Source organism: Cervus elaphus, chromosome 9, assembly GCF_910594005.1.
Source record: "Cervus elaphus chromosome 9, mCerEla1.1, whole genome shotgun sequence".
NCBI lineage: Eukaryota > Metazoa > Chordata > Mammalia > Artiodactyla > Cervidae > Cervus > Cervus elaphus.
The window spans coordinates 13512845-13642431 of record NC_057823.1 but is presented as its reverse complement, the minus strand read 5'-3'; the positions used below and the strand labels follow the sequence as shown (position 1 = coordinate 13642431).

Genomic DNA, 129587 nt, shown 5'->3' with positions numbered 1-129587 from the left:
ATTGTGGTGCTGGAGAGACTCTTGAGAGTCCCTTGGACTGCAAGGAGAGCAAGCCAGCCAATCCTAAAGGAGATCAGTCCTGAATAATCATTGGAAGGACTGAAGCTGAAGCTGAAGCTCCAGTACTTTGGCCACCTGATGCGAAGAGCTGACTCACTGGACAAGACCCTGATGCTGGGAAAGACTGAGGGCAGGAGAAGAAGGGGGTGACAGAGAATAAGATGGTTAAATAACACCACCGACTCAATGGACATGAGTTTAAGCAGACTCTGGAGATAGTGAGGGAAGGGAAGCCAGGCATGCTGCAGTCCATGGGGTCACAAAGAGCAGAATGTGACTTAGTGACTGAACAACAAATATATGTGTGTATGTGTGTGTATATATATGTATATAAACATCTATATATATATAATATCTATATTTTAGAAAACTTACAAATTTTTGCTTAGTTAAAAAATATGACATTTTGGCTTCATACTTCGACTAAATATGAATAGAATGCTAGTTTTTAAACTTATATTCGCCCAAAACTTTGCATAGTTCCATTTGTTCTGGCATCTAGTATTACTGCTAAAAATCTAGAAAGCTTATTACTTTAGGATTTTTTGAAAAGAAATTTGATGGAGCTTGAAATTTCTGATCCACTTCTGAGAATATAAAGAGATGCTATGCTGTAAAAAAAAAAAAAACCCAGGAAATTAACATGTGAAACAGTATTATTGACTAAAGTACAGATTTTGATCAAATTTCACAGTATTTTTTGTTAGTGTTGCATCCATTATTTGTTTTCATATCTTATTCAAGATTTTCATATTGTATTGTATTGCACTGAGTAAGTTCAGCTAAGTGAAACAGATTATGATATATTCTCTTTTCATTTTTATTCTGTTATAAATATTTTCTAATTTTCCTTGTTATGGCTTCTTAGGTACACCTATCATTTAAAAGTGGACATTTAATATCCAAATGCATGTGGTTTTCTACGTACCTGTGATATTAATTTTCTCATTTAAATAATTTCTTCTCTGCAATCATCCTCTGTGCTTTTTCAGTCTTTTTTAACTTTAGTGAGGGTTTCAATGGCTAAATCAAATCTCTTGGTAAATGTCACATAGCACTTGAAAATATATGCATCATTTTCAAATATCTTTTGATACTGATTTCTAACATTATTCCAGTGATAAAAGAAGAGACTCTGTATGATCTTAATACCTTTGGACCATGAAACTTTTACACCTTGTTTTATGTTCCTGGAAATGTTTCATTGTCTACTGGCTTATAGTCTGTGGGAACTTGAATAGAATTTGTATCTTGCAGTTGTGTGAAAATTGTATAAATCTTAATTATGTTTAATTGGCTCATAGTGCTAAAAATTTAATTTATCTACTTAAAAATAATTGTAATATATAGTGGAATTGTATGTAAGTTTGTTCTGTATTTTCCAAATCTCCTGTAAATGTGTTATCATAATTTCATAATTTCAAAAATTGAAGAAATAAAAAAAGAGTGACAAAAAGGGCACTTTCTCTTTTTAGGTCTCTTAAGAATTGCTTAATATATTTTGGTGCTCATATATTAAGTCTGTAAATATTAATATTAATAACTATCATGTCTTCTTGATGAATTGTCTTCTTTATCATTATATACTGTCTGCATTTATCTATTGTTACTTTTTTGGTTTGAAGCAGATTTTGTGTGATATAAGCATGGCTACACACACATTTTTTTGGCTATCATTTGCTTGAAGTATCATCTCCTATCCCTTGACTTTGAGCCCATGTTGTCCTTTAGAACTGAGGTGAGTCTCCTGCAGGCAGCATATAGTTGGGTCTTGTTTTTAATCCATCTAGCTACTCTCTGTTTCTTGGATGAATTCAATCCGTTTACGTTTAGGATGATTATTGGTAGAGAAAAGAATTAGTAGTGCCATTTTATCTTTTGCTTTCTGGTTGTTCTATATATTCACTGTTCCTTTTTCCAAGTGTTTCTGTCTGCCAATTTTGGTTTGGTGATTTTCTTAGATGTTTTTCTCAGTTTCCTCTTTTTTAATGTTTTGCTTCTCTGACTTGGATGTATGTTTTGTGCTTGCCATGAGGTTTGTATACAGTGTCTCAGATTAAATAGTCCTTTTTTCTGTTGATAACATCTTATCTGCACCTACCTACATGGATTCCGTCTTTTTTATTTTGTGTTCTTGTTGTCTCAAGTAATCTGATTTTATATTGTGAATTTGTTACCAAGTTGAGGTAACTATAGTTATTTTCTGCTTTATTTCCCCGTTTAGCCTTTTTGCTCTATTAAATTGTTATAAACCCATTCTGATAAAGAGTTGCAATTTCCTGATTCTGTGCTTATCACCTTGCTCAATTTCCAGTGCTGTCTAGTGCATACTTCACCTTGTTTACTGAGTTCCTAAGCTCCAAAATTTCTGTTTGGTTCTTTTTTAGAAGTTCAGTATTGTTTGAAGTATTCCTTTTGTTCACTAATTTTATTTCTGAGCTCATTAAACTACCTTTCTGAATTTTCTCATAGCTGGTTGAGTTTCTTCATGGCAGCTGTTTGAATTCTCTGTCAGTTCAGTCTCTATACTGTGACGTTAAACTTGGTATCTAGAGGATTATCATTTTCTTTCTGTGATAGCGTTATTCTGGTTCTTCATAGTGTTTGATGAGTTGTACTTCGGCACATTTGAAGTATGGAACACCTTTCTGCTTGTTTCAATGCATCAGACATTAAAGACCCCTCTTTTGTTTCCAGTAGGTGGCGATAGAGCATTTTGTTTGTTTATTTCTTCTACCTGAGCTGCTGCTGCTGCTAAGTCGCTTCAGTCGTGTCCGACTCTGTGCGACCCCATAGACGGCAGCCCACCAGGCTCCCCTGTCCCTGGGGTTCTCCAGGCAAGAACACTGGAGTGGGTTGCCATTTCCTTCTCCAATGCATGAGAGTGAGAAATGAAAGTGAAGTCGCTCAGTCGTGTCTGACTCTTCGGGACCGCATGGACTGCAGCCTACCAGGCTCCTCCGTCCATGGGATTTTCCAGGCAAGAGTACTGGAGTGGGGTGCCATTGCCTTCTCTGAGTTGCTTCTACTAGTCTGTTTTTAATTTTATTTTTAATTGGAGGATAATTGCTTTACAATATTGTGTTAGTTTCTGGCATACATCAACATGAATCAGCCATAAGTAAACACACAGCTCCTCCGTCTTGAACTTTCTCCCACCTCGCACGCCATGCAGCGTCTCTAGGTTGTCACCGAGCACTGGGTTTGAGCTTCCAGCATCATAGAGCAGGTTCCCACTGGCCATCCATTTTACATATGGTAAAGTATATGTTTTGGCGCTTCCCAGGTGGCACTAGTGGTAAAGAACCTGCCTGCCAACGCAGAAGACACAAGAGACGTGGTTTTGATTCCTGGATTGGGAAAGTCCCCTGGTGGAGGGCATCATAACCCACTCCAGTATGTTTGCCTGGAGAATCCCCATAAACAGAGGAGCCTGGGGGGTCTACAGTCCATAGGGTCACACAGAGTCAAACATAACTGAATCGACTTAGTATGAACACACACAAAGTCTATGTTTCAATGCTACCCTCCCAATTTATCCCACCCTCTCCTTCTCCAACCGGTGTCCACACAGTTGGGTTTTTTTCTTTTTTTATATTGAGTTCTATGAGCTGTTTGTTATTTTGCAAATTAACTCCTTGTTTTTTTGCATCATTTGCAAATATCTTCTCCCACTCTGTAGGTTGTCTTTTCGTTTCATTTATAGTTTCCTTTTGGAAAAGGCAATGGCAACCCACTCCAGTACTCTTGCCTGGAAAATCCCATGGACGGAGGAGCCTGGTTGGCTGCAGTCCATGGAGTCGCTAAGAGTCGGACACGACTGAAGCGACTTAGCAGCAGCAGCAGCAGCATAGTTTCCTTTGCTGTGCAAAACCTTTTGATTTTAATTAGGTCCCATTTGTTTGTTTTTATTTCCATCACTCTAGGAGATGAACCCAAAAGATACCGCTGTGATTCTGTCAAAGCGTGCGGTGCCTTTGTTTCCTCTAAGAGTTTTATAGTACCCAGTCTTACATTTAGGTCTTTAATCTATTTTGATTTTCTTTTTTTGACTGGTGTTTAAAAGTGTTCTAATGTCAATCTTTTATATGTAGCTGTCCAGTTCTCCTAGCACCACTATTGAAGACACTGTCTTTTCCCCATTGTACATTTTCCCTTCTTTCGTCATAGATTAGGTGACCATAGGTGCATGAATTTATCTCTGGGATTTCTATCTTATTCCACTGATCTGTGTTTCTGTTTTTTTTGTGTCAGTACAATGCAGTTTTGATAATTATAGTTAGTAGTGTAGTCTGAAATTCGACAGCTTGATTCCTTTAGCTCTGTTTCTTTTTCAAGGTTGCTTTTACAATTCCATACACATTAAAAATTTTTTGTTCTAGTTTTGTGGAAAAGGCTATATAAGAAAAACTCACAATTAACATCATACTGAACAGTGAAAAGATGAAAGCATTTTCTCTGGTTAAAAATTTAAATGTATTCCTCCTGATCATCTGTGACAGCTAGATCATTGCTTTTTGTGCTTTGCGTATGTGTATCAGTGTTCCTTCCTGATGGTCTGTCTGTGGATGATACTCTTTTCTTAGAGTTTAGGTTACTTTGTTGTATATAAGCTCTCTCTGAGTCCAAGAAAATGAATGACTTCGTAGTTTATTAGGATATTTCTTATGAGTTTTCTGTTACTGGTTGCCATTTTCTATTTCCTAAGCAGAACGGACATGACTGAGTGACTAAACTGAACTGAACTGAAGCAGAAGTGGAAATGCCCTCTATTCCTTCTGTATTATAATAATGTCATTTTTAATTTTTAGATTTTATAGCATCACCATGTAGAAATAAAATTCCATATATTTATAAGATATCTATACACAAAGTTAGCTTTGTAAACCTAAAAATTCATTAGCATATATATTTTAGGAATTAATAATTAATTATGCATTTATTTTTATGATATATTTTATTTCTAAGTATAAACAGAGAGAATTTTGTGTAATAACACACTAAAATCTTATATATACTCTACCTTGAGACCACAGTTATTCACATAATGCCATATGAAAAATCTTTCACAATGTATTTACACATACGTATATTTTCCTGCTAATACATGATTTTCAGCGAACATACTGTAACACTTTTTTCTTTACTATATCTCCATCAAATATTGAAGAATTTATAGAATATGCTCTACATAATTATAATACTATTATGTACAAAAAATAATTTCATAATAACTTTAAATATCTCATGCAAATACAATTTATCCCAATTGTTTCCAAAATATTTTTATAGCATATATCCAAATCGAAGTCCTACTGAAAGGCTGTTGCTGAGCTGTGAAAGACACCAGGATTCTTGGCCTCTGGAGGAGAGGAATTCAATCCGAGGCCAGTGACAAGGCTTGATCGCTCAGAGCTTTTGAGTAATAAAGTTTTATTAAAGTATAAAAGAGATAGAGAAAGCTTCTGACATAGACATCAGAAGGGGGCAGAAAGAGTGCCCCCTGCTGGCCTGTAGCTGCATGCTCTATACCTATCAGCAATCTGTTAATTAGAGAAAGGAGATGTCTCAAAACTCAGAGTGGCACCAAGCCCCTCACCCACAACTTGCATTTTGAGATAACATTAGCACCAGATGAGTCATCGCGGGCCATAAAATGATTGACATGAATCATGAAGAAAGGTTTTCAAGTAAATATATGGATTCATTAATATAGATTAGGAGAACAATCTATGAGTAAAACATACAGGTTTGTTGAGCCCTTATTTGTTCTGAGTCTTAAGTGAACTGACTTGAAGAAAGACGGAGTCTAGGGTAAATGCATAGTTCATTAACATAGCTTAAGACAAACATTTCCATAAGAAAAAGGCTTTGGTTAGCTCAAGGTTTGAGAAAAGTTAAGCTCAGGTGGAGACAGGTGTCATCATGGTAACACAGAATTTTAAGAAGAAACTCTCTTTAAATTTGTATAGAGAAGGGGAAAAAAATCCAGCCCTTGTTTGTTTCCTCCTGCCACTTAAGAAAGAGATAAAAAATGTCTGACACTTGCAGTCTATTCCCTCCGTTTGGAGAGCCCTGGCCTTCTTCCCTGTTACCCTCTCACTACTAAAGTTGACGGTGAATTTGATGGCCATGTCACTTTTGTCACTTATCTAGATGGCCTTATGCACCTTTTACAATGATACTGACATTAGAAAACTTTCCTATGTTCTGTATTTGCCTGTATGGTTATTTAACACGTGTGCCTTTCCCCTGTGTTTCATGTGTACTGAAAGTCTGGTCTCAAAGAACAGGTACCAGAAAGATTTTTCTAGAAAGGGCCAGATGGTAAAAATGTTTGGTTTTGTGGTCTTGCAGACTGTTTCAGAAGCACTCGACTTCACACTGTAGCCCGAAAGCAACTTTGGACAAGAAACCAGTGAATAGTGTGGTTATGAACCAGTAAGAGTTTACTTGCAAAGACAGGCAGCTTCCTGGATTTGCCTGCAGGTTATACTTTGCTAAGCCTTGGTCTAAAGGTTAGATTAGATATAGGTTAAATTGATTGGGCTTCCCCAATGGCTTAGTGGGTAAAGAATCTGCCAGCAATGCAGGAGACTCAGGCAGATGAGGGTTCGATCTCTCAATCAGAAAGATCCCCTGGAAGAGATCAATACTAGAGGCAACCCACTCTTGTATTCTTGCCTGGAGAATGCCATGGACAGAGGAGCCTGGCGGGCTGGACCCGATTGAAGTGACAGCACACACACGCACGCACACACTTAAGATACGGACACGAACCTTTATTTAGCACAAATGGGATATTTTCAGTTCATGTCTCATCAGGAACTATGCAACATCAGACTGATATTATTGATGTTAAGATTGCTCATTAAGTTCATTTGGTGCCTATCTGATCTAACATTACAAAAATACACTTTGGTCCTTGTAATAAATCAGTAATCACTTAAGAGAATTCTTTAGCATTGTGAGATTGGCCATTCTTTCCACAAGATTTGCCCCAGTGCTTTTAGTGGCGATTTACTGGATACTGAAAAATTGTCATTATCTACTTCTGTCATATCTTCTACACTTATTTTCAAATAGGTTAAGTATCACTGTGAACTCATGGATATTTTATTTTATTTTATTTTATTTTTTACTCATGGATATTTTAAATTTAACACGTTATGATCATTTAAAGCCATTTTCCATTTGGTTTAAATTGATACAAATCTGGTCAGTGGATGTCCATGGGACATTTCTATGTCCCTTTGGACTTGGATCTTGCCAAGATCACATTCTGAGAATGAAATAGTTTGTTATACATGTAAGTAAAACTTCAAACATATGCAGTAGCAATATACTCTTTCTAACCCAGCACATCTTACAATCGTAATGATGTAGAGATTTTATTTATTCACAGGGTTCTGATTTTACTCTTAACAAAGCCTTTTCTTTAACATGTAAGCTCTGTGAAATTAGAAACTAGATCTCTTAATTTAGTGCAGTCCATGGTGTTTACCAAGCTTCCATGGTGGCTCAGATGGTGAAGAATCTGCCTGCAGTGCGGGAGACCAGACTTCAGTCCATGGGTCAGGAAGCTCCCCCGAAGAAAGGAATAGCTATCCACTCCAGTATTCTTGCCTGGAGAATTCCATGGACAGCAGAGCCTGGTGGGCTATGGACTATGGAGTTACAAAGAGTCGGACACTACTGAGTGACTTACAAACACTCACACATATGGGGAGTAGTAAAATATATTTTTCTAATGCCTAAGTTAGTAATCTTTAGATGGAGGGTGAAGAAGCTGAAGCATGTATGGATTGAAACCAACTGTCCCGTTGCTTGTAATTCAAGTGTTTTTAGGACAAAATCCAGGAAAAATTTGGGACATCATAGCAATTGTTTACCCTCCATGTAGGTGTTTAAACCTTACTTTCCTGTCTTATGGTATTTTAAGACAGTTTTCTGAAGTTTGTTTTCCTTATCACATACCTTCAAATATCTTCATATACCTACAAACTTGAGGAACTTTGTAGAAAAAGGTTGAAGCAGGTGATTTAATCTAAGGCAACTGAGGAATTGCATCAGAGCCCTTTGACTATGCTGAGAGTGAGGTGAGCATACCATATGGAGTAAAAGCAAAATTCTCCCAGCAATCTAAATATCAAGAATTCCCATCATACTTCCTTACACAATGGTTCTGTGAGGAGTTCCTGTAACAAACATGAAAAGATATTTTAAAAGTTTTCCCAAAGATGACGGTTCAATTTTCCTTGCCGACCAGGATAGAAGATCATCTGATTTAGTCGTTAATTTAAGTCTCCTGAGAAGGAATATGTAAAAATGACACTTTGTTAGAAAATGCAAAACTTTTACACTGAAAACTAAAGAAGTTTCTCAAAAGAAGTAAAAGAAGACCCAGAGAAATGGATAAACATGCCACATTCGTAGATCAGAAGACAATATTGTTAATATGGTAGCATTCCACCAAATTGACCTATAGACTCAATTCAATCCTTATCAACATCTCAGTAACCTTATGATGTTAGATAAATATCCCCAGTTTCAATCAACTGATATTACTTTGAATGTTTTTTGCACATGGCTTTGTGCTGACCCTGTGCATTAAAAATAACACGGGCAAGATTTCTGATTTCACCAACCTTACCATCTAGTGGGAAGATAAATACAAATGGTCAATTATATTTGTGAAATCGGAGGTCCCTCTGCCCTGGTCCCTCCAATGATGTCCCTATCTTTTTCCTGTCCATGAAATGACCTAGAGCATTCTCTGTCCAGATGATTCTCTCTGTGTAAATGAAAAGAAAGCAATGGACCTCCCTGGCTTCTTAGAAGATGTGATAAGTAGATAATGAACCTGATTTCACCAGGTACAGTAGTGTGGATGAGAGTAGTGGGAAGCGCATGAATAAAGATATGGGCATGAATTGGTATGTTGGGTCCTGGGTCAGGTATGACATTTATCAGTAAAATGTCGAATAAATAACAAGCCCTCCAGATGATTTTTATGCACTGTAAAACTTGAGAGTCTTAGTTTCACCAGGAGAATAAAGAGTGTGCCCCAATCCATAAGAAAAGTACTACAAGCTAATAGAAAAATATGCCAAGGATGTGAACAAGTTGTTTCCAGAGATTGAAATATTACTGACTCATAAAGAAAGATGTTCCCTTCCACTAATAATAAAAAGGATACAAAGATACAAATCTTTCCCTAGATATACTATTTACCTCTCAGATGGGTAAAAGTACAAAACTTGATGAGAACCTTGTGGTGAGGCTGTAGGGAAACATGTGGCTCAGGATAAAAATCTGCCTGCCAGTGCAAGGAATGCAAGAGATGTGAGTTTGACCCCTAGGCTGGCAAGATCCTGGAAGAGGAAATGGCAACCCACTGTAGTATTCTTGCCTGGAAAGTCTCATGAATAGAGGAGCTTGCAGGCCACAGTACATGGAGTCCCAACAGAGTTCAACAAAATTGAGCACACACACACACACACACATACTATTGGTGGCAGGGTCCATGGAATGACCTCAAGATGTTGAAATATGGAAGTATCTACAAACATGCAGTTGTGAATTTGACGCAGTATCCAACCTAACTGCATAATGAAAAATGAGATCAATGAAGTAAGTGTAAACAGTTGCAACATTATTTGTATTAGCAAATGACCTAACAAAAACACTCATTATAAGACACTTGATATGTAATTTATCCAACAGAAGGCCACATGGTCAAAAAATAATGGAGAATCTCTTTGTAGTCTCAAGAGAATAATCTATCAGATGTGTGAAAAAAGAAGGAACAAATAAGAAATACATAGATTGTATTTACTATGTAAAATATCTATTGACACGTGCAGGAGAAACAACTTTGGTTTTTGGACCAAGAGGAACTCAGTGTCTAGGGTTCAAAATGAGATGAAGATGGTTCCTTTCTTATTCTCTTGGCATTCAAAGCCCAAATATTTTAACTCTTCACTAAATGTAAAATGATCTATAAAGTATGGATATTTTGACATCTAGTCACAGGGCTGTAGGAAACCTGGCCTTGGATTGTTGTTCAGACTTCTGGGGGCTCCTGTGATTCTTAGGCATTTTGTGCTGCAGTCATTTCATGCTTACTTTCATGTGAGTGCCACTTTTATTTCAGTAAATTCCCCAATACTTCAGGTTGCCAGAGAGTCTTGGTTTTGATGAGCTAGAGAAAGTAAACAGCTCACCTGGTCAGGTGAAGAGGCAAAGATTTCTCCTGACTCACCTGTACTCACTGGTTCTTCTGGTCCCCTCTGACCTCTGCCATCATCAAATCTTTCTTTCTATAAGCCCTTGTGCACTCCATTCCAGAAGACTCTCATGGTATTGAGAATTCTGTTGACAACCATATCACTGTCCCCTGTGGTATACATAACCACTTCCAGGTTTGAAGTCAAATGTGAATCTGGGTGGGCTTCCCACATGGTGATGAAGAATGCAGTAAACAACGCAAGAGACATAAGAGGCACAGGTTTCATCCCTGGGTTCGAAAGATCCCATGGAGAAGAGAATGGCTACCCACTCCAGTATTCTTGCCTGGGAAAGTCCATGGAAAAGGAGTCTGCGGGGTGGGGGGGGTGCTACAGCCTTTTGGATTGCAAAAGTTGGAGATGACTTAGAGACTAAACCACCGTGGCTAATTCACATTGTTTTACCACTGAAACCAACACAAAATTGTAAAGCAATTATCCTCCAGTTTGAGAAAAAAACAAACAAAAAAAGGAACTTCCTCTACAAAATAAGCAAAACCACAAACTGAGTTGCTTTTTTTTTTTTTGAGAAAAGATTCAAAGTTTAGAGATTTTTCATCTAAGGAAGCTTCTCCTGGTGGCCTCCAGATAGAGACACTGTCAGAGGGTCCAGGAGAGGCCACCTGAGAAGGAACACATATAGGCCCTGAGAGCTATACCTGCTCCCTTGCTGATAGATAGGAAGACAATGAGACCTCAGTCTGACAACCACAAGGAGCTGAACTTTGCCAGAAGTCAGAGGGTTGGATGAGGACTCCAAGCCTCAATAAGAATGCAGTCCAGGCGGGCAGAAAGATTTCAGCATTGTAAAAATCTGAGCAGCCATTCCAGCTATACCATGCAAGATTTAATTTTTTCTGGTTTTACATGTGTGGGAATTTGTTACCCAGAAGCTCACACTGAATGTAGCCACTCTGAGGGTTCCTCTCTGCACTTCATAGTGGGCCATGAGGACAGCAAAGCTGCTGAGGTGCTGCTGATGTCTGTGGTTCCCACCATCTTGCAGCCTCTGGTGGCCCGGTGACCACTTACATTCTGGCCACGCTCCCAGAAGATGCAGTACACCTTCTCCTTTGGCCCAAGCATCACTGACTATAGGGACAGGAAGTAGGTGTGAGCTGGTGGGTCTATTGCTCGGAAATGCTGACCCAAAGCTAGCTTATGCTGGGCTTTCCTGGGGATGTGATGCACTCGTGGGGGAGCACCCTGAAAGCCAAGGCTCTGCCCAGGACCCAGGAGGACTCTTCCACATCCACAGCTCCATCCCAGCAGGACTCACATGCTGGAAGACCAAGGTGATGGGGGAGCTGAGGTTCTGGGTGTTATTGTTGCTGATAAAGGTGGATATGCCGTCTGACATCAGGGTGGGGGAGATTTCCCACAGCAAACCCCTGTGTGTCTCTTGTGGAATTGCCTGTTCCTCAGTATCCAGGACCAGGGGACTTTATCCAGCAACTTTCCCATCCCAGGTGTGGAGATATGCCCTACCACTATAGGACCTGCAGGACAAGAACAAAGTTGACATCTCGGAGTGCCCAACACGACCCCTCTTTTAGATGAACTCTTTCTTTGTAGCCCCATCATAATATGCAATTCCTTTTAAACTTTAATTTTGTTTCTTGGTTAGTGGCCACAAGAGGCTGCTGTGAGTGGGGCAAGGTTTCTCTAATAATTAGATACAGCAAAGTGACTCAGTTATGCACATATATACATTCTTTTTATATTATTTTCCATCATGATTTATCATAGGTGTTGAAAGTTTTTTGAAAGCCCTGTCGGACACAGTAAAATTCCAGATTTGCAGGAATTGAGTAACCAAGAAGTCCACCACCACGACTTCTTTCACACTGATGACATGATGAATTTCTTGAAACACACAGAACTAAGTATCTTTTGTCCTCACTTAATGGCTCAAAGAATAACACTTCAGGTTTTCCAAGGGATAAGAAGATACAGTTCAAATGATCTTTTTTCTGCCACTCTGTGCAGCTTGAGGGATCTTATTTTCCTGAGCAGGGACTGAAGCTGGGCGCAGAGCAGTGAAAGTGCCAAGTCTTACCACTGGACTTCCAGGGAATCCCTCCAAAGATCTTTTTAAAATTAATTAATTTACTTTAATTTACAGTATTGGGGTGGCTTTTGCCATACATCAACATGAATCAGCCATGGGTGTACATGGGTACCCCCATCCTGAACCTCCCTCCCATCTCCCTCCCTTCCACATCCCTCTGGGTTGGCCCAGAGCACTGGTTCTGAGTTCCCTGTTTCATGCATCAAACTTGCCCTGGTCATGTATTTTACATATGGTAATATACATGTTTCAATGCTATTCTTTCAAATCGTCCCACCTTCACCTTCTCCCACACAGTCCAAAAGTCTGTTCTTTACATCTGCCTCTCTTTAGCTGTCTTGCATACAGGGTCATCATTGCCATCTTTCTACATTCTATATGTATGCATTAATATACTGTATTGGTGTTTCTCTTTCTGACTTACTTCACCCTGTATAATAGGCTCCAGCTTCATCCACCTCATTAGAATGGACACAAATGCATTCTCTTTTTTATAGCTGGGTAATATTCCATTCTGTATATGTACCACAACTTCCTTATCCATTCATCTGCCGATGGACATCTAGGTTGCTTCCATGTCCTAGCTATTGTAAACAGTGTAGAAATGAACACTGGGGTATATGTGTCTTTTTCAGTTCTGGTTTCTTTGGTGTGTATGCCCAGCAGTGGGATTGCTGGGTCATATGGCAGTTCTGTTTCCAGGTTTTAAAGGAATCTCCACACTGTTCTCCATAGTGGCCGTACTAGTTTGCATTCCCACCAACAGCATAGGTGGGTTCCCTTTTCTCCACACCCTCTCCAGCATTTATTGTTTGTAGACTTTTTGATGGCAGCCATGCTGAAAGGTGTGAGATGGTACCTCACTGTGGTTTTGATTAGCATTTTCTGATAATGAGCAATGTTGAGCATCTTTTCATGTGTTTGTTGACCATCTATAGGTCTTCATTGGAGAAATGTCTGTTTAGTTCTTTGGCCCATTTTTTGATTGGGCCATTTGTTTTTCTGGTATTGAGCTGCATGAGCTGTTTGTATAATTTGGAGTTTAATTCTTTGTTATCAGTTGCTTCATTTGCTATTATTTTCTCCCATTCTGAAGGCTGCCTTTTCACTTTGTTTCTGGTTTCCTTTGTTGTGCAAAAGCTTTTAAGTTTAACTAGGCCCAATTTGTTTATTTTGTTTTTATTTCCTTTACTCTGGGAGGTGGGTCATAGAGGATCCTGCTTTGATTTATGTCAGAGAATGTTCTGCCTGTTTTCCTCTAAGAGTTTTATAGTTTCTGGTCTTATGTTTAGATTTTTAGTCCATTTTGAGTTTATTTTTGTGTATGGTGTTAGAAAGTGCTCTAGTTTCATTCTTTTACAGGTGGCCAGCCAGTTTTCCCAGCACCATTTGTTAGAGAGATTGTCTTTTCTCCATTGTATATTCTTGCCTCCTTTGTCAAAGATAAGGTGTCCATAGGTGAATGGATTTATCTCTGGGCTTTCTACTTTGTTCCACTGATCTATATTTCTGTCTTTGTGCCAGTACCATACTGTCTTGATGACTGTAGCTTTGTAGCATAGTCTGAAGTCAGACAGGTTGATTCCTCCAGTTCCATTCTTCTTTCTCAAGATTACTTTGGCTACTCGAGATTTTTTATGTTTCCATACAAATTGTGAAATTATTTGTCCTAGCTCTGTGAAAAATCAAGGATCTTTTACAGTAACTTGGAAAGGTAATATTTTAGAAATGATACATGAGACCATGGAAAGATAAATATTTCCTTTGGAAAAAAGAAAAGAAATTTAAGAAGCCTTGAGTCAGAAAAATCTCCTTGTCAGATGGACTTCTCAGGATAAGATCAAAATGCCTATCAGATTGGATGAAATTTGGTTGAGCCTGGTCTTTCTCAGAAATCCTATCTCCCTACATTTACTAACCCTGAAGTTATAGAATATAATAACAGTTAAATGTCCTACAAAAAAAAAAAAAAAAAAACCACAAACAACTCTCTGTTTCTAAATGTATGTCTCGATTTCTCTGCTCAGAGTTTGGGAAATGTTTTCTTCATGGAGTCATAAAATAGGGCAGTTTGAAAATTGATAAAAATCTGGAAATGTTATCTGTTGTTAATCACCTGAGATGTAAAGGAAAAAACACTGAAGTCCTTTTGGACAATCCTTGCCACCCCCAATATGAGTTATTTATTCCTAGGTCTATAGAAAGCTCAGGGAAAATTCTGGTGTTTGGGATGGGCAACTTCACATGATTATCTCTACTCAAGAAGGTTTCAAATATTGTGCTCCAGGAAATTATACACAATGGAACACAGATAAATTATTTTGTTTTTCTTGAAGAAGATGACAGGAAGCCATAGAAGAGATTCCAGGATGAAAGAAAGACATTCTTAACTTTTAAGCACAAGAGACACCAAATTTTAGGAGACAGTAGAAGATGTAATTACATTAAGCCATGGATTTGTTTGGTCCTTTGCCCATAGGTAGTAGAAATAGCTGATCAGATTACTTGAAGTTTAGAATCCTTCAATGACTATCTGATGCCATTACTGTGTTTCTCTATAGAGAAAGTATATTTTGTTTCTTCACTATGTCTATCATCTCTGCAGGAAGTAGGGGACAGTGGCAAATATTTATTCAAATATATATAATATGAAGAAGATGTCAGTGTTTCTACTATAAATCATGAAATTAAAAGATGCTTACTCCTTGGAAGGAAAGTTATGACCAACCTAGACAGCATATTAAAAAGCAGAGACATTACTTTGCCAACAAAGGTCCATCTAGTCAAGGCTGTGGCTTTTCCAGTAGTCATGTATGGATGTGAGTGTTGGACTATAAAGAAAGCTGAGCACCAAAGAAATGATGCTTTTGAACTGTGGTGTTGGAGAAGACTCTTGAGAGTCTCTTGGACTGCAAGGAGATCCAACCAGTCCATCCTAAAGGAGATCGGTCCTGAGTGTTCATTGGAGGGACTGATGTTGAAGGTGGAACTCCAGTACTTTGGCTGCCTGATGCAAAGAGCTGACTCATTGGAAAAGACCCTGATGCTGGGAAAGATTGAAGGCAGGAGGAGAAGGGGATGACAAAGGATGAGATGGTTGGATGGCATCACTGACTCAGTGGAGATGAGTTTGAGTAAACTCCAAGAGTTGGCATGGACAGGGAGGCCTGGCCTGCTACAGTCCATGGGGTTGCAAAGAGTTGGACACGACTGAGCTACTGAACTGAACTGAACTATAAATGTAACCCATGTACAAAAGACGTGCCAGCAGAAAAATGATCCCACAAAGATGTCAACATCTTAACTCTGGAAGCTGCAAATTTTTAGCTTACATGGGAAAATGAATTTTTATGATCTTGAGATGGAAAATTTATCCTGGATTACCCTGATGAGCCAATGTAATGATCAGGGTCTTCATAAAGGAGAGAGAGATGTAAGAGAGTAAGAGGCGGGGAAAGATATAATGATGGAGGTGAGGAAGAGAGAGAGAGAGAGAGAGATGAAGGAGGAGGAGAAGAAGAAGAGGAAGAAGGAGGAGGATAGAGGTGAGCTGATTGATCTGAAAAGCTACACTAAACAGACTTTGAAGATTGAGTGAATCACGAGGCCACTAACCATGGAATGCAGGTGGCACCAAGAAGTTAAAAAAAGGTTAAGAAATGCATATTTCCCTAATGTTTCCAGAAGGGATACAGACATTTTGATTTTAGTCCCATAAGATCCATTTTGAACTTTTGACTTCTAGATCTGTAAGATAAATTTGTTTGTTTTTAGCAGCAAGTGTGTGGTAACCTTTTACAGCAACAGTAGGAAACTACACTAAGGAAGTGCAAGTTTTCTTGGATTCCGAAGTGAGGGAAGCTCAGATCCTCTTCTGGGTCTCCCAGGGACAGGGTTACACCCTTGCTGAGGGTGAGTTGACTCAAGAACATGGAGAGTTAGCATTCCCTTAAGCAGACACTCCTGGGTTATTTGTTCTGTTCTGCCTGAATGAGTGTAATCCATGAGAGGGACAGGGCTGTGGTAGAGCAAGGCATTGAACCTCTCAGGTCTGTGGGAACCTCCCTATGTGGACAGCATCAGTTGTATGAGGGAAGCCACATTAACTCCTGCTAGGTTACACTCTGCAACCTTGGCTGAATCAGAATTTAGTGCAAGGAGGATGTTCAGCCCCTCCCACCAAGACTTGACCCACTTAGAGTCTGCAAAGTTCCCTTTGCACATGGTTAGTCCTGACTGAGTTAATCTAAGAAAATGGTCTTAATTTGGAGGGAGGAGACAAATGAGGCAACTGAAGGTTTAAAATGTTTCACAGCTTGAAAAGCAATTTGACCAAGCTGACACAGCAAACACTTGGTTGAGCTAATATTTCATTCCAGATTTGTTTCAGCCTGGGAACTAAGATCTACACAATGCTCTGGGATCATAAGGAAATACTTGGGTGTTAATTGGTAGACAGGATGGTTAATAATTAAAAAAATATAGTAGGGCAGAGAATTATCTTGTTTCCAAAGGAAACAGGCACCATAAAATAATCAATAATTTTTTTGATATTTTATCCCCTTAATTATCAGGGAGTTCATTCATTCATTCATCTTTGTTTAGTAAATAATTGCTGATCGTTTGGAAAATGTTAAACACTGGAGAGAGAGATTGATGAATAAGACAGTTTCTGCCCCTTCTTGCAGTTGCAGATTAATCACTGATTAACTTAGCCAATCATGTAGCAATTATGTATTGAGTATTTCTACATGTCTGGCGCTGTGTGAAATGTTGAAGATATAACAGACAGGAAAAGCAAAACGGTGCCTGCAGACGCTAAATCTAGAAGGAAACAGATATTAATCAAATAGAGAAAACCAAGAGTAAGATGATTCTGACAAAACTCTCTAGGGGCTATTGGAGAGAAACATGGAAGAATCTGATCTAATCTGAGCAGGTACAGACTTCATGGAGGAATCGACATATAGAGATATGTCTGAAGGCATATATAGTTTTGAGTCAAGGAATAAAAAGAGTGTTTTAAAGAGAAGGACTATGTGCAAAGCCTTTGTCCCAAAGAGGCACACTGAATTTTCAAAACTGAAAGAAATTTGATGTGGCTGGAATAATGGTGAGTACATGATATATGAAGCTGGAGAGGAAAGCAGGAGATGAATCAAACAAATTCTCACTGATGTATGGCTCTTGGTTTTGACTCTATATGTAATGGGTTTAGCAAAGAGTGCAATGATTTTATTTGTGTATTGAAAAGATCTTTCTGATTTCTGGGTAAAGGATGTTTTGGGAGGTGACAAGGATAGAAAGAATAGTCAGGTAGGTGAGCATAGCAGGTGTTTAGGCAAGCTGGCAGCCTGGCTAAGGAGAAGGTGATGGAAGCTGAGCTAGCAGGAGAGATTGTGGACATATTGAAAAGATAAGAACAAAAATTTCAAGGGTGGTAGGTTGTGATAATAATAAGATAACTATTGAGAGTAGCTTTCAGGATCCAAACTTGTGCCACAGGATGAATGTGGTATCATGAAAATTGAGAAGGACACCATGGGAAAGAACTGGATTAGGGTAAAGATTGTAAGCATTAAATTGGAAAGCTGAGTTGAAGATGACTTTGAGATACCAAAAATGTCAAATACTCCATACTCCTTTAGATTTCAGAGGAGAAGTCAGAGATAAAGAAACTAATGGCCATCATTTGCAGCTATTGTGACTGAATCTAAGGAATAAATATTGTTGTCTAGGAGAAACGAATAAAACAGGAATTAAAGTTGTTCTGGAACCAATCCCTTGTAGGGAACTACAAAGGAGACAAAGAGAGAATAGCAAGAGAGAACAGAAGAAAGACAAAGAGGAATGTATAAGTATAATCTAGTGAGGATAAGGATGAAGTGTTTTATGAGAAAACAGTGGAGAATGATCAGAAATTCTGAGACTTTCTGGGAGATGGAGATCATTGTAAACCTAAGAGATACTTGTTTTGGTGAAATACAGGGGAAAGAATCTATAATTTGCATGGGCTGAAGGCATGAGTTTAAGGCAGGGAAATAAAGACAGAAATGTCAACTCTTGGCTGGTAGCTAGAAGATGGCCAAATAGTACATGTTTGTAAGACAGAAGAGAACCAAACATGTATCCATGGCTATGGGGAAAATACTGTTGAAAATGAGAGGAAAGAGTGAGGGAAGAAGGGTAAGTGGAAGAGAGAATGAGAGAATATGTGTGAAAAAGAATGTAAGGAAAATTGATAAGCACTGATAATGGGATTCAAAGCATAGGTGGAATAATTGTCTTCAGAGAGGAGAAGGATCATTGTCTCAATGATACAAGAGGATGCATGCTGATATTTGTTATGGTGTAGAGTTCACAAAAAGTATCATCAGGACAATGTTGATTTTCTTTGTGAAATAAGTGCTGAGAACATTTGTTGAGAAAGGGAGAAGTGGTAGAAGATTCAGTGGTGGAATCAGTCCTTATGGAGGTTGGGGGGACAGGTAATGTGAGAAATGCAGAAGGGCTTCCAGGCATATAGTAGTTTCCTTTCAGTGAGATGGAAGATTGAAGGCATTAAATAGAAGATGGAAGAGGTCAGAAAATATAAGAAAAATAAGTTTGTAGGTCTAAACCAGTAAGTGTTGTTTCTTGGTCATCACTGCCATCACTGTCACTACTGCTTATCTTTTTCAGTTTTGTGGTGGGTAGAGGGTACCAAGGGGCTTCCCCAGTGTCTCAGGGGTAAAGAATCTGCCTACAGTGCAGGAGACCTGCATTCGATCCCTGGGTCGGGAAGATCCCCTGGAGGAGTGCATGGCAACCCACTCCAGTATTCTTGCTGGAGAATCCCATGGACAGAGGAGCCTGGCGTGCTACAGTCCAAGGATAGCACGGAGTCAGACAGGACTGAAGCAGCTGAGCGCAGCGCGGCACAGCGCAGAGAGTGCCCAAATATCAGGCTGTCCGGTTAAGACAGTGTAAAACTCCGGCTAACACCTTTCTCCTTGGTGCACAGATAAGTACACACTCTCCCCCCATTTCCTGCATTTTGAGGGGTGCTGCTGAGTGTTATGTAGAGACAGGTGTGCAACAAAATGGTAGGATCATGTGACTCTGAATAAAATGAGCCTCACCATTTCAGATCATTGCTAGTTGCTTATTTAGTTAACCATTCATGGCACGTAGTAAGTGTCCAATAAGAATACTGATATGAGTCAAGATGGACACAGTTCCCTAAGGAATACACGTGAAATACATTTTGTAAACAAACTGAGACCACTGCTAGTGGTTAATGTGAGTATGTGTGTGTGTGTGTGTGTGTGTGTGTGTGTGTATGCACACATGCTCAGTGGTGTCCGATTGTGTGCAACCCAATGGTCTGTACCTGCCAGGCTCCTTTGTCCATGGAGTTTTCCAGGCAAGAATATTGGAGTTCATTGACATTTTCTACCTAGGGGATCTTCCTGACCCAGGGTTCAAATCCAGGTATCTGGCATCTCCTCATTGACAGGCGGATTCTTCACCACCAATGCCACTTGAGAATGAGTCAAACAGTAAACAAAGGGTAAGCCATCCTAAGACATCAACAGCTCATACACAGTTGTCCAGTGTGCTAGGCATGTGCTGATCAATGAATTGGTTAGTGAAGTGCTCTGGGGGCAGTTCATGATCTTACCTCACTGTGTTTGCAGCCATCAGACATGATCCTGCTGGAGAGCGTGTACTTCTCAGATTCGGCTTTGGTTTTCTTGATCCTTTTCAACCAGTTCCTGTATTGCTCACGGACCTGCAAAGCATGCTCTGAGTCAGCCCACCTGAGAGGAGTGAGGATGGGACGAGTCCTGAGAGGGAGTCAAGACAGTGGTACCTGCTGGCTGAGGAGGCAGTGCACCAGGAAGATGAAGACACCCTGCAGGCTGTTGATGATGGTGAAGAGATAGGACATGACGTGGGCAGCCGGTCCCACCTGCAGGATTCCCAGACACCACGTGCATCCCAAGATGAAGAGCTGAGCTGTGGCTTTAAATGTCAGCATCCTGGTAGAAGGAGAAAGTAAGTTCTTGATACAACCAGAGCCACTCTCATCATCACCCGTGGATGCTCCTTCCTTTCCCTGTTGCTAATGACTTCTCAGACTGGGTTGTGATTGGTTTCATTCTTTGCTGTCAATGATGCTCCACAATAGAAATGCCACTGAGGTCTAGAATGACATTTTGATTTGGATGGAAAGGGAAGTGACACTTCATAGGTTGCAAAAGCTTTATGATCCTCCGTAGAGATATCTAATTTCATTCAACCAATGTTCCTGAGGAAGTACCATGCATCAGGCTCTGTGTTGTGTCCTGGGCATTAAATATCACAAAGGTGAGATTTCTAGTTTCATAAAGCTCATGATCTACTCAAATGACTGAAACAACAAAACAGTAAGATGTGTAATTTGGAAAAGATAATGGTAGAAATGCAAAAGAAAGAGCATCATATATGCACAAGATTTTCTGGAACAAAGGGCTGCCTAAACCTCCTAGAAGATTTAATGTTCACTGGGATTTTTACCAGGAAGAGGAGTGGGAGAGAGGTGAGAATGAGCTTGAAATATGGGGTGTGAAAGTGTACTAGACTGTGGAAGTGGTCACAGATTCCTCGAAGTGCTTCATGGGAACATAATTGTTCACTGCACATTTGTCATAAGACTGCTGACAAAGTCCAGAGAATGTTGCTGAGGGAGTCACAAGTTCACAAACTGGAATTAGAGATGAACAGAAAACACCACTGGGTCTGAACTTGCTGCCTTAGGACACCTCCATCCATTTTACTCTGGGTTTCCTTAGAAAAACCTGAGGATGGACACAAGGAACTGTTCAGGCACATGCCTTCACTCTTGTGACCACACATCTGCAGAGTGGTCAGTCTCTTCTCCATCTCACCTCATGTTCTGGAGGGTGGACACCTCACTGTTGAGGGAACAAAGTTTGCTTTTCAAAATCCAAAGGGTCATCAGAAAGAAAGCTAAATTGACCTTCAGGAAACCAGAAAAGAGTTATTGAATAAAATTTCAGTCCATTGTCCAGCCTGTCCAACATCATTTCCGCACTTAGGTAGTTTCTATTTTAAACCGTATTAGTGTGTTAAATTTTAAGAATGGTCTTAGAAAATGCAACAAAACCCATGACAACCCAGGAACACACCTGTTCTTGTCACCTCTGTCACCAACCCATGCCCCCCACTTTTAGTTCTCCTCTTTAAATGATGCTTAGCTGAGTATTAACGATGCTTTGATGTCATCACTCACAGAGAAGATGGCACAGACTGGTCCAAGGAAACCCCATTTAAATCCCTTTTCTGAGTGGAGCCAGCAACTGAGAAGGAAGAGAATAAAAAATGCATTTGTGGTCAAGAAGATGTGGTACATATTTACAATGGAACATTAGTCAGAAAGAACAAAATAATGCCATCTGCAGTGACATGGATGGACCTAGAGATTGTCATACTGAGTGAAGTAAGTCAGATAGAGAAAGAAAAATATCATATGATACTGCTTATATGCAGTATCTTTAAAAAAAGTGTATAAATGAGCCTGTTTACAAAACAGAAATAAAGTCAGGATGTAGAAAACAAGCTTATTGTTACCAAGGGGGAAAGGGGGGATAAATTAGGTGACTGGGATTGACATATACACGCTACTATATTTGAAACAGGTAACTAATAAGGACCTACTATAGAGCTCAGGGAACTGTACTCAATATTTTGTAATGACCTATATGCAAAAAGAATCTGAAAAGGGACTGAATATATGTATATGGATAATTGATTTACTTTGCTTTAAAGGAAAAACTAACACAACATTGTAAATCAACTATATTCCAATGAAAATTAATTTTAAAATGAATTTGTATTGCATATTAGTGCATATATGTGGAATCTATAAAAATGGTACTGGTGAATTTATCTGTAGATTGGAAATAGAGACACAGACATAGAGAACAGACTTGTGGACACAATGAGGGGAGAATGTGGGTTGAATCGAGACAGCAGCATTGAAACATATACATTACCAAGTGTAAAATAGTTAGTGGGAAGTTGTTGCATAACACAGGGAGCTCAACCTTGTGTCAGACCTGTGACAACCTAGAGGCGTGGGATGGGGGTGGGTGGGAGGGAGTATCAAGAGGGGGAAATATATGCATATTTATGGATGATTCACATTGTTGTAGGGCAGAAACAAACAGGACACTGCAAAGCAATTATCCTCCAACTAAAATCAGATATTTAAAAAGTGACTCCCTTAAAAAATGAAAAAAATACATTTTTCCTTAGGGATCTATAATAATTATATTATTCACTCATTACTCAGTAAGTATTGAGTGTCTCTCTTTTGACAGGTTGTGTGATTGTCTCTGACAGTACAGTGGTGAAGGGACTATACATGTTCTTAAATCCCATATTGACAGGAGATACACAATTTTTTTTTTTTTTTTGAGATACACAATTTAATGATAAAAAATGGAGGTTATGACAATGTATCTTTGAATGTAATGCTCAGTTTTGGGTCTAAGGAAGTAGAAAGGTTAAGGAAGATTCCCAAAGAAACCATGTTTTAGTAGAAACAAGACCAATGAGTAGATGTTCCTGAGATAAACAGGGTTGAAGCAGGGACGTCTGTAAATGTGTTAGTTTTTGAGAGTCCTCTGAACCTAACATAGTTTTAAGAGCCTTTCTTGCATTATTCAATTTAATTTTTTATCTGCTGTAAAACTCATCCACTTCTTTTTTTTTTTAATACGGTTTTATTGAGATATGATTTCACATCCAATGAAATGTATCCATTAAAACTGTACAGGTCAGTGATCTCTGGATAGTCACAGAGATGTGCAGCCATCACCACAGTCTGACTTCAGAACACTTTCAACTCCTTAAAAAGAAACTGCATTCACATTAGCATGAGGAAATCCTCATTCCCACTTCCATGCGTCCCAACCTTGATCCTAGCCTCAGGGTACCATTAACCAACTTTCTGTTACTATGGATCTGCCTGTTCAGGATACTCACATAAGTGGAATCATATAGTATGTGGTTTTCTGTGACTAGATTCTTTCACTTAATGTTTTCAAGGTTCATTCATGTTGCAACATGGTTTTATGGCTGAAATTTCATTTTTAGTCTTTTGTCATAGCTGAATAATATTCTATTATGTGGCTATGCTACATTTTGGTATACCTTCATCAGTTGATGGACATTTATGTCATTCTCAGGTTTTGGGTATTCTGAATCATGCTGCAATGAACATTGATGTAATTTTTTGTGTGGATATGTCTTTTTATATGTTTGGGATATACACCTAAGAGTGGAATTGCTGGGTCACGTGGTACCTACATATCAAAACTTTTGAGAAACTGTTTTCTACAAGTGGTTACACTAATTTCATTTCAACAAGCAATGTATGAGGGTTCTAATTTTTCCATAACTTTTCATTTTTTTTATTGTCAGTCTTTAGTTCCTTTAATCATTTAAGTGAATGAGTATGAAGTGACATGTATTTTTGTGGGTTTTGATTTGTATTTCCTAATGACTAATGATGTTGAACACCTTTTCATGCACTTATTGTCATTTACTTATCTTTGGAGAAATCTTTATTCAAAACTAGTGTCCGTTTTTTGGGAATGGTGGTGAGTGGTAAAGAATCTGGTTTCCAATGCAGGAGATGCAAGCAGCTCAGGTTTGACCCAGGGTCAGGAAGATTCCCTGGGTATGGCAACCCATTCCAGTATTTTTGCCTGGGAAATCCGTGGACAGAGGAGCCTGGCAGGCTACAGTCCATGGGGTTTCAAAGAACTGGACACATCTTAGTGACTAAGCAAGCAGGCAAGGAATCACTGTTGAACTTAGTATTAGAGACAGAAATTCTGTTTTCAGAAGAACAATACTTGACATGAATACTTAACCAGATTGAGGAGAGGGTCATAACTAGCAAACAGGCAGAAAAATTGAAGAGACAGACCTGGAATCAAACCCAAAGTGGACTTGGCCTTTGTGAGTCACAACCAAAAAGAGACCTACAAGTGAAAGGGAGCATGCCCAGGGCTTCTGATTCAAGATGGAGGAGTATAAGATTCTGCTCATCTCCTCCTGCAAAAGCACCAAAATCACAAGTAACTGTTGAACAACCACAGACAGGAGGACTCTGAAATCTACCAAAGAAAGATACTCCATGCCCAAAGACAAAGAAGAAACTGCAGGAGATGGTAGGAGGGGTACAATCACAATAAAATCAAATCCCATACCCACCGGCAGGGTAAACCATAAACTGGAGAACTATAATACCAAAGAAGTTCTCCCACCATTGTGAAGGCTTGGAACTGCACATCAGGCTTCTAGCCTGGGGGCCCAACAAAGGAACTGGGAATCCTCAGGGACTCTTACCGGGGAAAGTTAGTGGGGTTTGATTATAAGACTTCCACAGAACTGGGGGAAACAGGGACTCTACTCTTGGTGGGCACAAACAAAACCTTGCATACACCAAGACTCAAAGGAAAAGAGCAGTGACTCCACAGGAAACTGAACCAAAACTACCTGCTAGTGTTGGAGGATATCCTGTGGAGGTGTGGGTCAGCAGGGGCTCATCACAGGGACAGAGGGGACTGGCATCAGCTGTCTGGAAATGTCTCCTTTGGTGTAAACCCTCTTGGAGCTTAACCTGACCATATAACCCATAGATCTGAGGGTTGAGTCACCTCGGCCAAAAAACTACCAGAGAGGAAGTGCAACCCTGTCCATCAGCAGATAATTAGATTAAATCTTGATTGAGTAAGGCCCTGCCCACCAGAGCATGACCCAGGTTTTCCCACCACCAGTCCCTCCCACCAGGAAGCTTACACAAGCCTCTTATCCTCCTCCATCAGAGGACAGACAGAAGAAGCAAGAAGAAACAAAATCCCACAGTAACTAAAGCAAAACCACACTACAGAAAGTTAATCAGCATGAAAAAGCAGAAAGTTACATCCCAGATGAAAGGACAGTATAAAGTCCCAGAAAGAACAGCTAAATGATGTGGATGTAGGCAACATTCCACAAAAAGTGTTCAGAATAATGATAGTGAATATGATTCAGGATCTCAGGAAAAGAATGGAGACAGAGATTGAGAAGATACAAGAAATGTTTACCAAAGATCTACAAGAACTAAAGAACAAAGAAGCAGAGATGAATAATACCCTAGAAGGAATCCATAACAGAATAACTGAGGCAGAAGCACAGATAAATGACCTGGAGGACAGAACGGTAGAAATCACTGCCATAGAACAGAATATAGAAGAATGAAAAGAAATGCAGGCAGCCTAAGAGACCTCTGGGACATTAAACACATGAACATTCGCATTATAGGGGTCCCAGAAGGAGAAGAGAGAGATAAACGACCTGAGAAAATATTTGAAAAGATAATAGCTGAAAACTTCCCTAACAAGGGAAAGGAAACAGTCAACCAAGTCTAAGAAGTACATTGAGTTCCAGGCAGGATAAACCCAAGGAGGAACACACTGACACACATGGGAATCAAATTGGCAAAAATTCAAGACCGAGATAAAATATGAAAAACAATGAGGGAAAAACAGCAAATAACATACAAGGGAACTCCCATCAGGCTATCAGCTGATTTCTCAGCTGATTTCTCAACAGAACCTCTACTAGCCAGAAGGAAATGGCGTGATGTATTTAGAGTGATAAAAGAGAAGAACCTATAACCAAGAATACTCTACCCAGCAAGACTCTCCTTCAGATATGATGAAGTCAAATGCTTTCCAGACAACCAAAGTTAAGAGAATTCAGCACCACCAAACCAGCTATACAACAAATGGTAATGGAACTTCTCTAGGCAGGAAACAGAGAAGGAAAAGCCCTACGTAGAGAAAGTGCACCCAAAACAATTACGAAAATGGTAATAGGATCATACATAATGATAATTATCTTAAATGTAAATGGATTAAATGCACCAACCAAAAGACATAGACTGGCTGAGCAGATGAAAACATGTCCAGGTATACACTTCCACTTACCACATCACTCTGCTTGACCCCCCAAATTGTATGTAATTATTTTATATTGTTAGATTAATCATGTTTCCATTATGGTTTGCAATTGTAATCATCTTTTATATTTTGTCTGGCTATCGATTGTGAAAACTGATGGTCATCAATTACTTCTGTGATTCTGTAACTATTAAATTGCCAACACCTGTTGGATCATAGAAAAAGCAAAAGAATTCCAGAAAAACATCTACTTCTGTTTCATTAACTATGATAAAGCCTTTGACTGTGTGGATCAACACAAACTGTGGAAAATTCTTAAAGAGAGGGGAATATCAGACCACCTTACCTGCTTCCTGAGAAATCTGTATACAGGTCCAAGAAGCAACAGTTAGAACCAGACATGGTACAACTGACTGGTTCCAAATTGGGAAAGGAGTATTTCAAGGCTGTATATTGTCACCTTGCTTATTTAACTTATATGCAGAGTACATCTAGTGAAATGCCAGACTGGATGAAGCACAAGCTGGATTCAAGACTGCAGGTAAAATTATCAATAACCTCAGATATGCAGGTGACACCACCCTTATGACAGAAAGCAAAGGGGAACTAAAGAGCCTCTTGATGAAAGGGAAAGAGGAGAGAGAAAAGCTGACTTAAAACTCAACATTTAAAAACTAAGATCATGGCATCTGGTTCTAGCACTTCACCGCAAACAGGTGGGAAAACAATGGATACAGTGACAGACTTTATTTTCTAGGGTTCCAAAGTCACTGCAGAATGTGACTGCACCCATGAAATTAAAAGACACTTGCTCCATGGAAGAAAAGCTATGACCAACCTAGACTGCATATTAAAAAGCAGAGACATTACTAGTCCAACAAAAGTCCCTCTAGTCAAGGCTATGCTTTTTCCAGTAGCCATGTATAGATGTGAGAGTTGGGCCATAAAGAAAGTTGAGCGCCAAAGAACTGATGCTTTTGTACTGTGGTGTTGGAGAAGACTCTTGAGAGTCCCTTGGACTGCAAGGAGATCTAACCAGTCCATCCTAAAGGAAATCAGTCCTGAATATTCATTGGAAGGATTGATGCTGAAGCTGAAACTCCAATACTTTGGCCACCTGATGTGAAGAACAGATTCATTGGAAAAGACCCTGATGCTGGGAAAGATTAAAGGCAGGAAGAGAAGGGGAAGACAGAGGATGAGACAGTTGAATGGCATCACTGACTCAATGGACATGAATTTGAGGAAGCTCCAGGAGTTGATGTTGGACAGGAAGCCTGGCGCTGTGCAATCCATGGGGTCACAGAATCAGTCATGACTGAGCGACTGAACTGAACTGAACTATTACTCACTTAATATTATTGTATCATGATTGGTCAACAGAAAAATTATAAAATTCTATATCACCAAAACTAGCTTTTATTAGAAAAATCTGTAATCACTTTTTAAAGTCCATATGTATATCAGAATTATCTTGGAATATTTGGAAAATACAAATGCCCAGGTATTGCATTTTTTTTTTTTTTGCCAGAGCTCCATATCTGTTTCTAATGAGCAGCTATATTTAAAAACAACTGGACTATATCAGGATCTTTTACTTTTATCTAGTTTGTTTCACTTTTTCTATTTCATATTCACGGCTCCCATTTCATTTAGTTTATGTTTTCCAATTTCTTCATCTCTTCTTTTTTTTTGGACATTCTTTCTCAAGCCCTTATCAAGTGTAGTACAAAAGCTTTTCCACACACATATATATATGATATGTATAACATATATTTTCAAAAACATTAATTTTTGCCCAACTAAAATATTTATGATATTTTGATTCCACTTGCTTAACTTAGTATGAATAGAAAGCTAGATTTCTAATTTAAAAAAATGGATATGGAACAAGCAACAAAGGTTTACTGTATAGCACAGGGAACTGTAGTCAATATCTTGTATAATGACCTATAATGGAAAATAATTTCAAAAATATTATATGTGTACATGTATAACTGAATCACACACACACAAAAGAATTTTACTTTTTGAAATTTAGTAATGTTTATCTTTTTGCCAGTTTTTCTATGTCTTATGGACATCTAAGAACAGCGTATAAGATTCAAACTTTTAAATATATGTGTGTAGCATATGATTAATATAAATGAATTAAATATGAATCTATTTTATTTAAATTATTAAGACATCATTCAAGATGCTCCTATATTATTTTTCTGCAATTGATAAAATATTCTCAGAGAAATATTAGTATATCTCACTATAATTATATATTTTTTTCTTTCTCCTTATATTTCTTCTGGTTTTTGCTTTATGTGTCTTTGTTTCTTTGTTGATAAGGTGTGTAATGGTTTATGATGTCTACTGTCTTTGTGAATTGTACCTTTTATCATTAAAAATATTAATCTTTGTTTCATTTAAAATAGATAAATTTTTAAAACTGAGCATGTCCACAGAGACTGCTGAGTTAGTCTATCTCAGGTTCCAGCAATGTCAAGTCTGGAGTGAGAGGCTGTTCCCACTATGAGCCTGGAGAGTGAATCCATCCTGGGCTAGTTTGTGTGGCAAATGTGGGTGGAGAGTCACGGCTTGGCAGGGGAGGTTCTCATGAGGTTCTAGGACTTTCTCCTCTCCCAACTCCCAAAGGTTGTGTCCATTGGTAAATTGGGTTATTTGTCTTTTCTTATTGAATTAGTCAATTTAATTTTAACGACAGTAAAAAGCAGAAGTTCTCTTATTGAGTAACTGATTAGAAAGTGACACATAGAGAACTTAAGTCTATTGCTCAAGGTTTTACAGACAGACAGTGATAGAAATCACTCTTGGTCTTACACGCTTTCTCTTTCTCTCTCTCTCCCCCTCCCCCACGTGCATGCGCTCTTTCTCTTGCTCTTGCGCGCTCTCTCTTCCCCCCGCATCCTCTCGCTCTCTCATATGATCTCACTCTCTCTGTCTCTCTCCCCCATGTGCATGCACTCTTTCTCTTGCTCTCCTGCTCTCTCTCTCCGCCCCCACCCCCACCGCCTGCGTGCGCTCTTTCTCTTTCTCTCTCTTCCCCATGTGCATGCACACACACTCTCTCTCTCTCCCCTCAGTGTGCCCGTACACTCCTTCTCTATCTCTAGCTCTCTCTCTCCTGCGTGCTGGTGCACTCCTCCACTCTCTTCTCTTCACATCTTTGGGTTGGCATGCCCTCACGCTTTGAGGATGGATTCTCCTGCTATCTTCTAAATAAAATAGAGCTGTAACACTGATTTGTCTAAGAGCATGTCTAAGAACATGGTCTGTTCAAGACCCAACACTGTGACACACCAAGGGCTTTAATGTTCATCACTCCAAATCTTTGCTGTGACGAGACAGAACCGAGGAGCATACACTCACCTGACATCTATGGTGCCATGATTCAGATTTAACCTGGCTGAAACAACCTCAGTGTGGTCCCTGCAAGGAGGAGGTCACAAACAGCAGGAGCCCAACTCAGCGAAAGCTCCCGTAGTTGAAGCAGAACGCAAAGAAAACCCAGAGCAAAGGAACTGACAAGACTCCCATCATGCTGGAAACTGGGACAGTGGAAAACAAACTCAGCAGAAAGCTCATGAGGCTCAGTCTCAGATTCCAGAAGACCTCCTGTTGAGTTAGGAGGTCCTCGCTCCTATGGTTGGAGGGACATTTGCCTAACGAAATCTTAATTCCTTTACAATCTCTCGTTTCTTGTTTCCTTGAGCCCCTGGGAACAGGCGGGTGGCAGTGGGCGCAATTGAGGGACTCTGGAGAGGCTACTCTTTGGTATGTCCCAAAGGCACTCTCTGCTGGGCCCCAATAGCTGTTACCCAAGTCAATGGGGGTTCTTCTGTCCTTACTCTTCTCTATGCCAAGAATCAGACCAATGAAAACTGAGCACAGGTCAGGAATTTAGCAGGTTTTCCGGCAGGCCATGAAGGGGATTCCTTGGCACGTTTTTCCCACTGCTTTTCCCTCGTGTCCTCAGCTCTCTCTCCCAGGACTCGAGCCTGGCCAAAACCCAGGTTGCCTGGCTTCAGGACCTAATGAAGCTCAGGCTCTGATGTCTCATTACAAAAATTCATTGAGAGACAAAGTGATAAGTAAGAGGTGGATTTGTTAGGATTCAGAAAGAAGCTCACTCTTCAGGGTGATTGCCATTGCTGAGGGCAAAGTCTCAGGCCACGGAATGCGGCCTGGCTAGATTTTGCTAGCAGGGTGAATTCATATGCTAATGAGCGGGAGGATCATCCAACCCATTGGGGAACCACCCACTCCTCCCTCTTTTGACAGTGCCTTAGAGCTGTTCTGCCACCTCTGAGTGTGTCTGTTGGCTTATAGATTGGGGATTACTTGAATTTGACTTGTCATCTTGGACCCAATTGATTTTAATTGGTTTATGTTATGCCCTTGTGCTATGTCATTCTTTCAAAAGTTGTGCTCTCCCTCCTTCCCTCCTGTTTCATGCTCCTTTCCTCAGCCCCATCTGGGCCCACAATGTTACCTCTACAATATTCTGGAGGGACAACCAGAAAATAGTTGGCCTTGGGAGGGAAATACTGTATAATATCCAACCCCTTAATCCTACCCAGCACTGATCACGCTGGAGACCTTGGGGATGCCCAAACTCCAGTCTGGGGGTCCCAGGAGGTCAACCTGCCTAGGGGTCTGGTCCTCAAAACGTTGTCACGCCTCAACCTGCTTAGGAATCCGCCGGTCCCAGAGGTCCCAGGGGTCCCAGGAGGTCGTCATGCCTCGACCTGCCCGGGGATTCGACCTCTAGGAGGCTGTCATGCCTCAGCCTGCCTGGGGATCTGCACCCTGACCTGGGGATGCCTGGCTCTCAGGTTGCAACAGTTCTGGGTAGGATAAGCTTCAGAAAGACTCACCACTAAGGAAGTCCACCCATGGAAACAGAAGGAAGCCTATTGCTTGTGGGACTGTGCCCAGTCTCAGCAATAATTCAGGAGTCCAACGAGAACCCCATTGCCTTTCTGGAAAGGCTAAAAGAGGCCCTCCAAAAATTTACCAATCTGGACTCTTATGAGGGACAGGTGATTTTAAAGGACAAATTCCTGTCCCAATGTGCATCAGATATCAGAATTAAGTTACAACAGCTGCAGCAGGACCCTGCTGCCTCTTTAGATGAGATGATCCAGACAGCCACCAATACCTTTTATAACAGAGAACAGGAGAAGGAGGCCAAGGCCCAGGAGAAGGAGAGGAGAAAAGAGACAAGGCATGCCCAGATGCTGGCCGCCCTCCAGGGTAGCCCTATGGTACACCTCAAGTCCTTGAAGGACAATGCACGAAGCAAATGCCTAATTTGTAGACAGGCGGGGCATTGGGCCAAAGAGTGTCCAAACCGTGACAAGTCTCCTAAAACGGCTTGTTACAAATGTCATCAACTGGGACATTGGGCGGCACTCTGCCCTGGAGACCCAAGAGCCTCAAGGTCAAGCACCAAGCCTTCCCTCACGATGGTTCAACAGGACTGAAGTGGCCCGCTCCAGCCAGCTCGCCTGTCACAGATAACCATCACGGGGCTGGAGCCAAGGTACAACTGGATGTGACAGGTAGGTCCGAGAATTTCTTGGTTGACACAGGGGCTACCTACTCTGTCTTGATCTCCTACTCCAGAGCCTTCTCCTCCCAAACCTGTACCATTTTGGGTGCTACAGGAAAAGCAACTACTAAAAGATTCACCCAAGCACTTCTTTGTTGCTGGGATGGACAAATATTTTCCCCTCAGATTCTGGTGGTCCCTGAGTGTCCTACTCTCTTATTGGGAAGAGATATACTCACTAAACTGGGGACTACCCTTGTGATGGGAAGTTTTTCAGCCGCTAGGGCCATACAGCTTCTGGTTACTACTGAAGAACCCATTACACCTTCTCCAATAGAGAGGGACCAAAAACTATGGGAGGACAAAATTAACCCCTAGGTGTGGGACCAGGGAATTCCTGGATGAGCCAGCCAAGCTGAACCGGTCATCATTGTCCTCCAACATCCCACTTGGATTCCTAAATGGAAACAATATCCCCTCAAAAGAGAGGCTCAGAAGAGACTACAGCCTTTAAAAAATAAATTCCTTGCTTGTGGGCTATTGGTCCCCACCAGTCCACCATGTAACACCCCAGTACTCTCAGTTAAGAAAAAGGATGGAGCCTTGTGAATGGTTCAAGATCTCCAGATCATAAACGAAGCTGTAGTCCCCTTCCATCCCACAGTACCCAATCCCTATGTAATCTTGGGAAAAATCCCACCCAGTGCCAGGTGGTTTATAGACTTGGATCTTAAAGATGCATTTTTTTTTTTTTGCATATCATTGACTAAAGAATCCCAATATCTTTTTGCCTTTGAGTGGGAGGCCCCAGGAGTAAAACACCAACAGATGACTTGGACAGTATTACCTCAGGGGTTCAGAGATAGTCCCCACTTGTTTGGACAGGCCCTTAGCTGGGATCTCCTAGAGCTGGACCTGGGACCTAATGGGAAAATATTACAATACGTAGATGACCTACTAATCTGCTCTCCAGATGAGGAAAATGCCCAAAAACATGCAATTCAGGTTCTAAACTTTTTGGCAGAAAGGGGATATAAAGTCTCCCATGCTAAGGCACAAACAGTCGAGACAAAAGTCACTTATCTGGGAGTTCAGATTACACACCGATCCAGGAGGCTGTCCTCTGATTGGGTACAAGGAATCCTCCAGTTGCCCTCCCCCATGACTCGAAAAGAATTGCGAGTTTTCCTGGGGCCAACTGGGTATTGTAGAATCTGGATAACCAACTATGGTCTAATTGCCCGGCCTTTATATGAAAGCTTAAAGGGATGGGATGATCCAAGCCCACTGATGTGGGAGAGCTCCTCAAAAGAAGGCAGAGGCTACACTAAAACAGGCCTTAACTCAGGCACCTGCCTTGAGGTTGCCAGACCCAGAAAAAACATTCCAACTTTATGTGCATGAAAGAGAGGGAATAGCCTTGGGAGTGTTAGCTCAAAGGTTAAGATCTGAGCTCCAGCCTGTAGCCTACTTATTCAAGAGACTCGATCCAACCGCCCTAGGCTAGCTCCCTTGCCTTCGAAATCTTGCAGCTATTGCAATCATAATAGAAGATGCTTTAAAACTCTCCTTTGGGGGCAAACTAACTATTTTTACCCGCCACTGAGTAAGACAACTCCTAAATGGGAAAGGCCATTTATGGATGTCTGATTAAAGAATCAAGTAATATCAAGTAACGTTGATGGAAAACCCAGGCCTCACTATATCCCCTTGTGAGGTTCTTAACCCAGCCACCCTCCTGCCTACCCCTGAGGGCTTTCTCCCCTTTCACTCTTGTCTAGAAACCTTGGACCACTGGACAAAACCCTGAGAGGGATTGTTGGAAGATCCTCTGACCAATTCTGAGGAAATCTGGTACACTGATGGAAGCAGCTTTGTCTTAGATGGGAAAAGAAGAGCCGGCAGTCAAGGTACCAGGACATGACTCCTGGATTCAGTACTCACGAGTCAAGCCATGGAAGAAAACAGAAGAGGACACTGAATACACCTGTGAGCCCCTGGGAGATCTCAGATACCTATTCAGAACTACAAATGAGTGCCAGTCTAATGAACACCCCCAAAATCTGGTTTCTGGGTACAAGATTTCTCAGGATATCTCTAAAGAGCCAACACAGCTTGGTAGAGATTGTACTCCAAAACAGGCAGGAGATAAATCTTCTGATCCCTGAAGAAGGAGGGACTTGAGCCATCCTGGCGATGGGAATCTAGAATTGGCTAATGCCCCTCCTAGTCCCTGTTACACCACACTGATACTGCTTATGATTGTTCCATGCATTACCAGTTGTCTAACCTGTTTTTTCTCTGCCCAGGTCAACAAGCTACAGCATGCGGTGCCAGTTCAACAAAGATATAAAACTACGCCGACCATCGAAAATATCACTCACCCTTAGATGGACACTGCTATGAGGACTCTGAGGCCTGAGACTAGCAAGAGGGGGAGGCCCAATACCCCTCACCATTCCAATTCAGCAGGAAGTAGCCAGAAAGACCTCGATGCCCCTATTCCCAAAGAATTGGGCCTCTCATCTCTTGAGGGGGGAATGTTAGGTAGTTAGAATAGGGAAAAGGTCCAAAAATGGCGGTGGCTAAAGGACAAGGAAGGGAAAAGCCCACGAGAATAGAACAAAGGAAGGTGAAAGGAAGGTCTGAGGAATGGAGTGCGGACCTCAGGTAGAACAAACAGCACTCCTGGCTAAGCCCAACTTGCATAGGGCAGGCCCAGGGGGAGGAAAAAACGTATAAAAGGAGGGGCCAAAGCGCTTTCTCTCCCTCTCCCTCCCCCGCATGCGTGCGCTCTTTCTCTTGCTCTCTCTCCCCCGCGTCCTCTCTCTCTCTCTCTCTCTCCCCTGTGTGCGTGCGCTCTTCCCCCCCTCCCCCCCCATCTAGCTCTCTCGAGCGCGAGCTCTCTCTCTCCCTTCCCTCCCTCCCATGTGCGTGTGCTCTTTCTCTCTCTCTCCAACCCACGTGTGTGCTCTCTCTCTCTCTCTCTGCCCCCCTGCGTGCATGTACTCTTTCTCTCTCTCCCTCTCCTCCCACATGCGTGTGCTGTTTCTCTCTCTCTCTCTCTCCTTCTCTCCCCAGCTCACTGGTGCACTCCTCCACTCTCTTCTCTTAGCCTCTTTGGGTTGGCATGCCCTCACGTGTCAAGGAGGGATTCTCCTGCTATCTTCTAAATAAGATAGAGCTGTAACACTGATTTGTCTAAGAGCTAAAGAACTCTTTAGACATGGTCCATCCAAGACCCAACAGCCGTGACGCACCGAGGGCTTTAATGTCCATCACTCCAAATCTTTGTTGTGACGAGACAGAACCGAGGAGCATACACCCGCCTGGCATGGTGATGTATAGGTTTCCATGTTGCACTCTCCATACATTCCACCCTCGCCTCCTTCCCCCCAACACCATCCATAAGTCTGTTCTCTATATCTGTGTCTCCACTGCTGTTTAGTCCCTCAGTCATGCCTGACTGTTTGTGCTCCCCTGGACTGTAGCCCGCCATGCTCCTCTGTCCATGGGATTTAGAAGGCAAGAATACTGGAGGGGGTGGCAGTTTCCTTCTCCAGGGGATCTTTCTGAATCAGGGATAAAACCAGTGTCTCCTTCACTGGAAGGCGGACTCTGGGAAGCCATTGCTGCCCTGAAAATAGGTTCATCAGTACCATCTTTCTAGATTCCATGTATATGTGTTAATATATGATTTTTGTTTTCTCTTTCTGACCTACTTCAGTCTGTATACTAAGTTCTAGTTTCATCCACCTCACTAGCATTGACTCAGATACATTCCTTATCATGACTGAGTAATATTCCACTGTGTATATGTACCACAGCTTCTTTAGCCACTTCTTTATGGACATCTAGACTGCTTCCATGTTCTAGCTATTGTAAATAGTGCTGCAATGAACATTGGGGTACATGGTTTTTTTTTTTTTTTTCTTCAATTTTGGCTCCCTGGGAACTCTTTAGTCTCCAAATTTGGTGGTTTTTTGATTTGGGTGACAGCTTATGTTAGTGAGGGATATAACAAAACCCCACTTCTAGGACATTACCAAAACAATACAAATTACTGTCACATCTCCAATTTCTCAAAGATATGATCTCAGGTGGAGTCAACTAGTTGTGAATTAAGAAGGAAGTACTGGAGAAAATCAGGGACATGGGGAATTTTGAAAAGCTCTGAAATATTCCCAGAAATTCATGGATGCACAAGGATATGCCCATTCTCAGTGAAGACATGAGAAAGAAGACAACAGTTTCTCATCTCTGGCTGACCTTGAGGCTTGTGCAGTCAGGTAGTGAAAGCCCAGACTGTTAAGGAATCTTCCTGAAGTCTGAAGGTGTGACTTTCCCCTCAGATGCCTTTGTGGAAGAGTGCAAAACATATAGGCAAGGCATTTAAAGAAATCTTATGATCAAACACTGGGTGGCCACTAGATTATACTGAACCAGATATGAGCTCATAGGCACCTAGAACTAAAAATATAAACAAGAACCTAAACCAGAACTAAAAGGGCACACACTGCAGGGAATTATCAATACATAGAATTAGTCTAGGAATATCATCAAACTATTAAACAAACAGCAGCAAACTAAAAACAGGAAACCTTGGAAGGCAGAAGGATCTGATAACTGGAGTGTTACAATGTATTATTAAAACAGCTAGTTTTAAACAATAATTACAATATCCTTGGTGGCTCAGCTGGTAAAGAGTCTGCCTGCAAAGCGGGAGACCTGGGTTCAACACCTGGGTTGGGGAGATCCCCTGGAGAAGTGAACTGCTACTCTCCCCAGTATTCTGGCCTGGAGAATTCTATGGATTCTATAGCCCATGGGGTTGCAAAGAGATGGACACGACTGAGACTTTCACTACTTCTAAGCAACATACAAAGAAACAGGAAAATATGCTACATACAGAGGAAAAAAAAGGGGGAAATGTCTCTGAGAGGCCCAGATAAAGAGGATGTGGTACATATACACAATGGAATACTATCCTGCCACAAATATAATGAAACTGTGCCATTTGCAGCAACATGGCTGCAACTAGCAATTATCACACTAGAGAAGTCAGACAGAGAAAGATAAATGCCATATGATATCACTTATCTATGGAATCTAAAATATGACACAAATGAACCTATCTATGAAACGGATACAGACTTGTGGAAATGGCCAGACTTGTGGTTGCCAAGGGGGAGGGGGTTGGGGGAGGGATGCAGTGGGCGGTCCAGGTTAGCAGATGTAAGTGATCACATGTGGAATGGATAAACAACAAGGCCCTGTTGCGTAGCACAGAGAACTCTATTCAATATCCTGTGATAAAGCAGGTGGCTGATAAACACATGAAAAGATGCTCAACATCACTCATTACTAGAGAAATGCAAATCAATACTACAATGAGGTATCAACTTACACTGGTCAGAATAGCCATCATCAAAAAATCTACAAACAATAAGTGCTGCAGAGTGTGTAGGGAAAAGGGAACCCTCTTGCACTGTTGGTGGGAATGTAAATTGATACAGACACTATGGAGAACAGTATAGAGATTCCTTAAAAATCTAGGATTAAAACAAACATATGACCCAGCAGTCTCACTACTGTGCACTTACCCTGGGAAAACCATAATTTAAAAAGACACACGTACCCCAGTGTTCACTGCAGTGCTATTTACAATAGCCAGGACATTGAAGCAACCTAGATATCCACTGACAGATGAATAGATAAAGAAGTTGAGATATATATATATATATATAGACACACACACACACACACACAATGGAATCTTACTCAGCTGTAAAAAATAATGAATTTGAATTAGTTGTAATGATGTGGATGAACCTAGAGGCTGTTACCCAGAGTGAAGTAAGTCAAAAAGAGAAAACCAATACCATATACTAAAGCAGTTATATGGAATCTAGAAAAATAGTACTGATGGAATTATTTGCAGGGAAGGAATGGAGATGCAAACATGGAGAATGGAATTGTGGATACAGTGAGGGAAGAATAAGGTGGGATACTGAGAAAATAACTTTGACATATATACACCATCATGTGTACAACAAATAGCTGATAAGAAGTTGTTGTATAACACAGGGAGCCCAGCCTGGTGCTCTGTGATGACCTGGAGGGGTGGGATGGGGGGAAGGGAGGGAGACTCAAGGCGGGGGGGCGGGATATATGTATGTAATTATGGCTGATTCACACTGTTGTACAGCATAAACCTACACAACATTGTAAAGTAATTATCTTCCAATTCAAAAAAATGCATAATTGAAAAGAATATTAAAAAGAATATATATGCATATGTTCATATATAACTGAATCAGTCTGTTGTACAGAAGAAATTAACAAGACATTGCAAATCAACTATATTTCAGTTTAAAAATAAACCAAAGAAATTATGAAATACTGGATATAGGCCAGTAATTAATATAATACCCTTTGGAGGATGTGACTTTTTATTCTGAGAAGAGTGAAAATCATTTTCATTTAAGATGGATGACTGAATCCCATAAGGTAGAAACAAAAAGTATATTGCTGTTGTTGATGAATATATGGATATCTTCAAATATGTGTAGAAATATGTACATAGTTCTAAGGAGCCCAAGGAGTGGATTCTAGAAGTTACTAACTTTTTACCTCTTGACTGCAGTAACATCCTGCTTTGTTCTGCTTTGTAGTATCATCTTGACCCTATAAACATTTCTTCCTTGAGAGTTGGATTCATGTCACGACTTTATGATAATCCAATGCCATTCTTTCTGAGAAGGCATTACCTGGTATTTTCAATGCCAATATTAACATAATCAAAAGTTTCAAAAAGAGATAAAATATTTGAATATGTGTTTCTCTAAAGAAAATATGCGAATGGTCAATAAGCAGGTGAAAAGATGCTCAACATCAATAGTCATTGGAGAAATCACAAATTGAAACCACACTGAAATATGAGTCCATTCTCATTAGGATAGCTAAATTTTTAAACAGAATATAACTATTGATAATGACATGGAGGAACTGAAACCCTCATATATTGCTAGTTGGGATGTAAAATGGTCCAGAAGCTTTGGAAAACAAGTGGTGGTTTGTCAGAAGGCTAACCAGATCTTCCATTTGACCCCAGGATTCTACTTGTAGTGTAGATATATAACCAGGAAAAATGAAACTTGTACATATATGTTTGTAGTGATCTCATTCATAATAGCTTTACACAAAGGTAAATAATCTAAATGTCTATCAGCTGATGGATGGATAAACAAAATGTGGCATGTCCATATGATGGAATATTATTTGCAAAATGATAGCAACAAAAACAACAACAAAAAGTGAGGTTGTGATACACACTATGGTATGAATGAACCTTGAAATCTTCAGGCTAAGTAAAAACATCCACGAAAGACCACATGCATAATTGCATTTATGTGAAACATCCAATAGAGACAGAAAGTAGATAAGCATTTGTCAGGGGTTGGGGCAGAGGAGTGGGTAGAAGGAATGAGAAGTGAATTTTATTGTGTATGAGATTTCTTTGGGGAGTTGAAAATGTTGTAATATTAGACTGTGATGATAGCTGCTCTACTCTGTGACTATTCTAAAAACCACTGATTTGTACACTTTCAAAGGGTGAATTTTGTAGTGAGTGAGTGAGAGTTGCTCAGTCATGTCTGACTCTTTGTGACCCCCTGGACTATTCAATCCATGGAATTCTCCTGGCCAGAATACTGGAGTGGTAACCTTTCCCTTCTCCAAGGTTTCTTCCCAACCCAGGGATCGAACCCAGGTCTCCCACATCTCAGGCAGATTCTTTACCAGCTGAGCCACAAGAGAAGCCCTACAGTATATGTAGTATATGTCAATAAAAACACAAAAACGTTTTGTAGTATTAAAAGCTGAAAATAAAAGTGTAAACTAAGAAGCTTGACTCTGAATTTGAATTAAGCTCAGCTACCTACTAAACTGAATTAAACTGTGCACATTTCTGCATTTACTTAAACTATTTGTGCCTCAGATTTCTCATCTGTAAAGTGGGGTGAATTACAGTGTCTACCTCATAGTATTGGTATGAGGATTAATTGAATTACCATACATTAAAAAATGGTTAGAAAAATGCATTTGCACAAAGTAAGCACCTTGTAAATGCTGAATTATGATACAGTCTATTATTTTAATTATTTATATCAGTTCTACTATTACAAATGAAAGATTGAAACATCCTATAGAATTAGGACAAAAAAAACAGGTTATATTTTTCTAAATGATGCCCTAAGCACGTCCTTTGATTTCCTCTTTTTTATTTCATGAACAGGGGTTGAAGGCAGTCTCCTTAATTATTATCCTCCACCAAGGATGACCTAGGGATTATTACTTAGTGTCTGTATATTATGATCTGTCATAATCAAATACTACATTTGTTTTACAACACATGATTGTGCTGGAGAGATAAGAAGACTTGGAATTTAATTTACCTGGTGGATGTTCCATAAAGATGAGGCCTGGATGCTGCAGAAATGGCCACAATCACAGCCGGGACTCCGTAGCCGACAGGGAACATGGCCTTCTTCATGAACCTGTTGACACTGGAGTAGTTGACCACCGTCAGGTTGCGTGCAGAGAGGAAGAGGTGCAGGCCCACCAGCAGCATCCAGGTGAAGGAGGCCAGGTAGAGATAGTGTAAGGCGCCTGCGATGATGGCGCACAGCACCTGGGGGAGGAGGAAGGTGTCACCAGGAGGGACTGTCTGGGTGGAGCACGGCCCCGGTACTTCTATAACTGGCCACTAGAGAGAATTTTGATGTATATGAAGGAGCTGTCAACAGAGTGTTTGTCTTCTAGTTATGGCAGTCAATGTGAAACTGGTTATTTACCAACTTAACCTTACCTGGAATCCAAGTCCTTTTATTAAAGTGTCCAAAGCAGTGTGGCTTCATGAACTCAGAATCCCCTGGGGCAGGAGTATTTTGGAAACATATACGAACCTTGTTCTCAGTTCTGTCGATGGCTGTGAGGAAGAGCAGGTGGGCCAGGAAGAGGCAGAGCGAGAGCTGCAGGTGGAGCGAGGTGCTGGTGTTCTGGATGGCTTTGCACAGCAGGAAGGTGAGGGCCGCCAGGAGGAGGCACAGCAGAGAGAGGCTGAGCCCCACGTAGGTGATCACGGTCAGTGCGGGATCCTTCTCCTGGGACCCAGCAGAGAGGAGTCCACAGTCATGCTTTCCTGCTCTGAGTAATGACCCTTCCACCTTTTTTATTTTTAGACACAGAAAAATCAGGAAGAGAAGACCCAGATAGAGTTGGTATATTTGTGGATAGCTTTCTCCAGGTTCTGAATGTTAGAATTTTATGGGATCTGAATGGTTAATTCAGTCCCTGGAAGGACAGAGGGACAGGAGACTCTTTAGTCAAGAACAAACTCTGGAACTCACGAGGGTTTATTTTCCTGTAGGCTTCTGAGCATGACTCAGCCTCCCAGTTACCACAGTAGGTACACAGAGGCATGAAACTTCATGCTGAGCATCACCCTCCATTCCCACCAGTGGTGGTGTGTGACAGAGTCTGTACCTGAGGCTCTCTGTCCAGGTATTAACCACCTGCCTTGGATGCCACTCACCCACCCCTGAAATATCCATTCCTGGAAGGGAACTAATGATTATAGATTAGAACTGAACCCCTGATGGAGGAAATCTACTGTATTTTGGCAATGATGGTAGAATAAAATTCATATTTTCTGCAGCCCCTCAGCACCCTGTTGTAAAGACCCCTGGGTACACAGAATTTTAATTTGGCAACCACACCCTCATCCCCATCTTCTGCCAGATGTTCAGTCAAAAGCCAACCCAGGTGGTGCTGTGAAGAGAGTGTTGCAGGTGAAATTCAAGTCCTCCATCAACTGACTTAGAGTGTTTATCCTGGTTGGACCTGTTGTAACCAGAAGAGCCCTCAGAAGAGGTAGGCTCTTCTTGGAGAAAACGATTCAGAGTTTGAGAGAGTTCTGTCATGAGGGAGTTTCTCCTGCTGATCTCCAGACAGATTCACTGGTGCACTGTGAGAGGTCCCAGAGGAGAATTAGGACCAGAAAGAAGGCTGAGTGCCGAAGAATTGATGCTTTTGAATTGTGGTGCTGTAGAAGACCTCTGCGAGTCCCTTGGACAGCAAAGAGATCAAACCAGTCAGTCCTAAAGGAAGTCAACCCTGAATATTCATTGGATGGACTGATGCTGACTCCAATACTTTGGCCCCTGATGTGCAGAGTCCACTCATTGGGGAAGACCCTGTTGCAGGGAAAGAATGAAGGTGAAAGAAGAACGGGACAGCAGAGAATGAGATGGTTGGGTGACATCACTGCCTCAGTGGATATGAATCTGAGCAAATTATGGGAGAGAGTGAAGGACAGGGGAGCCTGTTGTGCTATAGTGTATGGATGGCAAGGCATGGGAACATGACTTAGCAACTGAACAACAGCAACCGATGAGAGGGAATGCAGGCAACCATGGGAACTGAGCCTGGTTCTCTGCTGCCAGAGATAAAGAAAACACTACCTCAGTCCTACTAACACTAGGAACTGAAATCTGCCAGAAATCAGGGAGTTAGGGGACAACCCCAATTTTCTGAGGAAAGGTTTATAAGACTTGTAGGAACCTGAACAGAAAGCTCATCTGAATCCCGACTATTTACTAGCTTGAAGAAACAATGAGATAATAATAAACTTATGTTTCTAAAGCTGCTGTGTGTGGGAATTTGTTATACAGCAGTAGCCCTTGAATGTTGCCTCTCTGAGGTTCTCACCTGGACACTGTAGTGGGCCATGAGGATGGCAAAGATGCTGAGGTGGGTGCACTGGCAGGTGGTGGTGTTGTCTCTGGTGCTGGTCACCCAGCAGCCTCTGGTGTCCCAGTGACCACTTCCATTCTGGCCACGCTCCCAGTAAACACAGTGCACTTTCTCTCTTGGCCCAGGGGTCACTGACTGTGTTAACAGGAAGAGGAAGTAGGTGTGAGTTCATGGATCTGTTGCTCAGAAATGCTGAGCCAAAGCTGGCTTGTGAAGGGCTTTCCTAAAGAGTTTATGCACCCATGGCAGAGCCCGCTGAAGCCCAAGGCTGGGCCCAGGACTCAGGCCTGTTCCACACCCACCACTCCATCCCACCTGGACTCACATGTTGGAAGACAAAGTTGACTGGGAACCTGAGGTTCTCAGTGTCCTTGTTGGTGATAAAGGCAGATATGACATCTGAAAGCAGGATGTGGGAGGTTTCCTGCAGCAAACCCCTGTGCGTCTCATGTAGAGTTGTCAGTTCCTCAGCATCCAGGACCAGAGGGGCTTCAGCCAGGAATCTGCGCATCCATGGAGTGGACAGGAGGCCCACCACAGCAAGACCTGCAGGACAAGGCTAAGGGTGACATCTTGCAGTACCTGAAAGGACCTCTTCTTCTACAGATGAACTGTTTCCTTTTGACCCACGATAGCCCACACTTCCCTTTAAACTTCAATATTCCATTTGTCATATCCTTGGGCATCTTGACACACAGTGAAGACTTACCACTGTCTCAGCCATTACCTGAATCACCAGAATCATGCACTGTATCCCAGGTCAGCATCATCTCTGTCCGATTCTGAATCAAGGTGATATTCCTGTAGCTTGGTGCCTGCACCTCCAGTGACACTTCTATGAATTGTGGGAGTTAGATTAGTAAGTATGATTGTTCTGATGGCTATAACACCATGCTGTTCAGTTGCTAAGTCATGCCCAACTCTTTGCAACCCCATGGACTGTTTCATGTCAGGCTTCCCAGTGCTTCACTAATCTGTGGTTTGATCAAATTCATGTCCATTGAGTCAGTGATTTCTATCTAACCATCTCATACTCTGTTTCCTCTTTCTCCTTTTGCTTTCAATCTGTCCAAGCATCCAGGTCTTTTTCAAAGACACTCATATATACTATATATTTTTATATAGTATATATGTTTAATTATTATGGAGGAAAAATGTTGTCCACCATATCAGCAAACAAAAGATGCTAGGGTAATCAAGCCATCAACCACTACCAACACCCCCGACTGTGAGACTGGGGGAACTCAGGAGGGAGCTAATAAGCCATCCACAGCCAAGCCCTCACCCGGCAGCCATGCACAAAAGTGCACCCAAGGGGAGTCAGGATGGGAAAGAGAAGGATACTGGCCCTGGAGAGCTAAGGTGCATGTAAAAGGAGTGATTTCAATAAGCCCCAACTCTTGCACCTTGCCATCTGTAGAAAAAGTGTTAAATTCACTAAAGTGAGATATCTGCTTTTCTTTAATTAATAGTAATTCTTTGATGTTCTAACTATCTTGTTTCTGTTGTGAAACTTCTATAGCTCCTGGCTCATCCTCTATCTCCGAGGCTTGAGGTTCTCAGAAAGCCCACTGAATAAAGCCTAATACTCAACTTTCAGGCTGTGCATTTTTTCAGACATTATATTGTGACCATTATTGGACATGAGTTTGGGCAGAACTCCCGGAGATAGTGGAGGACAAGGTAGCCTGGCATGCTGTAGTCCAGGGGGTCACAAAGAATTGGACATGACCGAGTGGCTGAACAACAGTTATTGCAATATCTACCTCAATAATTTCATTCAGGTAATTTCAAATGATGGCATAACAACAGCTAAAGGTGGTACAATCTCAATTTTACAAGCTTATTTAGCAAGAATGAAAATAGAAGACTATTAAAAGTGGCTACAAAGATAGGTGGTTCATAGTGCTTAAAGTTTCTGTAACTGTTAATGTTTCTGTAACTGTTGGTAAGGCTTACATAAGATAACTATATATTATGTTTTATTATACACAAGTTATATAGAGTGAAGTAAGCCGCATTATATATATTGTATATCAGATATACATTATGTGAAATGTTATTATGTGTACCAAATAATGCCATTATTTTATATGCCATAACATTACATAACATACACAACATATATAACATAACATTATATAATGTAACAGATGAGAAATTAAAAGACGCTTGCTCCTTGGAAGGAAAGCTATGACAAACCTAGACAGCATCTTATAAAGCAGAGCCATTACTTTGCCTACGAAGTTTCCTCTAGTCAAAACTATGGTTTTTCCAGTAGTCATGTATGAATGCGAGAGTTGAACTATAAAGAAAGCTGAGCACTGAAGAATTGATGCTTTTGAAACCGTGGTGTTGGAGAAGATTCTTGAGTCCCTTGGACAACAAGAAGATCAAACCAGTCAATCCTAAAGGACAGCAGTCTTGCATATTCATTGGAAGGACTGATGCTGAAGCTGAAACTCCAATACTTTGGTCACCTGATGCAAAGAACTGATTCATTGGAAAAGAACCTGATGCTGGGAAAGATTGAAGACAGGAGGAGAAGGAGATGACAAGGGATGAGATGGTTGGATGACATCACCAATTCGATGGACATGAGTTTGAGCAAGCGCTGGAAGTTGGTGATGGACGGGGAAGCCTGGTGTGCTGAAGTCCATGGGGTCACAAAGAGTCGGACACAACTGAGTGACTGAACTGAACTGAAGTACAACATTACACCTAATATTTGTTATACGTTATAATGGAGCTTCCCTGGTGGCTCAGTGGTAAAAAATTGGCATGCAATGCAGGAGGTGTAGGAGATGTGAGTTCGATCCTTGGGTCAGGAAGATCCCCTGGAGGAAGCCATGGAAACCCACTCCAATATTTCTGGAGTGTCCCATGGACAGAGGAGCCTGGAGGGCTACAGTCTATGGGGTCACAAAGAGTTGGACAGGACTAAAGCGACTTCCCACACACACACATGCATGATAATGGTACATATAGGTATGAAAGCAAGCAGAACCCCAAACCCTGCCCCCAAGAACAGTGATTCTTCCATGTTCCCTGCCTCTTGTAGGAAAGCTGGAGTTTCCCAAGCCTCCCTGAGATACAGATGATCAGGCTGAAGCAGTTAATGATTAGAACAATAGAGTCACAGAATCTGTCTGTGTCTGACGCACATTCCTGAGCTGTTTTGCAAATACTATAACTGCCACCAGAGGGAATATGCTAACTGCATGATGACCAGACTGTAGCTATGACATAAGTTGTTCCATCGATGGCTAGTAAAATTCCAAGAACTGACCTCAACAGAATAGGATTAGCAGTATTGCTCTTCACAGTCTACATTTTTGTGGGCCTCAAAATAATTGTAGCTTTCTCTGCCCACGCATGTAAGTGAGCAACTAGAATTATCTGCAAAGTGATGCTACAGATCCCCAGTGACATATTCTGATCAAACATGTCCCTATGTCAGCATGAAACAATTGCAGAAGATGAACCTTCACCTCTTATCCCATAGAAATGGAATGATGTTTACCGATAAAGAAATTAGTAAGCAGCTCTTTAGCCCTTTCCTGCCTGCCAGTTTCTGTTCCCTTTAAAACTTACTTTATGAGGTTACATAAAGTAATCCTTATGAAATTTCAAAATGAGATTCATTATGTAACATTGAACTAACACCTGACTTGTGCTTTAGTGAATACACACAATACCTTGCCCAACCTGTTTTGATTCTTTCCTCAGATTAAAAGAAGTAGGAATGAAAAATTAAGTTAAAGTATGATTAGCTGTCTACCCCCAGAAATACCCTGAACAATTCTCCAAGCAGACCACAGGGATGAGATATTTAATACCATCTGATGAAAGATCACAAGGAGTCAGCCAGCCTTCAGGTAATGGAAAATGATGCAGAGCTTAACTTCCTGCCTTGACGATTCTCTGAGATTCTTTTCCTTTTTGCCCTTTAAAATTTACCATTGGTTTTAAGTTGCTAAGCTGTGTCTGACTCTTGTGACTCCCATGGGCTGTAGCGTGCTAGGCTTCTCTGTCCATAGGATTTTCCAGGCAAGAATACTGGAGTGGGTTGCCATTTCCTTCTCCAGGGGATCTTCCTGACCCAGGGATTGAACCTGGGTCTCCTGCATTGCAGGCAGATTCTTTACCAACTGAGCAACAGACCCCACATAAAGAGCTACTATGGCTGAATTTAAAAAAGAATGATACAATGCCCTTTGCAGCACCAAGGATGGATCTGAAGATTGTCATACTGAGTGAAGTAAGTCTGAAAGAGAAGGAGAAATATGACATCTCTTATATGTGGAATCTAAAAAGAAATGATACAAATGAACTTATTTACAAATCAGATACAGACTCATAGCCTTAGAGAATGAATTTATGATTGCCAGAGGTGAAGGATGAGGGTAAAGGATAGTCAGGGAATTTGGGAAGGACATGTGCACACTGCTATATTTTAAATGGATAACCAAGAATCCACTGTATAGCACAGTGATCTCTTCCCAATGTTATGTGGCAGCCTGGGTGGGAGGGGAGTCGGGGAGAATGGACATGTATACGTATGGCTGAGTTTCTTTGTTGTTCCTCGAAACTTTTACAAGATTGTTAACTGGCTATGTCTGTGTGTGTTAGTCGCTCAGTCATGTCTGATTCTTTGTGATCCCATGGACTGTAGCCTGCCATGGTCCTCTTTCCATGGAATTCTGTACACAAGAATACTATAGTGGACCGCCATTTCCTTCTCCAGGATATCTTCCTGATCCAAGGATCGAACCAAAGTCTCTTACATTACAGGCATATTCTTTACCATCTGAGCCACCAGGGAAGTCTGTTAAGTGGCTATAGTCCAATATAAAATAAAAAGTTAATTAAAAAAAAAAAAAAACCAAACTGCCATGGCTGAACAGAATCTTGGAAGCAGGTTGTCGGGATGCAATGACACACCTTCTCCCAAGATTGCCAATCTTCTGATTAAAGCTACATTTCCTTTCTATAAGCAGCTGCCTCTGGAGTATTAGTTTTTGAGCAGTGAACACAGGACTTGAGTTTTGTAACATGTACCCATCTTCATTTAGAGGATTATTAGAAACTATGAGCAAATTACTTAACTATAGTATAATCCCTGACATCTTATATATATATATATATAATGCTAGTGCCTGACTTGGGCTTCCCTTGTGACTCAGCTGGTAGAGAATCGGCCTGCAATGCGGGACACCTGGGTTCGATCCCTGGGTTGGGAAGATCCCCTGGAGAAGGGAAAGGCAACCCAATCCAGTATTCTGGCCTAAAGAGTTCCATGGACTGAATAGTCCAGGGGAAGCAAAGTGTCTGACATGACTGAGCCACTTTCACTTTCAGCGCCTGACTTAAGCTTTAATTGTTCAAGAATTCATTTCAAAGAGTCACCCACTTCAAATACAGTTAACACATTGCTGGTCAGGGGAGGAGGGGACTAGATAAAGAGGCTACCTTCCCCTTCCAAGGTTCCTTTGTTTTAGCAATCTTCAATGATTTCAATGACTGACCACTTATGCTGCTTGTTCTTATCTCTTCCCATACTTTAAATTCTGGCTCTTATATTTTCAATTCACCAAAAAAGAGTGGTCATGCCCAAATCCTAGGCAACCACCTTCCACCCTCCATGGCAATAAAAGCACAACTCCAGGCCCCATTCTGTCTCCCCCTTGTGATTTCACTGTGTGGCTTCAAGCGTGCTGTGTCATTTAGGTGCTTTGAGGATTAGCTGCCCTGGACTCCTTGTATGGTGCCTTAAAATAAACACTGCTTAGAAACCAATGAAAATGAAAGCACAACAACCCCAAACCTATGGGACACTAAAAAAGCAGTGCTAAGGGGAAGGTTCATAGCAATACTGGCTTACATCAAGAAACAAGAAGAAAGTCAACTAAATAACCTAACTCTACACCTAAAACAACTAGAAAAGGAAGAAGTGAAGAACCCCAGGGTTAGTAGAATGAAAGAAATCTTAAAAATTAGGGCAGAAATAAATGCAAAAGAAGCAAAAGAGACCATAGCAAAAATCAACAAAACTAAAAGCTGGTTCTTTGAAAAGATAAATAAAATGGACAAACCATTAGCCAGACTCATCAAGAAACAAAGGGAGAAGAATCAAATCAACAAAATTAGATGAAAATGGAGAAATCACAACAGACAACACAGAAATACAAAGGATCATAAGAGACTGTTATCAGCAACAATGCCAATAAAATGAACAACCTGGAAGAAATGGACAAATTCTTAGAAAAGTATAACTTTCCAAAACTGAACCAGGAAGAAATAGAAGATCTTAACAGACCCATCACAAGCACAGAAACTGAAACTGTAATCAGAAATCTTCCAGCAAACAAAAGCCCAGGACCAGATGGCTTCACAGCTGAATTCTACCAAAAATTTAGAGAAGAGCTAACACCTATCCTACTCAAACTCTTCCAGAAAATTGCAGAGGAGGGTGAACTTCCAAACTCATTCTCTGAGGGTTCCATCACCCTAATACCAAAGCCAGGCAAAGATGCCACAAAAAAAGAAAACTACAGGCCAATATCATTGATGAACATAGATGCAAAAATCCTTAACAAAATTCTAGCAAACAGAATCCAACAACATATTAAAAAGATCATACATCATGACCAAGTGGGCTTTATCCCAGGGATTCAAGGATTCTTCAATGTCCACAAATCAATGTAATACACCACATTAACAAATTGAAAGATAAAAATTGTGTTATCTCAATAGATGCAGAAAAAGCCAGACAGAAAAAGCTTGCAGACAAAATTCAACATCCATTTATGATAAAAAACCCTCCAGAAAGCAGGAATAGAAGGAACATACCTCAACATAATAAAAGCTGTATATGACAAACCAATAGCAAACATTATCCTCAATGGTGAAAAAATGAAAGCAATTCCCCTAAAGTCAGTAACAAGACAAGGGTGCCCCTCTCATCACTACTATTCAACATAGTTTGGAAGTTTTGGCCAGAGCAATCAGAGCAGAAAAAGAAATAAAAGGAATCCAGATTGGAAAAGAAAAAGTAAAACTCTCACTGTTTGCAGATGACATGATCCTTTACATAGAAAACCCTAAAGACTCTACCGGAAAATTACTAGAGCTAATCAACGAATATAGTAAAGTTGCAGGATATAAAATCAACACACAAAAATCTCTTGCATCCCTATACACTAACAATGAGAAAACAGAAAAGGAAATTAAGGAAACAATTCCATTCACCATTGCAATGAAAAGAATAAAATACTTAGGAATGTATCTACCTAAAGAAACAAAAGACCTATATATAGAAAACTATAAAACACTGTTGAAAGAAATCAAAGAGGACACAAACAGATGGAGAAACATGCCATGTTCATGGATAGGAAGAATCAATGTAGTGAAAATGAGTATATGACCCAAAGCAATCTACAGATTCAACAGATTCCCTATCAAGCTACCAACGGTATTTTTCAGAACTAGAACAAATAATTTCACAATTTGTACGGAAATGCAAAAAACCTCAAATAGCCAAAGCAATCTTGAGAAAGAAGAATGGAACTGGGGGAATCAACCTGCCTGACTTCAGGCTCTACTACAAAGCCACAGTCATCAAGACTGTATGGCACTGGCACAAAGACAGAAAGACAGATCAATGGAACAAAATAGAAAGTCCAGAGATAAATCCATGCACCTATGGACACCTTACCTTTGGCAAAGGAGGAAAGAATATACAATGGAGAAAAGAAAATATCTTCAACAAGTGGTTCTGGGAAAACTGGTCAGCCACTTGTAAAAGAATGAAACTAGAGCACTTTCTAACACCTAACACAAAAATAAACTCAAAATGGATTAAAGATCTAAATGTAAGACCAGAAACAATAAAACTCCTAGAGGAGAACATAGGCAAAACACTCTCTGACATGAATCACAGCAAGATCCTCTATGACCCACATCCCAGAGTAATGGAAATAAAAGCAAAAATAAACAAATGGGACCTAATCAAACTTAAAAGCTTTTGCACAATGAAGGAAACTATCAGCAAGGTGAAAAGACATCCTTCAGAATGGGAGAAAATAATAGCAAATGAAGCAACTGACAAAGAATTAATCTCAAAAGTATACAAGCAACTCCTGCAGCTCAATTCCAGGAAAATAAATGACCCAGTCAAAAAATGGGCCAAAGATCTAATCACACATTTCTCCAAAGAAGACATACAGACGGCTCACAAACACATGAAAAGATGTTCAACATCACTCATTACCAGAGAAATGCAAATCAAAACCACAATGAGGTACCATGTTACGCCAGTCAGAATGGTTGCTTTCCAAAAATCTACTAGCAATAAATGCTGGAGAGGGTGTGGAGAAAAGGGAACCCTCTTATACTGTTGGTGGGAATGCAAACTAGTACAGCCACTTTGGAGTACAGTGTGGAGATTCTTTAAAAAACTGGAAATAGAACTGCCATATAACCCAGCAATCCCACTCCTGGGCATACACACCGAGGAAGTCAGATCTGAAAGAGGCATGTGTGCCCCAATGTTCATCATAGCACTGTTTATAATAGCCAGGACATGGAAGCAACCTAGATGCCCATCAGCAGACGAATGGATAAGAAAGCTGTGGTACATATACACAATGGTATATTACTCAGCCATTAAAAAGAATACATTTGAATCAGTTCTAATGAGCTGGATGACCTTGGAGCCTATTATACAGAGTTTAGTAAGCCAGAAAGAAAAACACCAATACAGCATACTAACACATATATATGGAATTTAGAAAGATGGTAATGATAACCCTATATGTAAAACAGCAAAAGAGACAAAGATGTATAGAACAGTAGTTTGGTCTTGTGGGAGAAGGCGAGGGTGGGATGATTTGAGAGAATAGCATTGAAACATGTGTATTATCATATATAAAACAAATCGCCAGTCCAGGTTTGATGCATGAGACAGGGTGCTCAGGGCTGGTGCACTGGGATGACCCAGAGGGATGGGATGGGGAGGGAGGTGGGAGGGGGGTTCAGGATGGGGAACACATGTACACCTGTGGCATATTCATGTCCATGTATGGCAAAAACCAGTACAATATTATAAAGTAATTAGCCTCCAACTAAAATAAATAAATTAAAAAAAACTAAAGTAATATTTTACCATAAGTACAGTATAATGTAACCTAAGTAGGCTTCCCAGGGGTCTCCGTGGGTAAAGAACCCGCCTTCCAATGCAGGAGACACAGGTTCAGTCCCTGGGTGGGGAAGATCTCCTGGAGCAGGAAGTGGCAACCCACTCAAGTATTCTTGCCTGGGATATCCCATGGACAGAGGAGCAAGGCGGGATACAGTCCATGTGGTTGTAAGAGTTGGACATGACTGAGCACACACACATATATTTTAAGTATTGCATGAGGTATACTTACACAACAAAATCATTCACTGTCTAAAAGTAAAATAAATAAATAAATAAACATCGCATATTCCTTCACCACAATCCAGTGTCAGTAGGTTGACTTAACTGCAAGAGGAGAAGGGGACTCAAGTCTGGTTAGGTAACAAAACCACAAGGACCAGTCCAACCACAACAGTGATTATGAATAGGGTGAGACCAGCACAAGCAACAATCTAGATGAAATGGACATTCCTACAGACACACAAACTACAAGAGTAACTGAAGAAGAAGGAGAAAATCTGAACAGACCTATAACTAGTAAGGAGACTGAATAAGAAATCAAAACATCCCCAAATGCAAAGCCCAGATTAGAATTCTACCAACCATTTAAGGAAGAATTAACATGAATTTTTGTAAACTGTTACAAATATAGAAGAGGAAAAAACACAATCAAAATAATTCCATGAGACCACCATTACCCAGAAAACAAAGCCAGATAAAGACATCACAAGAAAATAAAACTATAGATCAGTATCTCTTATGAACATAAATGCAGAAATCTTTAACAAAATATTAAGAACAAATTTACTCAAGGAGGTTCAAAACTTGTATACAGAAAACTACAAATGATTGTTTAAAGAAATTGAAAACACTCAATAAGTGGAAAGAAATCCAGTGTTTATGGATGGGAAGATAATGTTTGAAGATTGCAATATTCCCCAAAGTGATCTGCAAACTCAATGCAATACTAATAATGCTATGACAGCATTTAATTAGTTTTTGCAGAAATGGAAAATTTCATCCCCAAATTTGTATGGTATTGAAGAAACACAAATACTTAAACAATCTTGAAAATGACAAACAAAGTTGGAGTATTCATCTTCCTGATATTGAAACTGACCACTAACCTACAGTATTCAAAACAGTATGATACTGGCATAAGCAGAGACATACAGACCACCACAATAGAATTGAGAGTCCAGGAATAAACACATACGTCTATTGTTAATTGATTTTCAACAATGGGTGCCAACACCATTCAGATATTTGGCTATATAATCAGAAAAGAAGGCTGTTGGACCCCTACCTCACACAATACACAAAAATGAGTTCAAAATGGGTCAAAATGCATATTTAAAAGCTAAAACTAGAAGGGAAGAAGACATAATGGTAAATCTGCATGATCTTTGATTTGGAAATGGATTATTAGATGTGATAAAAATGCACAAGCAACAAAAGAAACAATAAATAAAATGGACTCTATCATAATTTAAAGCATATTTAAGCATATGTCCATCAAAGTGAAAAGACTATGAAGAAAGTGGAAAGATGATCTACAGAGTGGGAGATCATATTTGCAATTCACATATATCACACAGTCTACTAGTAGAATATATGAAATATATTATATATATCAATAAGTCTTATATATAAAGAACTCTTACATATATATATATACACACTCATATATGAGTATATATATGTATGATATATATATATATATATAAAGAACTCGTACAGTTCAACAGCCAAACACCAAATAACTAAATTTAAGAATAGGCAAATGATGGAGGGTTCCTGGCCATCTAGTGGTTAGAACTTGTGCTTTCAGTGTGGTGATCTGGGTTCAATCCTTGGTCAGGGAATTAAGATCCTTCATGCTGTATGCCATGGCCAAGAGAAAAAAAAAGTAGGCAAAAGGACTTGAATAGATAGACATATTTCCAAGAAAGATACAAAAATGCTCAACAATGACATAAAAAATATTAAACATCCTTAGGTACTAGAGAAATGCAGGTTAAACCATGGTGCAATCTCTCCTGACAGCTACTAGAATGGCTATAATGAAAGAAAAAAAAATGGAAGCAACAGGTGTCACTGACAATTAGGAGACTGGAACCATTGTACATTGCTGTTGACAGTGGAAAATGGAAAAATAGCCATTTTGGGAAAATAGGCCATTTCTCAAAATGTTAAAAATAGAACTATCACACAACTCAGCAATACCACACTGAGCTTTGTGACCCAAATGAATGAAAATAGATATTCAAGCCAATACCTATACAACAATATACACAGTAGCACTGTTCACAACAGTCAAAAGGTAGAAACAACCCAAATGTTTATAGGAAATATAATGTATTTATTTCTATTTATAGGAACTATCTAGTATGGAAATCCATAGGGGCAGAAAACCAATAACTGATTGCCAGGGCTGAAGGAAAGGAGAAATTTGTGGCTGTTTAGTGGACAGACAATACCTTTGGGATTATGAAAATGTTTTAGAAATAGAGATGAAGGTTATACACCTCTGTGAATACACTACTACATGTCTCCAAATTGTACACACTGGTTAAAATGGTGAATTTATAATAAAGTGCATTTCAACTTAATAAAACAAATCAGACTTAAATAGCAAATAATACTAGATTTATACACTTCCAAATTTAATGCCTTGGTTTTTTTGAAAAGAAAGTGAAAGTGTTAGAGACTCAGTTGTCTGACTCTTCACGATCCCATGGACTTTAGCCCACCAGACTTTTCTGTCCTTGGAATTCTGCAGGCAGGAATACTGGGAGTGGATTCTTCCTTCTTCAGGGGATATTACTGACCCAGGGATTGAACCCAGGTATCCTGCATTGCAGGCAGATTCTTTACCATCTGAGCTACCAGGTGGTCTTGTTTTGAAGCCATTTATATTTTATCGTAAATTCTTCAGTATAATTATTTCCTTTGCTGTGTGAGGCGAGCAGAAGTAACACAGCTTAGATTAGGAGTAGGCCTTACTACTTGGTAAGATTATCAGGCCACCTGGATACAGCCAATTAGCCTTCACTTAACACTGACCGCTGTTTGCCAATTAGGAAATTAGGAACGGGGCGGAAACCCCCAGGAAAGTCCCGCCCACATGAAAGTTTTGACCAATGAAATTGCTTTGCAAACTTGTAACCAATCTGCTTAAACCAACTACTATGGGCGTGTGCTTACCCTATAAATTTGTGTAGAAGCTTGGGCTCGGGGGTCTCTGACCTGCACCACTGCGTTGGATGCGGCAGAGGGCCCTGGATTGAGTCAGTAATAAACTTCCCCTTTTTGCCAGTTGCATTGTGTTGGAGGCCTTCTCTCTTCCCGCTCGGGGATTCAGACATCGGGCATAACATTTGGGGGCTCGTCCGGGATCCCTGGACCGGGGGAAGAGAACACTTCCAGGACAGAGGGGAAGGCTAGATAATAGCACCGGTGCTCTGGAAAACTCAGGGGGCCCGAAAACCCAGTGCTGTGTTGTCGGCCGACGTTTGTCTGTCAGGTCAGGAAAGTCCAGTGTAAATCCGAGGCCCTGCTGTGAAGCAGGAAGGTATCTGCCACAGGAAGTCCAGTGTAAATCCGAGGACCTGCTGTGAAGCAGGAAGGTATCTGGCACAGGAGAAAGCTTTCTATAAAGGGGGGAACAGATTAAACGTTCCAGCAGGCGTAAGGCTGAGGCCAGCGAGCGCGCTGGAAGGCAGCCGTCTCTGTGGGAAGGAGAGTTCCTCTCCTGATCCCGAGTCTGGTGAAAAAACTCAGGGGACCCGAAAACCCAGCGCTGTGTTGTCAGCCGACGTTTGTCTGTCCGTGTGTTTGTCTTCGGCTCTCCGTGTTTGTGTGTGTGCCAGCATTGTCTCTGATCTCGTTCTCTTCTGGTGCATTGTTCTCTTCCTTCTCCCCTTCTTCTCTGATCTGCCCTCAACTCCTATTCTTTTCAGGAGTTTCAGTGAACAGGCGAAAGGTTGTGGGGGCAATTGATGAGTCCTGGCCAGGGCTACACTCTGGCGGACTCTGAAGGCCCTACAATAAGTGAGCCTCAGTAACTAGAGCCCGACCAGGTGAAACTCTCCTTTCACTCACAACCTCACCTGGGACGATTGTCAGCAGCTTTTGAAGGTGCTCTTCACCACAGAAGAACGGGAGCGAATTCTGGCAGAGGTGCGGAAACGGGTCCTGGGAGCCGACGGGAGGCCAACCGCCCAGCCTCATCTCGTGGACGAGGGGTTTCCTCTGTTGCGGCCTAACTGGGATTTTGAGCAAGCAGAAGGTAGGGAGCGTCTTCGAGTGTACCGCCAGATTCTGATGGCAGGCCTGCGGGCCGCAGCAAGAAAGCCGACAAATTTGGCGAAGGTAAATTTAGTAAGGCAAGAGCCCACTGAGAGCCCGGCAGCCATTCTAGAGAGGCTGATGGAAGCCTTCAGGCAATATACACCTATGGACCCCCAGGCTGAGGAGTCACGTGCTGCAGCCCTGTTAGCATTTATAAATCAGGCAGCCCCAGATATTAGGAGGAAATTACAAAAGATAGAGGGATTGGGAGAACAGACGATACAGGATTTACTGAAAGCAGCTGAAAAGGTATTTAATAATAGGGAGACCCCAGAAGAAAGGGAAGAACGAATTTGATGGGAGGAAAGGGAATTAGCTGAGAGGATCAGGAAGGAAGATAGAGAACATAGAGTGAGGGAAAACCGGAAGAACCAGAGGGAGCTAGCCCAGATTCTTTTTGTGGGGATAAAGGCCGGAACAGAATTGAGGGAACCTCGAGACCCCCAGATGAGAGAAAAGAGAAACCAAAAAGGCAGGCCCTAAAGAAAGATCAGTGTGCCTACTGCAAAGAACAGGGGCACTGGAAAAATGAGTGCCCTAAGAGGGACCCAAGGAGAGGAATGACCCGGAGAGAGAGAATCTCCCCTGGAACTCGAGTTCTATATGCGGGGAAAGACAGTGACTGGGGGAGTCAAGACTCGGCACCCCTCCCCGAGTCCTGGGTAACCATACATGTGGAGGGGAAACCCGTTGGCTTCATGGTAGATACTGGTGCCCAACACTCTGTTTTAAATAAAAAACTGAGACCAATGTCTAAGAAAACCAGCTTGGTGCAAGGAGCCACGGGGACAAAAAGATATTATTGGACCACAGAACGAAAAGTAGATCTGGGGACCCACCAGGTGTCCCATTTGGTTTTGGTGATACCAGAATTCCCAGCCCCTCTACTTGGAAGAGACTTGTTGACTAAAGTTAATGCTCAGATTCATTTTGACCCTGGGAGAACGACAGTCACGGATGGACTTGGACAGCCAATACATGTCTTATCCCTAGCCTTAAGAGATGAATGCAGACTTTGTGCGCCAAAGCCCTCAGAGACCATAGCACCAGATGTACAACCGTGGGTCCATAAATACCCGTTGGCCTTGGCTGAAACGGCAGGGATGGGACTGGCCAAACAGAGACATCTGGTCATCATTGGGCTAAAGGCTGGGGCAACTCCTGTGAGGGTGAGACAGTACCCCATGAGCCAGGAAGCTCAGCGGGGGATGACTCCCCACATTCGACGTCTCATGGATGCTGGAATTCTCAAGCGGTGCCAATCCCCTTGGAACACACCCTTACTGCCGGTGAAGAAGCCAGGGGGGACAGATTACAGACCTGTCCAAGACCTGCGAGAAGTCAACAAACGGGTGAGTGACATACACCCCACTGTCCCTAACCCTTATACCCTCCTGAGAAGTTAGCTGCCTGAGTACACTTGGTACACTGTGTTGGACTTGAAAGATGCCTTTTTCAGCCTACCCCTGGTGGCCCAGAGCCAGGAGATATTTGCCTTTGAGTGGACCGAGGGGGAAGGCCAACTGGTAATACAATTAACTTGGACCCGCCTCCCACAGGGGTTCAAGAACTCCCTTACCTTGTTTAATGAGGCTCTGAGTGAGGACCTCTACGAATATTGGACTTGCCACCCAGAGGTCATTCTGCTACAATATGTAGACGACCTCATGGTAGCTGGAACCACCGAGGAGGCATGCAACCGTGCCACCGGGGACGTCTTACAGACCCTAGGCATCTTGGGGTATTGCGCTAGTGCAAAGAAGGCACAAATAGCCCAGCAAAAGGTCACCTATTTGGGGTATAAGATCAGGCAGGGGCAAAGGTGGCTAACCCAGGCCATGAAGGAAACAATATTGCAGATACCAGAGCCCAAGACCCCACGCCAGGTGAGAGAGTTTCTGGGGACTGTTGGATATTGTAGACTGTGGATCATGGGGTTTGCTGAGAAGACCCAGCCCTTGTATGAGGGAAGTGAAGAGACCCCAAACTGGACTTGGACTGAGCCAATGAAAAGCCTTTCCAGACGCTCAGATGGGCCCTACTAGAAGCCCCAGCCCTTGCCCTGCTTAACCCAAATAAGCCATTCCAGCTGTTTGTAGATGAAAAGCAAGGAATAGGAAAGGGGGGTCTTGACCCAACAATGGGGACCATGGAAGCGGCCGGTGGCATACCTTTTGAAGCGATTAGACCCGGTGGCTGCTGGGTGGCCCCCTTGCCTTCGCATCATTGCAGCTACAGCCTTCCTCATCCATGATGCCGACAAGTTGATGTATGGACAGCAACTCCTGGTTCACACCCCCCAAGCCATTGAAGGGGTTTTGAGGCAGCCACCGGGTAAGTGGATCTCCAATGCCCGCTTGACACATTACCAGGCCTTGCTGCTTGATGCCCCACGGGTGCGTTTTCAGACCCCTTGCTTCCTGAATCCGGCCATGCTCTTACCCAACCCAGAGAAAGACCGCCCTCTCCATGATTGCAGCGAGATACTGGCTGAGGCCCTGGCGGCATGAAAAGACTTAACTGATGTACTAGACAATAGTGAGCTAGTATGGTTCATGGATGGGAGCAGCTATGTAAAAGATGAGCAAAGGAAAGCGGGAGCCGCCATAGTTGATGATTTAGGACAGACAATATGGGCTGAGACACTTCCCCCAAACACTTCTGCACAAAAAGCAGAATTGATTGCCCTAATACAGGCTCTGGAGCTAGCCAAAGAGAAGAGAGTTACCATTTTTACCGACAGCCGATCTGCTTTCAGCACTGCCCATATTCAAGGTCCAATATACCAAGAAAGGGGATTTCGGACAGCTGAGGGAAAGGACGTCAAAAATTTGCCAGAGATTCACAGGCTCCTGGAAGCTGTTCAACTTCCCCGGGCAGTAGCAATAGTACATGTCCCTGGTCACCAGAAAGGAGAAGACCCTAAGGCGCGGGGCAATCGTGCCGCTGATGTGGCCGCTCGAGAAGCGGCTAGCCGGGACTACACCATCCCCATATTAGCCGTGGGACTTCACCTCCTGGTATGGGGACTTTGCCACCAGTTCCCGAATATTCCCTCCCTGATCTCGCCTGGATCAACGAGGATACCACCCTCCAGAAGGATGACAAAGATGGATGGTACCGAGATCAAAACAACAACCTGATATTGCCTGCCACCCTGGGTCGTCACCTGTGTGAACACCTGCATACAACTACACACTTGGGAGGAAAAAAGACCCTAACACTTCTCCAGACAGCCTGCCTGAGGTTCCCTTGACAAAATGCAACTGTACGAGAGATAATTCAGGCTTGCAAAGCATGCCAGCTAATGAGGGCAGAGAAGAAGCAGCACATGGGAACGAGGTACAGAGGGGAAAAGCCAGAGCAACACTGGGAAATAGATTTCACTGAGGTAAGGCCAGGCAAGTACGGGTATTGCTATCTGTTGGTTCTGGTAGATACCTTCTCAGGGTGGGTGGAAGCCTTCCCCACTAAGGGAGAGACAGCAATAGTGGCTGCTAAAAAGATCTTAGAGGAGATAGTGCCTAGGTATGGGCTGCCAGTGACTATGGGCTCTGATAACGGACCTGCCTTTGTGAGCCAGATTGTAGAAGGGCTGGCCCAAGCTCTGGGGACGAAATGGAAGTTACATTGTGAATATAATCCCCAGAGCTCAGGACAGGTTGAGAGAATGAATCGGACTCTAAAAGAAACTTTGACAAAGTGGGCAATAGAGACTGGCGGGGACTGGGTGACCCTCCTTCCCTTCGCGCTCTTTCGAGCACGTAACACCCCTTATAAGCTGAATCTTACCCCTTTTGAGATTCTGTATGGAAGACCCCCTCTTGTGTGTCCTATTTTCAAAGGAAAATGCCTGCCACCCCCTACTTTGGAACAATTCCAGCAAACTCTGATGGCATTAAGTAAGGTACATAACCATGTTTGGAAATTGATTTGAGAGATACACGAGGGTCAAAATAAGGGGGCCATCCCCTCACATGATATTGGCCCAGGTGATTGGGTTTGGGTAAAACGGCACCAATCTAAAGTATTAGAACCTAGATGGAAAGGCCCTTATGTTGTTCTCTTTACCACTCCTACTGCTGTCAAGGTCGACGGGATTGGACCCTGGGTTCACTGCAATCACGTGCGGCAAGCCACACCCGAAGAACAGGAAAAAGCGCGAGCAGAATGGAAGGCAAGTCTTCACCCGTCAAATCCTTTGAAACTGAAACTCGTCCGCCGGGAGGTCTCCTAATTATTGATGGGCAGACTCATGAGCTGCTCAATGAGACCTCAGGAATCCACCCTCCGAACACCTGGTGGCCAGACCTTTACTTTGACCTAAGGGGAATCTTCCCCGGGGAAGGATCCCGAGGGAAATATCCATAATTTGGGCCATGGGGAGCTGTGAGGACTGGGAGAAAACTCGGCCAAGAGGGGTTCTTCGCATGCCCAGGCAAATCTGTGGTGGCCCTCTTGTGATGGGCCCCAGGAATGGGACGTAGGACCTCAGATATGGGTGCAATTTAACCAAGTTTCACTATCTCTGGAAGGCCAAGGGCTTTCCTCCCTATGAGCCGCTGTAGATGCAATCAGTCACTTAGAGAAGTCTTTGACTTCCTTGTCTGAGGTGGTCTTGTAGAATAAGAGAGGATTAGATCTATGGCAAAAGTGAGAGAGGGACTGGCACAACGAAAGAGAGAACAGGAAGCCCAGCAGAGATGGTTTGAGTCTTGGTTTCAACACTCCCCCTGGCTGACTACCTTAATTTCCACCCTCCTGGGTCCACGTACAGTGTCAGTGGCCCAAGATGGAAAAGAGGAAGATTCCTCTACTTGAACAACAGACAGGGGGGAATGTGAGGTGAGCAGAAGTAACGCAGCTTAGATTAGGAGTAGGCCTTCCTACTTGGTAAGATTATCAGGCCACCTGGATACAACCAATTAGCTTTCACTTAACACTGACCACTGTTTGCCAATTAGGAAATTAGGAACGGGGCGGAAACCCCCAGGAAAGTCCCGCCTGCATGAAAGTTTTGACCAATGAAATTGCTTTGCAAACTTGTAACCAATCTGCTTAAACCAACTACCAATGGCATGTGCTTACCCTATAAATTTGTGTAACAGCTTGGGCTCGGGGCTCTCTGACCTGCACCACTGCAATGGATGCGGCAGAGGGCCCTGGATTGAGTCAGTAATAAACTTCCCCTTTTTGCCAGTTGCATTGTGTTGGAGGCCTTCTCTCTTCCCGCTCGGGGATTCGGACATTGGGCATAACAGCTGACACTTCATTTTACAATGAAAATTTAGTTTTTCATTTCTTTTTAACCTTTTTTTCTCTCTGTTTTTCACTGAAGTACAATTGAACTAGAATATTATAATAGTTTCAGGTGTACAATAAAATGATTTGATATTATCATACATTACAAAATGATCACCACATTAACTCTAGTTACCATTCATTTCCATATATTATTGACTACTTTCCCTATGCTGAACATTGTTGGTGGTGGTTTAGTCACTACATTGTGTCTGACTTTTGCCACCCCCTGGACTGTAGACCTCCAGGCTCCTCTGTCCATGGAACTTCCCACGCAAGAATACTGGAGCGGGTTGCTATTTCCTTCACCAAATTCTGTACCTTCAGTTCAGTTCAGTCACTCAGTCGTGTCCGACTTCTTGCGACCCCATGAATCGCAGCATGCCAGGCCTCCCTGTCCATCACCAGCTCCCGAAGTTTACTCAAACTCATGCCCATTGAGTCGGTGATGCCATCCAGCCATCTCATCCTCTGTTGTCCCCTTCTCCTCCTGTGCCCGATCCCTCCCAGCATCAGAGTCTTTTCCAATAAGTCAGTTCTTCGCATGAGGTGGCCAAAGTACTGGAGTTCCAGCTTCAGCATCAGTCCTTCCAATGAAGAGCCAGGACTGATCTCCTTCAGGATGGACTGGTTGGATCTCCTTGCAGTCCAAGGGACTCTCAAGAGTCTTCTCCAACACCACAGTTCAAAATCATCAATATTTTAGTGCTCAGCTTTCTTCACAGTTCAACTCTCACATCCATACATGACCAGTGGAAAAACCATAGCCTTGACTAGATGGACCTTTGTTGGCAAAGTAATGTCTCTGCTTTTTAATATGCTATCTAGAAAAAAAAATATGCTATCTAGGTTGCTCATAACTTTCCTTCCAGGGAGTAAGCATCTTTTAATTTCATGGCTGCAGTCACCATCTGCAGTGATTTTGGAGCCCCCCAAAATAAATTCTGACACTGTTTCCACTGTCTCCCCATCTATTTCCCATGAGGTGATGGGACCAGAGGCCATGATCTTAGTTTTCTGAATGTTAAGCTTTAAGCCAACTTTTTCACTCCCCTCTTTCACTTTCATCAAGAGGTTTTTAGTTCCTCTTCACTCTCTGCCATAAGGGTGGTGTCATTTGCATATCTGAGGTTATTGATATTCCTCCCGGCAATCTTGATTACAGCTTGTGCTTCTTCCAGCCCAGCGTTTCTCATGATGTACTCTGCATATACGTTAAATAAGCGGGGTGACAATATACAGCCTTGATGTACTCCTTTTCCTATTTGGAACCAGGCTGTTGTTCCATGTCCAGTTCTAACTGTTGCTTCCTGACATGCATACAGGTTTCTCAAGAGGCAGGTCAGGTGGTCTGGTATTCCCATCTCCTTCAGAATTTTCCACAGTTTATTGTGATCCACACAGTCGAAGGCTTTGGTGTAGTCAATAAAGCAGAAATAGATGTTTTTCTGGAACTCTCTTGCTTTTTCGATGATCCAGCAGATGTTGGCAACTTGATCTCTGGTTCCTCTGCCTTTTCTAAAACCAGCTTGAACATCTGGAAGTTCATGGTTCACATATTGCTGAAGCCTGGCTTGGAGAATTTTGAGCATTACTTTACTATTGTGTGAGATGAGTGCAATTGTGCGGTAGTTTGAGCATTCTTTTGGATTGCCTTTCTTAGGGATCAGAGTGAAAACGGACCTTTTCCAGTCCTGTGGCCACTGCTGAGTTTTCCAAATTTGTTGGGATATTAAGTGCAGCCCTTTCACAGCATCATCTTTCAGGATTTGAAATTGCTCAGCTGGAATTCCATCACATCCACTAGCTTTGTTTGTAGTGATGCTTTCTAAGGCCCACTTGACTTCACATTCCAGTATGTCTGGCTCTAGATGAGTGATCACACCATTGTGATTATCTGCATTGTGAAGATGTTTTTTGTACAGTTCTTCTGTGTATTCTTGCCACCTCTTCTTAATATCTTCTGCTTCTGTTAGGTCCATACCATTTCTGTCCTTTATCGAACCCATCTTTGCCTGAAATTTTCCCTTAATATCTCTAATTTTCTTGAAGAGATCTCCAGTCTTTCCCATTCTGTTGTTTTCCTCTATTTCTTTGCACTGATCACTGATGAAGGCTTTCTAATCTCTCCTGACTATTCTTTGGAACTCTGATTCAAATGGGAATATCTTTCCTTTTTGTTTCTCTTCTCTTCACAGCTATTTGTAAGGCCTCCTCAGACAACCATTTTGCCATTTTTCATTTCTTTTCCATGGGGATGGTCTTTACATCCCTTTATTTATTTTACAACTGCAAGTTTGTCCCTATTAGTCCCTCTCAACTATTTTGCCCTTCACCTTTTATTTTAATTTGTTTATGAGATTAACTGGAAGATATAAGCATGGCCACTTTGCTCTAGTGAGACTGAAAGAGCAAGGAGGCAGGGAAAAAGCAAAGCAGGAACCTGCGGTCAGACTCAGGTACTGACTTACCCATGCCTGCAGATGAACTGAAGTTCCATGACCCTTCAGGCAATGCCTTGCTCACCCCTCTCAGGACATTTTCCAGGCCAAAGAGCAGGTTAGTGACTGCAAAGTGCTGCTCTGATAAGGTCAGGGTTTTCAGGTCCCCGGGGGTCTCCAGCAGATCACTCATCTCCTGTACAAGGACCTGGGGGGATGGGGACACAAAGCTAGTAGCCCATGCATCTGAGAGGCCATATGAAGGTATGACCCAGTCACAGAGAACAGACTAAAGAGACTGGGTGATACAGATGGTACGGGATGGGATTCCCTGGGTGATTTTTGCCCCTGCAATCCAACCACTTAGAGGTCAAGCTTTTTCATTAGTGTCAAGGATGAAAGCTTTTTCATTAGTGTCAAGGATGATGTAAACCCAATATCCAGAAATAGGGAAAGGAAAGGGCATTAGTAGGTGTGCCGTGGTGTTCACTACACATGTCCACTCTTCCCACCCACCCTGTGGGAGAGGCGGAGCCTCTGAGAGAGCGCCTTTGTTGTTGGGGTGTCCCCTTCCAGACCAAAGTTTCCCAAGGCTTCTATGAGATGCTTCCCTCTGCCTCCCTTGGGTCCTGCCCTTACCCGAACAGTGTTCAGGACAGAGGCCGAACTGAAGTTTCTGCCCAGATCCTGGATTCTTTTAAAGAAGTGAGAGAGCGCCTGGGGGAGAAGACAAGGTGGTCAGAGAGTCTCATGTGAGTGTGGGAGCTTGGGGGAAATGAACGGGCTTTGCGGAGAGATTTCCTGCTGCCTGTCCCTTTGGAGCCACTCACCTGGCTCTTGATTCCAGGGGGAGCAGTCCAGGTGGGGAAGGGGATCTCTACAGGGGACAGGGGAGCAGTTCATTAGGTGTGGCAGCGTCTGTTTGCTGTGGGCGGGTCTTAGATCAGGGCAGGACAAGTACCTTCGCAGATGGTGGTCATTTCCTCATGCCTGAATCCAGGTTTGGGCACCCAGCCTTGGCGGCAGTGGCACGTGTATGAACCCACAGTGTTGACGCAGACGGTGGACTTGTGACAACGATGCTTCCCAGAGCTGCACTCGTCCACATCTGGGGACACAAAGAAGGGAGTTAGGCTCTGCCCCAGTCTGATGAGGTTCCTCTCCTCGCTGTGCCCCCTTACTTTCCAATTAGTGCTTCCTTCTTCCCAGGAGGTGATGCCACCTCCTGGAATCAAGGACAGCACATCCTTGAGTAGTGGACACTGTGAATATATATGGGAAGTGTGTAGAGTTCTGACAGACAGCAGATGAGACAAGTACAGCTTGTGAAAATACTGAAATATCCTCTTTCCAGTTGGTAATTAGCTATTGCCTGGGGTCCCTGGGAGCCTTCCACTTGGTACCCCAGCTCCTTCTCTAGGACCCCTCACCCCTCCAAGATCTTTTCACATTTAACCTCAAAATGCTTAACACCTTACACAGCAGGGGACCCCCAGTGATCTTTCTGTTTGGTTTGTGTGGGTACCAGTGAGTATGTGATTAGATGTTTTGAGTGTGGGTGTCCAAAAGTGTAGCATCTGAGCTCCAGACCTTCACAGACTGTGTTGTTTGGGCCACTGGGGGACCCAGGGATAGGTTTCCAGCTGGGGTAGCACGGCACTCAAAGCTGCCCATGAAGTTGAGGCAGTGGGTGGAGCTGTGGCATGGCTTTCTCCCAGAGGTGCATTCATTCACATCTGAGGAAAAAGCCAGATCAGAGCTACCCCTCTTCACTCACTGCACCCATTTTTCATACCTCTTCTCAGATTTCATAGCGCTGCTCTCTGAGGACACCCTCTCTCTGAAAGTTACCTGGCCTGCTGGGATACAAATGTGTGATGGCATTTTCTAACGTAAAATTTCCATAAGCTCAGATCCTCCCCACAGGGTGGACAGGGCACAACTTTGTGGGTGCAGGTGTGATCCCAGACCAAGCTGAGTCCCTTCACATCTGGTTCAGGATGCTCTGTGGGGGCACCTGTGATGGGCTCCTAACTAGGGAGGCTGTAGCACTGATCATGACCCACGGGTGATGTGGTGAGTGATGGGGAGGCACCACTGCCATCCGGAGCTGCATCCCTGCCTTTATTAGAACAGAACTCAGAGGACCAGTCCTGTCTAGCCCAGGTCCCCAAGCTCCTCACTGTCTGCACTGAAGACACACCTCTCCTCATAGTGCTGCTGCCTCTTCATTGCCAAAGATTGTCATGGCAGCTACCCTTAAGATGACTCCAGCTTGGACATTGTCCCTATTTATAAGAAGAAAAATGAGGTAAAGATAGAAACTGAATCATGGAAGCTTGACTCCCCCATCAAAGCTCTTACTCACATTCTCTTTAGCCCTGGACTGAGGTTCCCCCTCTGAAAGCCAGAGGTGACACCTCCCTCTGATCCAATGTGTCAGATGAGGAAGGGAGGAGGTCTGGGATGTTCATGGGGGTGGGGAACTCCACAAAGAAACCCCAGGCCCAGAAGGCTCTGCTGTCTCCCTGATCTGTGGTGGGACCATTCGAGGAGGTGATCCTTGGGCAGGGCCCCAGAAGACCCTTGTGTCACAGGAACCTGAGTCTTGTCTCCCTCTTTCTTGAGGTCCCTGAACCACCTCAGCTCCTCCCCCAGCTCCAGGCCCGCCTCGCCCTTTCTTCCTGGGATTTATACCTGTGCAATTCCTTGGGTCATTTGGGTTGAACTGCAAGCCGGGTGGGCACTGGCAGGTGTAACCGCCCTTGGTGTTGATGCAGATGCTGCGGCCTTTACAGACTCTGGGTCTGTGCTGACATTCGTCCATGTCTGCAAGAGGAAGGAGAACCTTATGGGTGCCTGTGGCTGTGGACAACCTTCCGGCCTGGGTGTCATCCATGTTTCTTGGCATAGAAGCATCCAGAAGGGCCTGCCCTCTCTTCCTTTGTGAGTGGGGGCCTCTCCTCATTCATATGGAGGTATCCTATGGATGAGCATGGTGACCTGGAATTTCTGTTGTCTAGAAGTGGCCAGAAGTGGCCCAAGTTACCCAGTCTGCCATCTCTGACTCCGTGAGCCTCCCTGGGAAGCTCCCAGCTGGGATGGCGGGATCACAGCTGCCAGTGTCCCAGGCTAAAGATTTGGACAAAGGCCTGGGTGGGTCTTCTTGGGAACCGAGTACAGCTGTGTTCCCTGAGCAGGGCCCGTCTTGGCTCCCAGTGATGCACTTTGTCCTGACTTCCCCAGGGTGAATGCTGCCAGCTGAGTTCTCCTTGAATCCTGCTGATCCCGGCAGGACAGTGCTCTTCCATCCATGCTAACTCTGAGACTCCAGCTCCATGAACGTGGACAAAGACCCACCCCTGAGTCATGCAACTCAAGGATGAGGCTTGTGGGCAGTTCCACAGAAAAGGCAGATGATGATAAAAAGGCCAAGGCCACCTGAGCAGTGGGCACCAGGTTGTGCTGGACAGTGGGTTTGATGTCTGGCTCAGCTTTAGGGCTGTGAAGGTGCCTTTATCTGATTCCCATGAAGGCATCCCCCAGACTGGCAGGAAGTGATGAGAATCTGTAGCTGAGCAAGGCTCATGATGGGCGAGGGCTGGGTGGCTGGAGCAGGGAGCAGGTGCTCATGGGCGAAGGGTGGCAGGTGTTTCTGCCATCTTGACACTTGGCCTCACACTAGAGATGTGGACATGTGCACACTGCTGGGTGGGGCTCAGCCCCCACCTTCTGTCCTCACATGGTCTGGGTCATTGTGCAGTCTGAGTTGATCTCCTTAGTAGAGGGTCAGACCAGAGGAAATGGTCCCTGGTGACAACCTATCGTTGAGACCAGATGGAAACCTCTTCATTTACCTGATTCTTCCAGTGGGTTGGGGATTGATGTCACCCTGCCACACCCCTGACACAACATCCTCCCAGGCCCCAGTCATCAGAGCTACCTTAGGTCCATGAACTGAAATTATGGGAGAAGGTCAGGTGGAGACTTGGGCGGGGAAATAAATGGAAGCTGAGCAGTTGAGATGTTGCGTCAGGGTGCCAGCAGGCATCTTCTCCAGGCAGTTTGCTGGCAGGGTCATTGATGGCTGGGGGCAGTGGAGCATTCCTTGAGTCTTCCTCCTCTCACATTTCTGGATGGGGCCCCAGAGTCCACCATGACCCAGGGTCTCAGAGGCCCCAGTGGGGGCAGGTCTTCTTCCAGACAGCACTAACAATGGCATTGAGGACAGATAGTGTTCTGGACCACACGGTGCTGTGACCACACTGAGTATGGTGTGAATGTCACTTCCTCTTTTGTTTTAAGAAGATAAGATGACTTGTGACAGTGAGATGTTCTGAACATCCAGAAGAGACCCTCTGCAGAGGTCCTGAGTGTTGGGGTTCAGAGAGGGTTGGGAGACTAGATAGGCACACAGGACAGCCGTCTGATGCCTGGAAAAGTTGAACAAGGAGCCCAGGGACCCAGCCTAGGTCTTCTTCTCAAAGCAGACCTCATGGCCCGGACATGGATAGACATGTATTTGGGTGCAGCGAGGGCTGGAATGCTGAGGTGGGGAGTGCAAGACAATCCAGCTGAGCCTGTCACAGATCTAGGTCTTCAGGCAGAAAGTTTTGTTGCAAACCAGCAGGTGGCTCTCTCCCTGTCATCCACCTTGAGGTCTATTGAGGTCCCCTCCCACTTCAGTCTTACATCTATGTCTCTGGAGGGTCTCACAACAATGGGTGAGGAGCCCGCTTAGTGCAGACCCACTGAGTGGGATCAATGATCACCACGTGCAGTTGTGCAGGTTGCTCACTGCACAAGAGTATCTGGCCAATGAGGCAAATTGGGGGAGGAACGTCAACTCAATCTCCATTCCCCAAACACACAGTAGGCCTGGAGATGAGGGACCTTTACTAATTTACTGAAGGCTCTGTCTTCTGACCAGGTCATGAGTTCAGGCACAACAGCCACCCACTGAGGTTGCTATGGGTTAGCAGAGACTCCACACAGATGCAGGTCCCCTCTTCCCTCCCACCTGGGAGGCTCTGCTGCCCTCTGTCTGCAGGGCAGGAGGGAAGGGACTGGGCCCCAAGGTTGCTGGCTCTTCTCCCTGCAGCGGGGTGGGTCAAAGAACACTCTTCAGAGTCCTCTGAACCCTGAGCTCAGCATCCTTCTCACCTCCCACCTTCACTTTCCTCCCCTCCCCATCCGCAGCATTCAGGCCTATCCGTCTTCATGGACCCCTCTCTGGAGTCCTGTCTGACCCACTTCTGACCCCCTACCCCTTTCTCTACCTGCCTGCTCCCCCTGGAAGTGGGGCAAATCCTGGTGATGTGTGGAGGCCATGCTCTTCCTGGTCCTGGTGAAGGAGGGGATGCACCAGGACAGCTGCTCCTGAGCACCCACCCTGGGCACAGCCCCCATCGAGAGGGTGTGTTAGATCATGATGACCATAATTTAAAAGCTCAACAGCCATCAGTGTTTTGTGCTTTGTGACCTCATATACCTTTCAGCAATTCTATGAGGTAAACACCATAATTGCCCCCCCCCCCCAACTTTTTATAGTTAGGTAAGCTGGAGCACAGAGAGAGGTGAAGTAACTTGTCCAGATCACGTAGTGATCTTGGCAAAGCTGCTTTTGTTTTTATTTGTGCAAGAAAGGGGTACTTAAAAAAGAAAACAGAAAATCACAATAATGTTATCACATCTCCCATGTTAACAGTGATTTCTGAATAAGTATCCTGGCCAGTGTCACACATGCAGCTCTCAGGTGGCAAAGCCAGGACCTGGGTCCCTGTCTCAAACCATCTGCCTCTCTGTGCAGGTGGGACTGGTACCTATAAACTGTCCCAACTCAGACCTGGGTGCTACACCTGTAACCAAGGTCCTGTTTCCTGGGTGCTTCAGATATGACTCAGCATTTTGGACCTGAAACCTCAAGAATGAGAGGCAGAAAATGCAGCATCATTCTTACCTTGACATGTGTTCTCACTCTCATTCTGGAATATTGTTGCCCCAGAAGTAGGCTCAAATCCTGGGAGGCATGTGCAGTGGTATCCCCCTTCTGTGTTCTGGCAGTCTGCTGAACTTCCACAGTACACTAGTGAGGGTGGCCCACACTCATTGATGTCTGGAACACAACAAGGCAAAGGGTCACCTCCCAAAGATGTGTGTCCCCTCAAGACAGAGATCCCCATCCCCTACCTGACTCTGCAGCACTGGGCCTGATACATAATCCATGTCTTTTTGGAAAGATTTAGACTCTTGGTCAATACCGCTGAGTCTAGGATGCAGCTGGAACAAGCCATCCCTGAAGCCTGTGCAGTCAGCTCTGATCTTCCTAGCCCTCTGACTGGCACCCCAGACTGGGACACAATGGGCAGTGCTGAAGTGGGGAGTGGGTAGAAGCTCTGCATCTCCCTCCTCAGTCCTGAAAGGACAAACTGAGGCTCAGACTTCAGGCTCCTGGAGATCTAGCTCCTCTCCAGGAAGCCAGGATTAGTCATGTCTCATCTCTCCACCTTTGTATCTTTTTGTTTTTATTTTTTCTGTGCTTGACAGTTCTGAGGACAAAGCCTGAGGCACCCATTGAATACCCATGTCTCCCATGGGTACTGGGCTGTACCACACATTCTCTGCATGTCCTGCCACCACCCCAAGTCTCCGTACCATCACAGCTCTCCAAGGGGTCCGTGAAGATCTCCCCAGAAGAAGTAATGAATCCTGGATCACAGCGGCAGGCGTTGCCATTGACACATGAGGATTTCGGAGGGCACCGCAGAACACAGGCTGTGGGGGGCAGAGATGGGGATGGAGACCATCATCAGAAGTTCCATAGAATGAAAGAAAGCTGTCATCTGGGGGTCCATGGGCAGAAGAAGGAAGCATGAATGGGGGGAAGGGAGGGAGGAAGGGGGAGAGATGATGCTATCCAAAGGGGAAGAGCTCAGAACACTCTGGGCACTTGGGGAGAAGAAACAACTTCTCTTGTTCCCAGAGAACCATTTCTGAACCTCACTTGAAAAATAAGTCTCCTTCTCTCCTTTGTTGGTGAGAGAACCCAGACCCTGGCATGCATTCTCCACCTTCCCCCAGACTCACCTTTACTGTTCTGGGCTGTAGGTCCCATTGGAAACAGCAGCAGCACCAAGAGTCCTGGGGCAGAAAGACAGAGATGACAAAGATAGGAAAATGGAGCTTCAGTTTCAACCCTTTCCATGTGGCCATTGCCTCCTGGGGAGATGGTGGTGTCCCTGCTGCCCACCACTTTCCAGCAGCCTCCCCAAGGTTCCTGTGCTTTGCACAGAACCGAGGGCTCTGCCTTTCTCTTGCATCTCCTGGGACTCCCCAAAGAATCAGTTACTGACAGGCACAGCCCTCATGGAACCACAGGTGCTAGATGTAAAGGGACAGAGTATACACAGAGAGCTGATGACAAGGACACATCTTAGAAACTCCAACCTCTCCCAAATGAGGGGCTTATTTGAAGAGGGAAGAAAGTCCTTGGCGTGGGGTGCCTTTGCCCATACTCAGGTTCTTTGTCCTCTGGCAGTGGCTGAAATCTCTCTGGATTTCTCTCCAGGATGGTTTCTCCTGTTGAAGTTACATGTTTCAGGACACATAGAAAGAGCATGGATATTGCAGTTAGACAGTCCAAGTTTGGAGTTAGACAGTCCAAGCCCTCCCTCATGATGATGTCAGCAGGACATGGAACCTTGGAATCAGGAGAGGGTGAGGACAGGTAGATATGAGAACTAAGGTATCTGCAGGTAGATCCAGTCTCCCCTGGATAAGCGGCCTCTCTAGGTTCAGCAGCCGTGGCTGCTGTGGTTCCCTGCAGATGAGCTCCTGACCTTTCTGTAGTGCACTGAGGTCACAGCTCCTCCCCTCAGTCTCAGTCCAACCCTGAAATGAATCTCTGACAGCAGTAGGCTTTGTGATATGAAACCAGTGTGGCTGTAAAGTGTTGAAGTCTACCCTACAGTCAGTACCCAGTCTGTCATCCCATCCAAGTGAGCAGATGAACCCTAAGAAATTCTTTTCAGAGCTGTGTGCCTTACAGGATCTTTCTTCTTGGGCAAAGATAAAAAAGAATTCCTCTTCCAGGTGGTACTGCCATTTCAACACTGTTATGTGACAGAGGATCCTGGTGGAGAATGGATTTGAAGACCCAAGTCTGCATACAAACTTTCACTTGGTGGCCACGTGTCTTTGGAAATGCCACCTGTCCTTTGAAGCACAATTTCACCAATGAAAAATGAGCTGTTGTTCTTCAGTTGCTAAGTCATGTCCAACTATTTGTGGCCCTGTAGACTGCAGCACATCAGGCTCCTCTGTCCTCCACTACCTCCCAGAGTTTGCTCAAACTCACATCCATTGAGTCAATGATGCTATCTAACCATTTCCTCTTCTATTGCCCTCTCCTCCTCATGCCCTCAGTTTTTCCCAGCATCAGGGTTTTTTCCAGAGTGTCAGCTCTTTGCATCAGGTAGCCTGAGTATTGGAGCTTCAGCTTCAGCATCAGTCCTTTCAATGAATATTCAGAATTGATTTACTTTAGAACTGACTGGTTTGATTTACTGCAATGGCAGTAATAGCATAATAGCATGAGCTTTACTGCAGTTTTAGATGACTGAAGACTAATAAGGTTTAGTTGATATTATGGTTAATTTTATGTAGCAATGTGACTGGGCCGCTGTACCCACATATTTGGTCCCACACTATTCTAGACATTGCTGTGAAGGTGTTACATGAACTAGCATCGTTTGGTAGGAAAAATCATTTCTTTCATCTTTATCTTATATTGGACCATAGTTGATTAACAATGTTGTGTTACTTTTAGGTGTATAGCAAAGTGATTCAGTTATACATATACATGTATCTGTTCTTTTACAAATTTTTTTCCCATTTAGGCTATTACAGAATATTAAGCAGAGTTCCCTGTGCTAGGCAATAGGTTCTTGTTGATTATCTATTTTAAATATAGCAGTGGGTACATGTGAATCCCCAACTCCCAATCTATCTCTCATCCCCCCCTTCCCCCCATAATCATAAACTTATTTCCTAAGTCAGTGAGTCTGTTTCTGAGTTAACATTTCAATCAGTAGACTCTGAATAAAGCACATTACCCTCCATAATCTGGGTGAACTTCATCCAATCAGTTGAAGGCCTAAGAGGAAAAAAAAAATTGACCTCTTTGAAGAAAAAAAAAAATCACTTCTGGAGGCCCTCAAACATGAGATGCAATATCAGGTCATCCTGGGTTTCCAGTGTGCTGCTGGTCCTTGGGACTTTTGGACTTTCCAACCTCCACAATCTCATGAATCAGTTTCTTAAATAAAATCCTTTCTCACCTCTATAGATTCATCCTATTGGTTCTGTTCCTCTTGAGAACCTGGGCTAATACATGTGGTAAAATTAGAAATCTTTGTTAAGTTTCATTAGGAATACATTTCACCAACTTGGGACTTCCCTGGTAGTCCATTAGGCAAGAATCTGCCTCCCAATGCAGGGGATACAGGTTCGATTCCTGGTCCAGAAGGTCCCACATGCTGTGGAACAACTTTACCCCATGGGCCACAGCTACTGAACCCCACACACCTAGAGCCCATGCTCTGCAACCACAGGAGCCACCAGAGTTTGGAGGAGAGTGGATTCGTATAAATGTATGGCTGAGTCCCTTTGCTGTCCACCTGAAACTATCATAACATTGTTAATCGGCTATGAAAAGTAAAAGTAAAAGTTGCTCAGTTGTGTCCGACTCTTTGGACCCTATGGACTATACAGTCCATGACATTCTCCAGGCCAGAATAGTGGAGTGGGTAGCCTTTCCCTTCTCCCGGGAATCTTCCCAACCCAGGGATCAAACCCAGGTCTCCCACATTGCTTGCGATTCTTTACCAGTTGAGCCACAATGGAAGCCCAAGAATACTGGAGTGGCTAGCCTATCCCTTAATCAGCTATATGCCAATATGAAATAAGAAGTTTTTAAAAAGAGAGAGTTGCCACAAAAATGAGAAGCCCGTGCACTGCAACCAAGAGGAGCCCACATGCACAGCAAACAGAGAAAGCCCATGTACAACAGTGAAGTCCCAGCACAACCAAAAATATAAATTAATTAACTAATTAAAAGCTTCACCAATTTTCTCCTTTGAGAACTTAACATAATTGAGTTAATACCCTTCTTAAATTCCTTCCCTGCTTTCCTTTGTAAAGATAGTGGGAAAACCAGAAACAAAGCAAAAGCCTCTAAAAGTAAAGAACAGAGAAAATTCTCAGACAGCTTTAGTTGTCTGACTCCATCGTTACAATTCTACTTACCTGAAAGCAGACTTAGATACCTGTTTCTCATGGTGCAGAGACCAGCAAGCCCAGCCACAGAAGATGTCTTATCTTCCTCTGTGTGTGGGGGAGGGACTTCTGGCTTTCAGTATGACTTCTGCTTTTCACGGGGCTCTTCTGGGTGGCACTAGTGGTAAAGAACCTGCCTGCCAACGCAGGAGACTGAAGAGACATGGGGTCGATAGCTGTGTTGGGAAGACTCCCTGGAGGAGGGCATGGCCTGCCGGGAAAATCCTGTGGACAGAGGAGCCTGGCAGGCTACAGCCCATAGGGTCACAAAGAGTCAGACATGACTGAAGCGACTTGGCACACACGCATGCTGCTTTTCATAATCTAATGGGAAATCACTGGTCTGGATGTTTCTTTCCCCTGTTTTGCCTGATGATTACTTCTCTGAAATTTCTAAGCATTTTTTTTTTTTAAATTTCTAAGCATTTGCATAGCATTACTGGTATTTGTACTGCAAGACTCTTCAAAAGTGGTTTTTATATTGTTTTGATATATGAAGACCTCCTATATCAAACATGAAAATTCATTTTATTTGTCTTTTTGCATGTATGAAGACCTTGGTTCAGAGTGAATATAGAATTATTTATTTGCTATATATTAACTGTGAGGCGAGCAGAAGTAACACAACTTAGATTAGGAGTAGGCCTTCCTACTATCAGGTAGTTTTCGCTTTACAATGACCACTGTTTGCCAATTAGGACCAATTAGCTTTCACCGATGTTTGCCAATTAGGAAATTAGGAACGGGGCGGAAACCCCCAGGAAAGTCCCGCGCGCGCGAAAGTATTGACCAATGAAGTTGTTTTGCAAACGTGTAACCAATCCGCTTCTCACCCTATAAAATTGTGTAACAGCCTGGGCTCGGGGCTCTCTGACTCGCACCACTGCGTTGGTTGCGGGCGGAGAGTCCTGGCTCGAGTCAGTAATAAACTTCCCTTCCTGCGAGTTGCATTGTCTTGGAGGCCTTCTCTCTTCCCGCTTGGGGATTCGGACATCGGGCATAACATTTGGGGGCTCGCCTGGGATCCCTTTGCCGGGGGAAGAGAACACTTCCAGGACAGAGGGGAAGGATAGATAATAGCACCGGTGCTCAGGAAAACTCAGGGGGCCCAAAAACCCAGTGCTGTGTTGTCAGCTGTCCGTGTGTTTGTCTTTGGCTCTCCGTGTTTGTGTGTGTGCTGGCATTGTCTCAGGCAGGACAGGAAGTCCAGAGTAAAACCGGGGCCCTTCTGTAAAGCAGGGAGGTATCTGGCACAGGAGAAAGCTTTCTCTAGCCAGCGTAAGGCCGAGGCCAGCGAGCACACTGGAAGGCAGCCAGCTCTGTGGGAAGGAGAGTTCCTCTCCTGATCCCAAGTCTGGTCTGGTCAGGGGGCCCAAAAACCCAGTGCTGTGTTGTCGGCTGATGTTTGTCTGTCTGTGTGTTTGTCTTCAGCTCTCCGTGTTTGTCCATGTTTGTGTGTGTGCCAGCATTGTCTCTGGTTTTTAATTAGACTCTTTTCAGGCAGGCAGGCAGGAGTTTCAGTGAACAGGCGAATGGTTGTGGGGCAATTGATGAGTCCTGGCCAGGGCTACACTCTGGCGGACTCTGAAGGCCCTACAATAAGTGAGCCTCAGTAACTAGAGCCCAACCAGGTGAAACTCTCCTTTCACTATGATTGTCAGCAGCTGTTGCAGGAGCAAATTCTGGCAGAAGCGTGGAAACGGGTCCCAGGGGCCGACAGGAGGCCAACCGCCCAGCCTCATCTCGTGGACAAGGGGTTTCCTCTGTTGCGGCCTAACTGGGATTTTGAGCGAGCGGAAGGTAGGGAGCATCTCCGACTGTACCGCCAGACTCTGATGGCTGGCCTGCGGGCCACAGCAAGAAAGCCGATTTAGTAAGGCAAGAGCCCACTGAGAGCCTGGCAGCCTTCCTAGAGAGGCTAATGGAAGCTTTCAGGCAATATAAACCTATGGACCCCCAGGCTGAGGAGTCATGTGCTGCAGTCCTGTTAGCATTTGTAAATCAGGCAGCCCCAGATATTAGGAAGAAATTACAAAAGATAGAGGGATTGGGAGAACAGACGATACAGGATTTATTGAAAGCAGCTGAAAAGGTATTTAATAATAGGGAGACCCCAGAAGAAAGGGAAGAACGAATTCGACAGGAGGAAAGGGAATTAGCTGAGAAGATCAGGAAAGATAGAACGAGGGAAAACTGGAAGAACCAGAGGGAGCTAGCCCAGATTCTTTTTGCAGGGATAAAAGCCGGAACAGAATTGAGGGAACCTGGACGGGAGAAAAACAGAAACCGAAAAGGCAGGCCCTAAAGAAAGATCAGTGCGCCTACTGCAGAGAATAGGGGCACTGGAAAAATGAGTGCCCTAAGAGGGACCTGAGGAGAGGTACGACCCAGTGAGAGAGAATCTCCCCTGGAACTCAAGTTCTATATGCGGGGGAAGACAGTGACTAGGGGAGTCAAGACTCGGCACCCCTCCCCAAGTCCTGGGTAAGGAAAAGTAGAATTGCAGTCATGAGGAACTGGAAAATTCTGCTGAAGATTACTCACAGCTGTGGCACTTTACCTTGCTGATCAGTGGTGGGCTATATTGTGAACACCTCTGTCCCTTCTAGAGAGGGGCTTAAGCAGGTGAGAACTCTTGGGGAGAGAGTGGTTAAAGCAGGAAATGGAGAGAAATGAGATCCCATTCCTGTGTCATAGCTAAGATTTTGTGGAAGAAAGGAGAGGCCATTGGGTTTTATTCAGTTAAGCCTACAGAGCTGGGAGAATGACAGTCATGGATGGACTTGGATCCCTAGCCTTAAGAGATGAATAAATACCCGTTGGCCTGGGCTGAAACGGCAGGGATGGGACTGGCCAAACAGACATCCAGTCGTCATCGATCTAAAGGCCTAGGCAACTCCTGTGAGGGTGAGACAGTACCCCATGAGCCAGGAAGCTCGGCGGGGGATCACTCCCCACATTCGACGTCTCATGGATGCCGGAATTCTCAAGCGGTGTCAATCCCCTTGGAACACCCCCTTACTAAGAAGCCAGGGGGGGACAGATTACCTGCGAGAAGTCAACAAATGGGTGAGTGACATACACCCCACTGTCTCTAACCCGTATACCCTCCTGAGCAGTTTGCTGCCTGAGTACACTTGGTACACTGTGTTGGACTTGAAAGATGCCTTTTTCAGCCTACCCCTGGCGGCCCAGAGCCAGGAGATATTTGCCTTTGAGTGGGCCGAGAGGGAAGGCCAACCGGTAATCCCACAGAGGTTCAAGAGGCTCTGAGTGAGGACCTGCCACCCAGAGGTCCTTTTGCTACACAATTAATAGCCCAGCAAGAGGTCACCTGTTTGGGGTATAAGATCAGGCAGGGGCAAAGGTGGCTAACCCAGGCCATGAAGGCCCAAGACCCCCCGCCAGGTGAGAGTGTTTCTGGGGACTGTTGGATATTGCAGACTGTGGATCATGGGGTTTGCTGAGAAGGCTCGGCCCTTGTATGAGGGAAGTAAAGAGACCCCAAACTGGACTTGGACTGAGCCAATGAAACAGGCTTTCCAGACACTCAGACGGGCCCTACTAGAAGCCCCAGCCCTTGCCCTGCTTAACCCAAATAAGCCATTCCAGCTGTTTGTTACTCCATGATTGCAGCAAGATACTGGCTGAGGCCCTGGCGGCACAAAAAGACTTAACTGATGTACCCCTAGACAACAGTGAGCTAGTATGGTTCACCGATGGGAGCAGCTATGTAAGAGATGGGCAAAGGAAAGCTGGAGCCGCCGAATATGGCTCCGTGAAGTTTTATGCATTGTGTGGCTTTGGTGGGGTCTTAAGTTGTGGTCTGACACACACTGCTGTTGTTCCTCTGGATTTAGTGAAATGCCGTATGCAGGTGGACCCACAGAAGTACAAGGGCATTCTTAATGGATTTTCAGTTACACTCAAAGAGAATGGTTTCCGTGGTTTGGCCAAAGGATGGGCCCCGACCCTCATTGGCTACTCCCTGCAGGGGCTCTGCAAGTTTGGCTTTTATGAAGTACATGCTTGGAGAGGAAAATGCCTATCTGTGGCACACATCACTGTATTTGGCTGCCTCTGCCAGTGCTGAATTCTTTGCTGACAATTAACTTGGACCCGCCTCCTACAGGGGTTCAAGAACTCCCCTAGTGAGGCTCTGAGTGAGGCTATGGAAGCTGCTAAAGTTCAAATTCAAACCCAACCAGGTTATGGTAACACTCTGAGGGATGCAGCTCCCAAAATGTATAAGGAAGAAGGCTTAAAGGCGTTCTACAAGGGGGGTTGCTCCTCTTTGGATGAGACAGATACCATGAAGTTTGCCTGCTTTGCCGATTCCGTGGTGTCTGTGTTGAATAAGGAGAAGGGTAGCAGTGCCTCTCAGATCCTCAAGAGACTTGGATTTAGAGGTGTATGGAAGTGTTCTGACTGCACTACAGTGGTTTTGGTAGACCCGAGTGTGGCGCAACCCACAGGGCCAAGTACCTCAGATATGGGTGAACCAAGCTTTACTATCTCTGCAAGGCCAAGGGCTTTCCTCCCTATGAGCTGCTGTAGATGACTTGATTTTTCAACAGGGTAGGGTCTGCGAGGTTTCTATGCACACCATAAAAGAGTGGTAAGAGAATCAAGCAGTCATTTAGAGAAGTCTTTGACTTCCTTGTCTGAGGTGGTCTTGATTAGAAAGAGAGAACGGGAAGTCTAGCAGAGATGGTTTGAGTCTTGTTTTCGACTACCTTAATTTCCACCCTCCTGGGTCCACTTATAGTGTCAGCGGCCCAAGATGGAAAAGAGGAAGATTCCTCTACTTGAACAACAGACAGGGGGGAATGTGAGGTGAGCAGAAGTAACACAACTTAGATTAGGAGTAGGCCTTCCTACTATCAGGTAGTTTTCGCTTTACAATGACCACTGTTTGCCAATTAGGACCAATTAGCTTTCACCGATGTTTGCCAATTAGGAAATTAGGAACGGGGCGGAAACCCCCAGGAAAGTCCCGCGCGCGCGAAAGTATTGACCAATGAAGTTGTTTTGCAAACGTGTAACCAATCCGCTTCTCACCCTATAAAATTGTGTAACAGCCTGGGCTCGGGGCTCTCTGACTCGCACCACTGCGTTGGTTGCGGGCGGAGAGTCCTGGCTCGAGTCAGTAATAAACTTCCCTTCCTGCGAGTTGCATTGTCTTGGAGGCCTTCTCTCTTCCCGCTTGGGGATTCGGACATCGGGCATAACATTAACAGATTAAAAAATTTCTTTTGTGTACACATTTGGTTTTATTGTAACCAAGCAACTTGTACACTTTGAACATTTAAAACAGCATCGTCTTTCCTTTCCAGTGAAACAAAAAGAAAAGTTTACAAATAAACAGGAGCAAAATTACAATAGAGAATTTCAATTGCAAATAAGATCCTACAGGTTCTGCTGATTCTCCCATCAAGTGGCAGGGCTCAAGTCATCATTAGGAGATAATTTTATTTTGAAAGTGTCATCTTAAACTGCAAGGATTTCCATTAAACATCACAATTAAACATGCCAAAGGAGAAGCCATGTTATCAAAATGCCCACTTAACCCACCCAAACATCCGAAACCCACCCTTTGCTAACCTTCTATAAACCCCATTTTGAAAGTATTTTTTCTTTTTTTAAACAAGAGAAAGTAGACAGATACATGTTGGTAAATGCTAACTGTCCATATTCATATAGAGACACAGTGTAATCTCTGAGCCCATTATACAGAGAAGGGAGGAAAAAAGCTAGAATTCTATGCATTACTACACAGGGGCCTAGCACCCTCCAGTTTCCAGCAGAGCTAAGGGAGCAGAAGGTTTTTTGTTTTTTTTCCCACAGAGCATGGTGGTATTGATTTCATAAAGATTTTGTTGAGGCAACAAGGGATAAAAATGAATTTGGAACAGAAGTGGGTAGAGATTCTTTACCCATTGAATTCTGCTCAAGGTATTCCCCCCCGCCAAATAAGTTGTGAACCATGGTATAAAGGAGAAAAGAGACTTTAAAAACAGGGTGACAGAGAACAAGAGGAGAAAAGGGGAAAAAAAAAAAAAAGACTGGAACTTGCTCCCAAGGACTGGAGAAAATAAAAAAAGGTTGGAATCCATTAGTGTTCCTTTCATTAGTCATCTATCTTATTCTTCATCTTCCTCTCCTTCCTCCCCCTCATCTTCTTCACCTTCATCCTCATCCCCTTCTTCATCAATATCTTCCAATCCTTCTTCCTCTTCATCATCGTTGTCTTCTTCTCCTTCCTCTTCCTCATCATCCATGTCAGGAACCAAGTAGTACTGTAATGGATTTGGCAAATATCATCTGTGGATTACCTCTCCTAACTCATCTGCACCTGCAGCAGAATGATCAGTAAACCAGGTGAAGAAGCTTTCTGGTTCCTGATGCTGTCTCTCCCTGCTGGCTTTATTCTGTGTTTGACCTGATCATTTCATCAAATCCTTTCTAGATTTCCATTTGATTTCAGTAGACTTTGAAGATGGATCACCACTTCCATTGAGATGAAATTCTTTGGAGAAAATTTTATTTTCAAAGTAAGGGTTTTCATCAAAGTAAAAATCTATTCTGTAACCTGATTTAATGTTTTCAAATTCTGTCACTTTGACTCTTGTCAAATAATGTAGTGCCTCTTCATTCTCCTCCCCAAGCTGTGCAGACACTTGTGGATGGTTATCAGATGTTGTTACCCCAAATTTTGGGATTTTTGCCATCAATTCTGACCTCTTTTGAAAAAATGGTTGGTGGAGTTTGTTCTATTGCTATTCTACTTTCAAAATCTCCTCACTGGCTTGTTCATTAAGTCTATCTCACTTTGCACTTCGTCAACATGTTCACTTGCTTCTTGCTATTCTTTTTCTTCCTTTAGCAAATTTGAAGAAGCAGATGCTTCATCTGGCCTGGAGGCAGGAGTCCGCCTTGCTTTCTTTGGTTTCTTAGCTTGTGGTGGAAGTGAAGACTGATGGGGGCCATGCTGGGGGAAAAAAGCCAAGAATCCTCCCAGGGGAGGAGAGAGGTAGTGCAAGCTCAGAGAACTCAGACTTTTTTATTTTTAAGTTTTATTTTGAAATATAGATTAAGAGGAAGTTGCAAAATAGTGCCAAGTGGTCCTGTGTAATCTTCACTCATTTCCCCACAAAGATTACATTTTTATATAATGATTGTCCAATATTTAAATGAAGAAACTGACATTGGTACAATGTGTGTGTGTAATTCCATGTCATTTTCATATTTGTAGATTCCTGCAACTGTCAATGCAACCAAGATCTATCAGTATTCCAACACCACAAAGATTTCCGTCATGTCACTCCAGCATCTCTAAACCGTGGCAGGTCTAAAACTAAGGATTTCATTATTCTACAAAGCTCAACATATTCTGAGATCCATATTTGATGATGAAAGAAAATATTCTTAATATGTTTTTAAAAATAAGAAAAATATATCCCTGAAATTTTCTGGAAGTCTGTGTGATGGAATTATGATAATTTTCTTTGTTTGCACTTTTTAACTTTTACTGTTTTCTATATGGCCATGATTATCAATTCTGCTAGAGCTGCCACAACAAAATATAGACCGAGTGTCTCAAAGAGCTGAAACTTATTTTCTCACAGTTCTGGGGCTGGATGTCCAAGATCAAGTACTGGTAGGGGTGGTTTCTGATGAAAGCTCTCTCTGGGCTTGTACCTGGCCCCATTCTCACTGTGTCCTCATATGACCCTTTCCCAGCTAGGTGGAAAGGCAGTGATCACTGGTGTCCTCTAGTTCTAAAGCTTGAGCTCTTCACGCTACATCTCTTGGACATGACAACACCGATGTCCTATTCCCTTCACTCTCCCCTTGGCCTCCATTCCCCTGATGAAGTGCTTCTGTGCTGCTCCTTAGTGCCACTGACACCCCCAAATCTCCATACTGTTGTCCATAGTGGCTGTACCAGTTTACATTCCCACCAACATGTAGGAGGGGTCCCTTTTCTCCACATCCTCTCCAGCACTTGTTGTTTGTAGAATTTTTGGTGATGGCCATCCTGACCAGTGTGAGGTGATACTTCTTTGTAGTTTTGATCTGCATGTCTCTAATAATTAGTGATGTTGAGCATCATTCATGTCTTTTTGGCCATCTCTATGTGGGGTATGTGGGGTAGGCTTCCCAGGTGGCTCAGCGGTTAAAGAATGCACCTGCAATGCAGGAGACCCAGGTTCACTCCCTGATTTGGGAAGATCCCCTGGAGGAGGGCATTCCATTCCAGTATTCTTACCTGGAGAATTCCATGGATAGCGGAGCCTGGTGGGCTGTAGTCCATGGGGGTGCAAAGAGCCCCATGTGACTGAAGTGCCTGAGCATATCTTCTTTGGAGAAATAGCTATGTAGATCTTCTGCCCATTTTTTTTTCTTTTATTTTAGTATTGACCTGCATGAGCTGTTTGAATATTTTGGAGATTAATGCCTTGTGGATTGCTTCTCTGGAAAATATTTTCTCCTGTTCTGAAATGGTCGTTTTTTTGAAAAATGTTTTTTTTTTGTCTGTTTATTTGGCTATGTCAGATCTTACAATTTGTGGTGGGATGTGGGATCTTTATTGCATCATGTGGGATATTTCGCTGCAACGTGGGTTCAGTAGTTGCACGTGGGCTCAGTTGCCCCCAGCATGTGAAATCATAGTTCCCTGACCAGGGGTTGAACCCACTTCTCCAGCATTAACCACTGGACCACCAGGGGTCAAAAAAGATATTGTTACAATTTACATCAAGAAGTGTTCTGCCTATGTTTTCCTCTAAGAGTCATACTATTTGGCCTTACATTTAGGTGTTTAAACCACTTGAGTTAATTTTTCTGAATGGTGTTTTTTTCACGTGGCTGTCCAGTTTCTCAGCACCACTTACTGAAGAGACTGTCTCTTCTCCATTGTATATTTTTGCCTCCTTTTTCATAGAGTACACAACCACAGGTGTGTGAGTTTATCTCTGGACTTTCTACCCTGTTCCATTGGGGGTATATTTCTGTTTTTGTTCTAGTAGCATACTGCTTTTAGTAACTGTAGATTTTTAGTATAGTCTGATTTCAGGGACCCTCATCCCTCTAGTTCTGTTTTCTTTCTCAAGATTGCTCTTGCTGTTTCATACAAATTAACTTTTTTCTGTTTTAGTTTTGTGAAAAAGGCCATATAAGACAAACCTACAGTTAGCAACGTACTTAACAGTGAAAAGCTGAGAGCACTTTCTTTAATTAAGAAAATTAAGATGAATCCTCTTAATCATTTCTGTAAGAGTCATATCATTTTTTTTTGTGTGTGTGTGCACTGTATATGTGAACCAGTGTTCCTGATGGTATCTTTGTGCATGATCTTTTCTTAGAGTTTAGGCTTCTTTGTTGTCTATCAGCTCTCTCTGGGTTCAAGGAAAGACATGACTTTGTAGTTTGTATGATTATTTCTCATTACTAGTGTGGTGCTACCCGTTTCCATTTTCTATTTTCTAGCCAGAACTGTAAGTATTCTCTATTTTCTTCTATATTTGAATAATTTTGTTTTATTTCTAAGTTTTAAACTTTAAACCATCAGCGTATAGCCATGCAAATTCATATATTTATAAGGTATCTATTTACTAAGTTAGTTTTCTATTAAAAAAGACTTTTTTTGTCTACTTAAAAATTCATGAGCATATATATTTTTAAGGAGTTAATAACTGATTATAAATTTGTTTATTTTTATGATAGATCTAATTGTAATTTTAAATGGAGAGAATTTGGTACAATGACAGACTAAAATCTTGTATAAGCTATATCTTGAAACCACAGTTTTCAACATAGTGCCACATTATGAAATATTTCACAATACATATACACATATGTATATTTTCCTGCTAATACTTGATTTTCAGTACATCTTCATGAAATATTGAAGATTTTATAGAATATGCTCTATATAATTATAATACTATTATTTCACCCAAGAAAACCATAAGTTTCATAAGTAACTTTAAATATCTGATGCATACTCAAATTATCCCCACTGTCGTCAGAATATTTTATAGCATATATCCAAACCAGAGTCCTACTAAAACTGACATTGAATTTGATTGTCAAGTCACTTTTGGCACTTTGATCTAGCCTTATGAATCTTTTACAAGGATACTGATATTAGAAGAGTTTCCTATGATCTGTAATTGCCTGATTGTTTCCTCATGATGTCATTTAGCTTGTGTGCCTTTCCCCTGTATTTCATGTGTACTGAAAACCTGGTCTCAAAGAACAGGTTCCTGTAAGCTTTGTCTAGAATGGGCCAGAAGGTAAATATTTTTGGCTTTGTGGTCTTGCTCAACTTGATATTGTAAACTGAAAGCAGCTATGGGCAATGAACCAGTGAATGGTGTGGTTAGGATCCAATAAGAGTTTATTTACACAGACAGGCAGCTTTCCAGATTTTCCCTGAAAGTTGTAGTTTGCCAAACCTTGGGGTAAAGGCTGGATTAGCTTTCGGATAGATGTATTTGTCACAATCCTTTATTTATCACAAATGAGATGCTTTAAATGCATGTCTTATCGGGAAATATCCAATGTCACACTGATATTTTTAATGTTGAGATTGATCATTAGTTCATTAGGTGGCTGTCTAATCTAACGTTATTAAAAAAAACACATTGTTCCTTGTAATTAATCAGTAATCTCTTGCAAAATTTTGTGGGATTGACCTATCAACAAAATTTCTCCTAGTGCATTTAGTGGCGATTTACTAAATACTGAAAAGTTATCACGATCTATTTCTGTTATATCTTCTATATTTTTTGACTGGTATTTTACTAATATCTATCCTTCAAGCTAGGCTTCAGCATTACGTGAACTGAGAATTTCCAGATGTTCAAGTTGGGTTTAGAAAAGGCAGAGTGACCAGAGATCAAATTACCAACATTTGCTGGATCATAGATAAAGATAGGAAATTCCTGAAAAACATCTACCTCTATTTCATTGACTATGCCTTTGACTGTGTGGATTGTAACAAACTGGAAAACTCTTCAAGAGATGGGAATAATGAATCATCTTACTTGGCTCCTGAGAAACCTGAATGGGGGTCAAGAAGCAAATGTTAGAACCCTGTATGGAACAATTGACTGATTCAGGATTGAGAAATGATTGTGACAGTTTATAAGGCTGCTTATTGTCACTCTTTTTACTTAACTTATACACAGAACACATCATGCTATATGCCAGGCTGGATGAGTTACAAGCTGGAATTAAGTTTTGGGGGAGAAATAGTAACAACCTCAGATATGTGGATGATACCCACTCTAATGACAGAAAGCAAAGAGGAACTAAACAGTCTCTTGATGAAGGTGAAGGAGGAGAGTGAAAAAGCTGGCTTAAAATTCAATATTAAAAAACTAAGATCATGGTATCTGGTCCCATCACTTCATGGCAAATATAAGGGGAAAAAGTGGAAGCAGTGACATATTTCCTCTTTTTAGGCTCTAAAATCACTGTGAATAGTGACTGCAGCCATGAAATTAGAAGACGACTGCTACTTGTCAGGAAAGCTATGACAAACCAATTCAGTGGAGATGAACTTGGGCAAACTCCAGGATATGGTGAGGAACAGGATGGTGAGGGACATCTTCTGACTCCAGGAGATGGTGAGGTAGGCTGCAGTCAATGGGGTCGCAAATAGTCAGACATGGTATATCAATTGAACAACATTGATGAGGCTTCCAGGTAGCACAGTGATAAAGAATCTGCCTACCAGTGCAGGAGATATGGGTTTGATTCCTGGGGTGGGAATATCCCCCAGAGAAAAAAATGGCAATCCACTCCAGTATTCTTGCCTTGGAAATCCCATGGACAGAGGAACCTGGTGGGCTGCAGTCCACAGAGCTGAACATGACTTAGTGACAAACAACAACACCTGAAGGGCATTTTAAATTTATTATATTATGATCATTTCCAGTCATTTCCCATTTGGTTTAAAGAGCTACAAAGGGGTCAGTGGGTGTTTGTAGGACATTTATTGTAGGTGAAATCTTTTGCTTTAGATCTTGCTTAGGTAACATTCTGAGAAAGAACTAATTTGTTATATATGTAAACAAAACAAAACTGTGCAGTAACAATATACAATTTTTTTTTTATCCAGTTCAGCTTATAAGATATAAGAATCACAGGGTTCTGATTTTACTCTGATAAAGCATTTTATTTATCATGTAAACTCTGTGAAATTAGAATCTTAATCTCTCTTAATTTAGTGCAGCGCATGGTGAGTAGTAAAATATACTTTTCTAATGAAAATGTTAGTAATCTTTAAAAATAGAGAGTGAAGTTGAAGCATACATGTATGGAGACCAACTGCCCTAGGTTGCCTGTGACTCAAGTTTTTTTTAGGACATAATCCAGAAAAATCTTGGGAAACCATATCCGTTGTTTACCCTCCGTGTAGGGTTTGACCTTATTTCCTATCTTACTACATTTTAAGATAGACTTCTGAAGCTCGATTTCCTTGTCATAGACCTTCAATTACAGGAACTTTGTAGGCAAAAAGGTTGAAGCAAGTGATTTAATCCAAGGAAACTGGGGAATTGGGTCATGACTCTTTGACTATGTTGGGAGTGAAGTGAGCATACCATGTGGAGCAGAAAACTAAAATTCTCCAGCAATCTGAATATCAGACATTCCCTTCATGCTTTCTTCCACAGTGGTTCCATGAAGAGTTACTTGTAAAAAACATGAAAAATTGTCTTTTTTTCCCCCACAAAGATGACAGTTCAGAATTTTCTTCATCATTCAGGACAGCAAATTATGTGGATTACTGGTTAATCCAATTCTGAGAAGTGTGAAAAATAATACCTTGTTAGAAAGTAGTCAACTTTTACACTAAAAACTATAAAAGATCATCAAAAGAAGTCAGAGAAGACTCAAAGCAATAGTGTTCATGGGTCAGAAGATAATACAATTAATATGGCGGCATTCCACCAAATTGACCTGTAGATTCAATACAGTCCTTATCAATATCTCAGTTAATTTTTCTCAGAAATTGACAGGCATATCTTTGAATTTACACAGGACTTCATGGGATCCAAAGTAGTTGAAAGATCTTGACAAGCACAAATTGGTAGAGTCAAGTCTCCAAAGTCAAATTTACTAAAATACAACATAAATCAAGATAGAGGACTGGAAGAGCCAAGAAGTCAGACATAAACACTTATTGATGGTAACTTATTTTAACAAGAATGTCAGTACAAGTCACTGGGGAAAGAATAATCTTTTCAATAAGTGATGATGGGACAACTATATAAACATATGCCAAAGGTGGACCTCACAAAAAGTTATGAAACTCATACCATTAAAAAGTTAATTCCAGGGGGGCGGTCCTAAGATGGTGGAGGAATAGGACAGGGAGACCACTTTCTCTCCCACAAATTCATGAAAAGAACATTTGAACGCTGAGCAAATTCCACAAAACAACTTCTGAACGCTGTCAGAGAACATCAGGCAACCAGAAAGTCAGCCCATTGTCTTTGAAAGGAGGTAAGAAAAAATATAAAAGATAAAAAGAGAGGCAAAAGAGGTAGGGATGGAGATCCATCTGGGAAGGGATGGATCTCTTAAAAAAGAGAGAAGTTTCCAAACACCAGGAAACACTCTCACTGGCAAGTCTGTGGTGAGCCTTGAAACCTCAGAGGGCAACATAACCAGGAGGAAAAATGAATAAATAATTAAAACCCACAGATTATGTGCCTAACGGCAACCCCCAGCGGAGAAGCAGCCCCGACTTGCATCCTCCACTAGCAAGAGGGCACTGGACAGGGAGGTGCGGGCTGCATTGCTTAGGGTAAGGACCAGACCTGAATGCCCCGAGGGCAACCTGAGGGAACTAAATTGAGATAGCAACCCAGACTGTGGGATAGCTATCCCGTGATTCCACAAAAAGCCCTAAGCTAAGACACCACCAGGCCCGCTCACAGAACAAAGGACTGAGCAGAGCTAGCCGGCTGCGGACCGGCCCATCCCCCACCAGAGACAGGCAGGCAAGGGCAGCCAGAGCTGGAAGGGGGCAATCACGGCCCCAGAGAGGCATCCTCTACCAAACTGCAAGCAGGCTTCATTGCTAACCAAGACTTCTTGGGATTCTGGACTATCGACATCTGCTGGGAGGGTCCCAGTCAGAGATCAGCTCCCCAGAAGGGACACACGACACACCTGAGAAGGCGTGCCAGGTGTACATCCAGAAAACTGAGTGGCTGGGATGGGGGAGGTGATAAGACGCAGCCCCAAACTGGGGGCGACTGTGTTCGCCAAGCACCTGGTCACCTGAGCTGCTTGGATCTGGGAAGGGCACAAAACGCAGGCCCAACCGAGTCTGCACCTTTGTGGAGTACTCGAGAACCTGACCTGAGTGCCTTAGACCTGGGAAGTGCAGGCAACCCAGGGCCTGCCTCAAGACAGTTCCTGGCAGACCAACCTGGAGCCTGAGCAGTGTAGACAATGAAAGCGCACACGCCGTGAGCAGGGGCAAACCCAGTGTGGCCCAGACACTGCGAGCGCTCCCCACACACGCCAGTGATATTTGTTTGCAGTGCTCCTCCCTCCCCACAGCACGACTGAACAAGTGAGCCTAGATAAGAGACCACCTTCGCCCCCTTGTGTCAGGGCGGAAATTAGACACTGAGGAGACCAGCAAATGGAAGAAGCTAAAATGAACAGAGGGAACTGCTTTGGAAGTGACAGGTGCAATAGATTAAAACCCTGCAGTTAGCACCGACTACATAGAAAGGGGCCTTATATATAGGTCTTCAGAAGTATAAGCCAGATCAAGGAACTATTTGAAAGTGAACTGACCCCACACTGTCCACAACAACACCAGAGAAAGTCCTAGATATGCTTTTACTATTATCATTTTTTAAATTAATTTAAAAAATTTTAAGTCCTCTATTACTCCTTTAATATTAATTTTTATAACTTACTATTACTTTGCAAAAAAAAAAAGACCCTATTCTTAAAGCAAACATCATATATACATATATTTTATAATTGTTGTGACTTTGTTTTTTTCATTAATATTGTATGTTTGAGAATCTAACCTCTACCCTAGATTTTTAATCTTTCCTTTTTGGTATTTGTTATCAACTTTGTACCTTTAAGAACCTAGTCTTCAGTACCCTTTTTTACTTGGGAGCGTGATTACTGGCTGGATTGCTCTCTCCCCCTTTGTACTCTCATTTTTCTCCACAGGTCGCCACTATCTCCTCCCTCCCCCGTGTCTTCTCTACCCAACTCGGTGAATCTCTTTGTGTGTTCCTGGCTGTGGGGAACACTGAGGGAACTGATTACTGACTAGATTGTCTCTCTCCTTTTGATTCCCTCTTTTATCCTCCTGGGGACCTCTGTCTCCTTATTCTCTCTTCTCTTCTCTGTGTAACTCCGTGAACATCTCTGAGGGATCCAGACTGTGGAGAGTACATAGGGAAGTGATTACTGGCTAGTTTGTGCTCTCCCCTGTAGATTCCCCTTCTTCTCCTCCTGGTCACCTCTATCTCCCTCCTCCCTCTTCTCTTCTCCGTTTGTGTAGCTCTCCGGGTGTCCCTCACTGAGGAGAATCTTTTCATCATTAACCTAGATGTTTGATCATTGGTGCTGTATAGTTGGAGAAGTCTTGAGGCTACTGTAAGAATAAGACTGAAAAGCAGAGGCAGGAGGCTTAAGTCCAAATCCTGAGAACACCAGAGAACTCCTGATTCCAGGGAACATTAGTCGATAGGAGCCCATCAAATGCCTACATACCTACACTGAAACCAAGCAACACCCAAGGGCCAAAAACTTCCAGAGCAAGACATACCATACAAAAATCTCCAGCAACACAGGAACATAGCTCTGAGCTTCAATATACAGGATGCCCAAAGTCACACCAAACCCACTGACATCTCAAAACTCATTACAGGACACTTCATTGCACTCCAGAGAGAAGAAATCCAGCTCCACCCACGAGAACACCGACGCAAGCTTCCCTAACCAGGAAACCTTGACAAGCCACCTGTCCAACCCCACCCACAGCGAGGAACCTCCACAATAAAGAGGAACCACAAACTGCCAGAATATGGAAAGGCCACCCCAAACACAGCAATATAAACAAGATGAAAAGGCAGAGAAACACCCAGCAGGTAAAGGAAGAGGATAAATGTCCACCAAACCAAGCAAAAGAGGAAGAAACAGGGAATCTACCTGATAAGAATTCCGAATGATAGTGAAAATGATCCAAAATCTTGAAAACAAAATGGAGTTACAGATAAATAGGCTGGAGACAAGGATCGAGAAGATGCAAGAAAGGTTTAACAAAGACCTAGAAGAAATAAAAAAGAGCCAATATATGATGAATAATGAAATAAATGAGATTGAAAACACTCTGGAGGGAACCAACAGAAGAATAACGGAGGCAGAAGATAGGATAAATGAGGTAGAAGATAGAATGGTAGAAATAAATGAAACAGAGAGGAAAAAAGAAAAAAGAATCAAAAGAAATGAGGACAACCTTAGAGACCTCTGGGACAATGTGAAATGCCCCAATATTCAAATCATAGGAGTCTCAGAAGACGAAAACAAAAGGAAGACCATGAGAAAATACTTGAAGAGGTAATAGTTGAAAACTTCCCTAAAATGGGGAAGGAAATAGTGACACAAGTCCAAGAAGTCCAGAGAGCCCCAAACAGGATAAACCCAAGGCGAAACACCCCAAGACACATATTAATCCAATTAACAAAGATCAAACACAAAGAACAAATACTAAAAGCAGCAATGGAAAAACAACAAATAACACACAAAGGGATTCCCCTAAGGATAACAGCTGATCTTTCAATAGAAACTCTTCAGGCCAGAAGGGAATGGCAAGACATATTTGAAGTAATGAAATAAAAAAACCTACAGCCCAGATTACTGTACCCAGCAAGGATCTCATTCAAATATGAAGGAGAAACCAAAAGCTTTACAGACAAGCAAAAGCTGAGAGAATTCAGCACCACCAAACCAGCTCTTCAACAAATGCTAAAGGATTTTCTCTAGAGAGGAAACACAGAAAGGGTGTGTAAACTTGAACCCAAAACAACAAAGTAAATGGCAACGGGATCATACTTATCAATAATTACATTAAATGTAAATGAGTTGAATGCCCCAACCAAAAGACAAAGACTGGCTGAATGGCTACAAGAACAAGACCCATATATACGTTGTCTACAAGAGACCCAGCTCAAAACAAAGGACACATACAGACTACAAGTGAAGAGCTGGAAAAAAATATTCCACACAAACAGAGACCAAAAGAAAGCAGGAGTGGCAATACTCATATCAAGTAAAATAGACTTTGAAACAAAGACTGTGAAATGAGACAAAGAAGGACACTACATAATGATCAAAGGATCAACCCAAGAAGAAGATATAACAATTATAAATATATAAGTACCCAATGTAGGAGCACCACAATAGGTAAGGCAAATGCTAACAAGTATGAAAGGGAAAATTAACAATAACACAATGATAGTGGGAGACTTTAATACCTCACTCACACCTATGGATAGATCAACTAAACAGAAAATTAACAAGGAAACACAAACTTTAAATGATACAATAGACCAGTTAGACCTAATTGATATCTATAGGACATTTCACCGCTAAACCATCAATTTCACCGTTTTCTCAAGTGCACATGGAATCTTCTCCAGAATAGATGACATCCTGAGCGATAAATCTAGCCTTGGTAAATTCAAAAAAATTGAAATCATTCCAAGCATCTTTTTTGACCACAATGCAGTAAGATTAGATGCCAATTACAGGAGAAAAACTATTAAAAATTCCCGCATATGGAGGCTGAACAACATGCTGCTGAATAACCAACAAATCACAGAAGAAATAAAAAAAGAAATAAAAATATGCATAGAAATGAGTGAAAATGAAAACACAACAACCCAAAACCTATGGGACACTGTAAAAGCAGTGCTAAGGGGAAGGTTCATAGCAATACAGGCTTACCTCAAGAAACAAGAGAAAAATCAAACAAATAACCTAACTCTACACCAAAACAACTAGAAAAGGAAGAAATGAAGAACTCCAGGGTTAGTAGAAGGAAAGAAATCTTAAGAATCAGGGCAGAAATAAATGCAAAAGAAACAAAAGAGACCATAGCAAAAATCAACAAAACTAAAAGCTGGTTTTTTTGGAAGATAAATAAAAAAGACAAACCATTAGTTAGACTCATCAAGAAACAAAGAGAGAAGAACCAAATCAACAAAATTAGAAACAAAAATGGATAAATCACAACAGACAACACAGAAATCCAAAGGATCATAAAAGACTACTATCAACAACTATATATCAATAAAATGGACAACTTGGAAGAAATGGACAAATTCTTAGAAAAGTGTAACTTTCCAAAACTGAGCCAGGAAGAAATAGAAAATCTAAACAGACCCCTCACAAGCACAGAAACCGAAACTGTAATCAGAAATCTTCCAGCAAACAAAAGCCCAGGACCAGACAGCTTCACAGCTGAATTCTACCAAAAATTTAGAGAAGAGCTAACACCTATCCTACACAAATTCTTCCAGAAAATTGCAGAGGAAGGTACACTTCCAAACTCATTCTATGAGGCTTCCATCACCGTAATATGAAAACCAGACAAAGATGTCACAAATAAAGAAAACTAGAGACCAATATCACTGATGAACATAGATACAAAAATCCTTAACAAAATGCTAGCAAACAGAATCCAACAACATATGAAAAAGATCATACATCATGATCAAGTGGGCTTTATCCCAGGGATGCAAGGATTCTTCAATATCCACAAATCAATCAATGTAATACACCACATTTACAAATTGAGAGATAAAATCCATATGATTACCTCAATAGATGCAGAAAAAGCCTTTGACAAAATTCAACATCCATTTATGATAAAACTATATTATTATATATATTGTATTGAAAACTACAAAGCCTGTTGAAAGAAATTAGAAGCTCGAAGTAAATAATAAGACATCCTGTGTTTATGGATTGGAACCATCATATATCTCAAAAGTCCCCAAAATAATCTATAGATTCAATACAATCTGTATCAAAATTCTGACATCATTTAACTAATTTTTTGTTAGAAATGGAAAGTTCATCCTATAATCTATAAAGGATTGCATCTGGCCTGGAAAAACAAAGCAATCTCAAAAATGAAAAACAAATTTAGAGGAGTTATAATTTCTAATTTCAAAACTTACTGCCAACCCACAGTATTCAAAAGAGTGTGAAATTGGCATTTGAAGACAGATCAGTAAAACAGCATTTAGGATTCAGTAATAAATTCATCTATGGTCAGTTGATTTTTAACAAGCAGTAACAAGACCCATCAATGGCCAAAGAAAAATCTGTTCAACAATGATGCTGAGACATTTGGCTTTTCATAAGCAAATGAAGGAATTCAGTGTCCTACTTCACACAATAAATTTTTAAAAAATTAACTCAAAACAGGTGGAAGATCTACATTTAAAAGTTAAAGCTAGAACAAGTAGGATAAAAACACAGGGGTAACTCTTCATGACCTTCGATTTGGAAATGGATTATTAGATATGAAAAAATATGCAGAACAGCAAAAGTTGCAATAGATTATATGACCTTCATCAAAATGGAAACATCTATTCATTAAAGTGAAAAGATCATAAAAAAGAGAAAAGGCAATCTACGGAACATATTTGTTAAGACATATCTGATAGGATCTACTATTAGAATATATAAAGATCTCTTACAGCTTAAAAACCAAATGCCAAATAACAATTTGAAAAGAAAGAAAAAATACTTGAGTAGATGATCCTCCAATAAAAGATAGACAAATTCAACAATGACATGAAAAGGTGTTCGACATCTTTAGTTACAGGGAAATGCGGATGAAGCAATGATGAGACATCACCTGACACACACTAGAATGGCTACAAGGAAAAGAAAACAAAATGGAAGTAACAAGTGTTGCTGAGGATGAGGAACTTGAAACCCTTGTGCATTTCTGTTGAAAATATAAAATGGAGAAATAGTCACTTTGGGAAACTAGTTTGATGTTTCCTCAAAAAGCTGAAAATAGAACTACCATATCACTAAACATTTTTAAACACTAGGATGTGCCCAAAAGAACTTTATTCAACAGTTACTCAAACCAAAACTTATACTACAGGGATTTTCTGAACTGGAATGAAGTGGTAAGACTCATCATCTGAGTGAGGTCAGCTTTGTGTGAGGGCTGGGTGGCCAAACAAGGGAGCAGGTGGTGATGGATGAGGAGAGGCTGGTGCTTCTGTCTTCTTGGCCCTGGGCATCCAACTAGGGAAGCAAGCTTGTGGGCTCCTTCTGCACAAGGCTCAAGTGGTCTGGGTCAATATGGGGCCTTTGTTGACCTAAGTAGAGAGTTGGGCTAGGACAATGAAGCCCAGTGACACTCTCTCTTTCCATCTGCTCCAGATGGGAGCCACTTTGAGTATGTGTGGTATGGTTCATGTCACCCACCCATTCTGACATAACATTTTCCCAGGTCATTTGAGTTTCCCATAGGCCTGTGAATTGAAATTATTGGTCAGGGACATGGCGGATCCTTGAAAGGAGAAATAAACAAAGGCTGAGTGGCCAAGGAACTGGGTCAGAGCCAGATGTGGTTGCTGTCCAAGGACAGGGCTGGCTGGGGAACATGGGACCACCTTGAATATCCCCCTTCTGACATTTCTAGACGGGGTTCTTGGGTCCATCATCCCAGCAGAGCCTGAAAGGACCCCTGACTTGCCCAAACCTGTATGGGATCCAGTGCAGGATGGTCTCATCTTGGCAATTAATGATGAAGAACACAGATAGTGCCCTAGGACTCATTGCACTGGAGGTCAACCCCTGAAATGTCTTTAATACCACCCTTCTGCTTCTTTTAAGAAAATGAGATGCCAAGTGTCAAGGGAGCATTCCAAAATTGCAGAAATGACACTCTGTGAGAGGTTCTGACCCTTGGAGTTTGAAGAGAGAGGGGATACCAGTAGATGCTGAGAACAGACCTCTGTGGCTTGGAGTAAGTGGCCAAATCTTGTGAAAGAGGAAATGAAAGAATGGGTTCCTTCTTATCAGAACATGTGTTAGAACATTCATTCTCAAACACTTTTGAGAAAGAGATATGTCTCCTCTGCATTGACGGTAGCTCTTGTTTAAGTTCTGGCAGTCTATATGTATTCCACAGGACACTTTCCATGATGGTCCACACTTGCTGATGTCTGGAACACACCAGAACAAAAGGTCACCTCACAAAGGTGTGAATTCCATTGTGAATTCACATGCCTCTGGCCTCCATCCTTATCCTGACACAAGGACTGAACTGACTCAGCTCCTCAGTAGCTCTCCTAGAATTGGGCTGAGCTAGAACCAGCTGCTCCAGAAAGCTGGCTCATCTCTGCTCTCTGGCTGTATCTGAGTGTTCCTCAATTCAGACACCCATATGGGGGCTGGAAGGAGGTCTGCATCCCCGCTGCAGGCCTTTTTTTGGGTAGACAGAGGCAATGACTCAGTTCCAGACCATCCTCTTGGTACTGTTCCCATCATCAGGGACCTGCATGTGAGCTCCAGTCAGTCCTAAGTGTGAGTGACAGAGACATTGAAAGCTTTCTATGATGCTGAGGGAATGGATGAAGTCATGGCTGGGGTATTATCCAGAGAGATAGTGACAGTTTACAATTGAGGTTAGAGCTAGGTGGTCAGGTTCCTACATATCGCTCTCCTCAATCTCCCCTTTAGCTATAGAATCCCTAGCTGCTGCTGCTGCTGCTAAGTTGCTTCAGTCGTGTCCGACTCTGTGTGACCCCATAGACGGCAGCCCATCAGGCTCCGCTGTCCCTGGGATTCTCCAGGCAAGAGTACTGGAGTGGGGTGCCATTTTCTTTTCCAATGCATGAAAGTGAAAAGTGAAAGTGAAGTCGCTCAGTCGTGTCCAACTCTTCGCGACCCCATGGACTGCATCCTACTTCCCTACTCCTCTGTCCATGGGATTTTCCAGGCAAGAGTACTGGAGTGGGGTGCCATTGCCATCTCCGATAAAATCCCTAGAATACCCTGCAATCCTCATCAGGCACTTCCCCAGCTCTCAATGTTAAGACTTCTCAAGATGCTGGAGGAAGTCTCTGGGGGAGTCTTGCTGTCTCCACTCCTGGAGAAATTCCATTTTATCAGAGCCTGTTATGCATGGGAAACGAGGAAGAAGCAGGAAGCTGCTCATAGCTGTCACTGCAAGTGTTTTCTGGCAGCTTACCTCTTCCTGTTCCTAAACATAAGAAAAAAGATGCCCATGACACAGGTCTCCTTGGAGTGGGCCAGGAAACCATACAGCAAGTGTTAGATACCAATGCTAAGAGCAACAACAACTTAGTAAAAATGCCGGAATAGGATGTTTGGGCCTTGTGCATGTTTGAGCTCCTTCCAGTCATGAGACTAAAGGCATTTAGAGCCTGAAAGGATTCACAGGGTCGTGATCAGTCAGGGAAGACAACTGGTCTTCCCCAGGTCAGAATTTCTTATCTAGACTCTTGACATTCCCTTCTAAGGCCCCAGGTCCAGGTTGTGGGTAGTATTAACATAGGGATATGAATGGAAGGGATGGAAGAAGGAGGGATGCACAGCTGAGGAATTCCTGTTCAGCCCTATCTGAGCACTGAGACTTCCTCCTCTCAGATGATGGCAATAGCTGGAGACCTGTATTAAAGGCTGAGAGATAGGAAAGAGTGAGTGGGGTCATATGGGAATGAGTGCTGGAGGGGAAGACATGAGGATGGGAGATTCCTCAACCTGACAAGTATGGTCCAAAGAAGGAGCTGGAATCCACTTACAGCAGCAGCCAGATTTCCTCTGCGTGTTCAAGAGTCTGCATATCTCTGTATGACATAGACACACACTTTGTGTAAGTGCACAAAGGAATCTTTAGGATTCCTCCAGGGTCATGTAAGGGCTGTGCAGTAATCATAACATCTTTTTTTTTTCTTTGGTAAAATTTACTTCTTCCAAATTTTAAATAATACATGGATACTTAGAAAACAGAGAAAGAGTAAAAAAATGGAAAAAAAATCACTCAGAAGTCCAGAATCTTAGAGTATTGTAGGATATTTTTTTTTACTCATTGTTTCAAATATACTAGGAATAATTTATTTTATTAGCAATAATAAAGACTATTTTGAGTAGATGAAGAGTACTTCACTATGAAAAATCATATAATTTTTTCCCCCTCATTTAAAAAAAATTATGGTAAAATGCCCATAACAAAAGTTTTCATCTTAACATTTATGTTTAATAATTTCCTTTTCTGATTCTATTTTGTTGAAGAATAAAAACTCCTTAGCTTTAAGCATGGTGTGTTTCTACCACCTTATTAGTTATGTAACTCTGGACCAGTCACTCAATCTCTTTGAGCCTGAATTTGATAATTAGAAATCAAGACTATAATGAATTCATAAAATTCGTTAAAAAAAACAAAATGTGTAAGCTCCTTGACACTGGTCTTGGCAATAATTTTTTTTTTAATTTGACTGCAAATGCAAAGACAACAGAAGCAAAAATAAGCTACATCAAACTACAAAGCTCTGTACAGCAAAGAAAACTACCAAAAAATGAAAAGACAATCTACAATTTCAGAGAATAATTTACAAATCACACAACGGGTTAATATCCAAAATATATAAAGAACTCATACAAATCGATGGTAAAACAAACAAATAAGCAAAGTGATTGAGTAAAAAATGGATAGATGGCCTGAATAGACATTTTTCCAAAGAAGAGTACCAAGTGGCCAACAGGTACATGAAAAGGTGTTCAGCATCACCAATCATCAATGAAAAGGAAATCAAAACCAGAATCAGATATCACCTCACACTTGTTAGAATAACTTTATCAAAAAGACAAGAAAGAACAAGTGTTAGTGATGATGTGGAGGAAAGGACTTTTTTCCAATGTTGGTATCAATTAAATTTGCAGCCCCTCTGGGACTGCCCACTTCCTTCATGCTTTCTTAAAGTGTCTCCTTTCTTGTTCTCAACAAAGTGCTTCTGTGCTCCCCTCAGAGCTGAATGCTATAGATGTACCACAACCTCTTCCCAAATCTGTCTGAGCATTTCCACCACCCCAAGGCTCTGGGCCATGGCAACTCTTCAAGGGGCTGGTGAAGCTGTCCTCAGATGCAGAACTGAATCCGGGAATGCAGCTGCAGGCATCGGTGTTGACACATGGAGGGTTTGGATCGCACCACCAAGCACAGGCTGTGAGGGAAGAAGCAGTGGGGATGGAGACTCAGTCAGAAGGTCAAGGAGCAACAAAGCCGACTTCAAGCTGGAGGTCTAGGAGTAGAGGATATCAGCAGCACATCTTAGAAATGCCACCCTCTCCTAATGGGGGAGTTAAACTGTAGAGGAGAAAGTTCTTTAGATTGGTGCACCTAGCTTCTTTGTATTCTGGCAATGGCAGCAATCTGCTCTGAAGATTTCTCTTCCATCTCTCCTTAGGTTTAACATACATGACACAAGATGAGCATGGATAGTTGAAGTGAAACAGCCTTGAGTTTGAGCTGAAGCTCACAATTATGTCAGCAGGGCATGGAGCCCTGGAATCAGGAGACAGGGAGTTGAGGACAAGTGAGAAGTAAGAACTAAGGCAACTTCTAAGGTAGAATAACTGAGGTATAGTCGCTATCCCCTGGTTAAGTGGCTTCTCCACATATAGCACAAATGACTTCTATGAAACTGAAGGAAAATGTTAGTCACTCAGTCATGTCTGACTCTTTGCGACACCATGGACTGTGACCCACCAGGCTCCTCTGTCCATGGAATTCTCCAGGCAAGAATGCTGGAGGGGGTAGCCATTCCTATTGATAGCTTATGGTAATGGTATCAGATTCATGATCTCCAAAGAAGAAGATTTAACTCTGGGACCAGGGACCAGCCTTGATCACTCAAGAACTTTTGTATAGCAGAGTTTTATTACATTATAAAAAGGGGCAGAGAAAGCTTCTGACATAGACATCAGAAGGGGGATGGAGAGTGCCCCCCCAGCTAGTTTTAGCAAGCTGTTTTATGTCTGTTAGAAAGCTATTAATCAGATAAGAGAGACACCTCAAGGCTGAAGGAGTTTCACCAGGCCCCTCTCCCACAGTATGCATTTTTGAGATAGGATGGCATGAGGTGTGTCATCTCCCAGCCATAAAACAATTGATATGAATACTGGTTTGTTGAGTTATTAATAGCCCAATATTTGAGAAAAGAAAAAAAGTTAGTCTTAGGTGGAACCATTTTGAAGAAAGGCAAATTCCAAAGCAAATGCATAGTTTCATTAACATAGCTTAAGAAAAACATTTCCATAGAGAAACCTCCTTTTAATTTTGTATGGAGAAGGAAAAAAATCTGACACTTGTGGTTTGTTTCTTCCTGCCATTTAAGGGAGAGAGAAAAAATGTCTGACACTTGCAGCCTATTTCCTCCATTTGGACATCCCTGGCCTTCCTGCCTGTTACCCTCTCACTATCTCCAGGGGATCTTTCCAACCCAGGGATCAAACCTGGGTCTCCTACATTGCAAGTACATTCTTTACCATCTGAGCCACGAGAGATGTCCAATGACCTCCCTGGTTCTTTCCAAGTGAACTCCTGGTCCTGTGCATCAGGGCACAGCCTTTTCCCTTGATGTCCCAGTTCAGTCTGAGAAAATGAGTTACTGATCAAAATTTCTGTTATGAAAACAATCCTTATATGTGGTATCTAAACAGAAATGATACAAATGAACTAACATATCAGAAATTCTCATATAAATAGAGATGAACTTATGGTTTCCAGGGGGAAGGATGGAGGGAAGGGATTGTTAGGGAGTTGGGGATGGGCATGTATGCATGGCCATATTTAATGTGCATAACCAGTGGACCTACTGCAGAGCACATGGAAATCTGCTCAATGTTATGTGGCATCCTGGATGGGAGGGAGTTTAGGGGAGAAAGGATACATGTATATGTATGGCAGAGTCCCTTCACTGTTCACCTGAAGCTATCACAACAATGTTAATTGGCTTTACTACAATACAAAATAAAAAGTTTAAAAAATAAATAAAAAGAAAACAACTATGGGTGCAAATAAATAGAATTTATTCTTAGAGGCAATATGTGTACCACTTGGTAGAGTCTTTCATCATATCCATATGAGCCAGTGAACCCTATGAAAATCTCTTATAATTTGTGAATCTACACAGGATTTTCCCCAAATGTATCCAGCATTAGGAAATGTCATGTTCCACTTATCAGAAGATAAGAAATATGGCTACTCTCATAAAAACCAGGAAACAACTTACAGTCAAGGAGGACTATATGACTTACTAGGTAAAAGGAATTATTCTAAACAGTGAATATGGTTGGATGGCATCACCGACACAACTGACATGGGTTTGGGTGGACTCCGGGAGTTGGTGATGGACAGGGAGGCCTGGCGTGCTGCAGTTCATGGGGTCGCAAAGAATCGGACACGACTGAGTGACTGAACTGAACTGAAGAAAATAAAGACATATCAGAATTAAGCTGACCTTACTGATACAGTTTTTTCACCAATTCACTGTTGAAAGTGTTAGTCTCTCAGTTGTGTCCGATTCTTTGCCTCCCCATGGGCTGTAGCCTGCTAGGCTCCTCTGTCCATGGAATTCTCCAGGCAAGAATACTGGACTGGTTTCCTTCAAATCATTCCATCTCACATAAAGCCTATAAGACTATGTATTCTTGCCTTTTCTTATCCCATTAGAATTTTCAAATAGTTTGGTTTCCTACTCTTGTGAAAAAAACAGATATTTTATCAGCTTGTCTTAGCCATAGTATCAGACCAAACACTAGCTTAGATGTTGCTGTGAAGGTTTTTTTATTTTAAATGAAATTAACATTCAAATCAGGGCTTCCAAGGTCACTTAGCGGTAAAGAATCCACCTGCCAAGCAGGAGTTGTGGGTTCAAGCCTTGGACTGGAAAGATCCCCTCAAGAAGGAATTGACAGCTTGCTGGAATATTCTTGCACGGGAAATCTCATGCACAGAGAAGCCTGGAGGGCTACAGTCCACGGGGTCCCAAAGAGTCTGACACAACTGAGGGACTGAGCATGCATGCACACACTCAATATTTAAATCAATAGACTCTGAGCAATGCAGATTACCCTCCATTATATAGGTGATCCTTTTTTCAAGCAGTTGAAAAACTTAGAGTGACGAGGCAGCAAAAGAGACACAGATGTATAGAAACGTCTTTTGGACTCTGTGGGAGAGGGCAAGGGAGGGATGATATAGAAGAATGGCATTGAAACATGTAAATTATCATATGTGAAATGAATCACCAGTCCAGGTTTGATGCATGATACAGGGTGCCTGGGGCTGGTGCACTGGGATGACCCAGAGAGATGGGATGGGGAGGGAGGTGGGAGGGGGGTTCAAGTTGGGGAACACATATACACCCATGGTGGATTCATGTCAATGTATGGCAAAACCAATACAGTATTGTAAAGTAAAACATTAAATAAATAAAACTAAAAAAACCAAAAACCAAAAAACAAACCCAAACCCAAAACCAAAACCAAAAACTTAGAGTAAAAAGATTGACCTCACCGAGGAAGAGGGAATTCTTCCAGATTGCATTTGGACTTGAGAAGCAACATCAGGTCATCTCTGCCTCCCTGCTCATCCCAGCCTGCCTCTCTGCCCTGCAGATTTTCAACTTTCCAGTCTCCACAATCCCATGAGCCAGTCCCTTGAATAAATCCCTTTCTCTTTTCCTCTCTATACACATTCTAGTGATATCTGTTTCTCAGGAGAACCTGGACTAATACTGGTGGTAAAATGAAGAATCTTTAAGTCCCAAATTTGCCTAGAATTAAGTTTCACCAGCTTTCTCCTTTGAAACTTACTATACACGTGCTAATATTCTTTTTTTTTTTAAATATATATATACATGTGCTAATATTCTTAAAATTTCTACTGTCTATTCCCTTATAGAGATAGTGGGAAAGCAAGTCAAATATCAAGAAAGAAAGAAGAGATAATATTCGCAGACTGGATAGGGAGTTCTCAGACCGTTTTACTTGTCTAGTCCCTGTGTTATAATTCTGCACACCTGGCAGCACCCTTATGCATCCATCTTTTGTGATGTAGAGACCAGCAAGCCCGGCCACGGAAGACATCTGACCCTGGTCTGTGTGTATTGACAAGGCTTCTTGTTTTAAGACTAACTTGCACCCTGCAGGCACTGACTTGGAAAAACGCTGATCTGGATTCTTTCTTCTCCCTGATCTCTCCTATGATTAGCTTCTTAGAAACCACAGTTCTATTTTTAAACTATTTGAATGGTGAAAGTGGAAGTCGCTCAGTAGTGTCCAACTCTTTGCGACCATGTGGACTATACAGTCCATGGAATCCTCCAGGCCAGAATACTGGAGTGGGTAGCTGTTCCCTTCTCCAGGGGATCTTCCCAACCCAGGGATTTAACCCAGGCCTCCTGCATTGCAGGCGGATTCTTTACCAGTTGAGCACAAGGGAAGCCCAATCACATGTATTTGTACTGAAATACTCATTGAAGGTGGTATAAGATACAAGAAAGTGTGATACCAAGTATAAGGAAATCTCCCCAACATGAATAATCAATACTGGTCTTTTTATCCCTATGAGGCCCTCAGGTCAGAGTGAGCAGTGAACACAGTGAAGTTTCTCAGTCTTGTCTGACTCTTTACAATCCCATGGACTGTAGACTACCAGGCTCCTCCATCCTGGGATTTTCCAGGCAAGAGTATTGGAGTCCGTTGCCAGTGAGTAGAATGATGTATTTATTATTTATTAGTGGATATTTAAAAAACTGTGGTATAATGAACACACAACATGATACTAGTTTTGAAAGGGTAACAGGCAGGAAGGCATGGGTCTCCAAACGGAGGAAATAGGCTGCAAGTGCCATACATTTTTGTCTCTCTTAAGCGGCAGGAGGAAACAAACTAACGATATTTTTTTTTTCTTCTCTGTACAAATTTAAAAGGAGGTTTCTCTTAAAATGCTGTGTTGCCATGACACCTGGTTTCACCTGAAGCTAACTATTCACAAAACCTTGAGTTAACCAATACATTTTTCTTATGGAAATGTTTGTCTTAAGCTATGTTAATGTGTTATGCATTTACCCCAGACTCTGTAACTTCCGCCAAATGGCTCAGAAACTACTTGACAGACTAGTATGCTATACTCAGATATTGTTCCCCTAATCTATGTAAATGAAACTGTTTGTTTGGTAATCTGCCCTTCTACAAGATTCAAGTCAATCGTTTTATGGCCTGGGATGAATTATCTGGTCCCAAGACTACCACAAAATGCAACTTATGGATGAGGGGCCTGGTGCCATTCTGAGTTTTAAGACAGTCCTTTCTTTTCATTAACAGACTGCTAGTGAGTATACAACATCCATCTGAAGACTGGCAGGAGGGGTACTCTTTCTGCCCCCTTCTGATGCCTGTGTCAGAAGCTTTCTCTATCTCCTTTATACTTTAATAAAACTTTATTACACAAAAGCTCTGAGCGATCCAGCCTCATCTCTGGCCCCGGATTGAATTCATCTCCTCTGGAGGCCAAGAATCCCGGTGTCTTATCGTTCAGCAACAACCTTTCAGTTTCAAATGTGGAACATGATTATTTTATATTTATATGTTTTTCCAAATAAGTCTAGTTAACATCCATCACCACATATAGTTACAAATGTTTTTGCTTGTGATGGGAACATTTAATATTTACTTTTTGGTAACCCAGTAACAAAACAGAGCTTATCTAAATTAGGCAAGTTAACTCACAAGCAGGTGTTCTTTCATATCCCTCACATTTATTTTCTTAGTCCTCAAGGTCCAAGATCTCTAGTTACACACAGCCACCATTATTACCTACACCATTTCTAAGGTACATTCTGTTTGACTATAAACAATTATGGTGCCTCATCCCCAGTCAGAGATTGGCTTCAGAATGGACTGGTGACTCATTCTTGCAATGAGGACAAAAATCCATGGGGCTTCTAATAAGATTCCGCCTTTCTAAAAAAAAACTTTGAGTCCCTCCCTTTCCAGACATTTCTACGTCTGGATGCAATGGTGGAAAGACTCCATACAGCAGCCTGAAGGTGGCACCAGTCCAGTCAGAAAGGCAGAGCAGAAAAATGGACCTTGATGACACTGTTGACCAGCTAAATCACCCAGCGCTGAAGCTTGTTTGGCCTCAGAACTTCCCCATATGTAAGATAATAAATTTCCCTTTTGCTTAACTGGAGAGTAGGGAGAGAGAGAGAGCGCCCATCACTGTGATTACTGTCCATAGATAAGAGTGATTTAGAAGAATCATTAAATCATTCCATTCTGAATGAAACATTAAAAAAATAAAGAGGTTTACTTTGTTAGAAAATTTGCAATACAGTATTACTAACTATTGTCATTTCACTGCATGTTATATCTGCATGACTTCTTGATCCCTAATCTTCCTTCTCTCCAACTTTTTTTTTTTTCTCTCCAACTTTTTAAGTCTTATTTTCGTCTGATATATGAAATGTTTGTACATATTTTAGCTGTTTCTGTGTTTTAAAATAAAGTTTTTTAAGCTATGAACTTTGCCCTTGAAGTTCCTTTGGTCAGCGATAGTTCTTGGGGAGTTATTTAATGTCATGGCATGTAAATCCAAATTTTTTTTTTGGCTGCTGTTGCATATAACCAGATTATTAAATGTGAAGAAATTATATTTTTCTGTTCTTTATTTTTTGTGCCCATACAATAATACTGCAGTGAAGGTCTCAAAAGTACTATAAGGAGAACATTTGTTATTTTCCATAGAATAGACATTATATAGTTGTAATTTTGGGTGGTTGAGTTCAGTTCAGTCGCTCAGTCATGTCCGACTCTTTGCGACCCCATGAACCGCAGCACGCCAAGCCTCCCTGCCCATCACCAACTCCCGGAGTCCACCCAAATCCATGTCCATGGTGTCGGTGATGCCATCCAACCATCTCATCCTCTGTCGTCCCCTTCTCCTCCTGCCCTCAATCTTTCCCAGCATCAGGGTCTTTTCAAATGAGTCAGCTCTTCACATCAGGTGGCCAAAGTATTGGAGTTTCAACTTCAACATCAGTCCCTCCAATGAACACCCAGGACTGATCTCCTTTAGGATAGGCTGGTTGGATCTCCTTGCAGCCCAAGGGACTCTCAAGAGTCTTCTCCAACACCACAGTTCAAAAGCAGATTTTTTAAATGAAAGGAGAGATATAAGTCACAGTTGTATTTCCTCTGACTTCAGTTGTTCTCCTACTCATAATAGGAGCCTGAAGAACAAAGGTATTAGTTTTCTCTTAATTTTGTTTTCTTTCCAACAATTTAGTTTTTAATTGAAAGATATTTGCTTTACAGGATTTTGTGGGGTTTTTTTTGCCATACATCAACAAGAATCAGCCATAGGTACCATGTTCCCACCCTCCAAAGCCTCCCTTCCATCTCCCTCCCCATCCCACCTTTCTAGATTGTCACAGAGCCCCTGTTTGAGTTCCTTGAGTCATATAGCAAATTTCCATTGGTTGTCTATTTTACATATGGTATTATAAATTTCCATGTTACTGTCTCCATGGGTCTCAACCTCTTTCTCCTCCTCTCCCTCCGTGTCCTTAGGTCTGTTTTCTATGTCTGTTTCTCCATTGCTGCCCTGAAAATAAATTCATCAGTGCCATCTTTCTAGATTCCATGTATGTGCACCAGTATACGATATTTATGTTTCTCTTTCTGACTTAATTCACTCTGTATAATAGGCTCTAGGTTTGTCCACCTCATTAGAACTGACTCATATGCTTTCTTTTTTATGGTTGAGTAGTATTTCATTGTACATACATACCACAGCCTCTTTATCCATTCATCTGTCTATGGACGACTAGGTTGCTTTCATGTTCTGGCTATTGTAAATAGTGCTTCAATGAACATTGGGGTACATGTGTCTTTTTTCAGTTTTGGTTTCCTCAGGGTATATGCCTAGTAGTGAAACTGCTGAGTCATATGCTAGTTTTATTCCTAGTGTTTTAAGGAATCTCCGTACCATTCATCATCCATAATGGCTGCATCAATTTACACCCCCACCAGCAAAGCGAGAGGCTTTCTTTTTCTCCACACCTTTCCCAGTATTTACTGTTTGTAGACTTTTTGATAATGACCATTCTGACTGGTGTGAGGTGGTATCTCATTGTGGTTTTGATTTGCTTTTCTCTAATAATAAAGCGATGCTGAAATCGAGAGCTATATTCCACATCCTGTGATAAACCATAATGGAAAAGAATAAGAAAAAGAATGTATATCTATGTATAACTGATCACTTTACTGTACAGTAAAAATCAGCACAACATTGTAAATCAACTATACATACACCAATAAAATAAATTTTAAAATAAATGGGATCCTCCCCCCCCCCCCCCCCCAAAAAAAAATAAGCGATACTGAGCATCTTTTCAAGAGTTTGTTACCCATCTGTATGTCTTCTTTGGAGGAATATCTGTTTAGGTCTTGTCCCCACTTTTTGATTGGATTGTTTGTTTTTCTGATATTAAGTTGTATGAGCTGCTTGTATATTTTGGAAATTAATTCTTTGTCAGTTGTTTCATTTGCTATTATTTTTCTCCCGTTTTAAGGGTTGTCTTTTCACCTTGTTTGTAGTTTCCTTTGCTGTGCAAAAGCTTTTAAATTTAATTAGGTCCCAGTTTTTTATTTTTGTTTTTATTTCCATTACACTAGGGGGCGTGTCATAGAAGATCTTGCTCTGAAATATGTCATTGAGTGTTATGCCTGTGAGTTTTATAGTTTCTGGTCTTACATCTAGGTGTTTAATCCATTTTGAGTTAATCTTTGTGTCTGGTGTTAGGAAGTGTTCTAATTTCATTCTTTTGCACACAGCTGTCCAGTTTTCCCAGCACCATTTATTGAAGAGGCTGTCTTTGCCCCATTGTATATTCTTGCCTCCTGTGTCAAAAATAAGGTACCTGTAGTTGCATGGGTTTATCTCTTGGCTCTCCATCTCATTCCATTGGTCTATATTTCTGTTTTTGTGCTAGTACCACACAGTCTTGATGACTGTAGGTTTGGAGTATAGTCTGAAGTCAGGAGGGTTGATTCCTCCAGCTTCATTCTTCTTTCTCAAGACTGCTTTGGCTGTTTGGGGTCTTTTCTGTTTCCATATGAATTGTGAAATTTTTGAACAAAGGCATTATTAACCAGATACAATCAAGTCAACCCTTCTAAACTGGGATATGACCACTAATGGCCTGTCTAGCTCATAGCTGCCTCCAGGGATGGGAATCAGTAACTGTTGTCAGGAAAGACAGATACTGAGGATGAACCAGTCAAAACTTGAATGCTGTGCAATGGTTCCAAGATGATTTTCACACTCTGTTCACTGCACATTTTCTGACCTCTATGGACAGGAGTATCTGGGAACACCAGGCTCACTTGATGATGATGCATGCTCATGTTGATAGCAAACAGGGTAAATACCATCCCAATTACAATTGTAATAAGATGAAATTGGCAGTTATGTCATTACAAACTTTTATTTTGGTTTAGATTTTTGATTATTTACTATATGGATTTTGCCTTAGTCTTGCCTAGAACATTGTCCTTCATCTTCCAATGTTTATTTGGTAGGTTTTTAGTATCCCAGGAATTTGTTCAGTCAATAAGTTTTCCTGAATAAATAACCTGCTGTCTTGATGTGATTTATTAAAGAAAGTATTGTGACTTTTCTGACTTCACATGTAATTTTTCATAACATAGATTTAAAATACCATATCTACCGAACATTAAATTTCTATACATGATGTATTTGTGATTCTGTTTCATGAATCCAGTTTTACATTTCCAGACCAATATCATGCTTAAAATGCTTTAGTTTTGTTTTTATAGATGTTATAAAGCAAATTTGTGTATTTTCTTTTAAATTATTGTAAATCTGGTTGAATAAGAAGAGACTTTCATCAAGAAGTCTATTGCAATAGGGAGAATGCTCTGATCTCAGAAATCTGTGAGCATCTCAAAATCATACAGAAAAAAAGTTTTTCTTTTATAGGGTAAAGGAGGAAGTAGGCAAAAATAAACTTAATTTTAGGGGGCTGGTGGACAAATAAGGGGAAATTATCCCTGGTTTGTGACAGGAAATGTATCTTAGTGTGGTCAGCCATTTTGCAGGAGAAGTTATAAATAAATTCATGTTCCACTTTATTTTGGTGCTTACACAGGCTTGTGGATAAACTTAGTTCAGGGACCTTTAGGAAAGAGAAACACCTGTTTCAAGTTTGATCACTGGCAAGGCAGAGGGTAAGAAATATCAGTTATGAACAATTAATCAATGTTATTCTTCACAACTGTGCTATTTCCCCTTTCACATTTATCTTCTATAAACTTTAGTTAAGTTTAATAAGTTCTTTAAAATGTCATTTGGGCTTTGATTTTGATTGAACTGGTTGTGTAGATTAATTTGAAGGTAATTGACTCCTTATAAAACTAAGATTTCCCAACACCACCAGTATAGCTCTCTATGTAGCTTATGATTTCTTTAATTACACTTTATAGTTTTCTCCTTGACAAATTACTGCATTTCAACAATGGAAGATTGCTCCTAGTTTTATTCTTAAATTTCAAACAATTTTTGTATATTAAAATCGGATTTTCCCTTGATAGGAAAACCAGTAGACTTTCCATGTTTATTTTGGTATAGATGTAGAACTCTCTATATTTTTCAGGAAACTCTCTGAAGTTTCCTTGGTAGACAACTATGCCTTCTGCAAATAGTGTCTACTTTGTGTCTTTCTTTCAAGCACTTGTACTTCTCTTTTTTCATCACACTTGTGTGCATTTTGCAGTGAAATAAAGATTTGTGAGACAATTCGACTTTCAGTGTTCCAAATATTTTGAGATGAACATTTAATATATGGTCCACGAGGTTTCACCACAATAAATCCTGTTTCCTAACAATTGTAAAAGCTCAATTGCTACTGAGTTTGAAATTGTAATTTAAGAAAATACATCAGATGTTTCATATGCATAAGGAATTTCAAGAAGTTTTGTTGGCAGAGCACAAACAGAATATGTTTGTGCCTCAGAATATGTCATGACTTAGATGGTGATTTACAGCAACTATATTCTTGCCTTATCAATATTGAAAAAATAATTTTTGATACTGAAAACATGAATAAATATTGGTTGAAAAAAATATACCCAAAACACAAAAGAGATATGGTTGATTACTACCTTGATCTAGGCTTCCTTAAATAGTTACACATGTTATCACAAAATTATAATTTGTTCTGGTAAACATAGAATCTATATTTTAATCTTGAAAGTTATATAGGATTTCCTGCAAATATTCAAGTATTAATAATATTACTTTTAGAATTATGAAGTATTTTACCAAAAAATCACCCAACAATCTGACCTCTCTTTATAGTGTACATGAAAATTGTTCTGTGTCAACATAGGTAGAAATTATTGTCTTTGGGTCCATGGGCCAGTATTCCTTAAAACTGAGATGACTTTTCATTTTGCTATAATTTATTAATGGTTCATTTTGTAGTTTGTGTTTTCTTCTTAAAATGCTGCAATGAACAAATCTTCTCCATGAGCTCCCTAGTTTAGAAGTGTTGAGAGCAGAGACTTCCTATTGTCTGATAGATAAAAACGATCTTTTCTAAGATTTCACATCTGTTCTGCTGATTGCTAGAAGCTGGTATTCTCAGAGATCTGGAAACCAGAAGTTTGTGAGTAGAGGACACTGGGAACCACATACTGCAACTTCCTGTAAATGGAAACCTGAGACTAAGAGGAACTGAACTTGCGGCCTTGGGCCTCCAGGAATCCAGAAGCATAACTCAGGAATCTAAGGCTTGATCCTTGAGGATGTTGAGAACCCAAAAATAGTTCCGCTCCTGGTGGATATGAAACACATATGTTCTTAGATGTGAACACATTAAACTGAGAAGTGGAAGTCAGTCAGTCTGTTCAGTCGCTCAGTCATGTCCGACTCTTTGTGACCCCATGAACCGCAGCATACCAGGCCTCCCTGTCAATCACCAGCTCCCAGAGTTCACCCAAACCCATGTCCATCGAGTCACTGATGCCATCCAACCATCTCATCCTCTGTCGTCCCCTTCTCCTCCTGCCCCCAATCTTTCCCAGAATCAGGGTCTTTTCAAATGAGTCAGCTCTCTGAATCAGGTACCAAAGTATTGGAGTTTCAGCCTCAACAGTCCTTCCAATGAACACCCAGGACTGATCTCCTTTAGGATGGACTGGTTAGATCTCCTTGCAGTCCAAGGGACTCTCAAGAGTCTTCTCCAACACCACAGTTCAAAAGCATCAATTCTTCGGTGCTCAGCTTTCTTTACAGTTCAACTCTCACATCCATACATGACCACTGGAAAAACCATAGCCTTGAGTAGACAGACCTTTATTGACAAAGTAATGTCTCTGTTTTGTAATATGCTGTTTAGGTTGGTCATAACTTTCCTTCCAAGGTGTAAGTATCTTTTAATTTCATGGCTGCAATCACCATACACAGTGATTTAGGAGCCTAAAAAAAATAAATTCAGCCACTGTTTCCATAGTTTCCCCATCTATTTGCCAAGAAGTGATGGGACTGGATGCCATGATCTTAGTTTTCTGAATGTTGAGCTTTAAGCCAACTTTTTCACTCTCCTCTTTCAGTTTCATCAAGAGGCTCTTTAGTTCTTCTTCACTTTCCGCCATATATCTGAGGTTATTGATAGTTCTCCTGGCAATCTTGATTCCAGCTTGTGCTTCCTCCAGCCCAGCATTTCTCATGATGTACTCTGCATATAAGTTAAATAAGCAAGGTGACAATAAGCAGCCTTGACATACTCCTTTTCCTATTTGGAACAAGTCTGTTGTTCCATGTCCAGTTCTAACTGTTGCTTCCTGACCTGCATACAGGTTTCTCAAGAGGCAGGTCAGGTGGTCTGGTACTCCCATCTCTTTCAGAATTTTCCACAAGACCCCTATATATGCTGTCTACAAGAGACCCACCTCAAAACAATGGACATATATAGACTGAAAGTGAAAGGTTGGAAAAAAATATTTCACGCAAACGGAGACCAAAAGAAAGCAGAAGTCGCAATACTCATATCAGATAAAATAGACTTTAAAATAAAGGCTGTGAAAAGAGACAGAGAAGGACACTACTTAATGATCAAAGGATCAATCCAAGAAGAAAATATAACAATTATAAATATATATGCACCTAAGATAGGAGTACCACAATATGTAAGGCAAATGCTAACAAGAATGAAAGGGGAAATTAACAATAACACAATAATAGTGGGAGACTTTAACACCCCACTCACACCTATGGATAGATCAGAAAATTAACAGAAAATTAACAGATAAACAGAAAATTAACACGGAAACAGAAACTTTAAATGAAACAATGGACCAGCTAGAACTAATTGATATCTATAGGACATTTCACCCCTAAACAATCAATTTCACCTTTTTCTCAAGTGCACACGGAACCTTCTCCAGAATAGATAACATCCTGTGCCATAAATCTAGCCTTGGTGAATTCAAAAAAATTGAAATCATTCCAAGCATCTTTTGTGACCACAATGCAGTAAGATTAGATTTCAATTACAGGAAAAAACTATTAAAAATTCCAACATATGGAGGCTAAATAACACGCTTCTGAATAACCAATAAATCACAGAAGAAATCAGAAATCAAAATATGCATAGAAACGAATGAAAATGAAAACGCAACAACCCCAAACCTATGGGACACTGTAAAAGCAGTGCTAAGGGCAAGGTTCATAGCAATATAGGCTTACCTCAAGAAACAAGAAAAAAGTCAAATAAATAACCTCACTCCACACCTAAAGCGACTAGAGAAGGAAGAAATGAAGAACCGCAGGGTTAGTAGAAGGAAAGAAATCTTAAAAATTAGGGCAGAAATAAATGCAAAGGAAACAAAAGCGACCATAGCAAAAATCAACAAAGCTAAAAGCTGGTTTTTAGAAAAGGTAAATAAAATTGACAAACTGTTAGCCAGACACATCAAGAAACAAAGGGAGAAGAACCAAATCAACAAAATTAGAAATGAAAATGGAGAGGTCACAACAGACAACACTGAAATACAAAGGATCATAAGAGATTACTACCAGCAGCTATATGCCAATGAAATGGACAACTTGGAAGAAATGGACAAATTTTAGAAAAGTACAAATTTCGAAAATTGAACTAGGAAGAAATAGAAGATCTTAACAGACCCATCAGAAGCATGGAAATCAAAACTGTAATCAGAAATCTTCCAGAAAACAGAAGCCCAGGACCAGATGGCTTCACAGCTGAATTCTACCAAAAATTTAGAGAAGAGCTAACACCTGTGTTACTCAAACTCTTTCAGAAAATTGCAGATGAAGGTAAACTTCCAAACTCATTCTATGAGGCCACCATCACCCTAATTCCAAAACCAGACAAAGATGACAAAAAAAAAAAAAAAAAAAAAAAAAGGAAAGAAAGAAAACTACAGGCCAATATCACTGATGAACATAGATGCAAAAACCCTTAACAAAATTCTAGCAAACAGAATCTAGCAACATAGTAAAGATCATACATTATGACCAAGTGGGCTTTATCCCAAGAATGCAAGGATTCTTTAATATCCACAAATCATTCAATGTAATATACCACATTAACAAATTGAAAGATAAAAACCATATGATCATCTCAATAGATGCAGAAAAGCCTTTGACAAAATTCAACATCTATTTATGATAAAAACTCTCCAGAAAGCAGGAATAGAAGGAACATACCTCAACTTAATAAAAGGTATATATGACAAACCCACAGCAAACATTATCCTCAATGCTGAAAAACTGAAAGCATTTACCTTAAAGTCAGGAACAAGATAAGGGTGCCCACTCTCACCACTACTATTCAACATAGTTTTGGAAGTTTTGGCCACAGCAATCAGAGCAATCAGAGAGGAAAAAGAAATAAAAGGAATCCAGATAGGAAAAGAAGTAAAACTCTCACTGTTTGCATATGACATGATCCTCTACATAGAAAACCCTAAAGACTCTACCAGAAAATGACTAGAGCTAATCAATGAATACAGTAATGTTGCAGGATATAAAATTAACACACAGAAATCCCTTGCATTCCTATACACGAACAATGAGAAAACAGAAAGAGAAATTAAGGAAACAATACCATTCACCATTGAAACAAAAAGAATAAAATACATATGAGTATATCTACCTAAAGAAACAAAAGACCTATACATAGAAAACTATAAAACACTGATGAAAGAAATCAAAGAGGACACAAATAGATGGAGAAATATACCGTGTTCATGGATTGGAAGAATCAATATTGTGAAAGTGACTATACTACCCAAAGCAATCTATAGATTCAGTGCAACCCCTGTCAAGCTACCAACGGTATTTTTCACAGAACTACAACAAATAATTTCACAATTTGTATGGAAATACAAAAAACCTCGAATAGCCAATGCAATCTTGAGAAAGAAGAATGGAACTGGAGGAATCAACCTGCCTGACCTCAGGCTCTACTACAAAGCCACAGTCATCAATACAGTATGGTACTGGCATAAAGACAGAAATATAGATGAATGGAACAAAATAGAAAGCCCAGAGATAAATCCACTTACTTATGGACACCTTATCTTCGACAAATGAGGCAAGGATATACAATGGAAAAAAGACAACCTCTTTAACAAGTGGTGCTGGGAAAAATGGTCAACCGCTTGTAAAAGAATGTAACTAGAACACTTTCTAACACCATACACAAAAATAAACTCAAAATGGTAACGATCTAAATGTAAGATGAGAAACTATAAAACTCCTAGAGGAGAACATAGGCAAAACACTCTCCGACATAAATCACAGCAAGATCCTCTATGACTGACCTCCCAGAATATTGGAAATAAAAGCAAAAATAAACAAATCGGACCTAATTAAACTTAAAAGCTTTTGCACAACAAAGGAAACTATATGCAAGGTGAAAAGACAGCCCTCAGATTGGGAGAAAATAATAGCAAACAAAGCAACAGACAAAGGATTAATCTCAAAAATATACAAGCAACTCCTGCAGCTCAATTCCAGAAGAATAAATGACCCATTCAAAAAATTGGCCAAAGAACTAAACAGACATTTCTCCAAAGAAGACATACAGATGGCTAACAAACACATGAAAAGATGCTCAACATCACTCATTATTAGAGAAATGCAAATCAAAACCACAATGAGGTACCATTACACGCCAGTCAGGATGGCTGCTATCCAAAAGTCTACAAGCAATAAATGTTGGAAAAGTGTGGAGAAAAGGGAACCCTCTTACACTGTTGGTGGGAATGCAAACTAGTACAGCCACTATGGAGAACAGTGTGGAGATTTCTTAAAAAACTGGAAATAGAACTGCCATATGACCCAGCAATCCCACTTCTGGGCATACACACTGAGGAAACCAGATCTGAAAGAGACACGTGCACCCCAATGTTCATTGCAGCACTGTTTATAATAGCCAGGACATGGAAGCAACCTAGATGCCCATCAGCAGATGAATGGATACAGAAGCTGTGGTACATATACACAATGGAATGTTACTCAGCCATTAAAAAAAATTCATTTGAATCAGTTCTAATGAGATGGATGAAACTGGAGCCCATTATACAGAGTGAAGTAAGCCAGGAAGATAAAGACCAATACAGTATACTAACACATATATATGGAATTTGAAAAGATGGTAATGATAACCCTATATGCAAGACAGCAAAAGAGACAGAGATGTATAGAAGAGACTTTTTGACTCTGTGGGAGACAGCGAGGGTGGGATGTTCTGAGAGAACAGCATTGAAACAAGTATACTATCAAGGGTGAAACAGATCACCAGCCCAGGTTGGATGCATGAGACAAGTGCTCAGGGCTGATGCACTGGGAAGACCCAGAGGGATGGGATGGAGAGGGAGGTGGCAGGGGGAATTGGGATGGAGAACACATGTAAATCCATGGCTGATTCATGTCAATGTATAGCAAAATCCACTACAATATTGTAAAGTAATTACCCTCCAACTAAAACAAAAACAAAAACAAACAAACAACAACAACAATAACAAAACAACTGCAGAGGACACAAGCACTCTCAGTCTGTCATGTGACATTCTAAAACTTCACCATGGCTCTAAAGAGTTGGAAGTCCTAGAGATGACAATATGAAAAGAAAAAGAAATAAAAGGATTTCAAATTGGCAAAGAAGAAGTAAAACTGTTTGTAGATGACATGGAGACTGTTTGTAGATGTTTGTAGATGACTGTTTGTAGATACATAGAAAGTCCTAAAGATGCTACCAAAAATTTACTAGATCTCATCAATGAATTCAGAAAAGTTGTATGATACAAAATTAATACACAAAAATCTGTTGCATTTCTATACACTAACAATGAAAGATCAGAAAGAGAATTAAAAACAACAACCTCATTTACCATCACATCAAAAAGAGTAAGATATCTCAAAATAAATCTACCTAAGGCGACAAAAGACCTGAACTCCAAAAACTATAAGACACTGGTGAAAGAAATCGAAGATGATGCAAACAGGTGGAAAGATATACCATGTTCTTTGATTGGAGAATCAATATTGTCAAAATGACTATACTACTAAAGCAATCAACAGATTCAATGCAGTACCTGTCAGATTGCCAATGGCATTTTCTACAGGTCTAGAATAAAGAAAAAATTTAATTTGTATGGAGACAGAAAAGGCCATGAATAGCTAAAGCAGTTTTGAGAAAGAAAAATAGAGCTGGAGAAATCAGGTTCCCTGACTTCATCCCATACTGCAAAGCTACAGTCATCAAAACAGCATGGTACTGGTACAAAAACAGAAATAAATATCAAGAGAACAGAATAGAAGCCCAGAAATAAACATACATACCTGTAGCCAATTAATCTACAACAAAGAAGGCAATACTATGCAATAGAGCAAAGACAGTTTCTTCAATAAACATTCCTGTGAAAACTGGACAGCCACATATAAAAAGTGAAATTTAGAACACCCCTTAACACCATGCACAAAAATAAACTCAAACTGGATTAAAGACCTAAATGTAAGATCAGATACTATAAAACTTTTAGAGGAAAACAGGTAGAACACTCTCTAACATAAGTAACAGCAATAATTTTTTCTGTCTCCCTGAGTAATGAAAATTAAAAAAAAAAAAAAGGTACCAAATTAAATTGAAGATGTTTTACACAGTAAAGGAAACCACAAAGAAATTAAAAAGACAACTCACAGAATGGGAGAAAATATTTGCAAATGAAGTGACAAACAAAGGATTAGTCTCCAAAATTGATAGTCCATGTGACTTAATATGCAAACAAACAACCAAGTAAAAAAATGAGAAGATCTAAATAGACATTTCTCCATAGAAAATGAAAACTACAATGAGATATCACCTCACATCAGTCTGAATGGCCATCATTAAAAAAAAACTATAAATAATAAATTCTGGAGAAGATTGAAGAATATTCTACACAAGAGCACTACAAGAAGTGCTCTTCTACACTGTTGGTGGGAATGTAGATTGTTATGGCCACTATGGAGAATAGTATGGAGGTTCCTTAAAAAACTAAATTAGAGCTACCATAAGATCCCACAATCCCACTCTTGAGCGTATGCCCAGAGAAAAACATGCTCTAAAAGGATACATGGACCCCATTGTTCATCATTGCAGCATTGTTGACAACAAGCAAGACATGGAAGCAACCCAAATGTCCATCAACAGAGGAATGGATAGAGAAGATGTGGTACTTATATATAATGGGATATTATTTGGTCATTAAAAAGAGTGAAATAATGCTATTTGCAGCAACCTGGATAGACATAAAGATTGTCCTACTGAGTGAAGTTTTGAGGAATCTAAAAAAAAAATGATACAAATGAACTTATCTTAGGGTAACTAATCTTATCTCAGGATCCCATGGAATCATCTCTTTTGTACTCCTACTTATCTGACTTTGTGAAACCAGCATTGACATTTCGGAGGCATACAGGTGTAGATACTTCAAGCTCCCATGTTTAAGATTTTTGGAGTGCTCCATCCTTGGAATTGTTCTCATTTGTTGATGTCTAATGAGAGTTGGACTATAAAGAAAGTTGAGTGCTGAAGAATTGATGCTTTTGAACTGTGGTGTTGGAAAAGACTCTAGAGAGTCCCTTGGACTGCAAGGAGATCCAACCAGTCCATCCTAAAGGAGATCAGACCTGAGTGTTCATTGGAAGGACTGCTGTTGAAGCTGAAACTCCAATACTTGGGCCACTTTATGTGAAGAGCTGACTCATTTGAAAAGACCCTGATGCTGGGAAAGATTGAGGGCAGGAGGAGAAGGGCACGACAGAGGATGCGATGGCTGGTTGGCATCACCAACTTGATGCACATGAGTTTGAGTAAGCTCTGGGAGTTGGTGGTGGACAGGGAGGCCTGGCGTGCTGCGATTCATGGGGTCCCAAAGAGTTGCACACAACTGAGTGACTGAACTGAACTGAAAAGATACTTACTTCATTGGATTTAGGAACCACCCTAAAGTCAGGATGATCTCATCTCTCATCATTAATTACATCTTCAAAGACTATTTTTTTAATCCAAATAAGGTCACATTAACAATTACAGGACATAGGGCATGGATATATCTTTTGGGAGTCCCTATTCAACCCACTAAGAAGATCCTTGTATTCAAGGTTCTAGGGGATAGTCAGTCACTGGTTGTGGAACTTACTTTTGGTCTCTTTGGACCTGTGCTTTTTCTTCTGTAAAATGGTCTTGTGGGTATTTACTAGAAACAAAAGAGATAAAGAGAAAAGGGTGCCTTTAGATAGGCTAGGAAGATGACCATGGTGATCAGTTGTATATTGTTGCTCTGCATCCCTTGGACTACTGGATAACCAGATTCAAGGATTTAGAACTCTTTACTCAGACAGGAGTAAGAGTAACTTTTTCCTCAGTCCCTATGTGCTTCTGAAGGACCACAGTGTTAACCATACTAACCATACAGGGGACCACAGTGTTAACCATACTAACCATACAGGGAAAATAGTTCCCTGCCATGCTCTTATCAATGAATGATCCATACCTGGTGTTTAAAAGAGATTAAGTGTGTATATGTAGCATCTGTGTGTGAAAAAATTGAGGAGGGCACAGCACTTCTCAATATTTAATGTACACAAATCTGGTGGTTTTGCTAAATGTAGATTCTGGTTCATGGAAAAAAGAACTATTTGTAATTGTTAAATACAACCTATCAATTATTCAGTCTTTACATATACTCTTCCAAGGCTCTTTTCCTGTTATACACTTATCCCCTTCTCTGTGTGGAAGAACTCTGTTTCAGGGTTCAATACAATGGTAAGCTTTTCTGAAAAGCCTTCACTAGCCTTGCCAGGAAGAGTTGACTGCTTTTATTAATAGCTCCAGTCTACCAGGATTATAGTACCATGTCAGGGTCTTTTATTTATTTTAATGCTTCTTCCCCTGTTTAGACTAAGAGTTCCTCAAGAGAAGGAACAATGTCTGACTCTTTCTTACAACCCTAAAATATTGTTTTGTAGCTATCATACAGCAACTGGTGGATAACTACTTGAGTGACTAAAACGACAAAGAGTGGAATAAGGTTATACAGATATTTCCATCATTGGAGAAGAGCGGAAAAGCAGTGAAACAAGAGGGAATATTGTTGAGGGAGAATGACCTTGTAATTGAAAACCAAGAGCAGAGAAGACAAAGTGAAGATAAAAGATATTTAAGAATAACCATTATTTTCCTTTAGAATCATAGAAGGTAAGTTGTCAGGTAAATTGATCTGATAGACAGAGTGCCTGATGAACTATGGATGGAGGTTCGTGACATTGTACAGGAGACAGGGATTAAGACCATCTCCAAGAAAAATAAATGCAAAAAAGCAAAATGGCTCTCTGAGGAAGCCTTACAAATAGCTGTGAAAAGAAGAGAAGCGAAAAGCAAAGGAGAAAAGGAAAGATATTTCCATTTGAATGTAGAGTTCCAAAGAATAACAAGGGGAGATAAAAAACCCTTCCTCAGTGATCAATGCAGAGAAATAGAGGAAAACAATAGAATGGGAAAGACTAGAGATCTCTTCAAGAAAATTAGAGATACCAAGGGAACATTTCATGCAAAGATGGACTCAATAAAAGACAGAAAAGGTAGAGACCTAACGGAAGCCGAAGATATTAAGAAGTGGCAAGAATACACAGAAGAACTGTACAAAAAAGATCTTCACGACCCAGATAATCACGATGGTATGATCACTAACCTCGAGCCAGACATCCTGGAATGGGAAGTCAAGTGGACCTTAGGAAGCAGCACTACGAGCAAAGCTAGTGGAGGTGATGGAATTCCAGTTGAGCTATTCCAAATCCTGAAACATGATGATGTGAAAATGCTGCACTCAATATGCCAGCAAATTTGGAAAACTCAGCAGTGGCCACAGGACTGGAAAAGGTCAGTTTTCATTCCAATCCCAAAGAAAGGCAGTGCCAAAGAATGTTCAAACTACCACACAATTGCGCTTATCTCACACGCTAGTAAAGTAATGCTCAAAATTATCCAAGTCAGCCTTCAACAGTACATGAACTGTGAACTTCCAGATATTCAAGCTGGTTTTAGAAAAGGCAGAGGAGCCAGAGATCAAACTATCAACATCTGTTGAATCATTGAAAAAGCAAGAGAATTCCAGAAAAAGATCTACTTCTGATTTATTGACTGCTCCAAAGCCTTTGACTTTGTGGATCACAATAAACTGTGAAAAATTTTGAAAGAGATGGAAATACCAGACCACCTGACCTGCCATTTGAGAAATCTGTATGCAGGTCAGGAAGCAACAGTTAGAACTGGACATGGAAAAACAGACTTGTTCCAAATCGGGAAAGGAGCATGTCAAGGCTGTATATTGTCACCCTGCTTAATTAACTTATATGCAGAGTACATCATGAGAAATGCTGGGCTGGATGAGGCACAAACTGCAGTCAAGATTGCTGGGAGAAATATCAATAACCTCAGAAAGGCAGGTGACACCACCCTTGTGGCAGTAAGTGAAGACCGAAAGAACCTCTTGATGAAGGTGAAAGAGGAGAGTGAAAAAGTTGGCTTAAAGCTCAACATTCAGAAAACTAAGATCATGGCATCTGGTCCCATCACTTCATGGCAAATAGATGGGGAAACAGTGGAAACAGTAATTGACTTTATTTTTCTGGGCTCCAAAATCACTGTGGATGATGATTGAAGCCATGAAATTAAAAGACGCTTATTCCTTGAAAGGAAAGTTATGACCAACTTAGACAGCATTTTAAAAAGCAGAGACCTTAAATTGCCAACAAAGGTTCATCTCGTCATGGCTATGGCTTTTCCAGTAGTCATGTATGGATGTGAGAGTTGGACTGTAAAGAAAGTTGAGCACTGAAGAACTGATGCTTTTGAACTGTGGTGTTGGAGAAGACTCTTGAGAGTCCCTTGGCCTGTAAGGAGATCCAACCAGTCCATCCTAAAGGAGATCAGTCCTGGGTGTTCATTGGAAGGACTGATGTTGAGACTGAAGCTCCAATACTTTGGCTGTCTGATGCAAAGAAGAGCTGACTCATCGGAAAAGGCCCTGATGCTGGGAAAGATTGAATGCGGGAGAAGAAGGGGATGACAGAGGATGAGATGGTTGGATGGCATCACCGACTCAATGGACATGAGTTTGAGTGAATACCGGGAGTTGGTGATGGACAGGGAGGCCTGGCGTGCTGCAGTCCATGGGTCGCAAAGAGTTGGATGCGACTGAGGGACTGAACTGAAGTGAACTGAAATGTTCAGGACTGTGGGTCAAACTTTTCCTCTTAACCCTGCTGACATTCTTAAAGTTGCTACATTTAAAAAGCCATATCATATCCACATACACCTGTGAAGATGTGGCTCACCCAGAAATTATCAGAGAGGAGTCCTCATTTCAGTGATCTAGTTTCTTCCTTGGATAATAGATGAAGTCAGAATCTCTGACCCAGAAAGTGTAGGGAGATGGAGCCTATCATGGTGGTTCTGAAAGATGCATTTGTGTTTCATCGTCACCTAAGGTTGGTCTTGTATTCTCCTGTAAATGTAAGGAAACAGTTCACATTTTTGGTGTTCATCTTCAAGGGCTGAATTCCCACAGAGCCTAATTAAATATCTTATTGCCTCCCGGAATCATGAGAGATTTGATTCTGTAGAGACTAAGAGAGAAAAAAAAAACGTGGAAATTATTTTGTCAGTTTTGACTCTTGGGAACCAGTTATGAATCTCCATATATTTCCTCCATCTCATTAGACTCTTTTCTCTCAGGAAGAGCCCATCTCTTTTTAGATATGATCTCTAGAGTGCAAAGTATCTGTGATGTACTGCCATATCTATCTCTTGGACGCATCTCCTTTTGCAAAGGATTAAAGAAAATAATTGAACATCATTAACTGAAGTTTCAGGATATTGCTGAAATGCTTCCAAGCATTGGTACACACACACACACCAACACAGGCATTCAAGTATGTGTCTTTAAGTATCACGACTTATATTTCAATGAATTGTTGGTGGATTTTTGGAATGGGGAGGTTATTCAGTAAGAAGGAATAAAAATAATAGCATTTTGATTTTGAAATGGAGGGATCCTGGAACATCAAAAATGAAGAAAGAGCAACAGAAAGAGTACAAATATGATTCTAACTGTTTCTGAGGCAACATCAAGTTCTTTACTTTATCCATGTGCTCCTGCTTAATTGCTCAGTCGTGCCTGACTCTTTGTGACCCTATGGACTATAGCCAAGCAAGCTCCTCTGTCCGTGGGATTTTTCAGGCAAGAAAACTGGAGGGGGTTGTCATTTCCTCCTCCAGGGGATCTTACTGACAGAGGGATCGAACCTGGGTCTCCTGCATCCTCTGCTTTGTGGGTGGATTCTTTACCAATATGTCATTTGGGAAGCCATGTCCTTTGCTAATTTGACCTTTCCAGAGAAAACAGTTCCCTGGTGGCTCAGTGGTAAAGAATCTGCCTGCCAGTGCAGGAGATGCAGGAGACTAGGGTGGAGACTAGGGATCCATGGGTGGAGAAGATTTCCTGAAGGAGAAAGTGGCAACCCACTCCAGTATTCTTGCCTGGAAAATCTCATGGACAGAGGAGCCTAAGGGATTGTAGTCTATGGGGTCACAAAGAGTCAGAGAGGACTTAGTGATGAAACAACAATAACAACAGTCTAACTGCAGATCCTGCTATTCTAACTCTGATGAAATTATTACCCCTAGGTTTGGCTAGACTATATTTCTGGACTTTATTCTATCAGTGAGTCACTCTTGTCAACTTTAAAGACAAAGTTAAGTTAAGGTTAAAGACTGCTTCTATGTCTCTTTGATATATCCCCATTATGATGGAATTTTTTCTTTAATACTTCCTTAAAGATAAAGTTAAGACAGCCAAGTTTCATCACCTCTTTGCTTCTAGTAGTCCAGTGTCTTCAGATTAAAAAGAAGATGAAAACCTCAATCTACTGGAGGTACATTTAAATAATTCTGATTCTGCTAAAAATGACAAGTCTTATTTTAGTGGCAATTAAATAATATTTTCCACACAAGATGTAAATCACTAAATCACTTGACCTCTATGTTCTGTTCTAATTTTTAAACAACCAAAAGCCCACCTAGAGAGTCTGATTCCAGTAATCCATCAATGTTCTTTTAGAGAATGTTACCAAAGGCTGGGGTGGGGGTGGGGGGCGGATGGCAGCGGGCTCAATTTGACCCATAGACTGCAGTGTTCCAACCTATGATCTACAGTTAACTATAAGAATATAGATACATCTTGAAACTATAAGTGAAAAACAAAACAATTTTCTGAATCATATAAAATTAAGCATTTAAAAGTATACAATCCAGTGACAGTACATTCATAATGTTTAACCTGATGTCTATCTAGTTCCAAAATATTTTTAACACCCTCAAGAAAACTCAGTACACACTAGCTTTCCCTTTTCATTTTCACATTCTCCCAGCCTCTGAAAATAACTAATTTTCTTTTTGTTACTATGGATTTGCCTCTTCGGGGTATTTCATGTAAGTATAATCACACAATATTATGTTCATTTCTGGCTTTTTCACTTAAGATGATGTATTTGAGATTTGCCCATGTTGTGGCACATATGGTTTTTCCAGTAGTCATGTATGGATGTGAGAGCTGGACCATAAAGAAGCCTGAGCACCAAAGAATTGATGCTTTCGAACTGTGATGCTGGAGAAGACTTTTAAGAGTCCCTTGAACAGCAAGGAGATCAAAGACGTCAATGCTAAAGGAAATAAACCCTGAATATTCATTGGAAGGACTGATGCTGAAGCTGAAGCTCCAATACTTTGGCCACCTGATGTGAATAGACGACTCACTGGAAAAGACCCTAATGCTGGGAAAGATTGGAGGCAAAAACAGAAGGGGATGTTAGAGGATGAGATGGTTAGATAGCATCATTAATTTAATAGACATGAATGTGACTAAAACTCCAGGAGATACAGAAGGACAGGGAAGCCTTACATGCAGTCACAGAGTCAGACACAACTTAGCAACGGAAGAACAGTGTGTTATCAGCACTTTATTGTTTACTGTTGATAACATTTCATCACATGGATATACCAAATTTTCTTTAGTGATATATTAACTGGTAGATATTTGGCTAGATATTTGGATGGACATTCTTTTGTCAGTGGATATTTCCCACAACATTCAGATGTCCAACCTTATTCTTTAGATTTTTGGAGAAGGAAATGCACCTCAGAGATGGATAGGGCAATCATGGAGTACTCTGCTTATTAGAGATCACACCTAAAGAAAAGTAACTTCCTCCTGGGAGGGAAGAGTCCAATGGGATAAGAAATGCAAATGCATTCCAAAGATATATGCCAAGGTTCAAAACTGTCACAAGTATGTATTCTATAGTTATTTCCTCCAGAGAACCAGGTCTCTCAGAGAGTAAAAAAAGAAAAAAAAAAACCCCAAAATACACCTAATTATTGAAACTCTTGAGAATTCATCCCCTAAAGCTACAGAAACTGTAAATGTTTCTGCTACATTCCCTTAGGACTACTCTACTAATATCAGCTGGTGAGAAAATGCAACAGTGTCTTCCAGGAGCTTATGAGTGGGTCCATCTTGCTGCCCTTGCTGAGTGTAGAGGCACCAACTCCAGCCGTCATCCAAGAGAGAAACTGGATCACTGAATTCAGGCTGTTACCTGATAATCTCTGGGTGAGGTACAGAATTTTCACAGGTGTTGGGGGTGTGGCATAGCACATGGGACTCCTTTCCTTGGTAGTAACCTTGGGGGTAATCCACAGAGACAAGACAAACCTTGATGATAGAAAGCCCTGTGGTGCTACTGGCCCTGATTCTGGATAGAGATTCCACATGCACTGAAATAACTTTTTTCTTCAACTTGTCTCCTCTGGTTGCTGGTTCTCCCTCAGCACATTTCCTCTGGCTTCACTGCTTCTTCTTCTCCCTCACTGTTGGAAATATACATCTAATCTCTTTCCACTATTTGTCCTTTCAGATGTTCAACAAATTTTTATTTAGTAGTTACTGTATATTAGGCACCAAGCTGTATTCTAGAGTTGAAGGAAACAATGAAAACATTGCTTCTTCTCTCAAGGAGCTTACAGCTTAAACAGGGGTAAGAGACATGAGAACAAAGTTATACCCTAAGCCAGTGCTGCAATCCTGGTGAAGTGGATGTGAAAGTGTTAGACTTTTTTTGAGGAGATTAGTGAAGGTTTCACAAGGAAGCACATACTTTTACTGAACTTAAAGTAGGATTTGGATTCTTCCAGTGGGGAAAGGGTGTGAGGTGGCAGGGGGAAAATGTGGAGATTAATTAAATTGTTAAGTGTTTTAGGAAATTACAAGTAGTTCTTAATATTGGACCAATAATGAGGGCCGGGGAAGAAAGCTGAAAGCATGAGTTGGGTCAGCAGAGCAGCAGGCTGATAATAGAGACCTTATATTTTCATTATTGAATTGATACTTAATTCTTTTTTTAATTAAAAAATTTTTTTTTTTTTGTTTTGACTGGATAGCTTGTGAGATCTTAGGTCCCCAGCCAGGGATGGAACTCCACGCCCCTGCAGTGGAAGCCCAGAATCTTAACCACTGGGCCACCAGGGCATGCTAAGTTGCTTTAGTCATGTCTGACACTTTGTCAGGCTTCTCTGTCCATGGGATTTCTCAGGCAAGAATATTGGAGTGGGTTGTCATGCCCTTCTCCAGGGGAATCTTCCTGACTCAGAGATTGAACCTGTATCTCTTATGTCTCCTGCATTGGTAGGTGGGTTTTTTTTTTTTTTTTACCCCTAGAGCCACCTGGGAAGCCAGTCCTGATAATTCTGAAGTTAGGGGAGTCAGGGCAAGATTTATAGTGGATGGTGCTCATGATCAGCTCACTCTGTGTAAAGATCACTCAGGTCAATGTGAGCAACAGAGTATTAAAGCTGTCAAAGCCATATATAGATGAGGAGTGGAAATAGAAAAATGGAGGTAGGATTGTGAGGTGGGAAACAGATCTGTGAGTGATTGAAACAGTACGTCTGAAAGTTCACTGATCGACAGTAGTCATACAAGGGCATTTATATTAGTTGTTTTATTTATATCCTGCAGTAATCAGTTGCTTCAGTCCTGTGCAACTCTTTGCAACTCTATGGACTGTTGCCCCCCAGGTTCCTCTGTTCAAGGTATTCTCCAGGCAAGCATACTGGAGTGGGTTGCCATGCCCTCCTCTAGAGGGTCTTCTTGACCAAGGGATGGAACCCATGTCTCCTGCATCTCCTGCCTTGGCAGGCAGATTCTTTACCCACTGAGCCACCCGGGAAGCCCTTTTCTTGCAATAACATTATACAATTGGATGTCATTGTTCCAATTTTATTGGTAAAGAATGTGAGACTCACTGCAGTGATATTGCTTGTCCAAGGCAAGTATTAGACTCTGGAGTTGAATTCAGAGCCTACTGTTTCCAAGATGCTTACCTTTCACTAAAATTTAAATTTTTAAATAAACATTATTTGTTAAACAGCTTTAGAGTTAAAAAAATTGTAAAGATAGTGCGCAGAGTTTTCGTAAACTCCATACCCAGTTTCCCTAATTTATAGCCTCTGTCTAGGATACCACATTACATTTAGACATTTCTTTCTTCTTGATTCTTCTTGGCAGTGACAGTTTCTCATATTTCCCTTGTTTTCAATGAACTTAAATTTTGAGGAGTACTGATCAGATATTTTATAAAATATTCCTTGATTGGAAGTAGTCTGATGTTTTTCTCATGTTTGGAGTGGTTTATGGTTTTGAAGAGGAAGACTACCCAAGTGAAATGCTTTATTCATCATACCATATCAAGGGTACATGTACTATCAGTACAAGTAATCACTGTTCACTGTGACATTGGTTACCCGGCTGACTGTCAGGTTTCTTCGTTGTAAATTTACTCTTTTTCCTCCTCTCAAACTGTATTCTTTGTAAGAGGGTTGTTTCATATACCTTCCATTTCAAGAATGACAATTTACATTCCACCTCTTTGAGAGTGCAGTGTCTACATAATTTCTTTTGCATTAGGGATTTGCCTCTATTAATATTATTTATCATTTACCTTATCAGTGTGAACTTAAGGATATTTATTTTAAATGCTTAATTATAATCCAATACCACTTTATTTAACTTGTTGCTCAAAATTTTCTAGCTTTGGGTATTGGGAGTTCTTTCAGATGGCACCTATGTCCCTTTGATATAATATATCCCCATTACGGTAGAGGTTTTTTTTTTTTTAAATACTCCCTTACTTTATGGAACCATCAGATGCTCCTGGCTCATCTTGTCTTTCCAGCTCCAGATCTAGAAATAGTTACTCCTCCAAGGAGCCCTGGTTCCTTCTATTGGAGAATGGTGTTAGAAATCAATAATTGGGATGTCCCTGGTGGTTTAGTGGTTGAGACTCGGAGCTTCCTATGCAGGGAGCACAGATTTGATCATTGGTTGAGGAGCGAAGATTCTGGTAAGGGAACTAAGATCCCACATCTTACACAACACAGGCAAAACACAAACAAAACAAGATCTGGATTCCAGTTGTCTCTTTATACAAGAGTCATTAGCCCTCTCGGTTGATAAGGAGATAAATGTATGTGTGTTTGGCTTCCCTGGTGGCTCAGTGGTAAAGAATCTGCCTGCAATGTAGGTAATGCAAGTTTTATCCCTAGGCAGAGAAGATCCCCTGGAAAAGGAAATGGCAACCCACTCTAGTATTCTTTCCTGGAGAATCCTATGGACAGAGGAGCCTGGTGGGCTATAGTCCATGGAGTCACAAAAGATTTGGTCATGATTTAGTGACTAAGCAACAACAACAACACATGTGTGTATACTGATCTGTGTGCATGCATGTATGGTTAGTCATTCAGTTGTGTCCAACTCTGGGTCCCCATGTGCCGGGAGCCGGCACACAAGATCCCACCCATGACAAGGTCATGAGGGAGAAAACCTGACGGGCAAGGTGGTTCAGGTTTTCAGGGATTCTGAAAAGCTGCCCCCGGTGCTCACCTTAAAGATGATATCTGTCTTTCTGATGCTTACTTCAATAGACTACTCCCTAATTTCTGTGACACAGGCAGAAGGCCTTCCCCGATCTCTTTCCTAATAAGAATCAATTTAGAACTTTAATCAATAAGTTTCCCTGGTGGTGGTATTTTATGAGATTATCCAGGGTGAAAGGAGTGTTTTAATTTAAACTCCTTTGCTGGTATTTTAGTTTGTTTGGCAAATGCACTTATGCCCTTGGTACTAATATGCATGATTGCTTATAATACCCTAATCATAAAACAGCATAAAGAACCTGATCACATAAAGGCCCCAATAGACACAGAGCCCTTTGGGGGTGAGGAAGCCCTATTAGAGAACATAAAAATATTATTCTAAAAGTGGTTATAGTTAAAGATTTAGAAAAATAAGAGTTTAAACCTGTTAATTTTAACCAGGAATGCTAAACAGGGGCTGCCTCACTGGAGCTGCAGAGTCTTTGTGTGGTAAACCTTTTAGATAAATTTAACTGATAACTTCTGCAAAAGGACTGACCTTTGTGTTCATTAAGGAATAGATTACGGAAAACAGCTTTGCATTCACCTAGGTCATAAAATGTCAATAGGCCCCAAGGCCAGAAGATAATGTACAAGACCCTCATAAACAAAGAAGTATGCAGAAAACACCCTGGTTTCATGAAGAACAAGCTGATGTAATGTTAAACTATCTTTCCCTTAGAAATGTACTAATTTAGGCTATAAAAGCCACGGTTAAAAAATAAAGCATTGCCAGACTCTGCCAGACCCTGCAAACACCTGGTCATTCTGGTCTGGTCATTCTCTCTCTCTCTCTCTCTCTCTCTTTCTCTCTCTCTCCCTCGCAGACTTGGCCCTATCAAGTCTGGTCTCACATGTCTTCTCTCTCTTTTTCTTGCTGACGCCGTTCATCCTGAGGGTATCCCCTGGATCCTGCTGAGGCTGGACCCTGGCACCCATGGACTGTAGCCTGGCTGGTTTCTTGTCCATGGGACTCTTCAGGCAAGAATACTGCAGTGCGTTGCCATGCCCTCCTCCAGGGTACCTTCCTGACCTGGGGATTAAACCCAGGTCTCCTGCATTGGCAGGCAGATTCTTTACCTCTGAACCACCAGGGAAGCCCTATACCAATCTGTGTATGTATGCATATATACACATACCTGATTATATATACATATATAAAACCTGTGTATTTATGTCTCTAACTCGAATTTATTACCATATAGCTTACTCTAGCCCCTTCCCCTTTCTTATGTGCAAAAACCACCACAGTAGTGAGATTCTGGGTGTCCACATCTGTCATCCACTTACTTAACTGTTCCATTCCAGTATACACCTATAAGAGCATCATGATTGTTAATTCATATTATGGTGGAATGCAACTTTATCGATTTGAGTACAGTAATTATGTACAATTTTTTGCCTTTAATTTTA

General features: G+C 41.6%; 1 protein-coding gene and 1 pseudogene across 1 annotated transcript; both read right to left on the bottom strand.

The window, feature by feature from the left end:
- Nucleotides 1–7899: 7899 nt before the first annotated feature.
- ADGRE2 (adhesion G protein-coupled receptor E2) lies at nt 7900–74451 on the bottom strand. Its single transcript, XM_043911187.1, is given in 21 exon segments — nt 7900–8368; nt 20084–20194; nt 20276–20444; nt 21333–21424; nt 21698–21764; nt 40446–40681; nt 40956–41153; nt 42760–42935; nt 43120–43350; nt 43532–43639; nt 64111–64288; nt 64720–64797; nt 64911–64957; nt 65042–65188; nt 65671–65736; nt 65739–65816; nt 66778–66909; nt 70040–70195; nt 70735–70854; nt 71167–71220; nt 74386–74451. Coding segments are annotated over 21 exon segments (2484 nt in total). The 5' UTR covers nt 74417–74451; the 3' UTR covers nt 7900–8359.
- A 6073-nt stretch (nt 74452–80524) lies between these two features.
- Nucleotides 80525–86035, bottom strand: LOC122700005 (annotated as a pseudogene).
- Between the last annotated feature and the right edge of the window lie 43552 nt (nt 86036–129587).